The 121,896-nt window shown below is 41.2% G+C and overlaps 1 protein-coding gene across 1 annotated transcript; it reads right to left on the bottom strand.

The window, feature by feature from the left end:
* Positions 1-331: 331 nt before the first annotated feature.
* Positions 332-111,230, bottom strand: LOC105016871 (CUGBP, Elav-like family member 4). Its single transcript, XM_020055210.2, is given in 15 exon segments — positions 332-629; positions 9,729-9,921; positions 11,107-11,250; positions 15,881-15,958; positions 16,191-16,253; positions 18,739-18,778; positions 18,781-18,845; positions 19,459-19,605; positions 19,899-20,040; positions 21,699-21,839; positions 22,085-22,164; positions 23,364-23,492; positions 26,364-26,412; positions 76,719-76,801; positions 110,598-111,230. Coding segments are annotated over 14 exon segments (1,533 nt in total). The 5' UTR covers positions 110,842-111,230; the 3' UTR covers positions 332-629; positions 9,729-9,793.
* Positions 111,231-121,896: the final 10,666 nt, after the last annotated feature.

The raw sequence follows: 121,896 nt of genomic DNA, 5'->3' as shown, positions 1-121,896 counted from the left end.
GCAATGGTATCCCCTGGAAACGAACAGGCACTCCAGGACAGGCACTCCAAGCCATCCCAAATCAAAGGGAGTTTGTGTCCTGAAATATCACATTCCCTACAAAGTTCTAAAAAGTTCTCTCTTCGCCGAGACTATTTTGTTTCTAGTCCTGTAAAATTGTTCTTTAAAAAGTTATTCCCCCATACCCAAACACCTTCATGTAGAGATTTCATATGGCATTTCCCCATAATGTATTTTGAAATGTTTGTTTAGTTCTTGGAACTCCTGACATCCATTTTTCCTCCATCTCTGTTACATAGGGGTATGGGTTGGATGTTTTTTGTACGTTTTATTTTTTTCTTCATTCAAAATACCTTGTGTAAGGTATCTGTCATTCAGGCAGGGTTAAGGAGAAACAGACGAGGCGATAAAGAGAGTAAGTCTAGGTGTGAGCCAGGCTTTAATGAGGTCTCTCTGCGATCCAAAAGGTACATCCATCAGAGTTGTCCGTTACTTCGCCATCTATTTGTTCATGTTCCACCCAGTATCTGATCCAATTTAATACCAGCCTCCAAGAATTCCTGTGTCCAGGTGATCTTTCAGTTCAATGGCATTCATGTACTCAGCATGTGTCCGATCTCAACAAAAACCTGAAAAAGTAAGAATACAGACTTACATTTATTGCTGATAGAAAAATCACAGTTTACAGTATATATACTCTTTTTTAATACCACTAACCTGCCTAGACATTTTTTGGATAATTCGTTATGTTTAGGTGTCTTAAGTCTAGCTATGGTGTTGCCCCTAAATTGGTGAGTGCAGAAATTTTAAAGTAGTTTGTATATGCGACCATGTGTTGAATGCATGTACCCAGGAGACATCAGCCTTGCTTTAGGACCAGGGCCAGCTCAGTCCTGACCTCCTGGTTGCCTGGCCAGTCCAAGTAGTATACTATACATAGTTCAGATCGTTTCAAAACATCAGCGCATAAAATGTCAATCTAACTAAAGACTAAGAAAACACAAAAGGCCTCCTGTCTTCTAAACTAAAGAACTGCAGGGCTGAATCGCTATCAACAATAAGCCCAGCACCCACATATTAAATTCATTATTAAGATTGATAATGGCAAACTCTCCAAATCCTGCCTTCAGGGTGGTGTTAATTGTTTAGGTGTGCTCCATCACCACCGGTCTGGTCACACAATGCCGATTAAAAACATTTGAAGTCAACACAGGTCAGTGAATGCTGTAAATGTTATTTGTGGGTATGATCTTGCAATGAGTTGTGGTGGTGTTGTCATGAACCTGGCTTGACCTTGCATAACACAGTTTCAGAGGAGCCAGTCCCTGCAACAGTGCACATCACCTCTGAGCCCAAGAGCCTGAACCTGCCCACAGGCCCAACAGTCCCAAGACCTGCCAACAGACCCTGAACCTGCCCACAGGCCCAACAGTCCCACGACCTGCCAACAGACCCTGAACCTGCCCACAGGCCCAACAGTCCCACGACCTGCCAACAGACCCTGAACCTGCCCACAGGCCCAACAGTCCCACGACCTGCCAACAGACCCTGAACCTGCCCACAGGCCCAACAGTCCCACGACCTGCCAACAGACCCTGAACCTGCCCACAGGCCCAACAGTCCCACGACCTGCCCACAGGCCCAACAGTCCCAGGAACTGCCCACAGACCCTGAACCTGCCCACAGGCCCAACAGTCCCAGGAACTGCCCACAGGCCCAACAGTCCCACGACCTGCCCACAGACCCTGAACCTGCCCACAGGCCCAACAGTCCCACGACCTGCCCACAGACCCTGAACCTGCCTACAGGCCCAACAGTCCCCGGACCTGCCCACAGACCCTGAACCTGCCCACAGGCCCAACAGTCCCAGGAACTGCCCACAGGCCCAACAGTCCCAGGACCTGCCAACAGGCCCTGAACACTGTGCCGAATCACTTCTTTTTGCCACACGTTACGCAGCAAGATTTATTTTGGACAAAACATAATCCCATTACATAATCACTTTATGTATTCATCCCTCTTGGACTTTTCCACATTTTATTGTGTTACAACATCTAAATCGATTTAATTTTGAGTTTCTGCAACTGATCAACAAAGAAGGGTCCATGGTGTATAAGTGAAAAATCTACAAATTGCTATAAATTAATTTCAAATACAAAACAGAAAATAACTGACTGCATAGGTATTCACCCCCTTTAGTCAATATTGGGCAGATGCACCTTTGGCAGCAAAACCAGACATGAGTTTATTTAGATACCAACTCAGTCTTTACCATCTTTGCATATCTGGACACAACAATTATTCCCATTCTTCTTTCCAATGTCGGCAAACCTCTGTTAAGTTGAATGTGGAACTTTGGTGATCTGCTATTTTCAATTCTTTCTACATATTCTCGATCAATTGGATTGACTCAAGAAACATTCACAGACTTTTCCCGAGGTCATTCTAGCGTTGTCGTGGCTGTGTGCTTTGGGTTTTTGTCAAGCTGAAAAATGTATCTTCACCTCAGTCTGAGGTCCTGTGTGCTCTGGCTCAGGTTTTCTTCAAGGACCTCAATGTATTTTGCTATGTTCAGCCTTATCTCAATCCCTACCTCTGAGAAGCATGCTTCATGCTAGGGACAGTGTTCTCAGGATGATGTGTGGTGTTAGGCTTGTGTCAAACAGCGCTTAGCGTTGGGTCCAAAAGAACTCTATGAAACTATATGATTTTCCACATGGTCTCAGTCTCCCACATGCCTTCTGGCAAACTCTAGCCGGGTTTTAATGTGAGCATTACCTCTCGTCAAACATTACCAATGGTTTGACAATGGTTGACAAAAGTTTTACCTAATCCGAAAACTGTACGTTTGACTTGACAGTTTGCAAAGTATTATTACATTTTCATTCACTTGACTATTGTAGAATATTGGTGGAATACAGCATCAAAACAGATGGTGGTGCTGCACACATTGGAATACAAATCAGATTATTGTAAGACAACCTTAAATCTAGACGATAAAGAGAAAAAGGTATTTGCGACTGGAAGTGGGTTAGACCAGCTAAGTCTTACCAGTGGCTAGCCATGCCAAAGGGCATTACGTGTGCCTGATCAAGCTTTCAGAGACTAATGGAACTGGATCTTGGTGGTTTGCACCTACCTTGTACAGTATACTATAATTACATCAATCACATCTTCAGATCCCTCAGGATACCATCTGCCGTCTCATCAGGAGCATGCCCAGACGTTGTCAGAGTGCATACAGGCACGTGTGGGCCATACACACTACTGAGTCACATTATGAGTCATTGTGTAAGTTGGAACAGCCTGCGATTTCAATTGTTTACTTAGATTTTCGGTGTGAGTTTGAATCTAGCCCTCAATCGGTTGGTGATTTTGGTCTCCATTGACCGTTGTTACAACATTTTGTTTTCAACCAATTACACAATGCACAGTAAAGTTTTTGATCTTTAATATGTTTCCTTCATTGAGATCCGATGTATGATATTTGTTGATATGTATGATATGTGTTACTTTACCTTTTTTGAGCAGTGTAGTTTGTAGGGATGAGTTTGAGTACCCTACATTCTATTTATAATTCCTGATCACTAACTCACTTCTCTAGTAACGTGCAGACTACATTAACACACCAACCAGCTCCCTTTGCTATTACTGTGTGGAAGTGCCAGCTTTGACTGGAAAAGCATTCTCCCGTTCTGTAATGCTTATCTTATTTGTTCACTTGTGTGATGCAATTCTGTAACACATGGCAATATTTTCAGGTAGATCATTTTCTTTGCCTAGAAGTATGGCATTCCATTAGCCAACTGCATTGCACTAAAAGAAACGGCAGATGTAACCAGATTTGGGCAAGTACACATTTTTTAAATATACTGGAGTACTCAAGCACTAGATTACTGGAAATTCATATTCCCAGTGTATATTGTGATATTTATTGACATTGAATAATATGAGAAACAAATATCCTGATAACTTTCTTTTGGGAATATCGCCTAGCCCTAGCGCCACCTTTGAGCACCTTTGAGCACCTTTGAGAGAAGCTGGATTGAAGTTGAATCCTTCCAAATGCCACCTTGCTAAAGCCTTTGTCACCATCCTGGGACATAATGTCTCTAAAGATGGGAGGCAACTTAACCCTTCCAACATGGCCAGCCCCAAAATTCCCAGAAACACTTTATGCTCAGACACACAAGATTGCTCCTGTCATCAGGACTCATTAGCTGCCAGGCAGCTTTTGCAATTCTGAAAAGATACCCCCCTCTCATGGCTTTTTCAGGAATAGTCATGTTTTGCTGTATACAAATGCTTCTTAGCATGATATTTGTGCAGTGTTGTCACAGAAAATAAACTCAAAGGGACATGTTATGTAATATACTGTATATATTTCCATATTGAAGCCATTTAATTAGTTAGAACAATGTGGAGTGCAAAATCATTTGGGGTTTATCTTAACCGAAGACCTGGGATGTACCGAGAAATCCAGATCCTGCTGAAATCCTTTACTGCAGAATTTAGTTGAAAAAAAAGTACCCCAATACCTCGAAATACATAAATACAAGGTCCTCCAATTTATTTAAAATATGAAAGGGAAATATAAACTGAACTTTGAAATGTTTAACAAATGTTATCTTGGCGCATGTGGTGAGGAGTAGGCCAGTACATGCCATCATAGGCCATGAAGGGAAATTCGGTACCCCAGATGACTAGATGTTTTCTCACTCTTTAAAGTGTACAACACTGAGTCAACTAGGAAAGCTCTCGGTACTCCAGATGACTAGGTGTATTTTCACTCTTTAAAGTGTACAACACTGAGTCAACTAGGAAAGCTCTCGGTACTCCAGATGACTAGGTGTATTTTCACTCTTTAAAGTGTACAACACTGAGTCAACTAGGAAATCTCTCGGTGTATTCTCACTATTTCAAGGCTAACCTGATGGACACATAAGTGTGAACTCAAAAAGCTGACCAGCTGTGTCTCAGGCTGTAGTTTTCATTTTGCTCAAGGACACCACAATCATCCTTGGAAATCAAGGTAACATGTCCTAATGCCTATTGTGCCTATCTCACTCATTGCTGTCATTCATCATAAAGTGCTTTAAGAGCCTTGTCATAGACCACTCCAATTTGCCTACTGCTCAGCATCCTGGCTGCCTTAACCACGACCTGACACAGAAAACTGCAGGCGGAAGCACATCATTGGGGATGTGCTTCCGTCAAAAGAATGTAACATTATCATTCTCAACCCTTAACACCCCAGGTGCTGTTCATCCGCTTGCTGTTGGTCAGATGGGGTGTTTACCGACACATACAAAGTCACATATTACAAGGCTCAGAAACATTTTCTATTTATATGGAATCAAGCTGTCAAACACCATTTTGTCGATCTACACTGACTTCGTTCATTTGAGCGCAAATATTCATGCACACAGTCACCCACACAAACAGACAAATACACTCAGACAGTGTGAATATTTACACTTGACATCTAGTGCTGATTATGTGTTTTGCTGCTACTGCTGCTGATTATTATCACTACATGTTTTATATCGCAACCTGGTCTCAAGAACCTGCGTAGACTATTTTACGAAAATCCATGGCACCCGATTTCGTATGATATGTGTCGTTACGTTAGGTTATATTACAATGTATGATATATTACGAAATTATTCAAATGTAACATATCTTACGAACGCTATTACAACGTATCAAATGTTACGACCGCTATTAAAAAGTAAAATAGAATATGAACGCCAGAAAAACGTATTATATTTTATGAACGGTATGAAAGACGATTTTTTGACAAAATGTTAGACATGCATTTTTAACCGGCAATGTTTGGATTACAAGGCCATTGCCTTGCCCACTGACTAGACATGGGGATTTAGGATGAGTAACAGCAATAGCAAGGTTGCTAGTATATGTTATAAAAGCATTTTATCGTCAACGTTATGTTGACGTTAGACATCACAGCACTGGGGTTAGGGTTAAGGTTAGATCTCACAACTCTGGGGTTCAGGTTAGGGTTAAAGTTAGCTATGACAGCACTGGGGTTAAGGTTAGGTTATGGTTTGGGTTAGGATTACAAAGAAAATCACTTCAAACACTTCAAACCTATGTTGTGACAACACCACTTGCCAGGACTATTTACAGGTTCCCCCGTGGAGCAGTAGGTAGCGTGCCTGGGTAAGATGTGGAAGGTTGCCGGTTTGAACCACGGTAAAAAAAAGTTTTTTCTCATTCCGACTCTAACGTTATTTTACTGCACGTAACATATCTTACAAAACCCCCCATCCTAAAATGTACGTAAAATAGTCTACGTCATCATTCTGAGACCAGGTTGCATATCCTCTAATGGTCCACCACCATTTAAAGTTGAACTTTAACAAACTGTAATTGACTAACTTTGTAGTGTGAGTTGATTTCAAGGCAAGGCAAAAAGACTGGAAAGATACAAGGGGCAACAACATTTAGCCATTGAAAATGTTTTAATTGGCCAGTCAGGGTTCAAGCTTTGATACCCCTAAAACGTATGTATCATTGTCATTCAGGACTGTACCGTCATTATTGATTGTGAAACATTTTCCAAAAAAAAATGACACTCTGAAATCTGTAGCATTTCTGCCTGCCATGAGATTTATCACTGGTTTGCTATTAAATGCCTCTTTGTATTGCCTTTGGAGGGCACTGTATTAATTAGGCTGCTCTTATTCATAATTTTTCAGATTTTTTGCTGTTTGAGAGAATGTTTTATTACAGTATATGGGCATGAGGAGATTTCCTTATGGGAGGAAGAATGATCTGTAAGAGTATTCATTGCTAACTGGTGGAGATAAATAACACATGGTTTAAGCTAGCTGTTAGCTTATAAAGTCAATTTCAGTTGTATTGAAGAACAATATTAACACAGGTTATATTAAGATAATACGTCAGATTAATAATACAACATACAAAGTGTTATAGTAGCACAAGCTCCTCTGAGTAAAACCACCCTGACAATAGACCCAGGCTCCCTGTGCTGAAGAACCCATCACAAAAAATGGGCACTGCATTCATTCAACGCGGTATGATTAACTGTCTTGGTCAGAAAATTCTGTAGGCTTGGATGCTGTGTTTTCCTACATGTTGAACGCTGCTACACAGAACCTGCTTACCCTCACACTGGGTATGACAAATAGCGGAAAGCTACGCAGTCGTTAAACCCACAATGTCAGCACAGCACATTAGCAATCAGCAATGTGAGAAAAGAGAGTTGTCTACATTCTGAAATCTTCTACGTTAGGGGTGCTTGAAACGATTCCAGGAAAATAGGTAGTATTTTATACTGAATCTTGGCGTATGCAATGATTTGATTCACTGCACTTAACAGCATGTCAGACTATTTCACAGCATGATCACGGGAGGACAAACACTCAACAGACAGGGGCAACTTTCTAATAATGTTCAACATAATAAGAATGCATGACAAAACTGCCACTAAGATGATAAGACAACACTGGTAATACAAATGAAAGCCATTCACCATTGTATACAACATGAAATAACAGCCCTTATTGCAGACAAGATAAGAGGCCAGTAATGTGATGAGTTAAGCTGAGTACTTTCCCCTTAATGGTTGATGGCACCAGGAGAGGGCCCGACCAACAGTGAGTTGCAGCATTACAGACTTGAGATGACAAGTGCCTGGATAAGTACCTCTGTCGCTTCCTGTGTGAGATAAGGTCATGCTCTACAAACGCTTGTTGCCACCTGGGTGTCAGAAGTGGTGGAGAAAAGTAGTTGAGTCTCATCCACGCAGCAATGATAAATGGGGATACCATAGATTTGAGTGGGCTACTGACTTGGTGCAGAGAAAAGAGGTCCAGGATTGGAGCTCTGGGGGGACACTAACAGTGAGGGCCTGTGGAGCAGACACCCTCTCCATGTCAACAAGCAGTAGGGGCCTTATAGGTAGGATGGAATCTAAGAGTGTGCACCCAACACGGAGAGAGCGGACTGGAGGATCTAATGGTTCACAAGCAAGCACTTCAATTTGCTCTATTAGAAGACAACTTAGAGCCTTGACACAACAATACATGTTGGTTTAAAGCTTGTAATGTAAGCAGTATTGTTAAGAAAATCTATTTTAATTAGGTTTTATCATAGACCTTCTTGCCATGACATCTTTGTTTCACTTGCTGGACTCCTTTTTCAATTGATGAAGTAGAAAACAAAAAATAGGCTTTGTGAATATGTTTTGCATAGTCCTATAAGGCTTTCAGTGTGTTAAACCCATGAGATGTTATCAGCCTACTACACGGGAGTGCTGCTTCCACTCAGCCCAGTCAAATCCCCATCCTTACACTGCAGTGGTGAAACTACAAGCCTTGAGGTTTGGAAAGCAAAGTCCCTGGCCATTTTGAAAACATCTCAAATACACTGAACAAAATTATAAATGCAACACTTGTTTTTGCCCCCATTTATCATGAGCTGAACTCAAGATCTAAGACTTTCTCTATGTACACAAAATGCCTATTTCTCTCAAATATTGTTCACAACTCTGTCTAAATCTGTGTTAGAGAGCACTTCTCCTTTGCCGAGATAATCCATCCACCTCACAGGTGTGGCATATCAAAATACTGATTAGACAGCATGATTATTGCACAGGTGTGCCTTAGGCTGGCCACAATAAAAGGCCACTCTAAAATATTAACATTCAATTCATGGGCAACAGCTCTGGTGGACATTCCTGCAGTCAGCATGCCAATTGCATGCTCCCTCAAAACTTGCGACATCTGTGGCATTGTGCTGTGTGATGAAACTGCACATTTCAGAGTGGCTTAGCATACATTTCGACAAATATTAGTGAATTAAAACCTATAAATATAATCAGCTAACATACAGCGGACAGAGACACACTACATGATATGCTACCAGGGATCTTCACTGTCTCCAAATCCAGGATTAAAGCAGAGCAACAGTTTTCTGTTGTAAATGTTTTAGAGCACCAAAAATCGGTTAGTCAACAAAATTCTGTAAAGTGAAGGGGTCTGAATACTTTCCGAGAGCATTGTATAACATTATCAAGCATGACGGCACATCAGTTAGATTTTATTGTTGCTGCCACCTGGGTAATGTGGTATGTTTTTCCTAGATATTGTGTTGCCTAAATGTCCACTAACATGACACTTTCTTGACTGCAAACAAATATATATATATTTTAAATCTATTATTACACATATACATACTAATGAATGTAAGCATATCAAACATATACATTAAACATACATTTTTATATAAATATAACTTGTAATAACATTTGTTAGAAATCAGCCTTTTCGTAAAGTGGTTGTAATAATGATCGCATATCCGTTTGTCAAGGGAGAGAGTAATTCAATTATTTATTGCAGCATTATAAAGTCTTGTTCATGAGGTTACGGACCTGGTCTTCCTTACACAACCTCAATCTCATCTCACTCAATCTCTTCTCACTGTAATGTTGGTTACAAGCTGATATATACATTGAAGGGTGTGTCTACCTAGCAAAGATCAGGTTTCCAAGACAGTAACCCCCCCATGCCAAATGGTCAATGTGAACATTCCTGGGGTTATCAGAGCGCAACCTACAGAGAGATAATCTAAACAGAGAGGTTTCTGTTGTTCTCATTATCTAGGCTCATTCACTTCCAATGAAACGTACATTCATATTGTAATTGTTAATGCTCAGATTCCACACAGTCAACCCTTCTCACCTGTGTTTCCCTGTGTGCAGAGGCTGCCTTATCCCCAGGGCAGGGGTGGCTGGAAGGGGGAGTGGCTAGTAGGGGCGATTGGCATCCTTCGGCCTCTTGAGTTGCACCTTGAGTCTTTTCATGCCGATCTGAAAGCCGTTCATTGACTGTATGGCAGCCTGGGCACTGCCTGGGTTATCGAAACTCACAAACCCTGGGGGATTGGTCATACAAAGGCAGAGGAAAAGAGATGGAGAGAGACAATTTGGGAAATTACAAGAGAGGGGAAGATGGAAAGGTTAAGGGGGAAAGAAAGAGAGAGAAAGAGAGAGGGGAGTACGGAGTTAGGTAAGTGCAAGACCAAAGAAAGGACAGCATGAGTGACAATTGGAGGTTTATGAAAGGAAAGCGTGACATGGAATGAAATAAGGGAAATGGGTCAGGGAGAGGAGGGGTCAGAAGAAAGTTACAGTCGGTGACAGACAGTTGGATATTATTCTTACATTTTGCCATCTACAACACCCAAAGGAAAAGGAAATTCATTCTCTTCAATGAATACTTTAAATACCACATTTCCTGCCGTAACCATTCTCTTACAAAACAGCAACACATGCGGTAACATTTCACCTCAACTGCTGTTCTCTCAAAATCTTTATTTTTGTGGACATATCATTAAAATATTAATTCAAATCACGGGAATGCCAACATATATAACAAGCTTTAGGAATGGATTACAATTATAAATGATCTTATACAACCATGCAATGGAACACGATAGAAACCAGTCCCATGGTTACTCTCTTTATAATGCTTTATACTTAAAGGCCAGAGGGGCAGAGGTATATTGCCAAAACCAAGGCTAAAGGGACTGTTCTTTACCAAAACACTGAGCATCTGGAGAAAACCCTTTGCCGTTGATCTTTGGCGATTTACCACACTGGCCATATACCACAAATCCCAAAGTTGCCTTATAGCTAATATAAAATGTGTATCATTTATTATAATCAAGCAATAATGCCCAATAGGGAGTGTCACAGCTAAGGGCTTTTTTGAGGTATGAGTCATTGTGACGTACCTGGAGGCTGTTGTGGAATACTGGACATAAAACACGGGTCATATTCCAGAAACCCCCGAAAAACTGGTTACCAAAGTAAATAAACTGTGAACAACGAATGTTGTGTCAGACCTTTGGTATATTTAAGCAATAAGGCCCAAGGGAGTAATGTATATGGCCAATATTTTTGGCTAAGGGATGTTTTTACGCACGATGCAACACAGAGTGCAGCAAAATATACAATTTGTCTTTACAATGTAAAAAGAAATGGCTGCAGTAAAGAAGGTTATTAGTATAATAATGAAGAATAAATAATCTTTACAGGTGTTTTATTGTTTTACCCACCAAAGCATTTACTTTGGTTTGTCGCCCGATCCACAAACACTTTGGAGGAGATGACATTACCGAAAGGCAGGAACATCTGCATCAGCTCGACATCCCCAAACTCCTGAGGGAGGTGGTAGATGAACAGGTTACAGCCTTCCGGCCCTACATAGAGAAAGAGAGGAGAGGTATGTATATTTTATATGGTGTGTATATATGCATTTTTTATTCCTCAAATCACATTCCTCAAATCTCAGAGAGTAGAGGTCACTCATTTTAGCGACACGCCCCTAGGTTGGGAACCCCCAGTGTAGCCTACTGTCCGGCCAGAGTGGTAACGTGTATTTATAGCCCATGTGTTAGTAAGAAAATGGGAATCGGATCAAATTTGGTTTACATTCAAATTGGCTTGTCTCCCTAGAGTAGACCTATTCTATCCAGAATGATTAACTGGAATGTATTAATGAACACAATAGCAGATAGAAGTAATTTACACATCATGATTAATAATGATATAAAATACTCCTATTTGTTTAAAATGCTGTTTTTCCTGTTGAATATAAAAATAAAAGCTCCCACCTTCTGTTGTGGTTTAACCCATTTATTTTATATAGCTGGCTGCATTTGTCAGTTGCTTGACTGTTGCGAGAAGCGGGTGATTAGTACAACATCATTTGCGAGCTGCAGCTAAAGCCCCCAAGATTTTTTCTCAATTTCAAGTGTTGAGCAGAGGCTGGTTGCGTAGCCTATGTTTTGGTTCTACAAAGCTGTGTCCATCGATAACATTCAACAATCAATTCATTCGATCTTTTCTATGTTGCCTTATACAATTTCTCGGCAGAGCACGCCTCCGGCACCACTGAGACATATTAAACCTGATGCAGGATTAATTGCGGCCAGCAGGTCAAACAAACAGCTAACATGAACGTAGCACTCTTGGAAAAACAAGTCATGACTCTCAATGCAGGAAACAGAGTTGTTCAAAAATAATGAATCGGTTGCCACCATGTCATTGTAATCTGGTTTGGAGTCTGGGAACCAATGCCTGTATAATCTCTGCACACTGCACTATTTCTGTTCAGATGCTCAAAGAACTGGAAGCAGCATACGTTTTGAGGGGATTCATTTTATTATCCGGTGAAATCACTAGTTGTGTTCAAGACGTTAATCCAGGTAATTAAGACGACAGTGGGAAGACATTTAAGAAGACGCTTAAACATATAACATTTCTTGTAAAGGTTCTCACCCCATTGCCATCAATGTTACACTTGTCAGTGCCCCAAAACCAGAAGGGTTCATCAAAACTCTCGCTTTTCCTCCCAAATTATTGGGTCCATGAATTCTGACTCCATGTTCTCATTTGATGCAGGAAAAGCCTTTGAGAGCCTAGACTGATAATATGCATGGCTTGTTCTATGTTGCATTGAAATCTGGTGAACAACTTGACTCTTATCCTTACTGCTATTGTACAAATGGGCTAAATAAGGCAGACAATCACCCGAGTTGGCCTTTGAGTCTGAGCATTTCTGTTCAACCCCGAAACCTTTTGCCCAAGTGCTCTGACATCACAGTACCATATCCCCATTACTACATTTGGCAGAGACCACTGTATCTCTGTTCTCAGATGATATAATGCTTTGCGAGGGCAATGTACCACAGTACCTAATCATCTTAATATTTCTGATAACCTCAGCTCTATATTTGGATATATAATTAAATGAACAATGTCTTCTTTTACCACTGCGAATGAGGCAATGTGGAATATTCCGCTGCCACTAAATATTCAGAGTTCAAGACTTCTGCTACCTAGTCACAGAAGCCCATCCTTTGAAATGAATAGCAAAAAGAGTTGTCATTATGATAATCATTGAAAAGTCCAATATTCAGCTTTTACATATTATATTCACTTCTATCAGGATACTGTGATACCTTACCTTCCTCTACTGCTAAAAAACGTGGAAAATAATTGTGTAAAATATTCTCTAGCTATGATAGAATATGTACAGCCTGGTGAAGTAAGTCGCACTCCACCTTTCCATGACCTCGGTCACCGTGGGTGAGAGGGCTGTGCCCTTGACAATCCAACAATGAGTTAGACTCATTTATGAATCTGGACATGCTTCCAATATTTGCTCTTGTCTGCCGTTAAAGTGAAACTGAAACGCGACAACCAACTGTAATATCATGTTTTAGTCATTTAAAAACTTGATAAAAAGAAGCATTTACCAGAGAAAATTTATGAAATGGCTAATATGTCCTGGAAATGCATAGGCCGTTGTGTCAAGTTGGAATTACATATTACGACTGACATCACCGGAATGGTAGCAAGAACTGCATCTCTCCTCAACACTGAACATCAACAGCTGTGCATTTAAAATGTGAGGAAGACTGACCCATTAAAACTGTCCCAGTGCCTCCCAGGACATATGATTTTGAACCTGTTGGTGGTCCAGTATTTGTTCCGTTTGATCCAGACAGTATAGTTGCGCCGGTAGAGAGATTAAACCACGGGCTGAACAACAGTTAAGGCGTCCATTTGAATGCTGTACAGTGGCGACCCTACACAACCTGGGTGGTGGTGGTCCAGGGAAGTGATTGCCTATTACTGATCACAGCCTCCTTCCCATGCTCGGTGAAGAGTGAGACCTTCTGGAGGTGGCCAAGCGGTCATTACAATTTTCTGATGTATAATTTGGTGCACTAACTGCACACCCCACAAACTACTCAACGTTTCAGATTTAAGTCATTTAGCAGGCACTCATAAGCAGAGCAACTTACAGTAGTGAGTGCATACATAATCATACTTCTGCTCTGACGCCCCTGTGGGAATTAAACTCACAATGCTGCGGTTACAAGAGCCATTCTCCTACCGAGTGAGCTACAGGGGACCGTAGATGAAAAGACCAAAGCTAGACTATCCCCAAATTGTTCATTGTGGCGTCAGGAGACTCCTGTCAGTTTTTCCCCTTATAGTTTAGGGGTGCCCAGAGGTTACACATTTCACAGCCAGTCTCTGATATAATGTGTAGAAATGTAGCATGTTCACCATCTATTATAGCGTTAAATTATGACACACTTTAGATCTGTATCTTTTAGGCTGTGTTATATTTTACTGGCGGGATTAACAGCGGCCAAGAAGATGATATGTTCATGCTGTCAGACTCCTCATTTATTAAACAGTCTGGCATCATTTATTTACATTACAAGCACTGGCAGTATCTGAAGCATGTATGCATGGGGCTATTGAAGAAACGCTATTTAAGCTTTCATCTGCTCATGACTCTGTAAAAAGACCGCTTGTTGTTAAATGATAATTAAACTTAGGTTTGGGAGTTCCTGTGGGTGAGGGTTGGCAGTAGAAACGTTTGGCGTTTTCTTGTTGCTTGTTTCTTAGTTTTGTGTAATAATATAATAAAAACATCAAAAGTGTTTATCTTTTTCTTGGGGTAGCAGATAGCCTAGTGGTCAGGCGCATTGGGCCAGAAACTGAAAAGTTCTAAAGATCTAATCCCTGAGCCAACAAAGTAATACAAATGTGTTGTTGTGCCCAATTCTATCTCGAAAAAAGAAAGACTATGTAGATCAATATCTAATGTCAGATTTTGTCTGAAATTGCATTTTATTGGGAAAATGGAGGTGTTTGTGATGGACTTTATTCCCTTTTGTTATATCTATATTCCACCGGGGGGAGCTAGAGTCCCAAGCCAGAATCACTCAGCACAGGTCAGTAAGTTCTCCCTCCACATGGGCTGATTCTAGCAAGCCTACCAGTGTGCATCTCTGTCTCACTTGTTTTCACTGGCTTTCTTCCAAGACAAAACAAAGTGTTAAATGCAGTGGTTGGCTGTCCTCTCGCTTCTGACCACAGAACCTCGGCTGTTGCCCAACAATCCTTAAATTGCCACCAGCAGGTTATACTGTTCCCAGCCAACATTCCTTACTGCATGTCCTTTCCTTATGTTCTCTCCTATGAAAATTAAGATTTAAAGGGCCAGAGAAGGCTCAGGGAAATAAAGGTTCAAACATATATATTTGGAAATGATTTTCTTTAAACACACACAGTGATTTGTTAACCATGCAGTGTTGGGCTCTCAGTGGCACTAAGGTTCCTCCACTGGAATGGGCTCATAAAGAACCAGACGAGTGGAAGGGATGGTCAGGTTCTAAAGGTTTATCAAACCATCTCACATATTTACCTAATATGTCCTAACATAGATAATATGATCAATACAACTGTGTCATGGTCCATATTCATAATTATACCCTGAATGCATCCCTTTCATTTCATATCATGTGAATACATATTGACTGGGACCGCCCTTCCTCCGATGAGCACGGCGAATCACAAGCAGAACCTATTTGACCGATGTGGACCCCTAAGAAATATTAGTGTCTCTGACGGCTCTAGCATGAACTGCTGCAAGGCAAAAGAACACACGGTAACATCACAAATGACTAAGCCGAAGGTTGAGTTCCGCTGATGCCTGGTCCCACCTTACAACGAAGAATTATGAGGAAGTATTTCAGCATTAACTTATTTACTTTGTGTTTGTTGTAAATATGGGTAGTGAAATACATCCGAAGCACATCAAGGACAACATTAGGTAATAAAAGAGTCAAGCCAGCTAGAGTCAGTGACAGACGGACAAGCAATATCTACTCACAGGATGGATGAAGCCTGAGCTGGGATATGAAGCTAACGGAAGCTAGCTAATAAAAATAAAGGCTGGGTGGCTGTAGCTCGGTACGTAGCACACCCCTCGGGGCTTCCAAGCGTTGTGTTAGTGCGCCTCACCTTCTCTCTGTTGCTGTGGGATGATGGGAGGGGGCTGGGGAAAGGCCTGGCTGATCTGGCCATAGGCGGCAGGGTAGGCTGCTAAGACACACACACCAAAATAGATCAGAAAATATTCAAAGGCTGGAAACCCTATATACTCTGTGTATATATATATATATATATATATATATATGTATATATATATATATATATAAGATGCTAAGACGTTGTTTACAGGCTGAGAAACATCAGATCATGTAGACACACATCAGATCATGTAGACATATAAAGACACACACACACACACACACACACACCAGCGACAGACCTGCATACTGCTGGACTCCTGTGTAAGCCTGCTGTAAGGAATCTGCTGCAGTGGGACTCTGAGCTGTTGAGTCGGAGAGAAAGAGAGACAGAGGAATAAAGAGAGGAGGTAGAGAAATACAAAGGATGAGAAGTGCAGGAAAGAAAAAAGTACGAATGGAAAGAGCCAGGAAGGGAAATATTAAGTGTTAAGAGAGAACTAGCAAGTCTCACGGGTGTCAACGTCTTCTCTCCTGTCTCTCACCATTTTCCCCTCCAGCAACTGACTGGCTACATTTCCATACACACACACGCGCGCTTCGGTTTTAATGGCCACACTGACCACTGATGCACGGTAAGAATAACGTAGATCCACCACCTCCACATAACGCCTGGCTATCTTCCCCCAAAACCTCAAGAATTATAGGGCATCCTGGTGTGCAAACGTCTGGACCCAAACCATTACAGATACGTAGCTGATTGAACACATTAAAGCTGAATAAAAACCAGCAACAATATTGTGCCGCAACGCAACTCGTATTCCACACAACCCCACTGACACACATGTGCATATGAACTTAGGCTTGCAAAGCACTCCTTCTGTTACATATTTGCTGTGAATTGCCTCTCCATTTCGGCACGTTACAAAAAACCCCACAGCTAAAGTTAAGTGCACTTTCCGCAGATCGTCTGGAGCCCAGCACCCAACACAACACACTGCAGAACGTTTGCTCATTGTCCCACGAGCTGGCATGGAGAGAAATGTGCAGAAGATCTGATCTATATCCCATCAGGCTTCTGTCACCTCTTCCTCCTGCAGCCTGTTTTAATGCTACACAATGAGAAGACATACGTTACATGTTGTTCTCAATCCAGTTATAATAAATGTTACCAGTGAGCCCATGGTCTTCTCAAGTATCCATGGAGAGGACAGGTACATCCAGGTTAATAACCAGGTTGGAAAGCACTGATCCATGGGAATGGAATACTGAATATGACGAAGACACAGGTGATAATGGGGAAATGAAGGGTTGATAACATATTAAGTCGGAATGGGCAAACAGCCCATTTAACATACAGACCTGGATCCCACGACCAGATCGATTTCTTTCTTCAGAACGCAAGAAAACTGTTACATCTCAATTATGTGAGAAATATATAATGCTTTGATTTAAGACTGAAGGAGTTCTGCATTTTAAAATGTACTATTAGTACAATCATTTCCTGCCTTATACACAAGTCAGACGATTTATATACAATTGTTAGCTTACATTTCGATTGCTCTTCTTTGTAGAGTAAATCTAAATATAATTGACGGTCAATATAACCTAGATTGGATTCCCTACGTGTAATTGTCGGATCATTTGAAGGTGGCTCAGAGATGTGCTCATTCACTCCCAGTCTCGCTCCATCATTAAGTTAAAAGTTGCAAGATAACTTATTTGATCTTTTGGGGGGTTGAAGATGTGGCTGACCAGATGGCCTGCAAAAAGGGGGATTTTTCCTCCCACCTTCCAAGCTCTGCTTGGTAGTTGTCTGCTAGGGCAATGTCCTGGCTCATATCGCCTATATCTTAATGGCAAGGGAGGTCTTTGATGCTTTGGCCTGAGTGCATCTCTGACACCTTCATTACATGATGTGTTACTTGGTATGGCTTTCTCTTGACGTCATGGAACAAGCCTCCCTCTTTCTGTCGTCTCTAGTGCTAATTCTAGTTAAAAGTCCAGAGAATGTGGTCAATGATGAGATCTAACACTGTCCACCCAAACAAAGTAAAATCAATATTTAGCTTACAGCCACATACACTGTTCTTAAATTCTGATTGTGCATTCATGCCATAAAAACCTGTAAAGCAAAAAATGACATATTTAACAGAATGTAGACATTAAAGCAACAGTGTTGCCATAGACAATCCCCTGATGTCAATTATTTAATGTCTTTAACAACGCTGTCATTGAATGGTTAGATGACATGTAAACGCATCATAATACAGAAACCACATTGGCTTCACATCTACGGACCAAACACCAAATATTCTACATGGCTCTGGTCAGCCATCCAATCAGATATTGGGAGACTATCTATGAATGTTTAATTAAGAACGTCTGAAGCTTTAATGATTGCGTGTGTGTGCACTTAAAGAACAAGATAAGAGAGGATAAGAGAGGACTGGTCTACTGAAACATAAGAAGCATTAATAGCTGTACGTTCACTGACATTTGTGCTACTAAAAAACCTTCTGACACAGATTATTTTGTGTTCTGTGTCTTACAATTAATGCATAGTAATTAGCTAATTAAAAAGCTGCGATCCAGTGCGATTAACTACAGAACTTGATTAGATTCATTGGATTTCCATTTTTATCAGTTGACAGCCCTATAAACACACCTACATTTCAGCCATGAACCACCACAAATGCACAGAACACTGACAAACCCCCCCATACAGACACCCACTGTACACCCTGCTTGCACATGTCATAGTACAATCACGGAACCAAAAGCCCACTGACCCGGGACCACTGACAGAAAACAGGGTAGTGCTGATTGAAAGGGAGGGGGACAGGGTACCTTCAGAAAGTGAAGACAGGAAGCATCCGCCCTGAAACCCCAAAAACAACTCCGCTGAGCCAAGCTGTTTTTCTCAGAGTCCTCCCTAAAAACCACCTCCTGCAACACTGGAAAGAGAAAAAAACATTTTCTTCCATCTTCCCAGGAAAATGGACATAGGCAGGCTGACATTGGAACATGACACGAGGGCAGTAAATAAACGTTATAACCTTTTCTAAACACTCATCTTGTTATTTGGTTTCTTTGTCCCTTTGCAAAACCAGTCAACTATTAAATGTGTTTTCCTACAGAACCAGCCCACCTGACAGAAACCGAACGACTTTGCGTCTCTGGAATGTTTGTAATGAAGTGGACCTCCACATCAAATTCCCCACAGTCGTAGATTTGCATTAGGACACATTATCTGTACACATGAGTACCTACACTCCAGTGGGAAATCAAGTATTCATGTCTATTATAACCTCTTCGATTTTCCTCCCACAGCCGTGTAACTGAACGTTAAAACGTATAACAGGTGATATGCGTGTGGTGTGATGTATGGCTCTAGATGCATGTGATGTTCCCTCTGTGCACTGTGGCAAGACTATATTCTACTCTGTTTTGATGAGTTTCTCGCAGGCAGTGCGCAGCGCAGGGAGTGTGTGTGTGTGTGTGTCATATTGTCTCTCTCCCCTGCAGTGTGTGCTGTGCTGAACGCTGGTATTATGCGGACAGGCTCACCAGGGTAAGGGTGTATCCCGTTTGTGTACACAGCTTCAGGCTGCCCATTGGCCTGAGGGGGGGGCATCCCCGTAAAACCGTTCACACTGATGGGTGAAGGGATACTTGTCACTGTGGGCGCGCCAATGCCAGGAGGGGTACTGCCACCTGGCAGAGAGGAGAGAGATGAAGAGGGAGATGGAGAGGAAGAGGGAGATGGAGAGGAAGAGGGAGATGAAGTGGGAGATGGAGATGAAGAGGGAGATGAAGAGGGAGATGGAGATAAAGAGTGAGATGTAGAGGGAGATGAAGAGGGAGAAGAAGAGGGAGATGAGCAACGTTAGTCATCAGGCCAGTTGGATCTAAAAAGGATCACTATTGTTTTTTGAATGGCAACTAAAGGAGATTTATCTTCCAGCTAAAACCCTCCCAGCTGGAGAACCATTGACCCGTGACCTCACCTGAAGTGGGGGTCATGGGTCCCCCTGGGAGGCCGTTAATGGTGGCCATGTGCTGCATCTGTGCGGCTGCAAATGCTGCCATGGGGCTTAGGTAACCCCCCTGACCTACTGATGCCATCAACGCTGCCTGCTGCTGCTGCACCTTCACGGGGAGAGAGGGAGACATGGGGGGAGGGAGGAGACATGGAGAGAGGGAGGAGACATGGGGAGAGGGAGGAGACATGGGGAGAGGGAGTAGACATGGGGAGAGGGAGGCAGAAACGGGGAGAGGGAGGAGACATGGGGAGAGGGAGGGAGACATAGAGAGAGGGAGGAGACATGGGGAGAGGGAGGCAGAAACGGGGAGAGGGAGGGAGACATAGAGAGAGGGAGGAGACATGGGGAGAGGGAGGCAGAAACGGGGAGAGGGAGGAGACATGGGGAGAGGGAGGGAGACATAGAGAGAGGGAGGAGACATGGGGAGAGGGAGGCAGAAACGGGGAGAGGGAGGGTGAGTGACAAAGTACTCTGCACAATATGAGTATTATTCACTACTTTGTTTGTGTGTGTGTAGGTGTGTGTGTGTATAGGTGTGTTTGTGTGAGTGTGTGTGTATGGGTGTGTGAGTGCATGTAGGTGTGTGTGTAGGTGTGAGGGTGAGTGTGTGTGTAGGTGTGTTTGTAAATGTGAGGGTTAGTATGTATGTAGGTGTGTGTGTAAATGTGAGGGTTAGTATGTATGTAGGTGTGTGTGTAAATGTGAGGGTTACTGTGTGTGTAGGTGTGTGTGTAGTTGTGTGTGTAGGTGTGTGTGTAGTTGTGTGTGTAGTTGTGTGTGTAGGTGTGTGTGTAGGTGTGAGGGTTAGTATGTATGTAGGTAGGTGTGTGTGTAGTTGTGTGTGTAGGTGTGAGGGTTAGTGTGTGTGTAGGTGTGTGTGTAAATGTGAGGGTTAGTATGTATGTAGGTGTGTGTGTAGTTGTGTGTGTAGGTGTGAGGGTTAGTGTGTGTAGGTGTGTGTGTAAATGTGAGGGTTAGTGTGTGTGTAGGTGTGTGTGTAAATGTGAGGGTTAGTATGTATGTAGGTGTGTGTGTAGTTGTGTGGGTGTAGGTGTGTGTGTAAATGTGAGGGTTAGTATGTATGTAGGTGTGTGTGTAGTTGTGTGTGTAGGTGTGTGTGTAGGTGTGAGGGTTAGTGTGTGTGTAGGTGTGAGGGTGAGTGTGTGTGTAGGTGTGTGTGTAAATGTGAGGGTTAGTATGTATGTAGGTGTGTGTGTAGGTGTGAGGGTTTGTGAGTGTGTAGGTGTGAGGGTTAGTGTGTGTGTAGGTGTGTGTGTAAATGTGAGGGTTAGTATGTATGTAGGTGTGTGTGTAGGTGTGAGGGTTAGTGTGTGTGTAGGTGTGTGTGTAAATGTGAGGGTTAGTATGTATGTAGGTGTGTGTGTAGGTGTGAGGGTTAGTGTGTGTGTAGGTGTGAGGGTGAGTGTGTGTGTAGGTGTGTGTGTAAATGTGAGGGTTAGTATGTATGTAGGTGTGTGTGTAGGTGTGAGGGTTAGTGTGTGTGTAGGTGTGTGTGTAAATGTGAGGGTTAGTATGTATGTAGGTGTGTGTGTAAATGTGAGGGTTAGTATGTATGTAGGTGTGTGTGTAGTTGTGTGTGTAGGTGTGTGTGTAAATGTGAGGGTTAGTATGTATGTAGGTGTGTGTGTAGTTGTGTGTGTAGGTGTGTGTGTAAATGTGAGGGTTAGTATGTATGTAGGTGTGTGTGTAGTTGTGTGTGTAGGTGTGTGTGTAGGTGTGAGGGTGAGTGTGTGTCCATCCTACCTGTGCGTATGCCCCGTAGGCCCCAAACTGCAGCGCTATGGGGTTGAAGATGCCCATCTGACCAGCCATCTGCTGCATGCGCCGGATGGTGCGCTCCTTATCGGTGTCGGCAAACTTCACCACTAGACTTGAGGATGCACCCTGCCACACACACAAAGGTAAGCACACACACACACACACAAACGGGAAGCATATACACACACACACACACACACACACACACACACACAAACGGGAAGCATATACACACACACATACACACAAATGGGAAGCATATACACACACACATACACACACAGAGCAAAGCATGTGTTAACACATACCCAGACAGGCTACCAAGTCCACAGACTAACAGCCACACTCACCATATTGAAAAGTGAACTCACAGGCATTGTCTGGCTGCCATGGAGTGAACTGATGGCTGCCTGAGCTTCAGCGTGGGACGAGTACTTTACAAAAGCACAACCTGAGACAAAAGAAAGACAGAGAGAGAAGCCAAAAAGAGGGAGATACAAAGAGAGGGATAAAAAAGACACTGAGTCACTACTCAGAATATTAAAAAACCCATAGGAGTGGCATCTGATGGTGCTTACCTGTGACAATATTAAACCTTCCTAACCTTTAAGTGTTGCTATTGGTGAAGCCATGCTCACGAGCAATATTAGTCATCCCCAGTCAAGTAACTGAAGAGGCTTGCTGATGAATGTGATTGATCAAGAATACAGTAACCATTGGGCTTAGTTGCAATGAAGCCTATTGATTAGTGTAAGCCTGCTGATGAACATAATGAAGTGAAGCAATGAAGTGACACTGACAAAGCTAATGAGGTATACAACTGAAGGCTGCCAATGAAGCTCACTCTTGAAGTTTGTAAAAGTACCGCTGATTTGGCTCCCGAACATCTTTTCAGCTCAGTAGGGAAGATAAATGTAGCCATGGGAAAACTGCTTGAAAAGTTACCAGTCTTGATGTCAGATTGTGATTGTTAAGGTCAAACACACTCTCACCAGACCAAATTATTTGATGGCCTGATTTCAAATTTAAGCACTGCAAAAAAAAAAAGAGTGTGGACCAGAATGCCCTACCATTGAGGAATTACAGCAAGCGGAGTATATATTTTTCAGCAGATAATCCAAGTCCAGAGCTTGAAAAGCAGCAGCAACAGTATGCTAATCAGATCTAGGATCAGATAATGTAGGACTGGGGAGGGGAAGCTGGTCCTTCAGCTATACCTGGGGAAAACGTAATCATGACTGATGAAGAGTATGGTAAGTCTCCTCAAAGGTCAGTCTTAGCTCTTGCCTCAATTCAATCAAAACTGCATTGCAGTATATGCAGTAACTCTTCTTTTTCAATGGTCATATCACAGACGGATCTCAGGTACCGTATAAAACCCAGAAATGCTTTCATGGCGACTTGCTGGCCCTCTCACAGGTAATATTTCACTTGTTTGGATTAGTAGTTTTGTAAGCACAGGATCAGTGGTGTGAATGAAAACACTGGGTGTCAGTGGCCGGTTTGATTGGATCCAAGCTAAAGGTGGAAAGCCAAATAGGACGACCCAAGGATTCCAATTCAAGGCTTCAATGATTCCATTGTCAAAGTCAAAACGGAAAAGGAGACGAACAGATGCATGGATGTAACGGTGTGGTGTGAGCAGCTGACCTTTACTGTTCCCGTCAGGCCCTCTGAGGATGGTGCACTCCTCGATGCTCCCGAACGACTCGAAGAGACGCCGCACATCGTCTTCAGACTGCTGTTTGTTTAGCATGCCCACAAACAGTTTTCTGTCTTCTGAAACATAGAGGAACTGGTCATGAACAGGTACATGGGTGTGCACGCGTGCGTGTGTGGCATTTGCTTCAGTGTGTGTGTCTGTGACGCGTACCCAGTGTGTGTCTGTGTGGGAGTGCGTGCACGCGCGCGTGTGTGTGTGTGTGTGTGTGTGTGCGTGTCTGCGTGTGCGTTTGTGTGTGTGAGCGTTTTGCTTCTCCTGCTGTGTCTACCTGACAGGCGGTCCTTGCAGAGTCAACAAGACTAATATCAGCGCTGGCCTTGCACAGGGGAAATGCTCACGAGTGTGGCCCCGGAGAACAGGGAATACACCCACACACACACACACACACACACCACACACATTGACGTCCGAATTCTTCCCAGTTCCCGTGGGAGGGCACCATTAAACGTTACATATATTTTACAGAAACAACTCGTAAACACAACACACTAATATATTCGTCTTGAGATAAAATCAATAAGAACCAATAAGTGTTTGACTCCCTGGAGTTTGAAGTGATGCACCGTGGACAGTACAAGTCTATTGGCCCATTAACCACACTGTCCACTACAGTATGTCCATCAAAACAACACCGTCAGACCATCCTCGGACTGAGCCTTCTCCTGGATTAAAAGCCTTGGTGGAGAATCACCATACAAAGTGCAGTTTGTTGTAGGTTGGACTAGACCTCCTCTGTGTTCAGGAAACTTCATGTAACACCTTCATTCAAAAAGGAATTGAATTCGCTACGCTGACGTGAGATTCCTGAATGTGTTCTTACGTCGCTGACCAGGGGGGATGAAACACCATTAGTGGTGTGATGGCCAGATTTGGTGAGAGGTCCACCAGATGTGTGAATCCTTGTCTAGTCCTGCCAGCGATAGTTTTTTTTCTTGTTTTAGATCACATCAATCACAATTTGGAGCAGAATAAACAGGAAGTGATGAAACCTCTCACTAACTCTCCATTTCCTGACTCTATCCACCTCTCACTAACTCTTTCCTGCCTATCTCTCTATCTCTCTCTACCATCCGTGGCGATCGGTTGTGGTGGAAAACTGTGTCACTTCCATGGGCCATATCCCCGCCCCCGGTAGCCTCAGGCCACATCCTGCCCCTGTAGCCCCGCGACCGTCCCCAGCTCCCATAGCTCCGCCCCGTCCCCGCTCCCATAGCCCCGCCCCCGTCCCCGCTCCCATAACCCCGCCCACGTCAATGCCCATGTAGCCCCGGGCCTTATCATTACAGGTAACATACGTCACAGGAATCTGGGCCTGATTGGCATTTCAGATAAGTAGACACATTCCCAAAAATATGCTTCCAACAGAAAGGTAAGCATGTCCATATGTATATACACAGGTGGATTAATTTTTTTTGAATATTGTTGAAAAGTAAAAGTTAATTTTTTTCATATATTCTAGATTAATTACACATGAAGTGAATCATTTCAAGCCTTTAATGTCCACATTCCTGTATTATACATTTTTATTCTAATATTTTGAGATAATGGATTTTTTTCTGTAAGCTATAATCATCAAGATTTAAACAAAAAAGGCTTGTAATGTTTCACTTTACGTGCAATGAATCTAGAATATATATTAAAAAAAATACATAAAAGGTGTCACTTTTTGATTTGAATTACGGAGGAAAAAATTACTTTTCCACAATATTCTAATTTTTGGAGATGCACATGTACATATCTTCCTCTCTCTCAACCACTCACTAACTCTCTCTTTCCTGACTCCTTCTCCATCATACTCTCACAAACTCTCACTTTCCTGACTCCTTCTCTATCAACCTCTCACTAACTCTCTCTTTCCTGACTCCTTCTCTATCAACCTCTCACTAATCTCTTTTTTCCTACCTCTCTCTATTAATGTCTCACTAACTCTCTTTAATGCCTCTCTTTTAACCACTCACTAACTCACTCTTTTCTGCCTCTTTACCAACCTCTCACTTTAATGTCTCTCTATCAACCACTCACTAACTCACTCTTTTCTGCCTCTTTACCAACCTCTCACTTTAATGTCTCGCTATCAACCACTCACTAACTCACTCTTTTCTGCCTCTTTACCAACCTCTCACTTTAAAGTCTCTCTATCAACCACTCACTAACTCACTCTTTTCTGCCTCTTTACCAACCTCTCATTTTAATGTCTCTCTATCAAACACTCACTAACTCTTTCTGGCCACTTTGTCTATCAACTCACAACACTCTTTTCCGCCTCTCTTTCTGTCTCTCTTTCTGTCTCTCTCTTACTTGATGTCATTTTCACACACTCACATATGAAGTCTCACTTCTCCTTTTCTCTTTCACCCACTCCCTCCTCCTCTATTCTCTCCATTTCTCTCTCTTAGACAATTCTCCCTCAGTCTATATAGGCTTTTCTTCCTTCAATCTTTTCTTGCACGCTCTATTTATTTCCCCTCCCCTCTTTCTCTACCTCCCTTTTGCTCTCTTTCTTTTTCTCCCAACTTCTGTCTCTCTCTCCAGTTGATGCTGTTTAAAATCCCAAAGTCCCCTGCTTAATTCACTACTAAATAGGTTTCCGATTGAGAAAGAAATATTTCAAGGAATAAAAGAAAGTAAAAGGTTTAGAGTTGAACAACTCAGAGAGAGAGAGAGAGTGACTAATGTTTACGCTACACATAAAAAATAGTTGAGAACTTGGCTGTGAGTTTCCTTTTCTGTGGAGATACTATAGTGTGGGCCATTAACCATGATGTGTGGGGAGGGGGGCACTGGGGTGATATGTGTGTGTGTGTGTGTGTGCGTGCGGGTAAGTGTGTGTGCATGCGTGCGTGTGTGTGCGCGCGTGCACGGACAAAGACGGGTAATGGTGATGCTGATGTGGGACGGCAGCCATGTTTAATGAACTGGAGCACTACCTCCTCGACTCTCGCTGTCCGCAGGCTTCACCTGGATCGGCCTGTTCATCTACAGAGACACAGAGAGAGATCAGAATAGAAAGGGTAGGGAGAAGAGAAGAAGACAGAGAGGGGGAGAGACGTTAGGAAAGCTTACTCAACATCAAGGTGTAGTTGCACACCATTTACCTAAATGTAATTGACAGAGTTGGAGCATAAATGCTGTAGTGGGGAATGACAGTATTTAAGATGCAGAATAGAGATGGATGAGTACGAATTAAAGACAGAGGAAGCAGGATCAAGAAAGAGGAAAAAAGAGAAAGAGGACTATTTGTTTGCATCTTTGGTAGTTGGATGTTGCGTAGGCTGTGTTCAAGTACATAACAGTGCCCTGAGCCTTCATCTAGAATGGGTCTATGATGTCTGTCTGATTTTATCTGTCTGCTTGTCTGTCTCTCTCTCTGTCCATCTGTCTGCTTGTCTGTCTCTCTCTCTGTCCATCTGTCTGCTTGACTGACTGTCTGTCAGTCTTTTCATCTCCCAGACTCCTTCCACTCATCATCTGTCCTGTTACAGTCTTCCTTTAGACTCCTTCCACTCCTCCACTGTCCTGTTCCAGTCTTCCTTTAGACTCCTTCCACTCCTCCATTGTCCTGTTCCAGTCCTCCTTTAGACTCCTTCCACTCCTCCTTTGTCCTGTTCCAGTCTTCCTTTAGACTCCCCTCCACTCCTCCTTTGTCCTGTTCCAGTCTTCCTTTAGACTCCTTCCACTCCTCCTTTGCCCTGTTCCAGTCCTCCTTCAGACTCCTTCCACTCCTCCTTTGTCCTGTTCCAGTCTTCCTTTAGACTCCTTCCACTCCTCCACTGTCCTGTTCCAGTCTTCCTTTAGACTCCTTCCACTCCTCCACTGTCCTGTTCCAGTCTTCCTTTAGACTCCTTCCATTCCTCCACTGTCCTGTTCCAGTCCTCCTTCAGACTCCTTCCACTCCTCCATTGTCCTGTTCCAGTCCTCCTTCAGACTTCTTCCACTCTCCACTGTCCTGTTCCAGCCTCCTTCAGACTCCTTCCACTCCTCCATTGTCCTGTTCCAGTCTTCCTTTCGACTCCTTCCACTCCTCCTTTGTCCTGTTCCAGTCTTCCTTTAGACTCCTTCCACTCCGCCTCTGTCCTGTTCCAGTCCTCCTTCAGACTCCATCCACTCCTCCACTGTCCTGTTCCAGTCTTCCTTTAGACTCCTTCCACTCCTCCATTGTCCTGTTCCAGTCTTCCTTTCGACTCCTTCCACTCCTCCTTTGTCCTGTTCCAGTCTTCCTTTAGACTCCTTCCACTCCTCCTCTGTCCTGTTCCAGTCCTCCTTCAGACTCCTTCCACTCCTCCTTTGTCCTGTTCCAGTCTTCCTTTAGACTCCTTCCACTCCTCCTTTGTCCTGTTCCAGTCTTCCTTTAGACTCCTTCCACTCCTCCATTGTCCTGTTCCAGTCTTCCTTTATACTCCTTCCACTCCTCCATTGTCCTGTTCCAGTCTTCCTTTAGACTCCTTCCACTCCTCCATTGTCCTGTTCCAATCCTTCTTTAGACTCCTTCCACTCCTCCATTGTCCTGTTCCAGTCCTCCTTTAGACTCCTTCCACTCCTCCATTGTCCTGTTTCAAATCCTCCTTCAGACTCCTTCCACTCCTCCATTGTCCTGTTCCAGTCTTCCTTTAGACTCCTTCCACTCCTCCATTGTCCTGTTCCAGTCTTCCTTTATACTCCTTCCACTCCTCCATTGTCCTGTTCCAGTCTTCCTTTAGACTCCTTCCACTCCTCCATTGTCCTGTTCCAGTCTTCCTTTAGACTCCTTCCACTCCTCCATTGTCCTGTTCCAATCCTTCTTTAGACTCCTTCCACTCCTCCATTGTCCTGTTCCAGTCCTCCTTTAGACTCCTTCCACTCCTCCATTGTCCTGTTCCAGTCTTCCTTTAGACTCCTTCCACTCCTCCATTGTCCTGTTCCAGTCTTCCTTTAGACTCCATTCCACTCCTCCATTGTCCTGTTCCAGTCTTCCTTTAGACTCCTTCCACTCCTCCATTGTCCTGTTCCAATCCTTCTTTAGACTCCTTCCACTCCTCCATTGTCCTGTTCCAGTCCTCCTTTAGACTCCTTCCACTCCTCCATTGTCCTGTTTCAGTCCTCCTTTAGACTCTTTCCACTCCTCCATTGTCCTGTTCCAGTCCTCCTTTAAACTCCTTCCACTCTTCCATTGTCCTGTTCCAGTCTTCCTTTAGACCATCCACTCCTTGACTGAACTTTTCCTGTCCTCCGTCCACTCCACATGTCTGTCAATTCTGGCTGCTTCCCCAACCTTTGCCAGCACAGGAATACATGCACACAGTAAAGTGTGAGTGATAGAGATTTGTGGGAGGGGAAGGGAGAATGATAGAGAGTTCCGGGAGGGAGAGAGATAGAGAGTTGGGAGAGGGGGAGGGAATGGGATGGAGGGTTGGGGGAGAGGGAGTGAGAGGGAGTTGGGGGGGTGGTAGAGAGTTGGGGGAGTGATAGAGAGTTGTGGGGGTGGTAGAGAGTTGGGGGAGTGATAGAGAGTTGTGGGGGTGGTAGATAGTTGGGGGAGTGATAGAGAGTTGTGGGGGTGGTAGAGAGTTGGGGGAGTGATAGAGAGTTGTGGGGGTGGTAGAGAGTTGGGGGAGTGATAGAGAGTTGTGGGGGTGGTAGAGAGTTGGGGGAGTGATAGAGAGTTGTGGGGGTGGTAGAGAGTTGGGGGAGTGATAGAGAGTTGTGGGGGTGGTAGAGAGTTGGGGAGTGATAGAGAGTTGTGGGGGTGGTAGAGAGTTGGGGGAGTGATAGAGAGTTGTGGGGGTGGTAAAGAGTTGGGGGAGTGATAGAGAGTTGTGGGGGTGGTAAAGAGTTGGGGGAGGGGGAGTGATAGAGGGTTGGGGGAGGGGGGGTGGTAGAGAGTTGGGGGAGGGGGGTGATAGAGGGTTGGGGGAGGGGGTGATAGAGGGTTGGGGAGGGGGAGTGATAGAGAGTTGGGGGAGGGGGGGTGATAGAGAGTTGGGGGGGGTGATAGAGAGTTGGGGGGTGATAGAGAGTTGGGGGGGGTGATAGAGAGTTGGGGGAGGGGGGGTGATAGAGAGTTGGGGGGGTGATAGAGAGTTGGGGGAGGGGGGGTGATAGAGAGTTGGGGGAGGGGGGGTGATAGAGAGTTGGGGGGTTGATAGAGAGTTGGGGGGGTGATAGAGAGTTGGGGGAGCGGGGGTGATAGAGTGTTGGGGGGGTGATAGAGAGTTGGGGGAGCGGGGGTGATAGAGTGTTGGGGGGGTGATAGAGAGTTGGGGGGGTAGAGAGTTGGGGGAGGGGGGGGTGATAGAGAGTTGGGGGAGGGGGGGGGAACTAATCATGACAATGCAAGAACCATAGAAACAATACAGTCAATAATCAGATAAAAATATGGACAGTACTACAAAATACAGGAATGCAAATAAACAAAAAGGGGTCAACAAAGCATTGAGCAGAACAATGGTATCAGACAGATGAAAGGGGATGTTTACATTTTGCAAAGGGAATAACAATCTGACCATTAATGAATGGTAAAAAAGGAGTTTGTAGCAGCAATTATGAAGTGTTTCTGTGGTCAGTAAATCTGATTCAAGTGTGGAGCAGTATAATGGCTTCTCTGAGCTGGGGTGTGTAGTCCGTAATAATGCTGCTGTTCAAAGCCAGCCGTTCTGGATTGGTCTAAGCTTGGCCCGAGTATACTGGGCTGTCTGAACTAACCGCTGTGGGGCCTTGGGGTCAGGTGTTCTGGTCAGACACTGTCTGGATGGATGTCCTGGATGGGTGTAAGCTTGGCCTGCGGTATTGGGCCGTCTGAACCACCCACTGTCGGTCCTTGTGGTCGGGGGTTCTGGTCAGGATGCTTTCGACGGTGCAGCGGTAGTGTTTGGAGACATCCCAGCGTGGTATGCCAAACTTCATGCCAGTGAGTAGAGTAACAGTGTGTGTGTGTGTGTGTGTGTGTGTATCAAACCCCATAATGTTCAGACTATTCTGAAACCCTACTTCACAACACTGGGCATGTGTTCAAAAACACCAAGAAGGGGCAGGCACAGTTAAGGCCCAGCCCATCTTCCAGAAATATCTGAAAACCCTGAGAAGTACATGAAAACTTGCACTGACTGGTGATTGCCACAGTATTTTAGTATGGATCACTTAACTTGCTGACTTTTGCTGTTTTTTTTTCCGTCTAGCCATCTCAAGATGGGTACACTGGATAGATGAACGATTATACTGTCAAATGTAAGCTACATCATTCGGTAAGACTTTAATGACAGCTAGAGTAACAACATTTCATAACATATAACAGCAGTTGACATAAATTGTCACGACCTGTTATAATATTGTCATAACATTGTCATGAAACATAAGTGTAGACATGTTGTGATATGTAATGTTAATTTAGATAAAACTTTCAAAAAACTACTTGAAAATAATAAGAACAAAAATATGAAAATAACATTAGTTTACTGAGTTAAAGTTCATAGAAGAAAATTAGGTAATTCTGATCAATATTTTTTTCTATAATCTTTGGATTTCATCCATAACTGGGAATATAGTGTATGGAAGTAAATTAACCCAGCCAGCTGGAGCAGGCATCTGATTTTTCTTTATTTTGCTAAAGAGAATGAGAAGTCATTAACGTGAAATAACACTAATTCTAAGAAATATGCTAGTCATTACCCACAGGATGAATCAAAAACATTGAATGAGCTGTCACCATGGGTCCTGTTGCATGTAGCCTGATGGACAGACACACTGCAGGAAACAGGTACATTAGAGATAGACACATTATTTTCTCACATTCACTTCATGTTTTATGTTCCCCTTCGTTTTTTTCTTGCTAACAAAAACCAAGTCATTCAACTAATGAACTAGATTCCTATTTGCAAGGATGGAGACCAACTTCCTAACTAACCAACTTCTCAGACCAGAGCTCCTGTGTGCACTTCTCTTTTATCTGTCCTTCACCACATGGTTCCGGTCTCCTCTGGATATCAAAATGAAATCATTTGATTTGTTCCAACAGTGTGTGACAGCAGTGTTGACAGGAACACAGTGCAGCACTCGGCACTTCTCGCTGAAATCTATACGACTGAACCCCGACAACCCCTTGCTCTCTGTCTGTCTCTCTGTCTGTCTCTCTCTCTTGCTCTCTGTCTGTCTCTCTCTCTTGCTCTCTGTCTGTCTCTTTCGCTCTTGCTCTCTGTCTGTCTGTCACACTCTTGCTCTCTGTGCATTGTCTGGTTATGTGAAATGAATCTTTACACATGAATTGTAGTCATGGAAATTCATGTCAGTGTTTATTTATGTGTTTGCTGTATTATGACTTTAAGGTGTTATTAAAATCCTGTCATATTTGGAATAGCTTTATACACTTTATGACAATTTCAAGAAGCATTATGAACATTCTGTCACTTTACTTGGCCCAACTGGATACACTTTATGACAATGGCATGACCTATGACCATTCTTCATCACTTGACATGATGATACTGTCAGGAAGCATTATCAGAATAATATCAGCATCAGTCCCAAAGATGGTGTCTTGTGCTCCTTCATTCGATTTGACTGAATGGTTTGTCTTAGGTTGTAAGTTTTGACATGTTTATTGAGCTTAATAAATTACTAATAAATGTCACAACGAGTCTACATTGACGTGTCATGATGGTGGTAAGAAAATATTATAACAGGTTATGATAAGTTATGTCAGATGTTATTGAATGTTATGACATGTCATGGCTGCTATCCAACATAGAAATATTCATCACGGGTCTTCAGTTCCCAAATTGCTGCAATTACAATGTACACACTAACAAAACAATCAGTGAAGGTTAACACTCTGGATTAGATGGAATTCAGTGAAGTCATGTTTGGCTCTAAAGTAAACGACCAGTAAACACAGTAAACAACTACAGGCTGACAATATTAGGAGAACAATTTAGTACTTATTATTACTACTATTATTTTTACAATCTCCTCCATGAAGATTCCAGGCCTACTCATTCCTTCCACACATTATTAGAAGTTACGATCCAGTCACCCCTTTCTCCCCCTTTCTCCCTCCTTTTTCCCCCCTTTCTCCCCCATTTCTCCCTCCTTTCTCCCCTATTTCTCCCTCCTTTCTCCCCTATTTCTCCCTCCTTTCTCCCACTTACGTTTTTTCCTCTTTCCCTCTTTCATCACTGTTTTTGCCCCTCTTTCTCTCTTATTCCCTCCCTTTCATCCCCCACTTTCATCACCAGTAAAGCCTGGCTGGTGTTTTAATGTTTTGATGCATTATTTATATCAACCTGGCTGCTGATATCAAAAGAGAGAGAAAAATAGAGTGGAGGTGGATGGGATGGAGAGAAAAATGGTGGAGAGAGCTAAAGACAGTGAGTGAGAAAATAGAAGTGGGCACTACCAGAAGTCAAAGCTAGAAGGCAGCACAGAGCAGCACACATCACTCACAGCAGAGCAACCTGTAAATCTCTAGCCCCATTCTTCGCACTACAACGGTTTTGGTCAAATCAAGCATTGTGATTGGACAACACATTCTGAAATGTGCTCAAAAAGCTGCATACAACGGATAGGTCTACGGGACAAAGAGATTCTTTTTGTTCACTGTTTTATCTGGGATTATCACTACGCAGATACTGTCTCATCAATCTAGCCAGTGAAATTCAAAGTTGATCTCCACTGGAAAAAATTATCTTGTGCATATTATGCTGTCCAGTGGTAATATTTGTGGTTCATTGTTCATTTGACTGGTCCAGTGGTAAGACTCTTGGTCCTGTTGAAATTCTCCTGGTCCGGTGGTAATTTTCCTGGTCCAGTGTTAATTCTCCTGGTCCATTGGTAATACTCCTGATCCCACTGGTAGAAGCCTCCTTTAAAAAGAAATAGCCCCTGATCTATTCATCTATAATTCCGATCGTGTATTATTACAATGTAGACCTGTAGGCCGCTAGCATGTACATCGCCATTTTCCACATGTACATTAAAAACCCTGTACTTTCTGTCCTGGGCGGGGCGGGAGGGTGGGCCAAGCCCCGAATGTATTGTGATCCTAGTGACGCCTCTGCCTGGTCCAGTGGTAATTCTCTTGGTCCAGTGGTAATTATCCTGGTCCAGTGGTAATTCTCTTGGTCCAGTGGTAATTCTCTTGGTCCAGTGGTAATTATCCTGGTCTAGTGGTAATTCTCCTGGTCTAGTGGTAATTCTCCTGGTCCAGTGGTAATTATCCTGGTCCAGTGGTAATTCTCTTGGTCCAGTGGTAATTATCCTGGTCCAGTGGTAATTCTCTTGGTCCAGTGGTAATTCTCTTGGTCCAGTGGTAATTCTCCTGGTCCAGTGGTAATTCTCCTGGTCCAGTGGTAATTCTCCTGGTCTAGTGGTAATTCTCCTGGTCCTGTGGACATTTTCCTGGTCTAGTGGTAATTCTCCTGGTCCTGTGGACATTTTCCTGGTCTAGTGGTAATTCTCCTGGTCCTGTGGACATTTTCCTGGTCTAGTGGTAATTCTCCTGGTCTAGTGGTAATACTCCTAAATTCTCCTGGTTCAGTGGTAATTCTCCTGGTACAGTAGTAATTCTCCTGGTCCATTGGTAATACTCCTGGTCCGGTGGTAATTATCGTGGTCCAGTTTACTGCCAGAGACCTGGACTCAAAATCCCTTTTAACATGTCCTTTCTTAGTCTGTCTGCCTTTGTTTCTCTGTCAATTAAATCAGTGAGGAGTGTCCACTCTCCTTTAATAAAAACGTAAACAATAGAAATGCATTGAGAAATGATTTCCTCTTGCTTCCAGGCCAACATTCGGTTTGCAACAGCGGAGGTTTTGCGAACGTTACTGTCTACCTCTCCAACCGCCACATCATTGCTTCGATTTTCAGCAGCTATCTCTCTGGGAGAAGCCTGCAGGAACTTGTTAGGATGAGACAGGAAATGTTTGTGATATGAATCATGCATCAGCTACTTTCTATGAATATATATGAAGAAAATGCCAATAAGAAAACTAAAAGAAATACCACTGGTCTGTCGTCTCTCCTTTTATATTGCCAATTTTGTTAAAACAGGACCATGGACAGAAGTATCACTGTCAACAGAAACCCTAGGATTGCCTCCCTGCACATATTTGTGATTCCAATCGAATGAACATCACGTTAGTTTGAATGATAACGATGCAAATTGAATGAAACCACCAGCAGGCTTGGCCAGCAAAACTAGATATTCTCATGGAAGCATGATATAGTATAGTTACATTTATAACAATTACATTTTTTTTTAATGAAAATACACTGTATGTCACTCATTCTTTTATTGTATTGTGGGTAGCTTATTGTAGAAATGTCATTGTACACTGAAGGTTGTGCTAAATTACATTTCTGACATGGCTGTGTTGATCCATGGTACTTAAAGTAGAAACCATTATAAACATGCACACTTTTGTACCACATAAACACATAGAACCTTAGCCCATCCACCCACAGTGTCGTGACAAACAGATCTCCTGCTGTTTCCTTGTGATTTGAGAATTCTCAGCGTAATTCTCACTTGCAGACACACATAGAAACACCTTGCCGGAAGCATCTTCTCCACTAGCAAACGTACCTCGAAACACAGAGCTCAGTCCATTGTTGTTTCAGTGCTGAATGCCCTTTCCTGCATTAGTAGTAGCTGGCAGTAGTGTGGAACACATGATAACCAGTCAGTCTGCAGCACACACACACACACACACACACTGACATCAGAGAGACAGAGAATGCAACAAACACTATTGCTGCTGCTTCTACTGATGGACTCTGTTAGTAAGAAACAGGCGGTGTGTATTTATGTGTGTGTGTGTGAGACAGAGTGGAAGAAAGAAACTGTGTGTGGTGTATATCATTTAGGTGAAAGTCTAACACTGGATGGAAGGTCATTTCATTATCCTTACAGTGACATCCTTTATTTGAATAGTAGCAGTTGTATTGAACATGTTACCGGGGTTAAAGTTCAAATGGTTGTGTTACGACTTCGTTATTACTAATGACTAAGATTGGAATCTCCTGAATTCACTGACAGAAGTAGCACAAGACACATCTTTATACATTTAACTCACTCTTCCCCTGTGATGTGTCCCTCTGACCAAAGAAAGGTGTCTTGCTTCAGTTCTTCAAAATGATTCAGTATTTTTTTAATTAGAACTATAGAGCTATAAATCCAGCTAGAAACATCACAGTGAAATGCAACCACCGTTGTTTCAAGCTTGATGCTCTTCCACATGGGTTGCTTTATGCCGTGATGACATCTACAGCACATTGCACAACACCTGGGTATGAATACATCATCTGGTGTGCTACAAAGGTTCAGCATTCACCTCCTGCCTCTATTTCTGGCAAGCTACACATACTGTATGTATAAATATATATAGGAGCAACCACCTGTACAAAGTGTCAAATAAAGTGTTACCTCTGACAGCCCTGACAGAGGCTTGGTCCTAACTTTTCCCATGCCTTCACCCAGGATATGAGAGAACAGCTTTCCAGCAATGTAATGGCGTGGCCTAGTTGTTTGGCTGTAGATTGTACAGCAAGTCATTCATGAGGGAGGAAGCAAAACAAACACTAAATAAAATAAAAAAACATCAAGATAAATTATGAATCGGCAAAGTCTGGGCACCTCTAGTGGTTTCCGACAGTCAGCCAGACACTTTAACTGTGATATGGTTGTACGCCGCATCGCTGATGAGGAGCCATAGTTCACAGAGCACAGGTCTGCACACACACACACACCATGCAAAAACACACATTACACAAACACACATTCTCTAAATTGATCAATGTTCCCTTGATCAATTACAGGCCTATTTCCTTCCTCACAACACAACATGACCTATGCTCATTTTCCAATTCATAAATTATTTAGAGTTTGCGGCCTCATTGTTTCACTAATCATTTCCTCGAGTGTCCCTCCGCTCTTTGTAGAATACATTGATCTTTAAGGGACTCACACAAAATAGTTCTGGGAGTCAAGACAGAGTGAAAGAAAATACTTTCAGGTGATCTAGTCTTCTCTGGCCACTTCCACTTTCTTCTCCATCCCATATGGTATGTTCCTCTCACAACCGTTCAGCTGTTTCACACCAATGTAGTGTACCTCCTCACGTCTTGTCTTCTTCACGACTGCTGCCTTTCTTTTTAGGTTTGTTGATGGTTTAAGTATAGACCACAGACGAGTAACCAGCAGAATAAAGCGGAACAATTTAAATTAGATTTCTATTGTGCCTTATTTTGGTCTGTTATATAGTCTGCCAAAGCAGCACTTAATTTAGCCTTGAAGCATTTCTGAAATGCAACCAGTGTCTTATTACAGCTGGATAATAATAGAATGAGGAGATGTGTAGTCTGATGAGAATAACTCCACAACACGCAGTCACGCAGGAATGCATGCACGCACCACCCGACCCACACAAAACCACACACACCAGCACACACCGATCGCTAAATAATTAGAATACAGCACACAGCCAATTGACAGCCTCTAATGATTCCGTGGGGACCATGGTAGACACTTTAAAAGAGATGCCCTGTATAAGAATGGCAGAAGAGAACTGGAGAGTGAGAAGGAGAGGTAGGAAGAGCATAGAGCAGAACAGAATAAGACGTTGTTAGAAAGAAAATTGCTGTAAGGAAAGTGTAGATAAGGGCAGAGAGAGGTGTTTATTGAGAAACGGTGAGTAGGTGTGTGATAGAGAGCTGTTAAGAATTCCGAGCGCCTGTTTCCAAAACCCCCTGCAACAGAATGCACTGCGTTGTAGATTAGGTGGCCCGAGAAAGCCGTACATTCTCCTCTCCCCCTCCACAAGTGGACATAAATCAAGTGGCAGCAGCAGCGGAGTGCCATCACTAGATTAGCTTTTACTTATCTAATGAATAAGAAATGAAAAACAAGTTCAAAAGCTGTCAAATTTGGAACTGGGAAAAATCTTCCTATTCCGCCCTCCCTGTCTTTGTCCTCTGTATACCCATCAAGGAGATGGAGAGAGTGGGAGGAGTTGAGAGTGGACTTTTCGTACAACGTGATCTCACAGTTCATGTCAGTACGGAGATAAATGTTTGTGTATAGGTGAAATGAGGGTAAATTGTATTGACAACAATAAAACCCCATAAAGGTTATGGTTAGGGTTATTTATTAAGGTTAGGGATAGGGTCCGGTATTTAAGACAATTTTTCTTTCCTTTTAACAGGCTTTTCTTTTAACAGGCTACAGTAACATGGAATTCCTTTCATATTATTATTCTGTGGATCGTTTAGATATGCGCTGGGCGAGTCTATATAAAAATGTTTTGAGAATTACTATAAATTACAGTCAAAATGGCCTTTAATGTTATTATGGAGCACGTAATCACATTGCAACATGGCTATAGAAAAGACATCATTATGATTTTGTTTAGAAATGCATTCCTATATTTGAGAGGAATTCTAAAACTCTGGATTAATATATTTTTCTAATTAGATCCATTTTGGAGTGGTCGTTAGCTTATGCACAGTTAGCTTGTGCGTGTCATTAGTAAAACCACAACGATTTTCTTATTCCAGACACACTAATGTGTCTAATGTATTTATCCTTTTGTAGCTCCAACTGAGAGGTCCTAGTGTTTGCTTCTGTGCCTTCTGAAAACATTGCCAACAATGAACACATTTGTATGGTTGCCCCTGTCATGTTCCCTACAACATGGATCCCTAGACATTCAAATCTTTAACTCATTTGTTTGAATGTTTTTGTGACTTTTCTTAACATTTTCTGATCACACTATACATTCAACAAACCTTATGCAATGCAGTACATGAATGCCTTACACTGGCAAATTTGCACCAGTCGAATGGCACAATAACAAACCAAAATCTGAACCACAAACATACATAGCGTTATTCAGGACAGAACATGACAACATCATTTAGCGTTAGGTACTAAGGTTAGGGTTAGGATATTATTTCCGAAGGGTTGAGAAAAGGCAACAAAAAAAAACACGTAAAACCGGCAACTAATTTAATGAAATTAGCAGTGGCACCATATAAACTAAATATAACAATTCTCTCTATCGATTCAAACTGAAAATCTATTTAATAAAGATCTTGGGATACATCTTTAATTGTAACAGCACTCACAATAGCCCCTTGTGGTTTTCAGTCATCTTTCCAGACAACTCAAGTTCAAATCATAAAGTGCACTGTTGTTCGCTACAGACTGCAATGGTTTAGATGTCATCACGGATTGGATCACTGATTGCATCAGAGTTTCTAAATGTCACTTTACGCATTTGTTCCAGATCTGGCCCATCAGTTTCTGGAACTAATCAGAAGGTTCAGTTGTTTTATGACCTGGAAGTCCTCATGGAAGTGTTCTGATTCAGACTCCTTGCCGACAAGAAAAACACATCCGTGGGCATAGTGTCGAGTTAGGCCGGAGAAAAGTAGATTTCTCACACTACGAGAGACACAGACAGAAAGAGAGACAGACAGAGTGATGGTGACAAAGAGAAAGATAGAGACACTGAAAGAGATATAGAGGCTGATAGAAGGAGACAGAGATACACAGACAGAGTGAGAGACAAAGACAGTCAAGACAGTAACAGATAGACTTGGAAAACGAGACAGAGGGAGACAGACAGAGAGTGAGACAGAGAAATAGAGAAAGTGTGTGCCTGTGTGTGACAAAGAGAGTGAAACGTATGCATGTCTGTGTCTGTGAGAGAGAAAGTGCCATCAGTAACAGTAAAGTAATGCTCAGTTATGTAATATCTTCCCTCCCCCTCTAAACCCCCTACTCTTGGTCCCCCAGCCTCTGAGGAAAACGGGGGAGGCATTGACCAATACTTTAGACTGACAGCTCTCTCAGTCTTTATCTCTTTCTCTCTTTCGCTAAATCAGTTCATCTCTCCCTTTGTCCCGTCCTCTGTATCTCTTCTTTCCTCTCCCTTTAGTGCCAGAAACAGAATGCTGAAGTGTCACTTTCAGAAAGGGAGAGTAGATCAGAGGCCTCGGGCCGTAGAGACAATGTACTGCTGGTAGTAATCACTTCTCTCTAGCTAGAGCAAACACGTGCTTGGTTCTATATAGAGACTGGCAAAACATACAAGATGCAGTATAGACCAAAGAATCAATATGAAACAAAAGGACCATTGCATATTATTGTAAAGTGTTTTCAACATTCAAAATCTCTCATGCTCAGCTCCCTGGTTTACTCAAGATCTAAGAAACATGAAATCCACTGGACGTAATCCTGGAGCAGCGTCTCAGGGAATCAGGGTTTGCTGTATACAAACTGGCCTTTCAGGAGCACCAAAAAGCCTATTGTAATGCCATGAAAGCGGCACGGTTGGAGTTCTTCTCCAACCTGATCAGTAAAGATTGTGGGAATTCAAACACCTGATTTCCACCATAAAACAACTTTTGAAACCCAAGTACCAGTCCCCTATCGAGCCAACAGAAGAGCAGTGTAATTGCTTCATAGACTTTTTTAAAACCAAGGTCGGCACCAACAGATCTCTCATCTCCAGTTCTACTCTGTCCACTCTGTCTCTTCCCAATGAAGGTCCTCCAACGCCACCTCAACCTCTCTCCAGTTTCCTTGAAGTCACTCAGGGGAGATATTGAGAAAACTCAATCTCATTAATGAAAACCTCTTATATCTTGGATCCTATTCCAACAGCCCTGCTCAAACCATGCATCCTTGCACTCAGCCACTGATAACCCAGATTATTACCCACTCAGCCCAGATAATCCAGATTACTAACCACTCCCTCCAATCTGGATGTGTTCCACCTGTACTTAAGACTGCCGTCATCAGCCCCCTGCTGAAGAAGCCCACCCTGGACAGGCCAATCTCCAACCTCCCCTTCCTCTCCAAGGTGTTGGAGAACCTGGTTGCCACACAGCATCAGGACCACCACAAACAGAACATCTTATTTGAGACATTCCAGTCTAGTTTCCGGCAGGCCCACAGCACTGAAATGGCCCTAATCAGGGTCACCAATGACTTACTGATGGCAATTGATGCAGGCTCCCCTGTGTCTCCTCATCCTCCTAGACTTGAGTGCTGCGTTTGACATTGTTGACCACCTCATCCTCCTAGAACGGACACCATTGGACTGTCCGGAGAAGCCCTGAGTTGGTTCTACTCATACCTCTCAGACAGGACTGGGTCCAAGACCCATTACATCACCTGTGGTGTGCCACAAGGTTCTGTTCTTGGTCCCATATGCTCCCACTTGATCCCGGCATTGGATTTTGTTCCACTGCTACGTGGAGGACAACCAACTATATGTAAAAACATTCCCAAATCCATCTGAACACTTGCCTTGAGGGGAAAAGGGCTTGTATGAAGCAAAACATTCTTCAGCTGAACAGCACGACAGAGGCCCAAATTGTTGGCACCAGTGGCAAATTTGAACCGGATCCTGCCGGAACAAGATCCAGCACCTCTCAGATTTTCCATTTTCTTAACAGATTGTCTTTTTCCATCCCTGTGTTTGCTTTGCACTGTAAACATTCTACTACAAGCAATCAGAGTTCATAAAGTTGCCTATTCCTGCAGCTCCTTGTAACCTCAGCGCTCCTTGACAAGATTGTGAACCTTTTAGCTTTTAGTTTTTCGCTATTTGCGCTACCGATGTGCTGTAGCCTATTTGCGTCGATTTGCCAACCAGTACTCCCCAATAACACACCTCACCATTGCAGGACAGAGCATCCATCTTTCCATCAGTCCCCAATCTGGGTGTAAAGTTTGATTCCTCCCTGACCTTTAACAGCCACATCAAACAACTGGGTAAAGTGTCTTCTATCACCTCAAAAACATAGCCAAACTCCATCTCTCACAGTCTCATGTAAAGAAGCTCATCCATGCCTTAATCTCCAAAAGGCAGGACTATTGCAATTCACGCTTCACTGGGATCCATGGCAGAAGACTCCAGAAACTCCAATACATCCAAAACAGCGCTGCCAGGATCCTGATGAGAGTACAGAAAAAATAACCATATCACCCCCATCCTGGCATCTCTGCACTGGCTTCCCATCTCATTCAAAACCCTCCTATTGACCTACTAGTGTATTCACGGCAATGCCCCTTTATATGTCAGAACTGCAGTCCCTCCATAACCCCACCAGCAACCTCAGGTCAAGTGATAGACTGCTCCCAGGACTAAATTCTGCTTCTTGGGGGAATTTAGCTCAACTGGAATGCCCTCCTGAACTACCTGAAGCACTGCAGACATTGGACTCATTTAAAACAGTCCTAAAGACATTTTTTACAGGAAGGCATTTTGTTGATAACTGCATGTTTATATTTAATACATTTTGAGATTATTCTAAATAATGAAAAGCGCTTTATAAATGAACACTGTTTCGTTTTAGGAACCATGTTTCCTAAAAGTTGGAACGCTGCGTAAAATGCTAATAAAAATAGAATGTGCAAATAATTTATCCCTATGTGTGATTGAAAATAGTACAAAGACAACATATCAAATGTTGAAATTGATAAATGTTATTGTTTTTGTAAAAATTCTTTGCAATTTTACGTTGAGAACTCTTTGCAATTTTACGTTGAGAAATGTTGCTCTTAAATTGTTGCACTATTTGCCTGCGCAGTCCTCCCCATCCTCACTTCTGACAGACCCATACTCTCTGGAATGATCTTTTAATACCCAATCATGTTGCTGGGTATTGACCTATTAGTTGTGTGATATTCCACCAGGTTCAGTATTTTAGCATTACACAACTATTACAGTCTGTCCCAACGTTTTTGAAACATGTTGCTGGTATCAAATTCAAATTGGTCATATAGTCACTTAAAACATTTCTCTGTTTTAATATTTCATATGTCTTGTATTATTTCCTATTGAATATACGGTTTAAACGATTTCTTGTTTTTATTTATAATTTAGCAGCGCCCCCAACTTTATTGGAAACCGTGTTGTAATAAATTATTAGTATTATTCTTATTAAAACTCTGTACATTTTCATTCTCAAATACATTCTTAGTGATGGTAAAATTGCTATGACTGTGGTTGATTAGATTTATCTTTTAACTTTAGTTTGATTGTCTGTGTTTTACTCTGGACACTGAATATAAATAAAAAATAAACACTGGAATGTATTTTGGGTATTGATTTCTGATAGGCACCACCGTCAAACAAGAGCTGTGAGGAATGTTGAGAAGTACTTTTCAAAATACACAATAAAATTCAAAATACTAAGATTTAAATTACTTAACACACACGCACACACACACACACACACACACACACACACACAGTCTCTCAAACATCCTGAGACAGGCTACACACACAGCTGAGTACTCTTAAACTCCTTTACAATCACATCACCAGCTCTGTTCTACTGCCTGGATTAATACAGACCATAGGGAGGGGGAGAGAATACAGGGAATACAAGGAAGAGGAAGGAAAACAGGAGAGGGTTGAACAGTAAGTGTGAAATCTCCCTCTCTCACACATCCAACACTTTCACCACCAATATACCTTTGCAATGTGTAGTCTGTCTTAACTCACTTTCTCACTTCCTGACAACTCTCTCAATATGTAGTCTGTGTCAACTCTCTCTCTCAATATGTAGTCTTTGTCAACTCCGTCTCTGAATATGTAGTCTGTGTCAGCAAATTCTCTCAACATGTGGTCTGTGTCAACTCACTCTCTCAACATGTAGTCTGTGTCAACTCACTCTCTCAACATGTAGTCTGTGTCAACTCACTCTCTCAATATGTAGTCTGGTTTGTCTCTTTTAGTACAGTGGGGAAACAAGTATTTGATACACTGCCGATTTTGCAGGTTTTCCTACTTACAAAGCATGTAGAGGTCTGTAATTTTTATCATAGGTACACTTCAGCTGTGAGAGACAAAAATCCAGAAAATCACATTGTATGATTGTTTTATAATTAATTTGCATTTTATTGCATGACAGAAGCACTTGATCACCTACCAACCAGTAAGAATTCCGGCTCTCACAGACTTGTTCATTTTTCTTTTTAGAAGCCCTCCTGTCCTCCACTCATTTCCTGTATTAACTGCACCTGTTTGAACTCGTTACCTGTATAAAAGACACCTGTCCACACACTCAGTCAAACAGACTCCAACCTCTCCACAATGGCCAAGACCAGAGAGCTGTGTAAGGACATCAGGGAAAAATTGAAGACCTGCACAAGGCTGGGATGGGCTACAGGACAATAGGCAAGCAGCTTGGTGAGAAGGCAACAAATGTTGGAGCAATTATTGTGAAATGGAAGTTCAAGATGACGGTCAATCTTCCAGCATGACAACGACCTGAAACACACAGCCAGAGCAACTAAGGAGTGGCTCCGTAAGAAGAATCTCAAGGTCCTGGAAGGGCCTAGTGAGAAAATCTTTGGAGGGAACAGAAAATCCGTATTGCCCAGCGACAGCCCCGAAACCTGAAGGATCTGGTGAAGGTCTTTATGGAGGAGTGGGCCAAAATCCCTGCTGCAGTGTGTGCAAACCTGGTCAAGAACTACAGGAAACGTATGATCTCTGTAATTGCAAACAAAGGTTTCTGTACCAAATATGAAGTTCTGCTTTTCTGATGTATCAAATACTTATGTCATGCAATAAAATGCAAATGAATTACTTAGAAATCATACAATGTGATTTTCTGGATTTTGTTTTAGATTCCGTCACTCACAGTTGAAGAGTACCTATGATACAGACTTCTACATGCTTTGTAAGAGGGAAAACCTGCAGAATCGGCAATGTATCAAATACTTGTTCTCCCCACTGTATTTGTCCTTGTCTCTATTTCCACATTCACATTTTCATGCCGTTAGACAACTCCATCACTTCAGCTATTCACCCATCTAACAATGGGCCCTTTAATTAATAAGCAGCCCGGCAGTGTCTTCTCGGTCCCACAGAAGAATGATTACAATAAAAAATTAACAAAGGAATATTCCAAAAAGCAATTCCAGACAATGAGTAAGAAAGGAAACAGAAGTGGATGATTGTACTACAAATATCAAACCCGTGGCTCCTTATTTGCCCTTTAAACAAACCTGAAATACCGTCTTACCCCCCTGACGAAGAGTGTAACGTTAGCAGGCTCCCCCTACGCAGCATGCACCTTTATTTAGTCCACTAACTTGGGCTTCGTCTGTGGACACTGGAAGGACGTGGTGAGGACAGCCGACGGAGAGGAGGAAAGCAGAGCAGCAGCCGGATTTCTCCAGAGGGAGAACACAGATCGTCTTCATAATCAATTGAGAGACAATTACTTTCAGCTATGTTCCAAGCAGCACACTATTCTTTAGAGTACTATACCAGACCACTATGAACCTTTAAGTGCACCCTAGTAAATATCTTAATCACGTTTCACATGGGAGGGACGGTCCAGTGCTTTTACAAATCACCAAGCCAGGGGTCAGACCTTCTCTGACTCTCAAGTATAATTCTGTTAAAGCTACTGTGGAATGCTAGACATTCTAGCGGCTTTTTTTTCTAAACAACTACGTGGCTTTGGACCCAAATACTTATTAGACTTGCTTCTGAGATTTGCCCAGTCGGACATTCACATCTTTTTTCTCACTGACCTTTTAGTGGTTCCAAAGGTCAGATCCAAAACATTTGTTTAGGCGGTCAGCCTCCATGGTCCTGTCCACTGGATCAGTGTTCCAGATGATGCATTGCTTTTTCAATTTCAAGTATTTACTTAGGGCCAAATCTGAGCAAAAAAAAACCCAACCCTGATTAATCAAGATTCTGTGACGTAACCGTTTGAACACCATAATAATCAATAACATATGCCATTTGACAGGCACTTTTATCCTAAGCGACCTAGAGTCATGCATGCATACGTTTTACACATACATCCCTGGAATCAAACCATGTATCCTTATGCTTATGGCCAGCTCAACTTTTTCTGTCAAATAGTGTCTACATTCCACACTCAGCCTGCGTGCCAGAGGACCCACCGAACCAGTCCCCTGTTTATATATTAGATGTCATTTGGGCCCGAGCCCCGGCATCGTCCTCCTGCTAGAACAGAGGCCTGGGGGGCGATGGGACGGACCTGTCAAACTAGAAGACGTCCTGCTGGGGCTGCTTCTCTGCTGGGCTTTTCCAGCTCCCTCCCAGGGGGTCCCGTGCACCACTTACCCAGTGAAACAAAAATCAATTGCTTAATGATCCAAAATGGGTAATAGAATGAGAAAAAAAAAAAAGCTCTAAAACAATAAAAGGTATTTTGGCATGGGCCACATTGTCCCGGGCCACAGTGTGTGGGTGGTGTGTGTGTGTTTGTGTGCATGCCTATGTGTGTGCGTGTGTGTGTGAGAGAGAGTTCACCCTGGCTTAATGGCACAAAATGTATTGATTTATCAATGGCCCCCTTTTTTCTCTCTCTGCTTCTCTTTCTCACTCTGTGTGCCTGCTGTATGCTCATGGGACTTGAGTCCCTTCCGTGAAGAGAAGGGGGGAAGGGGGGGGGGGGTCTCACCGTTGATCCACAAGCTTTTTAGCAAGGCCCCTACATCTTCCAGATTTATGAACTTGGGTCATGACCAAATCCAAACCTTTACCTATCGGCAAGGCACGATTTATAAGCACCTTAAAGAAGCTCGCACATGGCGTCTTGGCAGGGGATAGTTTTCTTTTCCCAAGCCGTCGCTTCATGAAATCCAAGCCTCCCATCCTCCCATGGAGAAGGGCTGGGGGCAGCTGTAATTTGTGATTAGCCGACAGGTTGTAGTTTATTATATGCTCCACTGCTGCTCGCAATGCGAGATCAAAATAGTATCATCATGATAAGGCAAATGCAAAACGGACTGCAGACTTCAAATTCAACGTATCATAGCATTAGGGTTGGGTAGTAACGCTCTACATGTACATAAATTATTTAAGAAACTAGAAAGTACTTATCTAGTTACTCTCTCTGGGCGGTACCTCTACTCTCACTGAAGTATTTTTAATGAAGCAACTGTTTACTCTATTCAATTTGACTTAATAACGTAATTTACAGAAAGTCCCACTGTGAGAACTAATCAGTGTGTTTTTGAAGGAGCCATTTGAATGGGGGATACATTTTCACTCACACTTTTGCTGGAGCAAATTACAATCGAAATAACCCTACCTTAACTTCAGAACAGATTACCAGGACTACCCACCGATGCATAGAATGTTAGCATCATTACCAACAAACCCACAGCAATCAGGACATGGTCTAAGATCAATATAAATGCAGACCTAACACGGCACAACGAAACACAGTGTAAATGACCTGTGATGTTTTCATCTGCAATCCTGTGAAAACAAGCAGCCCACAATGAGAATCTGCTCTCAGCACAACCAAAACATGTTGTCATCATTGATTTGTCCCTTAGGTAGCTTATGATTCATACCAGCCCAGTCCCATGTTACACCACTGTCCTCTTTTCAACCCAACGCCTCAATAAATTATGAAGCAATGGAAATACGAGCCCTTTTTAAAAGCACTTAATCTCGCCCTCCCCGGCAAACTCAACATACAGTATGTAACATTTGGTTCAGCTTTGTCCCTTTTAGAGGGGGAAGCACACATGCGTGACAAACAAAACAAGACCAAATTGAATGGTAGACAGAACAAATCACTGAGCGATAAGAGAAATGGGCCAGGACAGAAACTGCCAAGTCAGTGGCTCTTCCAAGCAGCCCCCGGTTGTCATGACGACTTGTTATCCCGAGCACTCTCTTGGAGGCAGCTGGGGGAGCAGGAGGGGAGGGCAGCGGGGACTGAAGGCTATTCTTAAACACACAGCAACAAGCAAATGCAATTACAGACCCAAGGATAGTCAGGTCTAATCAAATAAAGCAGTTGGCTTGTCGGAAGCCTGCCACCAGCCTGTAACAGCACACCCGGAAAGGCGGGAGCGGCGCTCTGCCCTCCCACCCCCAAGCACCCCTTCACTGGGGACCGGAGGCAGACTGACCCCGGGGATGGGGCACGGCAGATACAAGAATGCTACCACTAACAATGGTAATAAGAACACTTGTAGGTACCGCTCATGTAAGAATGAGTGAAAATCCATCCAGTCGTTAAAGGTTAGCCAGTTTAAGGACCTGACCTGAGATCAGTTTTATGAAACGCATCCCGTAGGGCTCTGGTTAGATGTAATGCACTACGTAGTGCAAAGGGGCGCCAGTGAATGTGCTCTAATGTAACAAAGGTGTTCGGCACGCTGAGCCACAGACTCCAGATCAGTTTGTTTACAGTGTAGTGGAGATGTTCCTGCTAAGCCACCGACTCCAGATCAGTTTGTTTACAGTGTAGTGGAGATGTTCCAGCTAAGCCACAGACTCCAGATCAGTTTGTTTACAGTGTAGTGGAGATGTTCCTGCTAAGCCACCGACTCCAGATCAGTTTGTTTACAGTGTGGTGGAGATGTTCCTGCTAAGCCACCGACTCCAGATCAGTTTGTTTACAGTGTGGTGGAGATGTTCCTGCTAAGCCACCGACTCCAGATCAGTTTGTTTACAGTGTAGTGGAGATGTTCCAACTAAGCCACAGACTCCAGATCAGTTTGTTTACAGTGTAGTGGAGATGTTCCAGCTAAGCCACAGACTCCAGATCAGTTTGTTTACAGTGTAGTGGAGATGTTCCTGCTAAGCAAGTTGAGTTCAGTTTCATCTCCACCCAGGGGTTAAGGAGGCCGGCATGTTGAGTCTTGGCATGGTGCAACGCTAACGTCAGCCAGCTGTAATAAATCACAGGACCTCTGATTACCTTGACGCCACCCAAATGTACAACACTCTAAGATGCTGCAACACTGGAAATAATCCACTGAAGAGTGCTAAAGTAGCCAACACAACAGTATGTTAGAACTACACACCCTCATAATACCACTTGGAACGTAACTCAGTGATCCTGCCTAGCTCCTTGTAGGTGCTGGCAAAACCAGAATAGTGAGTTTAATTCCCAATTCCACCTGCATGTAAAATGTCTGCATGCATTAGTTCAAAGCACTTTCTATAGAAGTCTCTGATAAAAGACATGTTATGTATTACTGCATATAGGAACACCGGTACCTTGCTTGAAACCTTACTCATGACATAAAACATATAATTGACTATCACAGTTAATGTTGATATTTCAAACCATATAATCTCCCTGATATTAGGAAATCAGGCTACCTTTAAACAGCTATATGACCAAGGATACTGGTGAACTATACACAGCTTTTGAGAAGATACTATTTCAGTTAGATGGCACACAGTGCAGCACCCTTGTCTCATTAGCTTAGTAGAGAAGGAAACCTTTAGCTGGATAATGGAGGAACACAATGAACTGAACTCTATGTTGCCTCTTTGGAGTTTCCTGATCTGAATTATATTATGTTCCCTGGCATTCTAAAGCAAATGTAATGGAGAAACTGTAATCAACTCAGGTGGAATGGCTGCCTTCCAAATGGCCCAGTATTCCAGTTATAGAGCTTTACTTTTGACCAGTGCCCGTAAGACAGTCCTGGTCAAAGGTTGACCACTATAAAAGTACTAGGGGGATATTTACCCTATGATGGCAAAGAAGAAAACAGCAGAGCAGAACTCATAGAAGAGTCAGCAGAGAGCAGAGAGAGAACAGAGAGCACAGTTCACAGAGAGGTAAGGATGACACCAGAAGATATATGCATCTTAATAATGTAGAGAGAAACAAAGAGAGCAATAAAAGCGAGAATGAGAGTTTTCATTTTCTGAGATAAAAGAGAAACACTGTCACACGGTTTAAAATTTGGTAACAATAAACTGACTTGAATACTCTTTCATATGGCTTAATAAGCAGCCATATCACAGAATGGAAATGTTAGATTTCATGCCCCTTTTTCCCAGGTAAATGATAGGGAACTGGATAATTTCTGGTACTTTAACAGTTCAATAGGTCGTTTATCTTCACATGGAACCAAAAAATGCACAATTTATTTTAAGAATGGGAATGTTTAATTTGACATTCTTATTAGCATCTAAAAAATAGAAGCTTATAAAACCCATATACATTTAGGTCCTTAATAATCAGAAAATGACTGTATAACATAAATAATGCAAAAACAAAGCTGATGTATACCCTTTTCTCAAAAGAAACTGGCAATTATATTAGGCTATTACATATGTATTATAATATCATTGCTCAGAAAGAGATTGTTTGACGATCAATATTTCATAAATATATTTTTTAGGCATTTAAAAGAAATTGTATATTTTCAGCAATTTTATGCTTTATTGGACATAAAAGTACAGCAAGATGGAGTAGGTCCTTTTGTTTGTTTGTTGAATGTGCATTGGGCCACATTCAAATCCATAGAGCAGCAGTACGTAAGTCATATTTAAAAACATATTGTCATCCATATTTTCAATGCATTTTAATGCAAAACCCCTAGGCTTTTTTCTCAAATGTTTTATGAGACTGGAGAACACATTTGAAGTGATCTTAGATCATTCCACTATGCAGGATCTTTCTACATTATTGGCATCCCTTATCTGTGCTTATGGAATGCCCTCTTTTGATTCAAACCACAGATGTTCATTGAGGTTAAGTGCCTAGATTTTGATGTGTAATTGTCTTGTTAGAAAATCCTGTCCAAGGCAACAAGGTTTCGGGCTAAAATAGTACTAAAGGTGGTAAAATGATCTTGGGTAAAGCAGATAACACTGCAGGCCCAGTGGGAGCAAACATGCTCAATAACAACAAAATCTATCTACCACCACATTCTACAATAGGTATGTAGTTGTTATAATGTGTGTGTGTGTGTGTGTGTGGTCTAAGAGCTATTTTGTTATCATTTAATGTTCTTAAACAGCATAATCACTTTGATTTGGAGCCAGTGCTACGGTCGGACGACCTCACACACCAGTGACGGAGCACACCGTGTTTTTCATTTCATCTGATTTCATTCACTGCATATTTATAATATTTTTTTGAGAGAGCCAAAGGTTTTGGACCTGGCATTTAAGTCTCACATGTAAGCATAGGATGCTTGTACATTGCAACAGATTCCACCACAGTTTCCCAGACATCAGGGTACAGCTCGTGGCTGCTGCCCAAATGGCACCGTTTTCCCTACATTGGCCACTACACATTTGGGATGCACCCAATGGCTACAAAGGAGGCTAAGCTGCCAAGGGGCATTCATACCATTTCAGCCAAATGAGTTGAGCAGGTTCTTTTGGAATCCTGCCTGGACAGATATGAGGTCTACTGTATGTGAGGTCTCCTATATGTGCAAACCAGTACGACACCTGGGAGACAAAACTCTGGTCATTGATGACCATCACACACACGCACACACTAACACACAGGTCTTCTACAAAGGCCAGTTTCCCCTCGCCCTTTGACCCTCTCTCCTGGAAATAAGCAGGGGTAATTAATGGCTAGCCTTGGCCCCGGCCACGGCCGGGAGGTCTCCCTGTGACAGCCTGGGCGCTTCTCCTGGAACGTCTCTGTCTCTCTTCGCGCTCCCTCCTTTCCTGTCTCTATGTCTCTTCAATCTCCTCCTCTCTCAAAGACACAGACCCTATTCATTACTCATGATCAGGAAGGGTGGACTAAAGGAGAGAGGATGGGGGGGTAATGCACAGGAGGCCACGAAGGAGGCACAGGGAGAGAGTGGAGGAAAAGGGAGGAGGTAAAAGACAGATATTTAGAGGTGAACAGAACATGAAGGAGTAGAAGTGGAAAGGAGGGGCAGAAAAGAAGGGATGAGAGAGGAGTAGATGAGGAGAAAGTGAGACAGAAAGGAGTAGAAGAAGAGAGGGGACTAGAGAAGAGTAGATGAGAAAAGAGGATGAGACAGAGAGGAATAGATGAGGAGAGAAGAGGAGACAGAGAGAAGTAGATGATGAGTGGGGAACAGACAGAGAAGGTTAGATGAGCAAAGGGGAATAGACAGAGGAGTAGATGAGCAAAGGGGAATAGACAGAGGAGTAGATGAGCAAAGGGGAATAGACAGAGGAGTAGATGAGGAGAGGGGAATAGACAGAGGAGTAGATGAGGAGAGGGGAGTAGACAGAGGAGTAGATGATGAGAGGGGAGTAGACAGAGGAGTAGATGATGAGAGGGGAGTAGACAGAGGAGTAGATGATGACAGGGGAGTAGACAGAGGAGTAGATGAGGAGAGGGGAGTAGACAGAGAGGAGTAGATGAGGAGAGGGGAATAGACAGAGAGGAGTAGATGGGGAGAGGGGAGTAGACAGAGGAGTAGATGAGGAGAGGGGAGTAGACAGAGGAGTAGATGAGGAGAGGGGAGTTGACAGAGGAGTAGATAATGAGAGGGGAGTAGACAGAGGAGTTGATGAGGAGAGGGGAGTAGACAGAGGAGTATATGGGGAGAGGGGAGTAGACAGAGGAGTAGATGAGGAGAGGGGAGTAGACAGAGGAGTAGATGATGAGAGGGGAGTAGACAGAGGAGTAGATGATGAGAGGGGAATAGACAGAGGAGTAGATGAGGAGAGGGGAATAGACAGAGGAGTAGATGAGGAGAGTGGAGTAGACAGAGGAGTAGATGAGGAGAGGGGAATAGACAGAGAGGAGTAGATGAGGAGAGGAGAATAGACAGAGAGGAGTTGATGAGGAGAGGGGAGTAGACAGAGAAGTAAATGAGGAGAGGGGAATAGACAGAGAGGAGTTGATGAGGAGAGGGGAGTAGACAGAGAAGTAAATGAGGAGAGGGGAATAGACAGAGAGGAGTTGATGAGGAGAGGGGAGTAGACAGAGAAGTAAATGAGGAGAGGGGACTAGACAGAGAGGAGTTGATGAGGAGAGGGGACGAGACAGAGAGGAGTTGATGAGGAGAGGGGGCGAGACAGAGAAGTGGGGTGTTTATGAGAGAGATATTGAGAGAGAAAATAAAACTATTGTGACTTAGTTAGAGACAAATTATTAGCCTATGTCAGAGCAAATGACAGTGAGGGGTAGAGGAGTAGGTTCATAATAGCACAACACTACATATGAAAATACAAGCATATTAGGCCCACAAGTATACAAAAACATTATTAATCTGAGCCTGTAAATCCGAAGGCAAATTAAGACCAACCAGTATTTTAGATGTGTGAGAGAAGCCACACATATGCTAGCAATCACTTTGAAAAGTTCAGTGGCTGGGTCTCAAGTAATGGTACATCAAGATTTTGTGGTCAGATGAAACCGAGATAGAGCTTATAGGCAAAAACTCTATTTCCTATGTTTGGCACAAAACTAACACTCCCCATATGCCTCAACACACCATACTTAAAGTATGGTGAAGGAATAGGGGTGTAACGGTACACATATCCGTACAGTACACGTTACTTTTTTGTGTGCCAAACTAACATTCTAAACGAGTATCCCCCGGAAACGGTTCTTGGAGCCGTAACTTAACAACTGAAGTAGTCTAGAATGTACCTTCGCTTGCCGACGTTGGCCAACAGCCAATCAGAAAAGACGTGTCTGGAACACTTTCCCGCTGGTTCCCTTTACAACAGTCCCTACCGTACCTTTCCTATGGCAAAATGGATGAAAATGTCATCATTCGTGTCATTGGTTGGGAATATTACAAATTATTTGGTATTATAAAGCTAAGTCGTCGACATCAGATACACAAACATTAGCTACATAGCCAGCTCCTAATTACTAACCTAATTACCGGGTATGCTACCTCTGTGGATTGACATCATACTACTAGTATGTAGCTGTACTAGCTAGCTAGGTACAGTAGCTAGTAAACGTGAACGGCATTGATAAAGTGTACACAACCACAAGCGGCTAGGGATGAGCAAATCAAGCGAAAGGCTAAAAAGCAGATAGACTAGCTCTCTATAGAATAATGTCTAACTCTGAGTTAGCGCTTTTTTGGAACAGATCAATTACATTTTTATATTATTATTCGGAACGTCATTCTCAATCGGACATTGGTGTGGTACCGCTTTCTGTGAGTAAATGTAAAAAAAATCCTAGTGCACGATTTAACGATAGTGGCAATGGGCAAATGTATTACTTCGTAATAAATTACAATACATATTTTTTTGCATGTATTTTTCAACTGTACCGAAACCGTACCGAAGGTGATATAAACATTTCGGTACGTACCGAACCGTGACTTGCGTACCGTTACACCCCAATGAAGGAAGCAGCATGATGTGTGTGTGCTTCTCATCGCAAGGGATGGGCGTCTTATTAAAATTGAAGGAAGAATGGATTGAGTGAAATACAAGAACATACAGCAAGAGTACATGTTTCAGTCTGAAAAAAAAGGAAGGTTGGGAGGAAATTTACCTTTTAACAGGACAGTGTTCCCAAGCCACTGCAACATCAGAGTTGCTCAAGAACATAAAGGTGAATGTCCAACAGTGGCAAAACCAAAGTCCTATTGTCAATGGCATTGAGAATATAGTACTACTTGAAAAGTGTGCTCCAAACGTATTGACTGACCAGCCTCGACCAATGACCTAGAGCAAACCTGTCAACTTACAATAATTGATTTTGATATACATAGCTCTGGAAAAAATTAAGAGACCACTTCTAATTTTTCTTAAATCAGCATCTCTACAGGTATGGCAGCCATTCCATTCCAGTGTCTGTTAAATTCCAACACAGGCACACCTCATTTTACCTAATGAGGTACTGATTAGGTGATTACCTGAACCAAATCTAATTTAATGAGGAAAAGTATAAAAACCACTGCTGTGGTCATCACTATCCTCTTGCAATAAGACCAGCTGGATGGCAAAAGCAGAATGTTCCAAAAGTGGGCGAAAACGACTGTCCACTGACCGAGATGACCGTCAACTCATTCGAATGTCACTCAACAACCAAAGGATGACATCAAGTGACCTACAAACAGCAGCTGGGGTGAAGTGCACGGCGAGGACAATTCGAAACAGGCTCCTAGGGGCAGGGCTGAAGTTGTGCAAAGCTAGAAAAAAGCCCTTCATCAATGAGAAGCAAAGAAGGGTCAGGCTGAAGTTTGCAAAAGACCATAAGGATTGGACCGTAGAGGAATGGTGTAAGGGGCATCTTCTCTGCCGAGTACATTTTCAGCTTTGCCCATCACCTGGTCGTCTAATGGTTAGACGGAGACCTGGAGAGGCCTACAAGTCTTGCACCCACTGTGAAATTTGGTGGAGGGTCGGTGATGATCTGGGGATGCTTCAGCAAGGCTGGAATCGGGCAGATTTGTCTTTGTGAAGGATGCATGAATCAAGCCAAGTACAAGGTTATCCTGGAAGGACACCTGCGTCTGTCTGCTCTGACAATGTTACCCAACTCTGAGAATTGTTTTTTCCAGCAGGACAATGCTCTCATGCCACACATCCTGGTCAGTCAAGTTGTGTATGGAGGACAACCAGATCAAGTCCTTGTCATGGTCAGCCCAATCTCCAGATCTGAACCCCATTGAAAACCTCTGGAATTTGATCAAGAGGAAGATAGATGGTCACAAGCCATCAAACAAAGTCGAGCTACTTGAATTTGCCAGGAGTGGCATAAAGTCACCCAACAGCAATGTGATAGACTAGTAGAGAGGATGCCAGCTGACACATGAAAGCTGTGATTAAAAATCAGGGTTATTCCAGCAAATATTGATTTCTGAACTCTTCCCAAGTTAAAATATTAGTATTTTTTTGTTGAAAAATAAATATTAATTTGTTTTCTTTGCATTATATGAGATCTGAAAACAATGCATATTTTTTTGGTTATTTTGACCAGTTGTTATTTTCTACAAATAAATACTCTAAATGACAATATTTTAATTTGGGAGTAATGTTGTCAGTAGTATAGAATAAAACAAAAATGTTAATTTTACTCTAACACATACCTATGAATAGTAAAACCAGAGAAACTGATAATTTGCAGTGGTCTCTTAATTTTTTCCAGTGCTGCATATATACATAGGGAAAGCCAGGTTTACCTCATGCCTTTTGTAAAATGCATAATATCTACAAAAAATAATACTAATACAAATCTCAGTGATCCAAAAGGAAATTATGAAACCACTACAATATTTTGAAATGTCAAATGTCAGGTTTGTGAGAATGGCCAAAACCCTTTACATCTCCTCTCTCTTTCACCTCCTTTGAGTGAAAATATTAAAAGGAATTACAATAGTACTGACATAACATAACCCGATCAGTATGACTGAATACTGCCACCAACACACAGCTGCCCACAAAGAAGCCAAGGATGGCTAATTGGCTGAATGTAGTGTGGTGCATAATAAAGCAAAGCTAATAAGTACACTGCTATGAATCTGTAATAGCATTATGGGGACATGAAGACACACTTAGAATTCATCAATTATTCAACATGGCAAATTTTTTTCTCTAAATTGTTTTTAGTGCTGCTTTAGACATCCCACATCCCATGTACTGGTGATTAGGTGAGCATGATGGGAATAGGGCTAAAATTAGAATTCTGCCAGGACACTGGGGTGCATTCTGGACATATATGTTGTGTATAACTAGCAGCACACTGAAACAAAGTAAAATGATAAGTATGGGTTGGTGTACTTCTTGAGATTACATGTGATTCGGATTCTATACTGCACTCAAACTATATTCATGTTCCGACATCTAGATAGACTATAGAGATACTGTAAATAGTATGTATATCAACTGGAAACCACGTATATTTTACATTCACTGATCATATCTCATTACATTATCTCATCTTGTATTATCTTAAATGCTCAAGTGTTGGGTGTAATGTGGAACAAAGTAATCCATTATAGTTATAATAATAATAATGGAAGGCCTTGCTTATTTCAGCAAGACAATGCCAAACCACATTCTGCATGTATTACAACAGCATGACTCCATAGTAAAAGAATCCGGGTGCTACTTACTACTTGGAATAGTCATAAGAATTACGCTGTTAAAACGGCCAGTGGCAAAAGCGATACACTTTGTAAAAGATGCTATTTGTGGTGGAAGTAAACTTAAAAAGAAACATTAGTCAGTTTAAAACAATGCTGTCATGGCTCTGATGAGGCAGGATATGTGGAGCAGAGCGAGAGTGTATCATCCTTTTATTATTTCTCTCCAACAAAAATAATAAAAGAGGCCCACCGTGAACTGAGGGCTAAAGCACAAACACAAAGCTAACACCAAACAATTACCGACAACTGAAAGCTAAACTGAAGCAACTTAAATAGGATCCCCAACCAGAGGCAATAAGGAACAGCTGCCTCTGATTGGGGATAATTAAACATAAGTGCAGAGAGGCACCTCTACAGTCAAGCCCTGACTGCGGCTTCCAGGCACATAGAGATGCCTAGAGGCACCCCAGCCAGAACCTGACAAATGCATAATGGTGTCTAGGTAACTATTCAAACATGGCGCAATGTTAATCCGTGACAAAATAATCTAATGTCAAGATACAATTTCATGATGAGGAAGTATGTCCCAATCGGTCCCTACAATAATCTCTTTCTAATTTAATGCATTGAATGTAGTGTCTCAACCCGGTTATACCTGTTGTTGGTTTGGATGTTAGCTAACGTAGGGAGCTAGTTCCAAGAACCGTGGCGTTTCGACTAATTGGTTTAACAATGCAGAACACTCTGTACACGTATAGCTTAGTGGCGTAGTGGTTAAAGACACAGCCTGTCACATAGGAGACCCCGATTTGAATCCAGCGAGGGCAACAACATTCATTCCTTCTAATCGCGGGCTGGCTGAACTAGGCTTGCCTGATCCTGTTTCTTGTTTTTTAAATCCCAGCACCCATCCACTACAGGGGGCCTTCTGCCAGGCCGTTATTGGAAATAACATGTTTTTCTTAATTGAGTTCCCTGGTAAAACAAAATAAAACATTCTGTTTAAAAATGTATTTAATATGCTATTGGAAAATAACTATTTGTTTGAATATATTAATTTATTGGGTACAGAATTCAATATTTTTTTATTTGAAATTTGCATTTTCATAAATTTATGTTACAACCCCATTTCCGAAAAAGTTGGAATGCTGAATAAATGTAAATAAAAACAGAATGCAATGATGAACAAATCATTCATCCCTGTATTTAATTGAAAAAAATACAAAGACAACAAATCAAATGTTGAAACTGAGAAATGTTATTGTTTTGGGAAAAATACATGGCCATTTTGAATTTGATGCCACAACACATTTAAAAAAAGTTGGGACAGGGGCATTTTTACCACTATATTGCATCACCTCTTCTTTTAACAATACTCTGTGTTTGGGAACTGAGGAGATCAATTGCTTTAGTTTTGAAAGTGAAATGAATTCCAATTTTTGCTTGATATAGAATTACAGCTGTTCAACTGTCCAGGGTCTCCTTTGTCATGTTTTTCATTTCATAATGCACCTAATGTTTTCAATAGGGTGACAGGTCTGGACTGCAGGCAGGCCAGTTTAGCACCCGGACTCTTTTACTATGGAGTCATGCTGTTGTAATACGTGCAGAATGTGGTTTGGCATTGTGTTGCTGAAATAAGCAAGGCCTTCCATGAAAAAGACGTCTGGATGTCAGCATATGTTGCTTAATGGTATCTTCACAGATGTGCAAGTCACCCATGCAATGTCCACTAATACATATCATTACGGATGCTGGCTTTTGAACTCTATGTTGATAAGAAGCCGGATGGTCCCTCTGCTCTTTAGTCTGGAGGATGCGGCGTCCATGACTCCCAAAAATAATTTCAGACCACAGGACAGTTTTCCACTTTGTCCATCTTAAATGAGCTCGGGCCCAGAGAAGGTGTCAACGGTTCTGGATCTTGTTTATACTGTATATGGTTTCCTCTTTGCATGGTAGAGTTTTAACTTGCATTTGTGGATTCAGTGATGTACTACGTTCACAGACAATGGTTTGCAAAAGTGTTCTTGGGCCCATGCAGTGATTTCCACTACAGAATCGTGTCTGTTTTTATTTGCAGTGCCGCCTGAGGGCCTGAAGATCAAGGCCATCCAATATTTGTTTTCGGCTTTGTCTCTCATAGAAAGATTTCTCTAGATTCTCTAAATCATTTAATTATATTATGTACTTGTAAATAATGAGTTCCCCAAACTCTTTGCAATTTTACATTGAGAAACGTTATTCTTAAATTGTTGCACTAGTTGCCTGTGCAGTCGTTCACAGAGTGGTGAAACCCTCCCCATCTTTAGTCCTGCAAGACTCATCCTCTCTTTTCCCATCTTTTGTTGCCACTGTCCCATCTTTTTTTAAATGTGTTGCTGGCATCAAATTCAAAGTGGCCATATATTTTTCAAGAAACAATAACTTTTCTCAGTTTCTCAGCATTCTTTTTACTTTACATCTTACACAGCGTCCCAATTTTTTTGTAAACCAGGTTGTTTCTGATTCTGCATTCTTGTGTGAAACATTGATTATTCTTGAAAAAGGGATATTTTAAAATAGAGCTTATGCCTTCCATTTTTGTAAATTTTTTAGCAAACCTCAAAATCATTCTATATGATACAATATAGAAATCTAAAGGTATTACCTGCAGGTGACTCTGCAAACGGGTGTGAAAGGGAAACACTTGTGGTTTAGGATGTAGTAAGCCATGACTTTTAAATGATCCTTTTATTTTAATTTAAGTTTGAGTCAAAATGATGCACTTGGCCTTTCAAGTGTAAAAAGTTTTGTTCATTCATATAGTTGTTGACTTGCATTATACTGACCAAAGCATATGCATATATATATATATATATATATATAATAAAAAACTTTTAAGAGTCGTACCTTTGACCATTTCAAAAAGACTTGCTATTTTCTTATAGAACTTGATGTCTCCCTAATGAGTAGGAAGAGCTGGCTAATCACTGTACAACACCCATTATTATTTATAATAACTAGTATCCACCCACCTTATTCTGTTGCTGAGTAGGACCATGAAACAGGGGAATTTGGCGCAGTGTACTAAATGAAAAATATTTTAAAATAAATAACTTTCACCAATATTTTAATTACTCATAGGACATATTTGATTGAAATCTGGGATAATCTAGAAAAAAATATTGAATTTTCGAGCTTGCATATATACCTTTCATTGTAGTTTTTTATTATTCAAAGTGAAATGTTATGTTATTTTAACAACCAAAGGCAACTCAAGTGAAGAAGAAAGCTTTCGTCTGCTGAAGATAAAAATATAACTGTTAGTTCAAATTAAAAAGTTTAATAACATGAAAAGATCAAACCCAATACCATGACCAGTAAAAACTATTTAAACATCAATCGACCTAGTGTAAGATCAAAACAACTTTTCTTGAAAATGAAACAATGTGAGAATCTTCATAGACAACTGTGATTCTCAACATGTGGGCTCCTTTGAAATCTCTTACAGCTTGCCTGCTGCTCACAGAGCTGCCTGAGAGTCTCAATACACCACTTCATTAGTGTGAAACAGACAAAACTAATTATTGAAAAGCATAGTTCCAGGATCTCAGTATGATAGAGTGAAACACATATAGCAAGACAAAGAGACGAAGAGGGGGAAACTGGGAGGAAAAGAGAGAGCGAGGACAGAGCTTGAAGGAGAGAGTGTGAATTAAGAAAGGGATAGTGCAGGATTCAATGAGCAGTATAACAGAGCATGGTGGCGCTTGTTTAATTCATCACAACTGACTTCTGAGAATTGTAGTGTTAAACTTTAATGAAAAGAGCCCTAATCATGATGTAACAAGATCAAGAGAAAGACAAATAAAATAGAGGACTCCCAGAGAGCGGGAGAGACAGAGGAGAGACAAAGGTATATACAAGGGCTGAAATATACTTAATGATTTTTACCAAGTCGACATGCTGTATCCATCTCAGAACCTTGCATATTTATGTGTGTTGTCCATTAAAAGCAAACCCAGGTGTCTACAGCCAGTGTCCAGTGGGCGTTCTCGGCCAATTCTGAGAATGGTGCTTGTTTTAATAAAGTTTATTTGAAGTTGAATCAATAGGCCTTTGTCTCACCAGATCACTTAATGCTTCATTTAGTAGGCTATTCGAAATAACAAACCAAATATAATAGCTTTCCATAATGAAGATCTCCACTGTAAGACCATAAACAAAACACAGGCTATGCCTAATTAGGCTACTATGATATTAAAAGGGGTTATTGCACCCCAGAAACACAAACCATTAAACTTCTATCACTTTCGTGAAAGCCTATGGGGGTAAAATTACTTTTTTTTTAACCATGAGTTAAACCATGTCCGTCTGTGAAATTAGGAAAATGTGCAGAAACAATTCAAAGCATCATTCTGGCAACTGGAGATGGAGGATAACACCCTATCACATTTTATAACGCTTTTAACACAATTACTTCCACTCCAGATCATGAAGTCAGCCAATAGTCTAAAACACACCTGATTATAATATGAAATGCAAAAACACAGCATATTGTTTTTTCATACTATTTTGGCAATAATTTAGATTTACAATGTACATCTTAAGAATGTGTGTTTTGGGGTGCCTTTGAGGATGATACTGAATAACCTTTTTTTGTCATGCGTCCAGAACTCAATAATGTGTGCTGCGAGACCTTAAGGACAGAAACTGTGTAGGACTGGCAGACACAATTCCCTAATGTGTTCCCTAAAGGTTCCTGGACTAGCGGTTCCAGAATGTTTACATTCTGCAGAGGTAAGATGGCAATCTCATCTGGACAGAGGATTCCACTGATTCCAGGCTCACTGACACCTTATGTGAGGATGAAATGTGGATTAACAAAATTAATATATTCTGAATGGGTTTTATAGTCTGAATTGGATTTTCTGAATTGCTCATAAACAGCTGACCGACCCCTTCAATAGGATTTAGTGAATTGTATAAATCCTTGTTGATTTATTTTTAGGGTAAGTGGATCAAATTTAGCGGATGGCTTCGTACATGGGACATATTCCGCAATTCTTTGTTGAAATCAAATTAGGAAAAGAAAATTAAATCGGTTGTTTTTCCATTTGGCCAGCATAAGTTCAAAGAAATGTTGGGAGTCTTGAAATCCTACCTTTGTGGTTAATAGGGAAGAGTTTCTCTGTTCAAGCTCTCCACAAGCCTCCTGTGTGTAGAAGGGCTTTTTCTCCACTGTCCGACTGCCCTGTCTGGGTCGCAAACCAGCGGCTCCAAAGCTGAAGACGTTACTATCAACCTAGAAAAGCTGTGGCTCTTGCAGAATGAAGGAAACAACTACAGTACTTCAAGGTCTCAGAACAAATTACATAGCCTATTGAAATGCAGTGTTGGGGTAACAAAGTAATCAGACACATTTTTTACGGTAGCGAGTAATGCAACACGTTAGTCATTTAATTTAAGTAATCCCTAGTTCATTTTTCTAAGAAATAATGCCCTACTCAATTTCCCTCAGTGCAAGTAATGTAGCTTAACACTAGGACTGGCAAGCGCCCACAGGATTTGGCGTTTGAGTTTGCAATTAAAATAAAACTGCCATTTTGAATGCTACACCCTCCTCATTCTATGACTTTTCCTAAATAGGCGTGTATTACATTGTTCTGTGGTCAGAATTCAAAATTCCCAAATGGAAAATGATTTTGTGACACTTGACATTATTTATTTTTTTACCCAGTTTTTCGACTTAATCGGCCAACAGCCCATGGCACTTAGCGTTGGCACCCAGGCAGCCCGCTAATGGTTCCGAGGCGCTAATCACCCCTCACTGAATGCAAGACGTCAATGGATGAATGTGCGATACTCCCAGGTGAATGGTTGAGTCTTGGTTGAATATGAATGAACTTTCAAATGAAATACAAGATTTCCATGACCGTTCAACAATTTAATTAGGCTGTTATTGATAGGCTATTTGACAATTCAACATGTGTATCATACGTTACCGTTTTCCAATAGGAGATTCAGCTTGTTGTGTAGGCTAATTCATCAAATGTAAATCTAAAATGTAAATATAAATGTTTTTTTAAGAAATGAAATAAAAAACATTCTTTACCAATGGCCAAATTCCAATTCAACAAAGGTAATACACATTGCTGTTCATCTTAGGAGAGAAAGACAAACAAAATTAAACACACATCCTATCATCGATCTTAAAATTTTCGCAAATGTTTATCAAAGTTGATCGCAACATCTAAATACATATTCCGTTTTTAAACAGATTTAGTAATTATTCATCTCTGATTAAAGTCATGAAACTTTAATGGATTATGCACATTATTGCCAAGAGATTTCAAATTGCAATGTGCCTGCATTTTTTTTGTTATTCATTCTATTCACCGCAATGGATCGTTTTAGTAGACTGTTGAAATCTGTAAACATACACGGCTGAATTAGCAAGGCCTGAAAATGTGGAGGCACTTGCAATGTTTTATTGATTTAAGAGATTCTTGATTAAAGAACTAACTGCAAATATTGTTTCTCATATGAATACTTGAGATGATAGGATTGGTCACTCTTTCTGTTTAATGATTAATAATGTGATATGCTGTTGACTGACACTGACTATGTAATACCTGACTATGCAATTATACAATAACCTACTAGATAAAGTAACTAAATAACTTAACACCTTACTTTGTAAAGCAAGTAACTAAGTAACGTAACTAGTTACTTTATGGGATCAGTAACTACTAACTGTAAAAGTAACGTTCCCAACACTGTTGAAATCAGTGACGACTGCTAACTGAACAGCCACTTCCCACAGGGAAGACAGGTGTTCAGAATTGGGGTGATCAGTGCCTGAGGAGTGTGCTGCGTTCAGGGTGAGAAGCATTTTAAGGGCAAGGGTAATATTGTTGCAGCATAGTTGTTTACTATGTTTTATGTAGTAATGGTTCATGTATTCTATGTGTGTATGGTATATCATTGTTGTTTTCATGAGTAATACATGTGTTTTGAGTATATACCGTAAAATCCTTGCTTAATTTTTATTGGAAAATCTTAAATTGTAGCTTGTCATACACATGCTACATTCTAATGACTTCCCTTCTCTGTATAAGAAACTTTAGACCTGATACAATGCTGGAATCTCTGCTTCAGAAGCCCCCTTCCTAACAGGTCAGGCAGGCCTGTTGATGTAACGAATATGACACAGGAACCAGGTTGAGCGGTTACGCAGAGCGTATATTTCAATCTCCAAAAAGGCAAAAACCAAGGTCAAGCAGGCAGGGTTCGGTACACAGGAGGTCTGAAGAGTACCCTACAATTCCAGTATCCAGAAGGCAGAAACCAGGGGGCAGGTAGAGATAAAGGCACAGAGTTCAGATGGGCAAAGGTACAGAACGGTGAAGCTAAGACGGAGTCGAAGGATAAGGTACAAAACGGTGAAGCTAAGACGGAGTCGAAGGATAAGGTACAAAACGGTAATGCTAAGACGGAGTCGAAGGATAAGGTACAAAACGGTAATGCTAAGACGGAGTCGAAGGATAAGGCAGCAAATAGTCGGTACATTAAAGATAATCAAAACCAGAATAACAGCGAATGAACAGGCTTAGTACGTCGTAGTGAATACAAACAATACCTCACAAAGACAAGTGTGCAACAAACCAAACTAAACAGTGGACAGTAATGACAGTCGGGTGGGAAAGACAGGTGTTCAGAATTGGGGTGATCGGTGCCTGAGGAGTGTGCTGCGTTCAGGGTGAGAAGGACGTGCGCTATCTTCCAGCGGCAGGTGCGGGGAGCAGAGAGGCGATCTCACACTTGAATATCAATATAGTCATCTTAGAGACATGTGATTATAGTAACCATGGTGACACAGGCTTGCAAGCAGGCATGCTATTTAATGTTTATTTTTTAAAAGCTAATGAAGTAGTGCAATTGAGTGGAGTAATTATATAATAGGTTCAGATATGGTCTGGTTCGGTGTCAAAACTGTGAGACAAGTGAGTACGAATGAGAGTGGGCATTATTTAGAATCAGTGGCGATCCGTGACTACTGGAGCTAGGCCCTCAGTAGAGGAAAAGATCTAACGTCATACAACGTTAATTTGTTTTATACATGAATGACATTCATGCAATAACTGTCAGTATACGTGTTGATAACTGACTTGACTCGAGTGAAAAGACAAGAGAATTATGGAAACCCCTCTCACAGGGCCGTTGACTGGTGTCAGTGATGTTGGCTGGCGCCTTAGATTCAAAGCCTTTTAGTACTTTGTGCGGATGTGTCTGTGTGTGACTGTGAACCGTATGTGTCCAAAAAACGTATGAGGTAGACTAGGTGAAGGGAACCTATGGTTCAAAATAAGGTAATTGGCTGGCAGTGGGACATAATTTGCTAACACAAAAATATTTATTCAACATGTTTCACATTTATCATAATGCAATGATTTCCCACACAGACTCTGCAGTCTGTAAGTGCTTAGGGTGCCTTATGATTTACAGCGATTTGGTGCGATTTCCTATGATTTTGAAAATGCATTGGGAGGTCATCAGGAGGTCTTTACTGTGACCACAGCATTCAGTATGAATAAAACAGGCCCTAGCTCGATCACTTCGTGCACACTAGCTTATAAATGTTTGCCAATGTTCTGTCGTACCTATCTGTTCCCTATGCTCGTATTGATCCAAAGGGGTGAGAAAACATGGCCTCATTGTTCCTACTTGTTACACAGTTCCTACTATTTGTAAGAAAAGGAAATGTCTGCCTTCCATGCATCGCTCAGTTGCTGGTCGATTCAAAATGGTGACAAATAAAGTGAAGTACCTGACAGGACTTTGAATTCTGGTGAAATTCTTTGTACAGTTTATACCAATTTGGTTTAAAACATCTCCTGCATGTATTTAACCAAGTCCAATACAATCTATTAACAGCAGCCATGCACCCAGAAGACAATAGCCTGTTTTCTGAGTATACCTTTAAAAAATGGTGAAAACGAAGTAACTCTGCCGTCCAAGCCTTTAACTCCAATTTAGCCATGAACATGAAAAATGCCAGTAACACCAGCTAACAAGACAAAGCCATCGTTCAAAAACTGTAATATTCTATTTTCCAGCCGGTGGGAATTCATTTGTCAGTTTAATTTCGCAGGTGCCCTTAACGCGCCGATCAACAACAGGCGGCTCACCGTGAACAAGCGGCGCCATCTGTGAGTGCTGGAGCGCTAGTCACCATGGAGTCATTCCTCTTTGCCACAGCTAAGGTAGCATACCAAATGGCACCCTGGTCCCTAAAGAGTGCACTACAGTGGAACAGGGTTCATGGGGCCTAGGGTGACATTTGGGATGCAGGCAGAGAATCCATTAAGAACTAGGGGTCCATGCATCTTCGACCATCATTTATTTGGCAAAGGCTATTAGGAAGCCCCCAAAGACACCACGTGTGGTAGGACCAAGTCTCCCCTCTTAATCACTGGTAGTAATTAGTTTCTCTGAGCTGTATCATTAGCCATCAGCACCGTTGCAGTCTTCCCTGCAAAACACGTGTCGGAAACGACAAAAGGAAGAGAAAAAAAGGAAATGATCACAATAACTGAGGATCTGGAAGTGTCGAGCGGCTGTCCAAAACTGGTACAAGGTTGTTCCATGAAAAGCGTAATCCATCAAAGTGACTTTTCGTCTCCGTTCCAACCCCCTGTCTGTCTTATTTGCCACGTAATCATTTTCCTCTCAGAGGGTGTGACATTCAAAAAGGATGCTGCTTCTTGGCTGGTCTTATGTCTTGCCAATGTTTGAGAAGGTCTGACAAATGGAAGAAACCTGTTTTGACAAACATACTTATTAATTTATTGATTTGTTTTCTCCCCTTGCAATCTCCTGATATCCAATATAAAAGTAATGTCCTTGTTTCTTCACAGACACAATGTGACGTGTCTTCTGAGCTTGCCAAGTTGTTCTGCTTCTTTTCACACAGGTTTGTCAACCGAAAGATAATCAGGAACTTATGCGCTTTAAGGAGTGTACATTGTCCAGCCAACAACCCGGACTGAGCTCGCAAGTGCCCGACCCTCCACATGCAGTTGAGTGTAAAAAGACAGAGCAACCAATCCACCTCAGTGGTGCTGAGCCATTTTGCCCCTCGCTGTGTGGGGACCCCCGAACTAAACTATTTAGTTTGGAAATGAATAACCTCCACCATTCTCAGGAAAATACCAAGGAATAAGGATACTTCTTGAACAAACATTGAGTGGCAATGCAAAAGTGTCAGTCAAAGGTCAGGGGGATTTGAACCCTGTAAAACATTTCTGACGTAATGAATCAGTTTCATCTGAGCCCCTGACTGTTAAAGTGTCAGCTTAACACATCAGAGTAGTCAATCTGGCTCAATTCTTGACAGCCTTATTTGCTCTCTGCTAAAGGTAAGGAAAAGTTATCGCTTACTGAAAGGTTTCACTCCCCACTAGGTCTGAAAGGCTGGAACGGGATTTGCCAGGATTTTTCCAGCAAGCCCACCCCTGTTTCCCAGGATAAATAACTGCTAAATTATAAACAAATGTGAATTATGAAAACCTACGCAATGTCCAGATGTGTTCTCTACAGCCTTCTCAGCTCTACTTTCTGCGTAATAAATAATCAATACACAGAATATGTGTTTTTTACCACAGTCCTACTTAAACCAAGTCACTATATATTCAGAGGGCATATATTGTTTATGCTTAAACTGTACATGTGACCTTCAAATGCAGTCTTCTGTGTGGCAAAACATAGCAAACAGTAATGCAGTGGAGGTCAAATGTAAAATGATATGTGCAGGGGTTTCAAGGATTGGATTTAACTGTTATCAAACCTTTCATTTGGGAAAGCTGCAATTTTCTAAGACATTTAATCCAAAATAATCTATTTCAACATGGGACAAGTGACTAACACATAGACAAGAAAAACTGCTTATACAGAATTACATCTTAACTGGTGTATTCTAATATTCTTTATCTCGATTTGACTGCAATGTTATATTTTTATATTTGTGGGGGGATTTGAGCCCCCTAGTGAACAGGGACTCTGAGCAACCATTCAGCTCGGATGTAACTAGGACTGGCCCTGGGCCTCTCAGTATTATCACAGAATAGAACGCATTTTTAGAAATAGCCAAAAAACATGAATTTATCCAAAACATTGGTGGCGCCAAAGATTCCATTTCCATACCGAACAGAACGATCAGTTGCTTTTATTAGAATTATGCATTTTCCACACAGGACAGGAAGATAATTAAATACCTATTTCTCATTATCCACTAATGCGAACACCACAGGAAATATGTGCTTTGATTCAAACAAACAAGGTTGTACAGTTTGTAGCTTGTTAACCAATTTCCTCTGAAATTCATTCAAAGATTAGCTATGAATGCATATTCCCATAACATCGAGTGAGATCAAATACAACAGAAGTACTGCCCGTTGCTAATGGCTGTGGCTTTCACTCCTGACATCCAAATTCTGTCTCAGTTACCTATGACTGCAACTCACATTCGGTTGATCCATTGGCCCAGTACATGTCAAAGCACTTTGTAAAACATCTAGACTAAGGAATAAAAAAAAAGAAAAGAAAAAAAAAGGGGGGGGAACTGAGGGGGATGAAGAGAAAAAAGCAAATGCTTTCTGACAAGTTTGTGGTGAATTTGGCTCAGAGAGCGAGATTCCCTTTGGATCTCAGAGTGTGAGGAGAGGCAAGGATAGAGAACTCTGTCAGTGATTGTGCTTCCATGTGGAAAGCTGACATAAAAAGAAGTGTAAGCTGGCCTTCCAGTGAGAGGGTGTAAGAGAAATGGAAAGAAAAAGAGAAGACAGAGATAGAGATGAATAGAAGACAAAGTAGATGTTAGGAAACTAGTTGTAGGAAATATGAAAGTATAACATCACAGCAAGATAAAGGGATATTTGGACCTAAAATCATGTTTGGGTTAAATTCAGTTTTTCTGGGGTATTGTCTGAAGGCCCACGATTTTCATAAGACATTCAAATTTCATAAGGCATTCCTTAGTACTCTTTAACCCTAACCCAGTCTATGGTTAGCATTATTGTCTTAGTCCAAATTCAATAATTAAAACCAGGATACCCAAACTAACAAAAGCTGCAAGGCAGAATTTGCTCCAACAGTTTCTGGTTGTGAACATTCTACAATCTTAGCTAATGTTTAAAGTTTATGTGACCAAACAAGCATTGAATAGCATAGACAGTCATCTATGAGAAAGCTAAAGTGCTGCACTTTTGTATAAAACAAAAGATTTCAGAGACTCCAGTATCCATTCAATTCAAACACACTGGTATTTACATGGTAGTTATTTTTCAATTGGTCATATTAAGTGACAGTTTGGTCTTGGGCACTGTATGAAAATCTTCAGCAACTACCCCATGGATCGCCCCTTACAGATATACATTCACCTTTCAGAACTAAAGCTGAGGGCATGGGATGAATGTTGTGAATATGAACACTGCATAAACATTGCTATGGCCAGTTTAAATCAATCCTGACTGCTGTCTCTCTCTGTTTCATGTACGTACACACTTACACACATAGTTTGTTTTTCTATTCCTGGTATGTACCTGAAGCCCAGAAATCCATGTTCCCTATTACCTAACATTAGACTCAATCACCTAAATATTATACAGAAACCTAACCTGGGTCTAATGCCTAAACCTGAAAGCAACCCTTATTCTAATTCTAAGTATTTTCCCACAAGTTGAAAAATATTTTTACCCTAATCTGTAATGTGGAAATCAAATTGTTTCTGACAAAAAATACCTATTTATCAGGTTTCACTATCTTTGTGGGGACTTATGGTTCGTATGTATACACATAGACCTAGATCACACAAATACACACAGACACTCACACAAGCTCTCCCTCGCTCTCTCTCACACACACACATACACACATGCAGAAAAAGAAATCCAGCCAGGGTCCAGGGAGGTCCAGAACATTTTGAGCTTTTACAGCAGTAGAGAGAGTGCAGGGAGAGTCCATAAACATTTATAGACGGCCCATTGTCATTTACCTCTTTGGTGACTTTTCAACAGTATTACGCCCCATGAAGCACATGCAAGAGGTGAGCTGCAACAGACAGTACAGACAAAGTAATAGGCAGAGCCCAATCGAAAAGCAATGTGGTGTAAATTACAGCCAAGTGAGAGAGGATCAGACAGACATATGCATTTATTGCCTTTAATTTGTAGATTATCTGTCTGACAGTCAAATAATTATATTCAAATTGCTTGGAATAGCGTTACGCGCAGATAAAATGTTCTTCTCCCATTTTTGTTTTTCTCAGTGACACCCTCACAATCACATGAAAACACATACGGGCTGTATCTAGAGCATGTCTCCTCCACTCTCCTTCCCTGAAAGAGCAAGAAAGAGAGGGAGCCAGATGCAGCAGAACAGAAAGACAACCAGGATGACACAGCGATAGTTTGTGACAAAGAGAGGAAGGGCAAAAGAGAGATACTGTAGGAATAGATACAAAAAAAGAGCAAAAGAGCAAGAGAGAGTAGCAAAAGGAATCACTTTCTCTAAGGCTATAAAACAGAGAATTTTGAAAAAAAGACTTGTCCACATGCACAGTATGAAACAAAAATGCCAAAACAAGTCAGAAGGCAGTGAGTGCAACCTAGAGAAAATAAAGCATTTTACCAAAGAGAGGGCAAAGTAAAGTGCTATTACAGGTTATTCTCTCTAATGGGAGACATTTAGGCTCAGAAAGTGCAAAATGAGAACATGAGTGACTAGATCACAGCAACACATTGAGAGATGAGTAGTATTGTTATAAAAGCTCTCCCACAAACTAGAAACAATTAGGACCCAAGAAACAAAGAGCGTTTGTGTGAACCTCGATGGCTGCATGGTCGTATCCCAAAAAACTGTAAGAAACCTCTGCGTTACCCTTGACCCTGACCTCTCCTTTGAAGAACATATAAAATATGTCTCAAGAGTTGCTTATTTTCATCTTTGAAACATTGCAAAAATCTGAAACTTTCTATCAAAAACTGATGCAGAAAAACTAATTCATGCTTTCATTACTTCCAGACTAGATTACTGCAATGCTCTTATTTCCGGTTACCCAGACAAATCAATAAATAAACTTCAATTAATGCTGCACACTAGAATCCTAACTAGAACAAAAAATGTTTTAACACATTACTCCTGTACTAGCATCCTTACACTGGCTGCCTGTTAGGGTTAGGGCTGATTTTAAGGTTTTACTGTTAACCTATAAATTATTACATGGACTTGCTCCTACTTACCTTGCTGAAATGATCCAGCCATACATACCAACACGTTACCTACGATCACAAGATGCAGGCCTTTTAATTGTACCTAGAATTTCTAAACAAACAGCTGGCGGCAGGGCCTTTTCTCATAGAGCTCCACTATTGTGGAATGATCTGCCAATTAAGGTTAGAAATGCAAACTCTGTGCAAACTTTCAAGTGTCTACTAAAAACTCATCTCTACAGCACGGTTTATAATTAGGTGTAGCCTGGCCTGGGGGCGTGAAGGTGACCAGAAGGCTTTATACCCTTGCTGTCCTGCCAGGTGGGCTCTCGTCACCACTGGGATGCCCTCCCTCCAATGCCTTTCGGGGGAAGAGTCACTGCTTTGTTTTTGTCTCTCTGTTGCGCACTTGTGCAATTGGGCTGTACTCTGCTGGCAATACTTGGCCCTCAATCAGGGTGGTTGCGGTTGGTGTCGTCGGACCCTCCCGTCTCAGTTCCAAGGTCTTACGCTGCTATACTATTGTGCTTGGGGATTGGGTCAGTTCTCCTTCCCCACTAAGTTCTCCTTCTCCACTATAAATCATTGATATGAGGAATGCATTTTCCTCCCGTTTTAAACTTTAGGAGGACATGAGGTCCTGGTCCACACCTGCGGAGTACCTGGTTTGGGGGGCCCGTTGCTGTCCCTGTCCTTGGCCATCTGGTCATACTACTGACCTAGTCTAATTTTAAATAGACTCTGAATTTATTCCAATTGGACTCTTAATATCTCACCAGGCACAGCCAGAAGAGGACTGGTCACCCCTCTGAGCCTGGGTCCTCTCTAGGTTTCTTCCTAGCCACTGAAATTCAACACTACAGTTATTTGCTCCTTGGGGTTTAAGGCCGGGTGTTTCTGTTAAAGCACTTTGTCACAACTGCTGTTGTAAAAAGGGCTTTATAAATACATTTGATAGAAAATTTGATTGATTGACCCACCCTATTTTAAGGAACAAAGTGATGGAGAAACCTTTGCTTTATTACGCACACATGCTTTTGAGGAACCAGTAAAAAGTAAGCACATCCTGTGTCCATTTCTATGACAACAAATGCAAGGGTGCAATTACTGATAAAAGCTGGGAAATTGGAACATTGTCAAATACATCTCTACAGAATATTTCCATATTTGATATATTTTACTTGATATAGTCTTCTTGTTTCAAAAGTTCATTTTAGCACTGAACAGGCAGACCTGATTCACTAATTGATGATTAGCTGCCAAGTCTAATCAGGTGTACTAGCTCTGGAATAGATCCAAAACATATGGCTTTGGTCCCTGAGAAGAAGGTTGTATACTGCTGCTCTGAGGTTTAATAAAGACACTTCAACAACTTGTTCCTAAAATAAATTTTTTAAATATCTGTTTTGCCATGTATAAATGCCTTAATACATGTTTTTCTATAACAATAAAGCCTTTTAGAATTTTACTTTACTTTCAATATTCTTTGTATATACCTACAGTGGTCCTGAAACATAATATTAAATTGCTAAATGATCCCTCTTTTAATTACAGTAAAACAATGTCATATGTAACTTTTGTACAAATCATATAAACAGGAAGCTTTTTTTAATTTAGCGATTTCAACTTAAATTCCATTAAAAACATAAACTTATTGTGCTGCTCTTCTGTAAAAAGACGATCTATATAAAAAAACATTGTGATACAAGAACCAATTTTAAAAAAAGCAGATCTGAGGTTCGCTCCTTCCTGCTTGCCAGCCTGCAGCAGAGTAAGAGAGAGAGAGAAAGAAGGACGTAAAGAGAGGAAGAGCGGAAGGTAGTGAGAGAGAGAGAAAGACAGAGAAACAGAGAGCTGGTCTGTCTGTATCCCTGGACAGCCCCTATTGATCGCCACCCGGCACACATCACCACAACTTTCACAAATTGCTATTGAGAAGTGACCTGTAATGCAATTACTGCCCAATCCAGGGGCCTTGGCCGGCATCAATTATTAAAAGCTGCTTGAGCCGCGGCCCACCTCCACTCCCAGTGTTGGCGTTATCAGCCAGCCAGCTGTTGCAGCATGTACCAGTCATGCACAGGAAATAAGATTTTGAACAAACGCTTCCCCCAGATGAAACATATTACTGGTGTTGGTAAAACATGTTGCACCCCACTGCAGCCATAGCCTCTGAAGCCGAGGAGGGTCGGTCCCTGATCGGGCAGCGAACCACATGCTGTGGTGTCGAAAAATACAGTGGGGGGAACCTTCTCCTCTGCTCCAAAGATCATGCACTGAGGTCCCAGGACCTGAAAGGGACACTGTCTTCTGGACAGGATGCTGTCCTCATTCTCCGTGGTTACTAAGGATTCTCTCTCTAAGAAGACGTCATATGATCACGGCCGAATAATCATTCCTGGCTTCTAAACTCCTCCCCCTCATAACAATTGTTTTGTATTTCATACATACCTCCGTGCATCCCTAAATCCATCTCTCCATTCCTCGTGTCTATACCTCCATCCCTCCCTCATCCATCTATGCCCCCATCACCCATCTCCCCTTTATTCGTTTGCGTGCCCACTCCCCTTGTTTTCTTGTCCCTGTGCTAAGAGTGTCAGGAAGGGAGGGCTGGCGGAAAGGTGCCGTGGGACGGGGTCAAGATTGTGACAGATGTATTGGTCTTTCAGTGAATGACCTGTTTGAACACTCACAGCTTTCCATCTGTGTATTTATGCGTTTAAGTGTACGAGAGCATTAAAGTGTGGTTGCCCACTCACACTTTGCGAGGGAGGCCCTGTGCTACAATCAAGAGTTTTTTTTCCTGATCCATCAAGCTGTTGTATGAGTCTGAAATGCAAGGGGGGGGGGTCATAAATCCAAAGGCACACATTTGGGACACACCCCATTGTGTACCCGTCATGGGCACTCTCCTAAACCTCCAAGATGAATTATTTCTTTGATGCACAGTTTGAATAAATGAACTGAGCTGACCTCTGCTTAATTTAATGAAATGGTGGTGACTTAATATTGTGCCAGCACCTATGAAATTCTGTAGTAGTACACAAGTACACTATTCATTTGAAAAGAAGTATGGGTATGCTTACTTTCAAACAGCTCATCTGGAGAGGAAAACTGAGTCTACTGAATCCACTGTGTGTAAAGGTTAGTTTGTAGCCCAAACGGTTCAGTCACAACAGATGGTATTGTAAGCAGACCAATTTAAGACAAAATTCCTGTGATGAAATCTGATCTGACAAAGCATATAAAAGACAGACAAGAAATATCTTGTAGCCTGTACCCCTTGCTATCATATACTATGTCACACTTCCTTCTAGCTTACTGGATGGTTTATAAACAATTCACTTTGATTCCTTTACTGGGAACTTCCCACTGATTAAACATTTTTCAATGTAATGTGCAAATGCCTTATCAATGGATTCTCTAATCTGATGGTCACCGTGTAAAAATGGGGCATATCCATCATCAACACAGAGGAAGGCAAATACACATTAGAAATTACAACGAAACAACTCCAGGGGGTTATCTCACTTACCTGGGGTATGCCGAGAAGAAAGACGCAGCATGCATTTCATCTGTATGCGTGGCCTTCATTGTGCTAATGATTAGAGAGTACTGTATTGATGTGTGTGACATTTGGTGATAGCTTTGGACTGGTTGCAGTTTGGAATGCTATATTAACAGTTACGGCTGAGATGATTCTCATAACAAATGATGCTTTAACTTTGATTAAACATGTACTCTGCTGCACTTGTAGCCACAGAGAAGTTCCGAAAACTAAAATACAACAAAAATAGTTTACTTTACTTTTAAGTCTCTAAACTTGCATTGTTTAGAAGTAGCGCAGGGCGAATGGCAGTATTGCATGCAATTTGCAGGTGTTTTCTAAAAGAAAAATGCTACAACTCACCATCAACGCTCAATAAGAACTTCCTAGTTAATGTTTGTCTCTGCCTGCCTCCTTTCCTAGGTTTTGCTCACTTGTCTTACCTAGCATCCCATTGGAACAGGCAATTTCTGGCCTAATTTTTGGCCATAATTAAAAGGTCTTTGTATCGGGGACGACCAAGAGCATCCAAACTGATTGTATTGTGACCTGTGTTCCATCTAAGGGTCCTGCTGATGTTAAGGGTCACCCAACACATTATTAGGTCAAATCAAAGTATCCACTCAACAAGGTGCCAGAGAAAGGCCCACAGTATCAAGAAATGACCCAACACGTTCTCAAACATTATCACATAGTCTTAAAGCAACAGGCTCAAGGACAGTTACCTATTTACAAGCCAACAGACTGCTGAAACCTTGAACTAGACTAACCACCTGCACGGACTCTGCGCAACTTAACACACATGCATTCCCTAACACCCACCCTGGAAAGTCCTTAAAGGTTATCAAATTAGGAAGTGGTTATTTAAAAAAGGGAGACGAAAATCCTATCAGAACGTAATATGAGAATTGTTTGGTGAAAGGCAGTAATTTGTTATGAAGATGTGTTTAAATGTGAAACACATAATTCTAGATGTAACACTGGTTATGATTGGTGAAGCTATTCTATAAGGTGTATAGTTCATGAAACAACTGCTGTTCGGAGTGATTATTATCTTTCAAATTTCATTTAATATTTTTCTATTGTGTTTTACAGTGACGAAATCAGCTCCAACTAATCATGTTGTGTGTGATGCGTACCTTGTGTCCTTGTTCAACCTGGACAAAAAATCGAACATTTACAGATGGTGACTTCAAAATAAATTAAGTGCTTCAAGTGTTTTACCGGAGTGACTCTCCTGCTGCCTTGCTACAATTACAAAAAAAGCTAAAGGGACTAAATAAGTCGGTAGCTGCTATAAAGCTTTAAAAATGTATGAATCGCTTCATTCAAATAAGGGCCCTTCATTGCTAATTCTGCTGCATATAAAGTAACACTCAAAAAGACAAAAACGTGAAACGCCAACATGTTCCCTGTGAACGTGAAATCCCATTCTCGGTTCAGACACATTTTTATGCCATTTCTGCTGGATGAAGAGAGAGGGAGGAAATAAAGTGAAGAGAGGGACACATAGCACATGCCCCTTCTGTTACCCAAGGCCCATCTATGATGTCATAATCACTCACATCAAAGGATTTCTACTCAACACGGCGACTGTCAACCTCCTTGGAGGCCCCATTAAAAAAAATGAACAGACCCAGCCGAGCGAGCCCTGATGGAGATGCATCAAATTTAGCAAACACACACACATCCAGAACGGCTATCCTAAAGGGGAGACAAACATTTACTCCCCTTGAAAATAAATCATACTTTAACTATACCTAACCTTTAATCCCCAAAACTTGAATCCTTTCTCTAACCGCTAATGCTAATTATACTATGTATTACATATAACATTTTTAAGAAATAGAATGGATAATGTCCCTATTGGCCAATGTTTCCTGGTTTTACCACAGTTTGGGGACATTTTGGTCCCATTCATAGAGTGAAACGTTCACACAAACACACACATACGTACATGCTCCTACAGCATGACTAAACAAGGTTAAAAACCTGTGCTGGGAAATAAAAGAAACTGATTTGTTATCCATTGGATCCAGGTAGTGTAGGACATGTTGTTTGCGATCCATGGTACTTATGCTGAATAAGCTAACAGAATGTTTTTAGACATATAGTATGTACATTTACAGTACATTGTTGCTCCTGCCATATAACACAGACACACAAACAGCAGCTATAAATAGGCTTGCTCTGATGAGATGCTGTGTGGTATCTCCCCGTGGGTTTTTGTGACTGTCAGAGGGAGAATAAAATGGGGAGGGAGGGAGAGAGAGAAAGAGAGAGTTGTAGGTATGACGAGAGAGAAAAATGGGGAAGAAGGTAGTGGACGTGTGTGGTGTTATGAATAAAAATGTGCGACACCTTTTGGAATAAACAACATTGTGAGTGAGTGGCTAGCTGCATGGGTGTTGGAACTGGTTGGTCATTTGATATTGATTTAGCATGTTCACATGTATGTGATGGTGCTTGAAGGGACATTGAGTACAGATTTGTATTCTTACTTTTTTGTTGCGGACCATTGAAGGCATCTACTACTTTAATGTAGTCAAGTGGTTGGGACTAAATTATAAAATGTCATCCTTGCTGCTGACTAGGTAAAGTGGGTTCTTTCAACTTTATCCGTTCTGACTTTTTATTCCACTGGCTATTTCTGCAGTGTAACTTTCTCTGTGACTATAGGATATGGGCAGCTATTAAGAATGCAGACTATGCCAATGTGGTTGTAACTCACCCCTGGCAGTGTCTTCTGCTCGTGGAGAGCATTCTGGGCTTTCAGGGCCGACTCTCTGGCACAGTAGGTAAGGAAGGCACAGCCTGAGAAAGACAGAGAGACAGTAGGAGTGACAGTGAGAGAAAGAGACAGACACACACACAAAGAGAGAGAGAAATAATGATGTTAGCATACTGGGACACACTGAGAGACAGCGAAGGGAGGAGGAGACCACTCAAATCCATCAGACAGAAAAGCTAAGAACAACACAAACTAACAGCAACAGAGCAGTCCCCTGAGCCTTGGCTGGAGAGTGAGACAGACAGATATATAGAGCGAGCTACACACACACACACACAGCTAATAAAAAGAGCTGTATCTCAGAAACACTGCCTACATGGCTTCTCTGGGAATTTCCTGTGTGTGTGTGTGTGTGTGTGTGTGTGTGTGGTGCGTGCATGTGTGTGTTATAAGACAACAAATCCAGAACATATTTCTCTTTAAGAACACCAAATATTATATGCATGCGAAAAAGGTTTACTACACTTTGCCTTTCCAAGTTGCTGCAAAAATGAGATCTAATCTAGCTATGCTAGCTACTTTCTCCCATAACTAATCTGTCAAATCTGATGTATGTCTCTCTCTATCTCTCTTACTCTCTCCCTCCCACACTCGTTCTATATCTTTGAATCTGTCTATCTCTCTCAAATTCTCTCTCTCTCTCTGTCCCTGCCAGTCTGTCTGCAGTTATCCAGTCGTTCATCGGTGTGCGTCAGTCCTCACTTTGCTGTGACAAGGCAGACATTCTCTGACAGCCCCTCTCTTCGCTCCATATGTTCCCACAATCCCCTGTTTCCTTAGCACCTGGACTGACGTGAAGGGGCTGCCAGGGAGATGCCAGAGACTCAGGCAAACAAGAAGAAACCTCAGGAACACGTCATTCACACAGGCCCCCTTGACAGGAATGCTACGTAGCGCTGTCATAAGGCAGACATAGTGTCAGCTATGTCAACTAAGGAGATTCTTATTTAGAACTGTCAAACTATTGACTGTGAATGTTTTTATGGAGACCCTCTATGAACATGTAACTCTACTATGTGTACACTACATGGGTCTTGGTTTAAAGTTGTGCACTAGGAAATAGTTTTTAGTCATTGTTTTTGGGCCCATTTACTCATCAATAGCACTGCACATTTTGGAATAATTTAAACATTACATTTGTCTTAGTCAATTAGTAACATGCATTCAAATGTAAAGCATAAAGAAAATAAGTAAATTAAACTTTGGCCTTAGAAATACATAATTAAACTTGGAAAATTATGTTTTTGTATGTACTTGAAGATTGTTTATTGAGAAGTAGGCTTTAAAGGGGCAACCTGGAATGTTAATTTCTGGATTTACAAATGTATAACTTACCCGCTCAAGAATATCATTTATCAGTGTCTTATGAGCTTAGTTCATAGTTTTCCCCCCAATAAAAGCCCAGAATATAAGCATGTTTTACTCTAATGTTTGTAAACCAAAGTATATATATAAATATATAAATGTTTATTTAGCAACAGCTAACCTGTCTTTAAAAATGTTGTAGGACTTCCCACTTACAAAGCATGTAGAAGTCTGTAATTTGTATCATAGGTACTCTTCAACTACGTGTGACGGAATCTAAAATAAAAATCCAGAAAATCACGTTGTTTGATTTTTAAGTAATTTATTTGCATTTTATTGCATGACATAAGTATTTGATACATCAGAAAAGAAGATCTTAATATTTGGTACAGAAACCTTTGTTTCATTTTTGTCTCATCAGACCACATGACCTTCTCCCATTCCTCCTCTGGATCATCCAGATGGTCATTGGCAAACTTCAGACGGACATGCACTGGCTTGAGGAGGGGGACCTTGGGTGCATTGCAGGATTTTAATCCATGACGGTGTAATGTGTTACTAATGGTTTTCTTTGAGACTGTGGTCCCGGCTCTCTTCAGGTCATTGACCAGGTCCTGCCGTGTAGTTCTGGGCTGATCCCTCATCTTCCTCATGATCATTGATGCCCCACGAGGTGAGATCTTGCATGGAGCCCCAGACCAAGGGAGATTGACCGTCATCTTGAACTTCTTCCATTTTCTAATAATTGCGACTACAGTTGTTGCCTTCTCACCAAGCTGCTTGCCTACTGTCCTGTAGCCCATCCCAGCCTTGTGCTGGTCTACAATTCTATCCCTGATGTCCTTACACAGCTCTCTGGTCTTGGCCACTGTGGAGAAGTGGGAGTCTGTTTGATTGAGTGAGTGGACAGGTGTCTTTTATACAGATAACGAGTTCAAACAGGTGCAGTTAATACAGATAATGAGTGGAGAACAGGAGGGCTTCTTAAAGAAAAGCTAACAGGTCTGTGAGAGCCGGAATTCTTACTGGTTGGTAGGTGATCAAATACTTATGTCATGCAAAAAAAATGCAATTTAATTATTTAAAAATCATACAATGTGATTTTCTGGATTTTTGTTTTAGATTCCGTCTCTCACAGTTGAAGTGTACCTTTGATAAAACTTAGAGACCTCAACATGCTTTGTAAGCAGGAAAACCTGCAAAATCGTCAGTGTATCAAATACTTGTTCTCCCCACTATGTACAAGAGACATTTCAGGTTTTTTTACAATATGTTGGACCAATTTTTTTTAAATGTGTTATTGCTCATTATGGGGTATTGTGTAAAGATTGATGTAAAAAAAAAAAAACGCATTTTGCTTCCAAAGCATTAGAAGGATCTCATTGTTGAAAGATATCAGTCAGGAGAAGAGAACAAAAGAAATTCCAAAGCATGAGATATACCATGGAACACAGTGAAGACAGTCATCATCAAGTGGAGAAAATATGGCACAACAGAGACATTACCAAGAACTGGATGTCCCTCCAAATTTGATGAAAATACGGGAAGAAAACTGGTCAGGGAGGCTTCCAAGAGGCCTACAGCAACATTAAAGGAACTGCAGGAATGCAAGTACTGGCTGTGTGCTACATGTGAATATGTCCCATATTCTTCATACGAATGGGCTGAAGTTTGCAAAAGTCTTCCAAAAGCACATGGGAAAATGTGTTATGGTCTGATGAAACCAAGGTTGAACTTTTTGGCCATAATTCCAAAAGGTATGTTTGGCGCAAAAACAATAATTCACATCACCTAAAGATTACCATACCCACAGTGAAGCATGGTGGTTGCAGCATCATGCTTTGGGGATGTTTTTTGAACATCTGTGGGGTGATCTGAAGAGGACTGTGCACAGGAGATCTCCTTGCAATCTGACAGATTTGGAGCGCTTCTACAAAGAAGAGTGGGCAAATATTGCCACGTCAAGATGTGCCATGTTAATAGACCTACCCAAAAAGACTGATTTCTGTAATAAAATCAAAAGGTGCTTCAACAAAGTATTAGTTTAAGGGTGTGCACACTTATGCAACCAGGTTATTCTGATAATTTATTTATTTTCAGTTTGTTTTTCTATTGAAGTTTTTACGTTATAGGTCACATTAAAGGTGGAAAAATTATTTATTTTTGTCTCATTCTTTTACATCGCAAGAACCTGACATTTTAACAGGGGTGTGTCGACTTTTTATATCCACTATAAATGCTGATTGATCAATACAATTATATGTTTTATCAAATAAAAATGTGGTCATTACATAAATGTAGACTACTGTATTTGCATAAAATAATACGGTAATTTTTTGAAAAATATATATTTCAACAAATGAAGGTGTAGAAAATCAAAACCAGCTGGGGACTATAAAAATCACTTGACATGGTGATAGAGAGAGATTATTTAAACTGGTCGGTTATTCTTGTGTTGTTTTTCAGAAATCAAGCTTTAGTTCAGGCTGCAGGTACATGTCATCTGTTGATAGTAGCATTTTAAGAAGTTCAGGTTAAATACTGTCAGATGGTTGTAATCCCACCATCATTTTTAGATAATGGATAGTCTGTTTATTTCTCCAGGCCCGTTCATCAGATGTTTAACCAAACAAGGGAAAATGTATTGGTATAGTTTCAAATGCTGATCACACCCAGAAAAGCCCAGTGCAATTTTCCACATATTTTCCACATAATAAAGTGGAAAAACACCAGAAAGGTTTACAATTATGATAAATCCCTTATTGTGCAAAAGCTGTAGAAAGGAAATGCTATAATATTTGCCAGTTTGGTTGCTATTATACTTTTATTTAACACCAGGCTCGTTTGATTAAAACAGACCTGGGTAACAGACTGTGCTCAAGACTATCCAAAAAGTTGGTTTTCTTGACCCCACAAAGGGCCAGTGAAATCTAAAGGAAATAAGTGATATAGTGTATTCTGCACAAATAGACAGTGACTTCAAGGCTGCAGGTATGGGTATGGTAAGAGTGTCCAATACACAGGTGTCTTAAATTAGGCTGCGTGCTCATTACTTCAGGCATTTTCATCTGTCCAGGCATTATTGACACCTCACAGATCTTACAACATCTGGATATGTATTTTACATATCAGCTAACCACATGTTATAGCAATCTGTCAGTCGATAACACAGTGGTTAACGGCAAACGCATCTATTGGTTGATTTCAGAGGGACAGAATGACTGATTCCATTTGAGCCTGACCAGCTTGCGGATACGATCTAGACATCTTTCAGTTACTGGACAGATGCTCTAATCACTATGCTACCTGTCATCCAAGTGATTGCATAATGGGTGGACTGGCAGCCATCAATGCAGTGCAGGAGATCAATGGAATTGTGCCATGGAAAAACATACTTTGAATTTGATGCCAGCAACACGCTTCAAAAAAGCTGGGACGGGTCAACAAAAGTCTGGAGAAATTGTGTAATTATAAAAAAAAACAGGTGGAACATCAACTAATTTGATTAATTGGCAACAGGTCAGTAACATGATTGGGTACAAAAAGAGCATCCCAGAGAGGATGAGTCTTTCAGAACTAAAGAAGGGGATGAGTTCACCACTCTGTGAAAGACATTGCACCGAAAAAGGGCAACAATGTATAAATAAAAGTTCTCAACGTAAAATTGCAAAGAGTTTGGGGATCTCATCATTAAAAGATTCAGAGAATCCAGAGAAATCTCTGTACGCAAGGGCCAAGGCCGAAAACCAATATTGGATGGCTTCAGGGGGCAATGCATTAAAAACAGACAAGATTCTGTAGTGGAAATCACTGCATGGGCTCAGGAACACTTCCAAAAACCAATGTCTGGGAACATATTACGTCGCTGCATCCACAAATGCAAGTCAAAACGTTGCCATGCAAAGAAGAAAACATACATAAACAAGATCTAGAAACGTCGCCGCCTTCTCTGGGCCCAAGCACATTTGAGATGGACTGAGGCAAAATGGGAAACTGTCCTGGTTGTCTTACTAATTTGGAATTATTTTTGAGAATCATGGACACCGCATCCTCCGGGCCAAAGAGGAGAGGGACCATACGGCTTGTTATCAGTGCACAATGCAAAAGCCAGCATCCATGTGGGGGTGTATTAGTGCACATGGCATGGGTGACTTGCACATCTCTGAAAACACCATTAATGCTGAACAATGTATACAGGTTTTGGAGCAACATACATTGCCATCCTGATTACATCTTTTTCAGCAAGGGCTTTGTTTATTTTAGCAAGACAACGCCAAACCACATTCTGCACGTATCACAACAGCATGGCTCCGTAGTGAGTCCGGGGGCAAAAAAATACATTTGTCGCATAGTGAAACAAAAAATACGACATAGGAATCCCTGACTTTTGAGCAGATGAAATTCAACATCAAGCAAGAACGGGAATACATTTTACTTTCAAAACTACAGCATTTGGTCTCCTTTGTTCCCAAACACAGAGTATTGTTAAAAGAACAGGTGACACAACACAGTGGTAAACATGCCCCTGTCCCAACTTTTTTGAAACATGCTGCTGGCATCAAATCCAAAAAGGGCACATGTTGTCTTTGTACTATTTTCAATGAATCATAGGGATACATGATTTGCACGTCATTGCATTTTGTTTTTATTTGCATTTTACGCATTGCCCCAACTTTTCTGGAAACAGGGCTGTTTTAACATGAGTACTATTGGGCTATTTACATATTTATATGTTGTTGATGCAGGGTAAGGCTGGCTACTACATGTATATGGAGTAGAACTAGCATATCTGGCAATCTGGCCTTTCTCTGTGTTTGCTTGCCTCTGTGTCTTTAACCCTGGGCCTGCCTGATGGCTGTTCTCTGGGGTGCTCACTCTGCCTGGTGCTGTTTTTTAATTAGCGCCATGCTCATTAGCCCGAGCGGAAGCTTGCCATTGACAGCCCGCTACCGCCTAGCACCTACCTTCGTCCTCCCTCCCAGGCTGTGTCGTGCTTCGCTCCTGTACATACCCGCCACTGCTCCCACTGGGAAATGTGCATGGCTGGGCTTCATGAACAGAAACGCGCACACATGCATGAGCAAGCAACATTTGACAAACTCCCCAGTTATCCTCGTTGTCCGGCTGAGCTCAGCTCTTGTTTTGTCTTTGGCTAGTACCTTGTAGGGCCGGTGGAGCTGCAGTCATAATTTGTTGCCAAACAACAGTGCAGAAAGGGAAGGAACAGATAGGAAGAATGAGAGCAAGAGAAAGAACTGGGCAATAAAGTGAGATGGCGTTGGTAGAAAATCGTGCAGAGGGCTAAAGGTTTAGCAACACTGTGCATAAGTCTATGTTTGCTCTTGGAAGGAGTATGATGTTACGAATCAATGCATGCCTTTTGTTCCATAATACCCTTTTCTGTCCGCGTGTTCCTAGACCCTTGAATAGTAACGTAGAATAGAGGTTTTCTTGTCATTCCTTCCGCTATTGGTACATGCCAAGGAGAATCATCTTGACAACATCAAAAACCACTTGAAGCTTTCTTCAATGAAAACAAACTGCACCACTGCATAATAGCTAGCTACATCAATTTAATGTTAACGTTTGTCTTACATTACCTAATTTTGTGCCTGCTGTAGGACAAACTCATTAGTAATACTGTTCGATTCAAATGAGTCTCCGGAACACAGAGACTCATTTCACTTTTGCTCACTTCACTTTTGCTGTAAGACAAAGACAAAAATTTTACAAATGTGTTATAAAATCCGCAAAGTCTCTGGAACTAGGACGTGTGGTTTTGGTTTTGCTCGACATCCACAGGCTGATCAACAATGGTAAGTGTAAGCACAGTATGCTGTGGAAAAATTGACAACGTTTTTTCTAAAGGCACTTTCATTGTCACATAATTTTTCCTGGAAGCTACATATAGGTCTTAAAACTCCATATAAAATACAAAATTATCTATGCAAAATTCATCCTAAAACAATTGCATACGTATGTTAACTTTGCACTCACGGAATATAGACTTGGCCCCTTTTAAAACCTGCTGCATCTTCTCTGTAAAAAGCATGCAGGCTTCATTTCCCCCCGCTTTTAGCCTAGCAAATGGTTTGCAAAAACGGGCGTTAGTTGAAATTTTGCTGTCTGTCTTTCCAACGTTCAAGACAGGTACAATAAACTAAATTCAGCAGCTCTCAGTTTGAACTTCTAATCGATTGTGCTCAGCTATGCACGTGCCTGTCTAACTGTACCCAATGCTAACTTAACTGTTTGTGATGATTTGAACAGCCTTATTCAGTTGTTTAGCCTTACGTCTCCAACCCCATGAGGAGAACTGCAATGGATGGTGAGCTGGCAGTAGCCTAACTAAGTCATCATCATTCAGTCTGAGGATTCTAAAGCTTTGTGGACTGTCATCACTGCATTGGAGCATAACAATACACTTCATCTCATACATGAATGAGACAATGGCTACTGGGAGGTTTTAGCTACAGTAGACGGTGGGAATGGTGAGGCGTTCTGTGCAATGCCTTGAATGGAGGGTGAACGGTGCGGCCAGCCTGCAACTGAAGGACCTGCTCATCTTTCCAAGTTGACAAACCCCTTCATCTGGTGACGCTATGCGGGTCCTTCTGGACTGTCGCTCCATCTGTTTGAAGCTTAAAACAATACTAAATATTGTGGAATATTGTTGTACAGAGGTCCAGACCTACAGTTATGTGCTTTAGCTAGCTACACGTTTTTGTTTTAACAACACATTGTTTTCATAATGTAAATGTGCTACAGAAGCTGAATAAAATAATATGACTATAAAATGTTTGTGAAGATTTGGTGCATATGTTGTCCTGGGGTTAAGTTATTTTTACAGTGGATATAAAAAGTCTACAAACCCCTGTGAAAATGCCAGGTTTTTGTGAGACAAAGATAAATCATGTCAGATCTTATTCCACTTTTAATGTGACCTATAATGTGAACAATTCAATTGAAAAACAAACAAAAATAAAAACCTTAAAATAACCTGGTTGCATAAGTGTGCACACTCTCTTATAACTGGGGATGTGGCTATGTTCAGAATTAAGCAATCACATTCAAACTCATGGTAAATAGAAGTCATTACACACCTGCCAAAATTTAAAGTGACTCTGATTAGTCACAAATAAAGTTCAGCCCTTCAAGTAGGATTTTTCTGACATTTACTTAGTTGCATCTCATAGCAAAAGCCATGGTCTGCAGAGAGCTTTGAAACCACCAGAGGGATCACATTTTTGAAAGATATCAGTCAGGAGAAGGGTACAAAATAATTTCCAAAGCATTAGATATACTATGGAACACAGTGAAGACAGTCATCATCAAGTGGAGAAAATATGGCACAACAGAGACATTACCAAGAACTGGATGTCCCTCCAAAATAGACGAAAATACGAGAAGCAAGCTGGTCAGGGAGGCTTTCAAGAGGCCTACAGCAACATTAAAGGAACTGCAGGAATTTCTGACAAGTACTGGCTGTGTGCTACAACAATCTCCCGTATTCTTCATATGAATGGGCTGTGGGGTAGGGTGGCAAGACAGAAGCCTTTTCTTAAAAAGAAAAACATCCAAGAACGGCTGAAGTTTGCAAAAACAAACATCAAGTCTCCCAAAAGCATGTGGGAAAATGTGTTATGGTCTGATGAAACCAAGGTTGAACTTTTTGGCCATAATTCCAAAAGGTATGTTTGGCGCAAAAACAACACGGCACATTAGCCAAAGAACACCATACCCACAATGAAGCATGGTGATGGCAGCATCATGCTTTGGGTCTTTCAGCTGGAATCAGGGCCATAGTCAGGGTGGAGGGAATTATGAACAGTTCCAAATACCAGGCAATTTTGGTACAAAACCTTCAGGCGTCCATTAGAAAGCTGAAGACGAAGAGGAAGTTCACCTTTCAGCACAACTATGACCCAAAGCACACATCCATATCCACAAAAGCATGGCTTCACCAGAAGAAGATTAACGTTTTGGAATGGCCCAGCCAGAGCCCAGACTTGAATCCAACTGAACATCCGTGGGGTGATCTGAAGAGGGCTGTGCACAGGAGATGTACTCGTAATCTGACAGATTTGGAACGCTTTTGCAAAGAAGAGTGGGCAAATATTGCCACGTCAACATGTGCCATGCTAATAGACTTCTACCCAAAAGACTGAGTGCTGTAATAAAATCAAAAGGTCCTTCGACAAAGTATTAGCTTAAGGGTGTGCACACTTATGCAACCAGGTTATTGGGAGTTTTTTATTTTTCCCCCTCAAAGATTTCAGTTTGTTTTTAAATTGGATTGTTCACGTTATAGGTCACATTAAAGGTGAAAAGAGTTCTGACATGATTTATGTTTGTCTCGTTCTTTTACATCACAAGAACCTGGCATTTTAACAGAGGTGTGTCGACTTTTTATATCCACTGTATGTACTCAAATGTTAACACAAATGACAACAAAAAAGTCTAGGAAACAAGGATAACTTACACGAAAACAATGAAAAACATTCAAAGGGAATGGACCAATACATCCTATAACCGCCACTCCAATCTGCCTCACATTCAGAGAGAATAGATTAAGATTTGCGCAAGACTTCACATATCAGTTTGTGAAACCCTAACAGTGTGAGATAGAAACAAGTGCACAGTACAGGACAGCATGGAGTTTAGGCTACAAGACGCCATTGTTGACTTTCAATCTCTTTGTGAGATAACATTCTTAGTAGCAGGACTATGCAAGTAGCATTCTAGGTAGGACTACATACTACAAGTAGCTGACATTCTCATACCATTTGCACTGCACAGGTGTATAGGCCTTGTAAGCAAGAGAATAGACATAGTGGGGGTAGATGAGAGAGAGCCAAGGAAAGTTAGAGACAGAGAGGGTGCGAAGATAAGATCACCTATCTTCTGGGAACACCATTCCTCTGTGTCCTACACTCGTCTCTTATCTAAACCACTGCACACAACCTAAAGGGATACACACCGACCGAAAGAAAGAAAAGACTGAGAGAAAGGAAACAGGGATTGAAAGAGACTGTCTAAATGGTAGAAAAGGCAGGCTGGAAACACACAAAGAATCGTCATACATACAATGCCCATCATGGTAAAGATGAGAAACAATCTGCTTGATCTAACACTCAAAATATGAGAAAAATCTAACAGTTATTTCAGGTAAAATTGATAGAAGAAAACACATTTTTAAACAAGAAATGCATATTTTTCACCAAAATATATTATTGGCACCCAGGCATGTAGTACTTCGTGCAGCTATGAGAAAACCTAACAAGGGATCTGAGAGCATTCATACATGCAGAATGTCTTCCGAGCCCTCGGACCTAGCATGTGAACTCTTATCTTCAGCTTACCCCACAGGTTTTCAATGGATTTTAGGTCAAGAGACAGGGATAACAATTACAGAAGCTTGATTCTGTGGTCAGTGACTCATTTTGTGAAGAAGACATCCATCCTAATAAGGGGTCCCATCAACACTGGAAGCGATACAGCAGCACCACATCAAATATCCATACTTCAGAATGGGGCAGAATTTTATTCTCTGAATGACCTTCCCAATTTTAACACCCCAAGATTAAACCAAAAATTCTAAAAATTTGAACAATGCAGACTATTTTTTTCTCTCAAACCATCCTTGTTCTGTGTACGGGGGGATATACACTTGAAGCCCCTTCCAGGGCTGTTTTAACAGCTTCTTTTCATGTTTCTGTTCTTTGACCTTCCCCATGTTGGTAGATGGTAGACGAATAAGGCAGATTGAAGTAGAAAGTAATGTATGACCACCTAAGACCACCTACATTTTAATCTACACTTGATTCTGTTGACCTATCAATGAGGGAAAATGGCAAATTTCTAACAAACATATTTTGTATTACCTTTCTGTCATGTTGGACATTCCCTCTGCCCTGGCTTGTAGAACATTATCTTCCCATTATTTTACCAGACATACTGTTTTTTTTACTAACACTGTAATACCACAAGAATGTTTTTATGTGCCAATGACAGGCAAATAGTTAGCCCTGTGGTTATAAAAAAAGATTCTGTCAAAAGATGTCCCTCTAACTTTGATTATTATATTAATGGTAGCACAACAGGGTAATGGATTAAACCAAATCAACAGCTTTTTCTTCAGCTATACAATGTCAGCAAGACGAGAACAATATATTTCAATATCCATTGAGTTGAAAAAATTATATTCCATCATATACTGGCTCTGGTAAAATAACTGCCTTTGGTAAAGCAAGGTAGAAAATCAATGCTGAAATGAAACATTAACCATAAAAACTCTTGGTTTCTATAAAAGTAACTTTTGATCTTTAGCTTCTTCGCCAACTCAGCAATGTGTGTTTTAATAAAATATTTGAATCTAACCCATTCGTAAGGTATTTGTAAAAAGGAACATTTTCCACAACAGAACTGGTAGTAATCAGCATCCCAGATTCAAACAGCAATTTTTTTATTTGCAAAAATGTATCATGGATATATCATGGGTATGGGTAATAAGTTATAAACATTGTCCTAAAATGGGGCCACCATTGTTGTATTCAACTGTTTTCTTCTGTGATGTTACAGCATTTCACCATAATTAGGTGGTTGATATATATTTTGTCTTACATCTCTATTATATTTAATGGAGAAAACAGTGCAATGCCAAAACCAACAATGTATTATTATATTTATATTTCAACCAAAACCAAACCAACTTAGAAAACAATAATTCCATATCATTACTTTCACTCTTGTGCTTTCAGATCCTTGCTTGTGAAGGAAAGATGAGGGACACAATCAATGTCTACTCCCATATTCTCTTAAAATATATCATTCTATGTACGCATACGAAACCTTGATTAAATCAAAAAGACACTTTCAAGTCGTAATATGAGCTGGGCAAAAATAAAAAAAGTAAAATCTCCAATTACTGGGCAGAGAACACATCCATTTTTTTTTTGCTGTTTTGTTTTCATTGTTCTGTAAAAAGGAGCTGTTTCAGGAAATAATGAATGCTTGTTTCCGAGTTATTATTCTATCCGAGTGAAACAGAACTGAGCACCAACATATAAAGGGACAGCATGCATTCATAATGGGGAGTAATAAACCAGACCCCCTTTACAATAAAGATCTCCCAATGCAACCACAAGGTACAAAAACAACCTTGAAAAACAACCACCCACAGAGGGGCAGTGAGGGAGAGATACAACTAGACCTTAAAGAAACAATAACTCTTCCACAGTTTATCCTATGCCTTCTTTGCAGTAGGTTAATAGTGACAACAACATGCTGATTCCAGTTTGTATGTACAGGTCAAAAGGCCACAAAAAGACATACATAATGGCAAAATAAGGTGTACAAAACTGCGTGTGGATTGTTGAGTTCAGTGAGTGCACCACTTCCTATCTCTCTGTTCATGCTGTTTCCCGACTAAGCCGACTCCAAACCTGCATCCCAAATGTCTCCCCTCCACTGGCGTAGTGCACTACGATGACCAGAACTGTCTTTCAGCACAGGTTAAAAACAACACTTTGTTTAGGGAGTAGTGTGTTATTTGGGATGCAGACCTAAGCTCTAGTTAATCGATTGGCAGAGGAGGAAAAAGGTCTGGCTCTAATGTGTTGTATGTGAAGGATTTACTGAAGAGCAGAGCTATTGAATCAATGGAGTAGAAAATGCATCATTAGGAAAGTGTCATTGTCGTCATCTCCCTCTACGCGCTTCCCAAAGGGATGAGGAATTGGGATTGTACACACACACACACACACACGAAGACTGTGAACACATGACTGCATGCACTAATCTACACACACACAGTTAAAAGCAGAAACACTGTACATATGAACACATTCATACAGGCACATGCTGTTGAGTTTTTCAAGTCAGTTGTTTGCATTTAAATTACTTTGTCATATACTCACACTTATACCCCACTGTATTTGTGAATAAATGGACTCTACCTTTTCAAAAACAGCAAAATACCGAAATACATAAGCTGTGTATAGATTATCAACCTAATTTCGTAATTTAATACTTTACATGAAAAAGTACTTTCCCATTAACAAGTGAGGCACAAGAAAAGTCATTAAAAGTGTCAACTTGACAGTGAAGTGGAAGACAAAGAACAAGAGCAAAGGTCTGACTTTGACACACAGGGGTTGGTCTGCCCTCCCATAACAGCTCTTACAGTCCTAAACACCACCATTAATATTCCTCACCTCTCCTCCTCTCATTCTGAGGGACGGCTCGTCCTGTCCTATCCCGTCCTCCACCGAGGAGACGAGAGGACATTTGAAACAGGGACGACTCAAGAGGGGATTAAGGGGGCGGAGAGGGCGGGGAGGGAGCATGAATCATTACACTTCCTGTTGCGTCCAGGAAGGGAAGAAAAGAAGGCTCCTCCTGGGCCCATTGATTCCAGAGAGTTAATTGGCTTTATTAGCCAAGATGTTGGGCCCGCGAGGTGCTTCCGTTCTATGCCTGGAGGCCCCTGAACTCCCCGCCCCTCCAATCCAATTCCTTGTGAAAGAGAAACTCTGCGTAATTGTTTTGCCTCCATCTTCCGTGTCATTGTCAGATGGGTCCTGCGGGATTATTTGCAACCCTGGGTCCCTCAATAATTCATCCTAAGCTATTTATACACAGATGGAGAGTCCTCTAAAGTCTCCCCAGGTGAGCTTATCTGCCGTTCAGACAGAGAGAGCAGGGGGGGGGGGGGAGGGGGGAGGAACAGAAAGACAGAGGGAGAGATTTAGAGAAGCGAGATATCGTGAGTGGAGAAACTGAAAGGGTGAGAGAGAGGGAGACAAGAAGGCAGACTGAGTCACAAAGGAAGGTGTGTGTGCGTCGGTGTGTGTGTGTGAGTATGCATGTGTCTGCGTATGTGCAAAAAGAAAGCAAGAGTAAAAGAGAAGTGTGTTCTTTTTTTTTTTTTTGTAGAGGGAGGTACAGTGACCCTGTTTCGTGGTGCTTTCAGTTTCAAGGTGAAGCTGCTCTCTCTCCATGCTTTGCTAAAGTGAACAAAAGCACCATCCGGGGAATAGCAGCCTCCCCCACACAACCCTTATGAATGGCTTTTAATATGGCCCCTTCTTATCTACCATTTAGCCCAATTAAGATGTTTGCAAAGCCAACACAGAGCACCGATCGCTAAAGGAAGGGCAGAGGAGCAACGCACAGGAATATTCAAGATCATTTTTAAAAGGAACAAACATGCCCGTGACTCATCCCACCAATGCTTCTTGACCTGTCCCTTACAAACACATAAAACACTTGTGTATCAGCATTAGCACACATATAGCAGCCTTCTCATTCCAAGTGAAGAGCGGCTTAGTTCAAGAAAGAGGGTGTCAAACTTTTTAATTGCCTAGTTGTAGATACCTGGGTTCTCCTCCTACCCAGCCTTGGTGGGAGACATTTGTTGTCCTCCGACTAATGAGGCCTTTGGCGCAGGCAGTCAATTTTCAAAGTCCTTTTATTGGCTCTTGAGCTGCAGATAATTATAAATATTTAGCCGTTTGGCAGCTGCTTTTATCTGGCTCAGTTAGAAAGATCCAAATCCCTCTTGGACAAATTGGGACGTTGAAATGCAGATTGGAATCATGGAGTTTTGACTTTTCGCCATTGGAGGAAAACGTGGGTGAAATAACGAAATTCTAGAGAAGTGATTTGTTGGACAATGAAAACACTGACCAGCAGATACTGATACTGGCTGTCAGAACATAAACATACGCATACAGGATAACATACCCATAGATCATAAATAATGTAATGGTATCTCACCATGCAACATAATGTTAAATGGTTGGATGTCCGTTGTGCAATTTCATTTCAGAGTCCATCTTTCTCACTAATTTTCTCTCTGTCCTTCCCTCCCTACCTCCATCTCCAGAAGCCCAATAAAAGCACACCAAACCATATGAAGCACTGTGTTTATGGCAGGGGATAGGGATAGGTCCAGACAAGATTCCCATCTTCTGTTGTGTGATTAAAACACTAAATGAATAGGCTCTGGCTCATAGGGGAACCTACACATGGGGCTGGGGAGAGACCTCAGAAGCCATTAAATTGCAAATCTGTAATCATTTGCTGAAAGGTTTCTGTCCAAATCATTCCCGGGCTTATTTGTTCATGAGGTTACGTGCAGAATGGCTAAGCAATGAGCCAGCTGAGCCTTTTGGCCACTGAGACATCTAGTCTACTGTAGTAGACAGACACGTGCAAAAAACATACACACACACACACACACACACACACACACATTGGTTCTTACATCCTTGTAAGGACCAAAAACATGATCCCTATTTCACCATTGTTCATCCAGGTAAGTTGATTAAGAACACATTCTTATATACAACAACAACCTGGGAGGAATGTTACGGGGGCAGGAACAATTACGATTAAAGGAGAAGTTCGCTATTTTTGAGCTTGAGGCCTATTTACAGATTATTTACTAGCATGATCATAAACTCAAAACTGAAATAATTTTTCTGATTTTTGCTGCAGTCTCTCTCTAGGCTAAAAGGGAACTGAACGGAGCAACCAATGTAGAGTTTGAAATGTATGATATGTTCTGTTTTCCAAAATTGGAAGGCCATTGTGTGTTGATATAGGTCTCTTTATGTTCTTCTGAAAAAAATTTGCCAAAATTAGCATTGTATCAATGGTTATGAACTATGGTGCTGACCTCAATGGAGTTTACTATTGTCCCCTATTGTATTAATAAAATTAAATCTAGCTAAAAGTCTGTCATTCCAGAATGTTATCAGTCAGGGAAAATAACTGACATGGCAGTTCCCAAGAGTATCAAAATCTTCCCAATGCTCTGTAGAACTAATCATTTCAGAACCTCCCCATACTATTCCTGCAGAACGGGACTTATGACAGAATTATCCAAATTGCTATTACATGCCTACTTACAGAATTGAGAGTTGTCCATTTGGTACCTCTGGCCTCTGCCTCGTCTTCCAGTTTCTTTGGGGAAATGAAAGGTTTCCAAAACTGCCCGGTTGATAAGAGCTTGAGAGTCAATGCTGTCTGTTGCACACGCTGGAGCCAATTCAGCCTCATCCATGGACACATCAAAGTTCTCAATGGCATTAGGTAGCAATAAATCCCACTCCTTACGTGAGCTACAGTTCTGTAAATAAAGCCGGTTGCTGGATAAAGCCTCCTCAATGACAGATTTGCATCAGTTTACCAGCAGCTAATATAACTTGTTGGCATTTTTGTTTGAGCTAGTAGTTGATACTAGCTAACGTGAGCTACAGTTTTGTAAACAAAGCTGGTTGCCTGATAAATCTTCCTCGCAGACAGATTTGCATCAGTTTACCAGCACCTAATAGAACTTGTTGGCATTTGTCTTTGAGCTAGTAGTCTATACTATCTAATGTGAGCTACAGTTTTGTAGACAAACCAGTAACAGGATAAATGCTCTTCACAGACAGATTCATGTCGGTTTACAAGCAGCTAATACAACTTTCTGGCATTTTTGTTTGAGCTCGTAGTCTATACTAAGCTAACGCGAGCTACAGTTTTGTAAACAAAGCCGGTTATGGATACAGCCTCCTCAAGGACAGATTCATCCGCGCGGCAGCTGCATATACATTTTCCAGAAAGAATAAACAGCGATAACCATTGAAACACATAAAACCGAGTATATCATATATTTTCATATACTATCGGTTGCCCCGTTCAGTTCCATTATACCCTGGAGAGAGGCTTCCTGGAAAAAAATCTAAAAATCTACTGCCCAGATTTATGCTAGATAATCTGAAAAAAGGCCTGTGGTTAAAAAATAAATAGCAAGCCTTTCCTATAACTATTTTGTTCAGGGACACAAAAACAGAGCTTTCACCTCAGTGGTTGGTGGATTACAAACAGAGACCTTTTGGACATTAATAAGATGATCTGTCCACCAGGCCACCTTGCCACCCCAAACCTAACTTTAAACCTAACCCTATTTAACCCTTAAATTTACCCTAACCTTAACCTCAATAAATTAACTAAACCTAACTGAAAACCTGACCCCTAAAGCCAAAATCTAACCCCAATACTAACATTAACCCAAATAAGAAGTTTTACCCCTACACCCAAAGCCAGAATTTTTTTTTCTACTTGTAGAGACCAGCTAAAAACACTGTGGGGACCTACGGTTTGTCTTGTGGGGACTTTTGGCCGCTGCATAGTAAAACCAGGTACAAACACACACACAGACACACAAACACACACATTTGTCTTTCTATTCTTGTTGAGACCTGGGACCTAACCTTGACCCAGAAATTCTTGTTCCCTATTCAGAAGATCAGAAAGGGTGCTAATATTTTTCCGCAGCACTGTATGCACAACAACAACGTTACCAAGTAAACACATGTTTGCCTACATTGACGAATGATCACTTATTCAGACAGTTAGCTCTGCTTCAGCTTCAGGAAGGTCATTTTCCTTCTATGTCCATATGATGACCAGAGACAAGTGCTTAAATCTTGCAAAATGCAACCTATAAATTACGTCAATAGACAGAGGGGTCAGAACCTGGTTGGAACAAAGCCAAGAGCCATCACTCTACAGGCAGTGGGACATCTGTCTCTGGGAGTCCCTCTCCATTTTCTCTATCCCACAGCTTCCATTTCTTTGTTTTCCTTTGTCTGTTTCACTCCCGCTCTACCTTTCTCTCTGCCTCTCTCTGTCCCTCTCTCTGTAAGCCATACTTTCCTTACCTCCTTCTTTACACACTCTTTCATCATGTATATATTGCTCCCCCTTCCTGTTTCAAACAAACATCTAGTATTTCAATGTTTCATGGTACATTCTTTTGAAACTGGACCAACTCAATCCCATTTCTATTCCACTTAATTCAAGAAGGACACCAGCATCTCCTTCGTTTGAATTGACGTTTAGTTCATTGTTTTATATCTGCCTGGGTTTAACTGTAATTGAACCAAACACTGTTTTTACCCTGTCTTGTGCGTAACCTGTAAACTGCCTCTGAACCCTAAAACATCCCGATTATTAATCATCCTCCATTTTGTAAATCAAACACTGCCTTGAATAATTAAAAACATACTTCTAAAAGCCTTAACTTGCTCAATTTGAAACGTTGTGTATGAAATAGAAATTCAATGAGATGAGAGAAAGTCCAGTTACATCCAAGAATATCTTAACAGGGCTATGCATATCTGGCCTCTTTTGTCTTTAAATTCTGCTCCATATGAACAGCAGATAAGCACACTGTAACTAATTCTAGGATGAACAAGAGATCAACCATGTATGCAGTAATAGGACCAAATGTGTGATAGTACACTAGCTAGGCCTATATGTGATTTGTTCCAAACTAATCTTAACTAAATCAACGAAAACTAAAAATCTAAACGTGTTTGTGTTTATTTTTCACCCCTGCAAATAACATCTTGGTATAGCTACTTATTTATGTTTTTTAATAAATGTATCCTCATTTGATGGCCTCTTTTGTTGTAACCATAATGTTCATTTCATTACATGGATACGCTGTAACGCGTCCCACAGGTTCTCTTAAAAACATCTCAACTTACCTTGACTGTTTGTTTTTTTTCTAATATTCTCACGTTAATCTTTATTGCTAATATGTCTGCTATTACAAAAAAAAAAATAATCCATAAAACACACCTAAATGTACATAAAATAAGACCATGAATGAATACGGGATGGTGGAATCATGTCTTAAATCATGTCTTATTTAAATAATTAATTAGTATTTTTAGCTCTCTTCAGTATGTGAGCAACCCGACTTGCTATTTCCACACTTACCATGTGATTGCATTCAGCCGTCACACAGTATAGATTAGTGGAATGGAAATGAATAGCACAGATTGTCTGCACTACGAGCACACAACAGATAGGATTGTGATAATGATTCTAATTACAGTGGCGTGCCAGTCACAATATGGATATAATTCTCATTCAGGGGACATTTTGAGTGCTGGGCTGAATCTGCAGCCTGACCAGTATGCCTGTCCAAACCCGCATTGATATCCAACAAGTTGAACTTCTAAATGCTAGTAGAGGTGTGCCTCAAACGTACAGTGGAATACAAACCAGAATGAAGCCAGAATGTTGCAAAGCATTGTTTAACATAATTAACACTTGAACCAATCCTGTAGAAGAAGGAAAGGTGATTGGGAGAATTTTTATTATTTCCAGTGACAGAATTGTTTGGAGAATGCTGTTAACCACTCATATATACCTAAGTACAGAAAGGCGTTCATACAGTGGATATAAAATGTCTACACACCCCTGTTAAAATGCTAGGTTCTTGTGATGTAAAAGAATGAGACAAAGATAAATCTTGTCAGAACTTTTTCCACCTTTAATGTGACCTATAACGTAAACAATTCAATTGAAAAACAAACTTAAATCTTTGAGGGGCAAAAAAAAAAAATGTTTAACTCACAATAACCTGGTTGCATAAGTGTGCACATCCTATAGATTTTATTACAGCATTCAGTCTTTTTGGGTAGGAGTCTGTTAGCATGGCACATCTTGACTTGGCAATATTTGCCCACTCTTCTTTGCAAATGCACTCCAAATCTGTCAGATTACGAGGACATCTCCTGTGCACAGCCCTCTTCAGATAACCCCACAGATGTTCAATTGGATTGAGGTCTGGGCTCTGGCTGTGCCATTCCAAAACGTTAATCTTCTTCTGGTGAAGACATGCTTTTGTGGATTTGGATGTGTGCTTTGGGTCATAGTCATGCTGAAAGGTAAACTTCCTCTTCATCTTCAGCTTTCTAATGGACGCCTGAAGGTTTTGTACCAAAATTGCCTGGTATTTGGAACTATTCATGATTCCCTCCACCCTGACTACGGTTCCAGCTGAAGAAAAACAGCCCCAAAGCATGATGCTGCCACCACCATGCTTCACTGTGGGTATGGTGTTCTTTGGGTGATGTGCAGTGTTGTTTTGCGCCAAACATACCTTTTGGAATTATGGCCAAAAACACATTTTCCCACTTGCTTTTGGGGGACTTGGTTTTTGTTTTTGCAAACTTCAGCTGAGCTTGGATGTTTATCTTTGTAAGAAAAGGCGTCCGTGTTGCCACTCTACTCTATAGGCCATTCATATCCCCAGTTATAAGTTGGTGTGCACACTTATGCAACCAGTTTATTGTAAGGTTTTTTATTTTTATTTTTCCCCTCGAAGATTTATTTTTTAAATTGTTCACATTAAAGGTCACATTAAAAGTGGAAAAAAGTTCTGACATGGTTTTGTCTCATTCTTTTACATTAACTTGGCATTTTCACATGGGTGTAGACTTTTTTATATCCACTGTAGATGCACAAATACATAAACAAAAGCACACACATATATTCTTGTTCATATGGAGCAATAGCAATCCAGGATGTGAGGACTTGCATTTTATCAGAAAGATATCACTGTCAGATGAAATGAAGAGGGTGACTACACAACCCCCCAAAAGTTAAATATATAAAAAAAACTGTATAAAGAAAAGAAAGTTTCCCACATTTTGGAAGTATTGCATTCCCCCATTCTGGAACAGCAGGGGAACAAGAAGAAGGATTGAACAGACCCAAAGCATCAGTGTCTTTAAACATTTAACACGGACCACAATAGCACTTAGATGATGCAACAGCTTTGAAAACAAAAACTATTTACCTCTTAGGCGCCCTGGTCAAAACAGTGCTACAGAAGCTTTCAGGCACGTACAGTTGTAACAATAAATAGTAATATGTTAATAAGGAGGAGGTTATACTTTGGTCAATTTATTTAGATTATTTTAGGGAAAACAACAGGCTAAACTGAATCAAGTTTTAAGGCTGGCCGAGTTAAACATAGTTTACAGTGTTTACAGTATACCACCCATCCTACTGCTGCTACTACCACTACAACTCCTACTACTACCACTACAACTAACCGTACAACTACTACCATTACTACCCCTACAACTACTACTACAACTACCACCCATACAACTACCACTACCCTTACTACTACTTCCACTACTACTAATACTACTAAAACTACCACCCATACTACTACCACTACCCTTACTATTACTTCCCCTACTACCACTACTGCTACTGTTACTACTAACACTACCCTAACTTCAACTTCCCCTACTACCCTACTACTACAACTACTACTCTTACTACTACTTCCTCTACTATTTATACTACTACAATTACCACCAGTACTACTACTACTACCCTAACTTCAACCTCCCCTACTACCACTACTACTACTACCACCCTTAGTACTACTACTACCCATACCACTGCTACTACTACCCCTACTACTACAGCTACTACCCCTACTACTAATACTACTCTTACTACTATTACTATTACTACTACTACTACTACTTTCACTACTGCTACTTATATCACTACTACAACTAATATCGCTACTACTACTAATATCACTACTACAGAATCTGGTAGATTCAATAGGGTGACGCTGGAGTTGGTTTCTATAGAACATTTGTATTGGTTTATAACAGTTGCTGATTGTCGTATCTCAGTCACCCACTAGAGCTTTTTCCTTTTATCTTTTTTGTCACTAAACCCAGTGGATCAGTCAAATTTAGAGAGATTAGCAAAGCCCAGCAGGGACGTGTTATTACTCATCTGCAACACGGCTACAACATGAACACCAGCCCTTGCCCTATTCCTCCATGATGATGAAGGTCAAAGGTTTTAATGAGTCCAATGAGGAGGTCAAAGGTCTCTTCCCACCTGACAGCCGTTACGACTCCCCAAGCGATAATCCCCTGGTCATACACACCCATCCCTCACCTTCCTACATGCCCATCGCTCATCATGAGTAACTAGCTCTCTGGGATAATGGCCGGCCTCTTCTGACAATCCAGGCCAGTCGTAATGGACAATAGCAGCGGAGGTGCCTTGAAAACTGTCCCCGCTGACAAATGAGGCTTGGGATATTCATGAACATTCCTGTCAGACTCCGCCCTATTTTTCCTATTGTGGCGGATAGGATTTTTGACATCTACAAACTTAGATAAAATGTGCTACATAGAAACATGTACTGTAGGTTTGTCCCCATAGGGTAAACCTTTTAGTAAACCTTTAATGTAGGTATCAGCCACTATAAATGGTTCTACCTAGAACCCTCTATAAATAGTTCACTCACTGTTATTATCCTCCTCTAGGCCCAGTAATATCTCAGAAAATATATGCATTTGAAAGACAAACATCATGACACAGATATGTAGTATTTGTGCCAAATGATGATCAAATTCAAAATATTGTCACACTTATCTTCTCAAATGTATCTGATTAATCAACTCCTGATGTTAAAGTGTAGTCAACACTTGGCACAACATACAAACATCTCATCAATTTGAAGGTTCTATGTTGAACCCTACATAAACCGTACATAAACACTACATGACCCTACATAACTCTACATGAACACTACATGACACTACATGAACACTACCTGACCCTACATGAACCCTCCCAGATTCTTCTAAAATGTTTTTTTTAGTATATTAATGGTTGAGTGTAAGATGCAATGCCTAGGAAAATACATCTGTGGGTTTTCTTGGTTGGACCCAGTTCCGCCACTCCATTTTGGAACCTTTTCTCCACAACAGTGTATAGGTGGTACATATTAAGTCGGTTGTGTAGGGGAGAACTTGGGCAAAATGCAACTTTGTTAGTGACACGTTGTCTCTTTCTCCAAAACATAACGCTCAACCTCGATAGGGGCATGTTGTCATAGAAAAAGGGCACGATGTGGTGCCTGAGTTAGCATTCCCGAGTTGAGCTGAGTGGAGTTCTGGACAGGAAATGAGCGAGGAAAGGAGGGGTACACACGCACACACACACACACACACACACAAACTCGCACACACATTCCAAACCAACGACGTGAGGAGAAAAAAGAACCCCCAGAAGGGATGATGCAACAAGAGTGAAATCCTGCAGCCAGAATGCAGAACGCATTAACTCAGCCCAGAAAAACACCCCCATTGTCTCTTCCTCTCTAACTCTGTCTACTCCTTGTTCAAAGGTAATATTGGTTTCATAGCCTGTCAGAGGGTATGCGGCAACCTGTAACACCTTTACAGATGCCTTTAGACATTCTGTCTGTTGAAGATGCTCTTGGGTTAATATATAATATAGTTCTATAAGAAGGATCTATAGGTACATATAGAAACATATGAAATGTCTGCTGCATTAAGGTGAGCATGTGAAAAAATATATATAAGTAGTTGCAAGACGCAGAGTTACAATAAAGCGTTGTTTGGGGGGATACTTGCCACAATAGTAAGGTAAATGACATTGAAAAGATGCCCAAAAGAGTGAAAAGATGTCTGTTTCACAAGTGTGTTTTTGGTTTGAGTTTAATTCAGCAGAGTGTAGTACAGTACATCAGCAATACGACTGGTAAAGATTTGTCTGGGTCCAGCCCTGCCTGTAAAAACTGGAAGTATACAACAGCGCCTGGGAGTCAGCCACCATAAGGACATTGACAGCATACACAACTCATCAAGTGTTTTGTTTTCCCCTTTTCTACCTGCCTCTAATGTGCATCTTTCTTCCCGATCTTGACAACGTTTTGTCAGTATACACATTACAGATCTGATCACAATCAAATCACAAAATGGACAAAACAAGGACTATGTTAGAAGCAGGCATTAACTGGATTTATAAAACAGAAACAATAACACTGCCACGATCTTGTCAATGTTAAGGACAAACTTTGTGCTTTTACCTGAAGTACTCTTTAATCCACGCACACACACATTGTAAAACACTGTCGGTTCTTTTTCTAAAACCCCCATTTCAGCCCCAACAGTTATATTATTGTGCTGGGGTAGTAGGGTCAGTTCTCCTTCATTGTAAATCCTTGTTAATCTAAGGAATGCAATCTCTAAATTGTCCTCGTCTCCTGCTCCATTTAAACTTAGGAGGACATGAGGTCTTAGACCACAACTCAGGAGTTCAGTACCAGGCTCGGAAGACTCTTAACTGTACCCTTGGGTTGCAGATCAAGACGATTCCTGACGATTCCGGCTGCAACTCTGCTGACCCCCCCCCCCTCCACCCCCCTCCCCCGGATTACCTGGATTGTGTTTTATAGACTCTGGACACAGCCCACATGCATTTATTAATTACTAGAATTTGTACTCTTAAAATGTTCCCCCGGCACAGCCAGTAGAGGACTCCCCACCACTCAGAGCCTGGTTCCACTCTACGATTCTTCCTAAATTTCGGCCCCTTTTAGGGAGTTTTTCCTGGCCACTGTGCATCAACTGTGATGGTGCGAGTGCAGTGTGTGTGTAAAAATGAGGCAAAGGGGAAAGAAAGACAAAAAAACAAGCAATAACAGTTATTCTCTTGATGTATTCTCAAAACAGCACCTCACGTATACCCAACAGGAAACAATAATGTAACTGTGACTAACAAAACTCATATATCCTGAACTAATGACTAAGTGACAACAGGTGCGTCCTCGGGGAGCGCTGCTGCCATCACACTCCGGCCGTTGGTTAGAACACCAGCGAGATGGAGGGCCGGAGAGGAAGAGGAGCTGCAGTGCCACGCGAAGCACATGTCACATCAACTGTTGTTGCTTGCTCCTTCGGGTTTCAGGCTGGGTGTTTTATAAAAGCACTTTGTGACAACTGCTGATGTAAAAAGCGTTTCATAAATACATTTGATTTGATTTATTTGGTTAAATTTTTTCCTGAAAATAACATGACAGCTAATCACATATTGTGAGAGAACCAACCCAACTACAAGGCTGGCTTTTACTGTGAGACAACCAAACCCGCTATGAGGCTGGCTTTTACTGTGAGACAACCAAACCCGCTATGAGGCTGGCTTTTACTGTGAGACAACCAACCCCACTATGAGGCTGGCTTTTACTGTGAGACAACCAACCCCACTACGAGGCTGGCTTTTACTGTGAGACAACCAACCCCACTATGAGGCTGGCTTTTACTGTGAGACAACCAACACCTCTACGAGGCTGGCTTTTACAAGATATAAGTATGATACTTATAGATACTTTATACTGGTAAAGGTACTTTATACTGGTGCTCAGCATGTGACAACCATCCCCGCTCTGCCCAAATAAAATGGAGCCCATTGAGGAACACAGGTTTAAGATGACCAGTTTTTGCTAATACAAATTTTGAAAATGTGGTGTATAGTTCTTTCAAATACCATTATAAACTCTAACACAACCTCCTCCGTACATTTTTACAATCAGATTTATTAGATTAGCATTTGGTTATTGAAATATGAATTAATTATATTACAATTTAACTTCCGGGTTGCAAATCTGGGACATTTTCAGGGACAGCTCTAGCTGGGGACCGTCCACCTAATTCGGAGAGGTCTCATTACCCTAGCATAGAGGATCTTGAAAGGCATATTTGTTAGATAGGATTGAGCACCTGTGACAATTTATCTCCACCACCTGCCAGCTAGCCAGCCCAGTATCTAGGACAAAATAAGGTGAGGGCAGAGAGCCCAATGGGAGCCTCTCTGTCCGCCTTTTACTTGAATGTCTCAAAAACTACCCCAAGATATTAGTATACCTAGTCCTTATGCTTCTCTAGCTTTCAAAAGGCTATTTGAAAAAATTATTTAAGCAGATCAACTCAAAAGAAAGTTACAGTGAATGTAACAATACATGTAACTGCTCTGTAACACCATAATCCAGGTAATTGCTCTGTAACTACGTGCAATTGATTTGATGATAGATTACACATGATGACATAGCTGCACTTGACAGTCATTTCACTTTTTGGGATTGACTGACATATGCGCTAGAATTGATCAGTATACGTGTTAGATTGGACTCATGTGATAGGACTGATTCACTGACCTAGAGTTAATTACTTTATGAGTGCGGATACATTCTAGGTCACCAGGTTCATGGTGTCTCCATCTCTCCCCCATCCTCCCTCCTGTGCGGCATTTTCTTTTTTAAAGAGAGAAAACGGCCTGTCTTTGTGCCGGCGTCCCTCTCAGCATGTGTGGTGGCAGCCGGTGACCGTTATAAATGGCCTCTATTAGCACGGCCAACTCGCAGAAGGGAGAGAAATAAAATCATTGCTGTCGCCTCAGTGCCCGTTCCCTTCCCTCCCCAGTCTCCTTTATCTTCAAGGGAACCTAAAGACAAACGCTGGGATTCATTCAAACCTGACCAGTCTTTGGGTTTGTATGACGATTTGAAATTTGCTTTCAAAAAATGCTACAACGCGGGTTTGACTGAAATTTGCCCTTAATTACTGGTGGTACATGGTTCTGTTATGGAGATTGTTATGGCAAAGGTTTAGTAGTATCAGAGATAGGTATTTCAATGCTAGGCTACGAGTCTTTGTAACAATTATTGTTGCATCACATTTTGTAGTAACATTCTATAATGATAAAGATGATAAAGATAAAGATATCCAGTTTTTCTATGATTGTATAACTGTGTCAGTTGTGGTGGTGCTTATGAGCAAAAACTGGTAACACAAATGTCACAATTATGTATAACATCTACCATTTCATATGATATGTTACCACCCATATATATATACTAATGTGTATATAACTATTAAGTATTTATTATTTGATATGTTACAAATCCAGTTTAAAACATACCATGTGAATTTGGTGAGCATATATTAACCCATTCTAACCATCATCTAATGATTTGTTTTAAATAGAAAACCTCTTTGACATTTAAGGCTGGCAGTCTTTAAAAGCACTTTGTTACTGCTGACGTAAAGAGAACATTATAAAAAATATTTATTTGATTGATTGGTTGGTTTTGACAACTACATTAATTAAACATGATATGACACCAACATAAGGAGGTTAGTTTCCAGAGTGTAGGTCAGAACAGACAAAACTGCTAATGCTGTCATGACAGTGGTTCTTTGACATGGAAGGTCAAGAATGGACATGACACCTTATGGCAGGTCATATAGAGCCTTCATACAGTTTAAGCCTTCTATTTACACATCATAACAAGTAACAAAGGTTTACCCAGCTGTGAGCTATATGTAGCTAAAATATGATTCACATTTAAACATTTAGACAAAACAATAAAGTAACTGCATGGTAAGAATACCCAACATCTGACAAACATCTTCTGAAACACTTTCATAATCTTTTAAATTATATTTGCTTGAAGGTGAGGGCATACTGGGAAGGCTGGGAAAAGATGTGTAAATATAGATGTGCAATCTTTTATCTAATATATCTACATCTATCTATATCTACACCTCTACATATACTATATATGTACGCACTACTGTTGACATTTTGGGGTCACTTAGAGATTAGCTTGTTTTATATGAAAACATACATGAAATGAGACTGAATAGGAAATGAACAGGAAATATAGTCACTGACAAGGTTAGAAATAATGATTTTAACTAAAACAATAATTGTGCCCTTCAAACTTGCAAAATAGTGTGATTTGTTTTTCAAGAGCCCTTTAACCCTGTACAAATCTCCCACTTTACCACCCACTTTCCCAGACCATTACATTGCCTCCACCATGCTTGACAGATGGCATCAACTTTCATTTGGCCTGCGTCTCACGAATGTTCTTCTTGTGCAGTGTGTTCTCCTGCCCATCTTAATCCTTTCTTTTTATTAGCCAGGCTGAGATAAGGCTTTTTGTTTGCAACACGGCCAAGAAGGCCAGCATCCTGGAGTCGCCTCTTCATGGTTGATGTTATGACTGGTGTTTTACAGGTGCTATTTAATAAAACTACCAGTTGAGGACTTCTGTTTTTCAAACAAATGTGTTTGTCCTCTTGCACAGTTGTGCACCGGGGCCTCCCACTCCTCTTTCTATTCTGGTTAGAGACAGTTTGTGCTGTTCTGTGAAGGGAGAAGTACACAACGTTGTAGGAGATCTTCAGTTTATAGGCAGTTTCTCAAATGGAACAGCCTTAATTTCTCAGAATAATGATATGTTTCAGAACAAATGTCTTTCTTTCTGGACATTTTGAGCCTATAATCGAACCCAGAATTGCTGATACTCTACATACTCAACTAGTTTAAAGGCCAGTTTTACTGCTTCTTTAATCAACACAACAGTTTTCAGCTGTGCTAACATAAATGCAAAAGGGCTTTCTATTGATCACATAGCCTTTTAAAATGATAAACTTGGATTAGCACATACAATTTGTCATTGGAACAAAGTTCTGCTTTTTGCTGGTCTTTGTATGCCTATGTAAATATTCCATTAAAATCAGCAACATTTCCAGCTGCAATAGTCATTTACAACATTAACAATGTCTACACTGTATTTCTGATAAATGTTATGTTATTTTTATGGACAAAAATGAGCAAAACAAGGAAATTCCTAAGTAACCCCAAACTTTTGAATGGAGGTGTATATATATATATAGCTCTGGAAGAAATAAAGCGACCACTCCTATTTTTTCTTAAATCAGCATCTCTACATGTATGGCAGCCATTCCATTCCAGTGTCTGTTAAATTCCAACACAGGCACACCTCATTTTACTCAATGAGGTACTTATTAGGTGATTACCTGAACCAAATCTAATTTAATGAGGAAAAGTCTAAAAAACACTGCTATGGAGCGGTCTCATCACTATCCTCTTGCAATAGGACCAGTTGGATGGCAAAAACAGTGCAAGTAGTACCTCAAAGGTAATTCGAAAGAAATTACTGTTCTGCATGACAAAAGAGTTGAAAAGAAAAGCGAGGAAAAGTGAGGAAAAGAAGGGTTCAATTCAGGCTTTACTAGCAGAGGGATACAGTGAGCGTCAGACTGGACGCTAGAGAAATGGAGTAAGGTCATCTTATCTGACGAGTCAAATTTTCAGCTTTGCCAAACACCTGGTCTTCTAATGGTTTAGACAGAGACCAGGAGAGGCCTACAAGCCACAGTGTCTCGCACCCACTATGAGATTTGGTGGAGGATTGGAGATGATCTGGGGATGCTTCAGCAAGGTTGGAATTGGGCAGATTTGTCTTTGTGAAGGATGCATGAATCAAGCCAAGTACAAGGTTATCCTGGAAGAACACCTGCTTCCTTCTGCTCTGACAATGTTCCCCAACTCTGAGAACTATTTTTTCCAGCAGGACAATGCTCCATGCCACACAGCCAGGTCAATCAAGGTGTGGATGGAGGACCACCAGATCAAGACCCTGTCATGGCCAGCACAATCTCCAGACCTGAACCCCATTGAAAACCTCTGGAATTTGATCAAGATGGTTGGTTACAAGCCATCAAACAAAGCCGAGCTACTTGAATTTTTGTGCCAGGAGTGGCATGAAGTCACTCAACAGCAATGTGACAGACTGGTGGAGAGCCTGCCAAGACGCATGAAAGCTGTGATTAAAAATCAGGGTTATTCCACAAAATATTGATTTCTGAACTCTTCCTAAGTAAAAACATTAGTATTTTGTTGTTGAAAAATGAATATGAATTAGTTTTCTTTGCATTATTTGAAATTTGATAACAATGCATATTTTTTTGCTTATTTTGACCAAGTATTCCAAATGACAATATTTTTATTTGGAATTTGGGAGTAATGTTGTCAGTAGTTTATAGAATAAAACTAAACTGTTCATTTTACTCAAACACGTACCTATTAACAGTAAAACCAGAGAAACTGATAATTTTGCAGTGGTCTCTTAATTTTTTCCAGAGCTGTATATATTTGTGAAATGTGTCTGTGTATATATGTATTGTCTGTAGGCAACCAGCTAGCTGATGAGAGCTAGCGACTTCAGCTAGTTAAAATATGGTAGCAGTGCTGTACAGGAGGGCACACTAATAAAAGTAGGGGACCTGCCTGTGAGGCCAAGTCATATATTGCCCGGAGGAGACAGTTCCTAGAACTAGCCGGCGTGGTCGCCCATAGTTCACAGCCACGCGTGATTAACAGTCGGACAGGGAGTCGCTACAAGAGCTAAGCTATTAATAAAAGATAACCCCCTCTCCTCTTTCCACTCATCCACCTTTTCCACTCCTCTCTTTGGTCCTCCTGTCCCTTGCAATCTCATGCTCCCTCCCTCCTGATTAATTTCTATATCATCATGTACTTCTGACACAAGCAAAATGCCAAGTTGTTAACGGAGAATGGGGAGGATGGAATTAGGAGATAACAAGTTAGGATGCCGGAGCCCTGGCTGAGTGGTGCCAAGTAAACAACCTCATGATTAACATAAAAAGACAAATGAAAGAATTAAAGAGTGTATTGTGGACTTCCCTTAATTCTCCATTGAAGACTGCACTAAAACCTTTGTGGGAGGGGGCTGTGTTTTTCTTTTTTTTGGGGGGGGGGGGTAGAGGAAGAGGGACGTGCATTTTTTTCTGTGGTTTAAAAGTGGGTTTGAAGCTTTTCCTTATTTATTTTATTCCATCCCTCCCCTGCCATGTTTGTATTATGGTATTTTCTTATTGTAAGAACATACATTCAGTAACCTACATTTATAATTAATGTTCAAGTAGAAAAATGATATGTAGCACAAACATTCCTCTACAACAAGTAAGAAAGGACTTATGTCTGCTCAATTCTTGTGATATCTATCTACACTAATTTCCATCGCAACTGAACTGACAATATCTTCTTTGAGTGTATGTTTTAAGGCTGACACAAATGTGATGCTTCTTCAATGTGCAGTCTCGAATTTAAACTAGCAAACATTAGCACTGCTAGCTATTTTTTATGATTTTGTTAGCTGAAGACAACATTGTAATCTGTCTTAAGGACAGTAAGTTGAATTACCTTATGATGATGATGGCAAAAGTTTGCGCCCCACATGGGGCAGAGGAGGAAGATGTTAGCAGGAGAACATTGACACCAGTTTTATAAGGTAGGCCCACGTTTTAATTTTTACTGTGGCCGTCAATTTTATTTAGTGGGAAGGCACTGCACATTTCTTTTTTTTGTAAATAGGGCAGGGTCAAAGGGGGTCAAAAAACAGAGGGGAATACCTTCTACATAAATCCTCTATAGCTACATCCATGTATGGCTCTTTGGAGGGTGAACAGGCAAACTCGGTTGACCGTCAGTTGCACTCTGCTCGACAGTGCCACAGAAAGACACCAAATACCTTGATGGACCTCAGCCACCAGGGCCATGGTATGTTTTCCCTGAAAAAAAAAAAAAGAATGTCCGCAACTCTGCTGTGCTCCCTTGGAGAATGTATTTTAATGTGCAAGAAACAATGTTTCGATCCAAACAGGATTGTCATCAGGTACCTTTTTCTACTGTCTGCTCTGCTACCATATAGCATGGAGAGACAATTAAGGAGTATTGTAATGAAGAAGGAAAGACTAAAAAAACAGTTCCACCCCAGGCCAGCCAATTGTTAAACCAGCTGCCAATCATCCCAGCACCCTGTTCTGCACCTCAGAGCCCTAGAATCCTCACACACACATTCACACACCAGCTCATTTGCACACGCTCAATCCCCACACTTTCCACGGACACACACAGTCTCTGCTCACTCATGCTGCTGTACAACACTGGTGTCTTTCCGTCTGGTTTTATTATACATCCTGCTTAGTTGTTTTATTTTTTACATTTTTATATTCATTTGTAAACATGTGATTACACTAGAGTGTTCAAGTGAAGAAACAGATGTATATGTGACAAACAGTTCAACGTTGAAGCTATTGCATAGTTTCTAGATAGACATGTTGCTTCCAACAGACAAATGCTCCAGCTAACCAAATCTTCAAGTTCACAACTAAGATGGGACAGGGAGGATGAGAGAAGCAAACAACGTGCCCATATCTTGCGCTTTTGCCTATCTTATGATGGATATCAGAACCTGGGTAGAGTATCAGTTAGTGACCCGGGTAAGATTCTGATGCCCTGTTCGAACAGCTGGAGACGCCCCTGGAGACGTCAACAGTTCATAACATTGGTCATTAATGTTACGCAAAGGATAGCATTACATTGAAGGCACAGACATGACTGATCACTGCACCACAAAACAGATATACAGCATTGATTATCTGTAGAAACATAAAAACTACACTAAGCACACAGACATCAAGATAACTAAAGGAACATGCAACTATTCTCACAACAATTATTAGATGCACAAAAAAGTTATCTTACCCATAATGCCAGGCACTAGAGTGTAAAGTCACTGACTTATTTATTGGTGGTTAGATATGAATCACAAACAATGCATTAAACCTGGAGTCTTAATTTAAACATCCACTTTTGGAAACAAGTATTACACTATATAAATCAACTGAGTCTTGAGTAATAAAATTGACAAATGCTTCATGGGCTTACATTATACATAACTTGTTTTTTGTTTCTATAAATAATATAAATGTAAACCAAACCTATATAGCCTCATATAATGGTGAAAATGCTATTGTTATATATTATGGATGGTCAGTCCTTGCATCCAGGTCTGTCTATGAATTTGAGACTGGTAACATTTCTTGGAGATATTTACCAAATAATAGTTGGGGCTTTCTTACTGTAACAAATAAGGATTATAGCTAATACTATAAAAATAAATTGCATGTTAGACCTGATTAATTATATACTTTTAAGGGCTGTGGCATCAGACATTTTTGGGAGGTTAAAGTTCCATTCCTGAGCTGATTTGGCCAGCTTAGTTGCTTGCATGACCCGTAGTCATGGTAGTGGATGTGCCTTAAACTGTCCCCACAAGAAAATGTACAGTCATCCCAAACGTCATTTTCCTGACATGTAAGGCACATTTATTTTCGAAGTACACCCACTACGTCTTGCATGGCTCATGCAAGTGACTAAGCCCAAAAGAAAAGTGACCATGCCAAACAGAGACACTCGGGGAATGGAAAAAAAATATTGTATTTGTGAGCAGCTCTGGCACTCAAAGTATGTGGAAAATTTTGGCTAACATGCACAACAATAACAAAAACAGAATAGAAAGCATCCAAACAAGCTTGCATTGGAGCTCATGCGCGCGCGCGCGCACACACACACACACACACACACACATTCTCCCTCCTCCTACTATTGCTGGCAACTTGGAATTATGCGCAACAGAGTGCTAGGTACCTCCGTAAGCTACAAGCCGGCTCCTCCAGTATACTGACGTGAACTTCCATTCGTATATATTCAGCACTTGTGAACGAACTACGTGTGGCTGGTACTCGTAGTATACACTTTTAAAGTTGTAAGAAAAAGGCACGTTCCTCTTATCAATGTTGTTACATAACATCAGGTCGTGATTCCAGACAGCGCTCTAGGCTTAGATATCACAGCATTACGGAGGAATGAGGATGTGTTGGTAAACGCAATCAATACTAAAGCAATGGGCTACTCCTCTTGCTGTTAATATGAAACCTGTCGATAGTACGCAAAAAACGTGTGTATGTGTTACGTAACTACATCAATCAAATCCAAATACTGTCCGTCATATCTCCCGAATCAGGAAGCCAGGGAACAGCATTCGTGACAGGCAGCCGCAACTGCCGAGAAAAAAGAAAGAAGATGCGGATCTCGTTCTGTCAGGACACAGTAGGCTAATACGCGACCTACCTTTGTGCATGCCCGTAAAGCGGTCCTTGAGCACGGTGAGCTCGTAGATCTTGCCGAACTCTTCGAAGAGCGGCCGGAGGTCCTTCTCGTCCAGGTTGCGCGGTATCTGTCCGATGAACAGTTTGATTGCGTCGTGGTCCTTCATGGGGATGGTGCCCCCGCAGCCCGCCGGACTGTGGCTGTGGCTTAATCCGTTCACTAGCCCGTTTGTGCCGTCCACCTGTCCGTTTGTTAAAGTTGCCATCTTCGGAACGGCAATGAGTTATGGTAACAGCCGCGGCGACAGCAGCGCAACCTTGGTGGCCGTTGTGTAGAAGCTTCCGAAGTAGCCGATTGTTCAAGAAAATCTATTAAAAAACCGTGCTGGTCCTGATACTAGTCCTACCAATGCAAATATGTACATCAATAAGTATACATATGTATAATTGGGCTAAAACGAATATCAAAATATTAGAGCTGGTCTGCTGGTCCCGGCGGAGGAGTGATTCCTTGTATTTATGTCCTAGTTAATAATTCATGCATTGATTTAATAAAAGAGAGGAGAGAGGGCGAGAGAGAGGGAGACCAAGAGCATTCGCTTTCTATTTACACCTCCTTTCGTTCCCCTATAGTCCCTGCTTCTTAGGTCCTTTTATTTTTTGCATTGAGAACTCGGTATGGGTGTTCTCGGTTTAAAAGGACGGGGCCAGCTCAAAAGCAAAGAATGCGGGGAGGTATAGAACGAGGGGCACCACTATAACTTGATTTTTGAGTTGCACAGCGTTTTCTCTCCCCCTTTCTGCTAAGAAATCTGAATGGTACATTCCACCCACGGAAAGGGGTGTCTATACAAAATAAAGAGTTAATCTGTACAGTTCCTTACGTGCAATAGTCTAACATGTGCTACTCACACCACCTCTCGCGCCAAGTAATAGGTTAGAATTGCCTCCTCTTCCTCTTAATATATTATATATGTATATATATATATATAGGCGTATCTATCATCACTTCCCATTAAAACAGAACCCAATATTCCACCTACTGATTGAAAAGAATGTCCACAGGATGAGAAAAGACCATTATAGTGTACCAGTACAACGATTTGGAGAGTAATCAAATGCCTGAAGGAGCTTGAACGGTTTGAATTGCGGAAATGTGGACAGCGCCTGGTGCTGAAATCAGAGCCGAGTTGAAAAACAACATCGGAGGAATAAATACGAACATTTCAGGGAACGTTAAGATAGGTCACACGAACCAATATGCATAATGTAGTGCATTCTATAACACGAGTCGTTATTCCGTTCAGATTCTGATGTAGATCTAATTTAAAGAGAAGGAAGTTTCTGAGCACCGCCGACCGGAGCAGACCGACACATGGAGGGAAAAGCAAAGCCAAAGGGGAGAAAAGGGGAAGAAAGAGCACAATATTCGAAACAGCACTATGGTCCACGGACAAGTGCCAGTCCTTGGATGTATTATACAAAAATACGTTGGTGGCCATTTTCGCCCCTTTTCAATAATAAAAAAAAACTACATTAATTATAACCGTGTCAGTTGCAAAGTAGTAGGAATTGAATGATTGACTGAGGAATAGTGCATTGCAGTTTCCAGTTTACGTAAGACACGGAATAACGTTAGTTGATGGTGATAATAACCTAGTATTTAAAACATGTATGCATGAATAAACAAAATATGTTATATGAAATATGTTTCTCATTTCTTAAGGTGATTCCCATTTAATATTTTGTACGATGTAAATGCAAACTGACCTAATCAAAGCTCAAGCACATTTACGCTGACAGTGCAACTGTTGCACCTGAGCAGCCGTCCCATGCACAAATACACCACCGCACATACTTCCCCTACGTTGTCACGTGACATGCAGCTGTCAAAATGCAAGAAGTCCATGTGAGGTAGGTGGCTCCCACTGGTCTGAGATGTGTGTATGATCAGTTTGATGAGACCAGAATACGAATGTCCCTGTAGATAAATTGCAGTACTGGGACAATAAAAGACAGAAGTAGGAACATTTACAAATTGAAATCCATCAGTGGGACAGAGGCCTGTTTTTTTTGTTTTTAGTTTGTCTTCCCCCTTGGGGCTCTGCTCTAATTGCTATAGCACTATATAAACAGGAAATATTTGGGATGCAGACAACTTATTCAATTACTCATTCGGCTGTAGCTGCAGGTCCGACTTTTTCGGATCGTTACTATTTATCTAATCTTGGCATCAAAAGATCAGCAGTTTATGTAGAGAATGTCCTGTGTTTGTTTATATAGTTGCTTGTATATATACACTCCATTACAGTATTCATGAGAACATACTACTCTGGCTAGTATAACACTTAGAACAAATCTGAATCAGTGGCTACAAGATCACATCGTAATGTTCTCTACATACGGCTAAAATGTATTAATATAACACAGCATATAGTATAAAGTTATTGTATAGGACAAAACACCATGGCAGTTAAAACCGCATAACACATTTCAACCAACTTTACCCAGTTTTTCTCGACGTTTTGCTTCTTATCACACAGCTTGTTCACTGAGTAATTATCAGCCTTTGCGCTACTTTCAAGGGACCAATAGAGTCCTATTGGGGCAAGGAAACCGGTCAACCTGAACAACCTAGGAGCGCGCAGACTACACATTCATAAATGTACAATGCCACATCACCATTGTCGGTACTCATAGTGACATTAGTGGAAGGTGGATTGTTTGCTAGATCTGCAATAGGGTCAAATTGGTGACAATTTTATAAATAAATCCACAATATCATACAGGAATAGCTGAGAGGCATTTGACCGACCAGGTTCTTACAGGAATAGCCAACAAGCAGCAGACTGACCAGGTTCACACAGGAATAGCTAATAAGCAGCAAACAGACCAGGTTCTTACAGGAATAGCCAAGAAGCAGCAGACTGACCAGGTTCATACAGGAATAGCTAGGAGGCAGCAAACAGACCAGGTTCATACAGGAATAGCTGAGAGGCAGCAAACAGACCAGGTTCAACCTTGCACATGAAAGAACAGTGAAGACCAAGCATAGCTTATATAGCTCTACAATTTATAGTGTTTAATAAGGAAAATAATATCCAACAACACCAAATACAATGAATACATGCACTACATTGTTCACGTTATGCACTACAATGTTCAACTTACAAGTGAGTAGAATTCCACCCTAGGCTGTAAGTGTGCACCGCATGGAAATTGTAATTTGAATAATGGCTCAAGTCCTGAAAGTTTAATTCGATTAATTCCATTTGGAACAGTTCTGAGTTTATTCTCAGCAGATTACTGTCTAGAAATGTACAGTAGCTGGCTGTATTTCTTTTAGTTGGATGTTCTATCTGATTTATCTATCTATCGTTCTCCCAAGCCATTCTGTGACCCAATGTGGTTATGTGGTCATGGCCTACTCAAATCCAGTCATTCAGGGAAGCTTATCACATCGTCTAACTCCTGTCGTTTAACTTTTCAACTGTAATACCTTTTGCATGTTGCATTAACACAACTGGGTACAATGTTGTAATCTGAATAGGATACTTCAAAAAGTCTCACCTAGACAAGTGCGCATTTTGTCCACTCATTAATATTTCACCATCCAAACAGGGCCATTTGAACAAAACATCTGACGGTTTCATGGTATTTAGGGATGGTCAAGCCATGCCTTTAATAATGGATTCAGTTTAAGTAAGAAACAGTGCATTTTCTGTTGGCAGAGTTTGATTGTGGTGTTGAAAACACAAACCAAAATGTTGAAGCACACACATTCTGTCCTTTTTATGCAGTTACACATTGCCCATTGGTTATGTGGTGCATTGGTCAGCCTGCATAGTTTTATGACACCTTGTGTTGGACCAGCCTTCCTCCAAGAAAAGAAATACTACCAATATCATAATCCCCAGATTAACAGACTATTTATGGTCTGGTTCATGCTGTTTGTTGGTATTTATTGCCTGTGTGGGTGCAATGTAGAAAGAGTCCAACCTGCCCATTTGAAATCTCATGTAGTGGCTTAGTTTTACTTAGCAAGTCATTTGCAATTTGAATTGACCCCTCTGTGGAATTATCAGGTCCACATTGTCCTATTTGACTGTCCCCTAACGGATTTAAATAACTACAGTCATGTCAGGGCAAAGCCACATTGTTCCGTAAATTGCCTGTTGATTGAGCTTTATAAGTGCGATGGGTTTGCTCAGTGGAAGCATTTCACTCAGGGCGACATGCAGTCCATTGAAAACATTTCATGCCCAGGTGTGTGAGAATAGGGAGACAGCGCAGAGGGACGATAATGGCAACATACCTTTCATAAGCATCAGATACTACCACACCAAACATAATTATAATGATTTGTGCTCTCCCATTTCACCCTTGACAAATGGTTACTGAAGGAAAGTCAGGCATGTATGAGTAACGCAGGGAGGGCCATTGTTACCTTGAGTGGGCAGACCATGTTTGTCATGCCCCCCAAAAAATGCATTAGTCGCCTCTCTTCTGTCCAACCGCCACGCCTGGCCATGCCTGTTGTGAGTTTGGGATGACATTAAGGGGTCATTAGACATGGGCCAAGAGCAGGGTATTATGGTTGGCTAATTGTTTAGACGAGGTTCAAATAATGGATTTTTTTTTAGCAGTTTTGAGACAGGAAAACACATAGATAATATGGCTAAATACACAAAAAGTAAATTTCCTATATTTACGAAAATTCACCCATTTGCCTTGTTTAAAAATGTGTCCTCCAAAATGCATGGTTGTACATCATTACTCATTTTTAAAGCAACTGTACTTAGCATATATTTTGGAGTATACCAAAAGATACGTGTGTGTTCTACAGCAAGACCACATCCTTGTGTTCCGGAGAGTACTGAGATTAATTAATAGTTTTTTGCTCTGACAGAGTCCCAGTTTTTGACTATTTTGTGAATTTGTATTCACAATATATTTTGTATTCCCCAGAAAATTTTACTCTGATCAAAAATGCAGTATGCAGTGCAATTTATGAATGCATTTTACTGGCATTCAGACAGACTCTTAAAATGGACCCTAACGATGGACTTTTCTGGCTAGGAAAAACTCCCTAAGAAAGCCGAAATTTAGGAAGAAGCCTAGAGAGGAACCAGGCTCAGAGGGTTGACCAGTCCTCTTCTGGCTGTGCCGGGTGGACATTTTAAGAGTACAAGTTGTAATGAAAAATAAATGCATGTAGACTGAGTCCAGAGTCTATAAAACCTAGTTCTGGTCAGAATGACCAGATGGACAAGACCTCATGTACTCCTAAGTTTACAGAGGGCAGGAGACAAGGACAATTTAGAGAGTGCATTCTTTAGATTAACAAGGATTTACAGTGGAGAAGGAGAACTGACCCTACTCTCCCAGCACAACAACATAGCAGCATAAGACCTTGGGGCTGAAACAGGGGGTCCAGTGACACTGTGGCCCTATACGGGGGGAGCAAATATTATACCTCTTAATGGCAAAGAAAATAAAAAACTGAAACATCTAATGTGCATTAGTATTCAAACCCTTTATTCAGTAATTTGTCAAAGCACTTTTGACAATTCTCATAGCCTTAGATTTTCTTCGAGAATACATTTACCAGCTTTGCACACCTAGATTTGGGCAGTTTCTCCCATTCTTCCTCGTAGATACTCTTACGCTCTTTCAGACTGGATGTGGAACATCCGTGAACAACGGATCTTCAGGTCTCCCCACAAATGTTATTTTGGGTTCAAGTCCAGGCTTTGGCCAGGCCACTTAAGGACATTCACAGGCTTTCTCTCAAAGCCACAGTGCTGTGATGGCTGTGTGCTTTGGGTCATTGTCATGCTGAAAGATTAATCATCACCCAATTCTGAGGTCCTGTGAACACTGGAGGGAAATGTCACCATCCTCCTCTATAGGTAAGCACCATGGTATTGTCATGAATGTGAGCATTAACTCAAGCCAGTGGGGTGTGCAGAGATGCTGGGAAACATGGGAGAAATTTGGATGGATATATCTTGGAGCAAACTGATATTTCAAGTAACTAATTAGGTTAGACTTTCCATTAATTAAGGAGGATCATTTCATTCATGTCATTAGCAGAGAAAGTAATATGAGCATGCATCCCATAACTGCACGTTGTTGTAAATCACCAAACCTGGCTTTACACTCAAACAACACACATCCGGTGGCAGTATGCAACGTTTCAGGTTTTTTTTTTGCCAACTTTTAGACAGAAGGAAAAATAAATGTATTCAGAATGGAGATGGCCTCAGTGGTGCAAACCATGCTTTCACAGATGCCATAATGGGAGAGATGCAAAGATCTATTATACCCATGTCCATGGCCCAAAGTGAAACGTACATTTCCATATCTTTTTAATTTTTTATTATTTAAGAACAAGAAAAAGTTGTTTAACAACTTCTGGGCCAATCAGTGAAAAGTTGGAACTGTGACTAAGACACATCATTAACATCAGTATAGTCCAAATCTTTCCAGGGGGGTAGGTGATTTTACCTGGTTTTGTGAGACCTATCAACCGATTTAAACGCGTATTATAACCCCATCCTATTAAGTCTACAAACTTTTCTTAACGTGTGAATATCCTCAACTGATTTATCTGTATTCATGTGCCAGACCATGTACACATTAATGTTTATTGGTCATTTTGTAAGTATGTGAAAAGTATTGTTTTGGGAAACCATTCATTGTAGGTGTGGCAAATCAACCATGGATTGGAAATTTGGTGGCAGAGAAGTAGTATTTCAAGGTTTTTAAGAAATACAATTTTAATATTGAAAACTCTATCATGGTAGACCTTATACTTCTTGAAGCAAATAATTTCCTTGTGAATTGAGGGACCAGTACCACATTTCATAACTTAAGGCGAAACGAGATGAAGCACATGATCTTGCAAAGATTGCATCACTTGTGGTAGCCGATCAGTCCAATGTTTTATTAAATGCCAGATCTCTATATCAGTGGTTCCCAACTCGGGTCCTCGAGTACCCCCAACAGCACACATTTTTGTTGTAGCCCTGAACAAGCACACCCAATTCAACTCAATGAGAGCCTGATAATTAGTTGACTAGTTGAATCAGCTGTGCTTGGTTGGGGCTACAATCAAAACGTGAAATGTTAGGGTACTTGTTGACCGTAGTTGGGAAACACTGCTCTATAGTAAGAGGCATATGAACAAATGGACACATACACACACAGATCCATAGCCCCCTTACTAGTGTTTTCCACATACTGTAAGCTAGAGTAGTGAGACTGCTGTCCATGGTACTCAAAGAAGCTAAGGATTCTACTTGTGTTACTGTCCATGGTACTTAAATACTGCAATGATCACTGTGTGACTGTCCTTTGTAAGTTGTTAACAAGATTAGTTTAAAAGGTAAAATAGTAGTTACGATACAATATCACTTCAGTTATATACTGTGGATATTGTTTATTGACTTGAGTATGTGTCCCTATTCAAGAAACAGTATGTCTACTGTATGTATCAGTAAAACCTAATGTCATGATCTGACAACCTGGTCTTTCAACTCTCTAATGAATTTGCAATTGAAGATTCATATTTTTGCCTAGAAGATTGCTTCCTGCCTGCATGGGACTTCCAATCCCAGGTTGAGGAAGGCAAATAAATGAAAGGCAAATAAACTAAAGGTAAATGAAATCCTTGCTGGGCAACTTACAACGTAAATAGATTGATCATCTGCATGGGTAGGTCATAAGCGTCGTTTCGATATTACCTATTCTGCATAGTAATGTCTTTTCTCACCTCTCCTTCATCCAGGACAAGGTTCTAAATCTCCCAGAGTCTTGAGTCAGTGAGGCTGTATATCACTTCTCCGTAATTTAGGGGGAAGAGTGGTGAGAGAAGAGGAAAGGGCACAGGTATGATTAAACGCTCAGAAAGTTTGTAGGGACGCCACTGGAACTTTCAAGCTAAAGCAAAAATATGTTTAGGTCATAAGGAAGAATGTTTATGTGTAAAAGTCCCTGCATGGGTGGGGAGATGTGTAAATAAGGTTTCCCAATTGGATATTTAGTCTTGTTTTGAGAAGTAGAATGCAAAACGCTCACAGATAATGGGCAATCGTCTTTATCACATAAAAAGGAACCAAACACTAGAGTTTAGACCTTATTCAAAGTATGAAATCACAGTATATCCTTAGGTTACCTGTGCCCCACTGGGAGAGATCAGTGCTCTGACATTTGACATGGGTGGGTGTCTCTTTTCACGCCAAGTCTTTCTAGAGCACCATCCTGACATTTCCTCTCCACGAAGGATGAGCATTCTGAGAACACAGCCTCCCACGAACAAACACACTGATGCACACAAACACACACGCACACCGAGGCACGGAGACACAAAGAGATACGGAGGCACACATGCGCCCACGCAGACAAGCACACAGCAGGAACATAAGAAACACAGCGATAGGGAAACATACAGCCCAATCAAACTAGCTTTCGCTCACGATGAACATTTCCCCTTAATGAACGTGATTCAGTATATCTCCCAGTCCTCGCAAGTGGGCAAAACTGCAGAACAACAGAGGAGCTTATTGCCCTATTTTTGTCATTGCGGATGTTTCTTACGAACAAGGTTTAAAGCAACTTCTTGCAGGGATCCTTGTCAGTCACTGACATCTTTAAAGCAAAAGAGTGTTTGAATCCCAAATGGAACCCTCCACTCCTTCACGGAGGTGGGAGATGGTCAGATGAAATGCACTATAGAAAATAGGATGCAGTTTGAGACACGCATTTCCTTTCTTGGAGTCCGGCATAAATGCCAATATAATTTGGATTTCCTTGAATTCACTCATGAAGTATAAAATTTGCATAAATTAGTTTTTAATTGGAATTTGAACTATACAACCTTCCAATGCATGGAATTGAACTGAAATATAATTCAGTAACTATTTGTATGTTTTCTGTTTGAAATTAATGCATATATTATCACAAATTGAAGGATTTGTTTTATATATTTCAACCTGTATTGCAATATGTCCAGTATAACTAGGCTTTTTGCACCATGCCATGATTAGCCTGAAGGTCTGAGGGATTTGTTAGAGATAATATTACACTGGAAATTCAATTCTTATTACCTAATACTGGAATTCATAGGAATTACATATTCTCTGAATTTAAAGAATGGACATCTGGAATGTGAATTGAATTAAAGTGAATTTCCAGGTGGGAATTTAATTGGAGGAATTAACTCAAACCTGATCTTGATTTCTGTGACATTCCTATCCTATTTCAACACAACAGATCAATTCCAAGAAGAGGTCATGAGCTAGCATGGCCTTTGACCTTGTGGCTGTTGCAATGGTTGTGATACTGGGAGGGTATGACCTCATTGTCAGGTGACCCCACCCCCAGGCTTGATGGCAGCATGTTGGTGTCTGGGGGTCTCTGACCCCACATTGCCTGTAATTGCTTTGGGTGTAAGAGAAGGTGATTTGGAGAGTGGTAGAATGCATTGCCGCCGGATTCTCTTCTTGGTTTTCGGTAGAAGGGTGGAGAATGTGTAAGGAACTGTAAATTGTAAATGTGTGTGTTTGTGGTTCCTGTGTGACCGGACATGTATTCCTCAAACAAGGAGTGTAGTAAATGTGTTCAAGCAACTACAAGAATTGGCACATTGTGACTCAAACAATAGTGGAATGCCCTGACTGACAAAGACCCTGTTTTGACAAAAGAAAACACCATATTTACTTGATGACAAACAACACCAGTCTATTTGTGGGCGGGTTGTAGGGCCCAAAGGAATAGCAAAGGTAGAGGCCATTGCATGCAGTCCTCAGTGGAAAACCTCTAAATGTCATCCGTAGTTTTGTTGTACTAATATTTATAGGGTTTGTCTCCATAGCATTGAAACGCTATCAGCTCCTCCTATTCTCTCTACCTGAATTAACTCATTCTCAGGGCTTTGGTATGGCTTTCCAAAGCATTTCTGTCCTTCTGGGAATTACAGAAGCAACGCGGCTCACAGCATGATTAGAAACAATGTGGAAGCAGAATTGAACCAACATCGACTGGTGGTAGATTGATATACTGAGAGACAGAAGAGCGGTCCGATGAACAGATGCACAGAGAAAGATTTGAATATTCAGATGTTAGCATTTGAAGCTGCGAGTGCCTTTCAGAGTGAATGTCATGCTTCTCGGTGTACTGAAGTGCTCAATATGGTGTGTGAGTCTGAATAGGAATGTTTGAGCGAGTGCATGTGTACTTATATGTATGGACACACACGTGCACGCACACGCCCTTCTTCATACGACTGGTTGATCTTTAAGTTCATTAGCATCAGAATGGGTTATGATAACTGGCACTAAATGCCAGGCGGCTCGAAAAACCAAGCTTCCTCACGTTGTCTGTCTGTGTGTCTGTCTTGAGCTATCTTTCTGTCTGTATTGTCAGTTGTTTTCTGTGTGTCTATCTATCTATAAACAAACCTCATCAAAAGTAGCACACTATGAAGGAACAGGATGGCATTTGGGATGCTGAGATGTCTGTCCCACTGGCTCTGTCAAGGGATTAAACAGGATCCAGCATGAGCACATTGAGATGAAGCCAACTGGAACATAAGCCTGCAACGTTTAACAAAGACAGTTTCCGTCATTTTCGTACCCCAAATTGCCAGCAAATTTTGAAAGTTGGCCTTTTAATGTTTTTTCCTGTTTCTGTCTCTTGTTTTGAATTTGTTTGGACATCCAAAGTTTGAAAAGATAACGGAAACCAGCCAAGCCATTTTTTCTTACTTTTTAATTGTAACTAAACATATTAATATTAGGTCGTGTTAGAATTCAGCTGCACACAGTAATGGTAGATAAGAAAAATAAAAGTGCCAAATCTGCACAATTATTTTTGAAAATGATTTCTTCTATTTCTATGCAGCGATTGATATTCCATGGAAATACGGTGCCTTTCCAACAATTTAAAACCCAACGTGTCATAATAGTAAGGCCTGGGAGTCCAAAGAGTAGCTTCTGATGAGTACAAACACACTGGCCTGATTCCTGTTGGATGACAGCTATGAGCATGTGTAAAAGGTCATTCAGAATATATAATTAATCGGCTTTTAAAAAAGATTCTTGTGCACACGGCCTCTTGTACCTCTCCGTTTTACCATTTATAATACCCTTTTCAGTTCCAGTGCGCTGTCGCCTATTTGTCAGGAGAACTATGAGCTACGGCTTCCATGGTCTGACTGCAGAGGAAATGTGTTTGGGCGGAAACTATGAGCCATTCAAACTGGGATATAGTCTGACGGTGTGAGTGGCATGGGGGGATTCTGGTGACTGGCTCTGAGG

Source organism: Esox lucius, chromosome 17 (genome assembly GCF_011004845.1).
Source record: "Esox lucius isolate fEsoLuc1 chromosome 17, fEsoLuc1.pri, whole genome shotgun sequence".
NCBI lineage: Eukaryota > Metazoa > Chordata > Actinopteri > Esociformes > Esocidae > Esox > Esox lucius.
Note: the sequence above shows the minus strand (reverse complement) of the source record. Positions and strands in the feature narration are given on the sequence as shown.